This window comes from Sus scrofa, chromosome 14, assembly GCF_000003025.6.
Source record: "Sus scrofa isolate TJ Tabasco breed Duroc chromosome 14, Sscrofa11.1, whole genome shotgun sequence".
Lineage (NCBI taxonomy): Eukaryota > Metazoa > Chordata > Mammalia > Artiodactyla > Suidae > Sus > Sus scrofa.
Window position 1 is genome coordinate 59566802 of NC_010456.5, and position 142888 is coordinate 59709689.

General features: G+C 49.3%; 3 protein-coding genes across 4 annotated transcripts; 1 reads left to right on the forward strand and 2 right to left on the reverse strand.

Moving 5' to 3' along the window:
- On the reverse strand, positions 15198–56752 carry CAPN9 (calpain 9). 2 transcript variants are annotated; one of them, XM_001927215.4, is made up of 20 exons: positions 56304–56749; positions 50885–50954; positions 47808–47926; positions 46598–46731; positions 43574–43742; positions 42285–42368; positions 40049–40134; positions 39144–39221; positions 37800–37960; positions 36675–36832; positions 36300–36508; positions 32039–32075; positions 30628–30708; positions 28809–28866; positions 25757–25821; positions 25286–25354; positions 24451–24529; positions 22261–22377; positions 18818–18876; positions 15201–15495 (listed from the first exon to the last, which is right to left on the reverse strand). In XM_001927215.4, the coding sequence occupies exons 1-20, from the start codon at positions 56514–56516 to the stop codon at positions 15469–15471; spliced, it is 2073 nt and encodes a 690-aa protein (XP_001927250.2). In that variant the 5' UTR covers positions 56517–56749; the 3' UTR covers positions 15201–15468. The 2 variants fall into 2 exon arrangements, with proteins under 2 accessions (XP_020928778.1, XP_001927250.2); XM_021073119.1 differs by lacking the exon at positions 42285–42368 and having other exon boundaries at positions 15198–15495; positions 56304–56752.
- Positions 76229–90034, forward strand: AGT (angiotensinogen). The gene is made up of 5 exons (XM_021073990.1): positions 76229–76528; positions 81667–82518; positions 85971–86235; positions 88567–88711; positions 89326–90034. The coding sequence occupies exons 2-5, from the start codon at positions 81693–81695 to the stop codon at positions 89515–89517; spliced, it is 1428 nt and encodes a 475-aa protein (XP_020929649.1). The 5' UTR covers positions 76229–76528; positions 81667–81692; the 3' UTR covers positions 89518–90034.
- COG2 (component of oligomeric golgi complex 2) lies at positions 94961–137205 on the reverse strand. The gene is given in 19 exon segments (XM_021073991.1): positions 94961–95389; positions 96821–97004; positions 98701–98840; positions 100716–100861; positions 101163–101235; positions 102292–102489; positions 104291–104442; positions 105392–105453; positions 110012–110151; positions 114321–114447; positions 118359–118483; positions 120070–120249; positions 121518–121626; positions 124095–124143; positions 124146–124197; positions 126313–126393; positions 128441–128506; positions 130053–130214; positions 136995–137205. Coding segments are annotated over 19 exon segments (2220 nt in total). The 5' UTR covers positions 137067–137205; the 3' UTR covers positions 94961–95287.

Genomic DNA, 142888 nt, shown 5'->3' on the forward strand with positions numbered 1-142888 from the left:
CTCCGGCTCCAGCAGGTCTGTCAAGTACTCTGTGTGTGTGTGTGTGTGTGTGGTGTGTGTGTGTGTTCCCATCTGTAAAACAACTCAGGAAAATATGCATCAGATACTGTTATCTAGAACTTCAGAGAGGAGTGGAAGCAGAGGACAGGGGGAGGGGTCTGCCTGCTTGGGTTACAAATAGTTAGAGAAAGAGTAGCCTTTTTGAATTGTCCCCTCGGGCTCCTATTTGGGCCTGAGAAAAGCACCAACTCTTTCACTTGCAATCACCTTGTCCAGGCCCTGCGCCTGCATGGAGGCAGCAGTTCCCAGACCAGCTGTGGTGGCTGAGCTCTGACTGACCCTGAGCTGTCTACCAGGCATTCACGGGAACCACAAAGATGGGGGGACAGGGCCCAGCTGAGCTCCTGAGACAGCTGTGGATGCAGCCAAGCTCTCCACAGAGCCAGGGAAGCATCCAGTCTCCCAGGAAGACCCAGTGGGCCCCGGGGCAGCTCTGAACCCCACCAGGCAGTTGGTTGTGGGGCCAGCAAGCAAAGGCCTGGGCCACAGTCCTGCTCTGCAAAAGGCAGCAGGCCTCCACCTCAGCACCCAGGCTTCCAGGAAGTGGGCAGCTGCGCTAACCTACAGCCCACAGAGGCCATGGAGGAGGGAGCATGCTCTTGAAAGATGTGCACATTTCTGTGTGTCTGCATTTTCCAGAGGAAATGGATGGAATTTTTTTCAGATTCTCAAAGGGGTTTCCAGAGTTCCTGTTGTGACACAGCGGAAACGAATCTGACTAGGAACCATGGGTTGCAGGTTCGATCTCTGGCCCTGCTCAGTGGGTTAAGGATCCGGCATTGCCGTGAGCTGTGGTGTAGGTTGCAGACACGGCTCGGATCCTGAGTTGCTGTGGCTGTGGTGTAGGCCGGCAGTTGTAGCTCTGATTGGACCCCTAGTCTGGGAATCTCTGTATATCTCAGGTGTGGCACCCCAAAAAAATCCAAAAGACAAAAGACAAAAAAAGAGGGGGTTCTGATCCAGAAAAATAAGACCACTATACAGGTGCCCTCCGGGGTCACAGAGGTTCTCCATTTCCAGGTTACAGACCCCTCAGTCCTGTCGGCAAGTTTCCAACATTGACAGAGATAATTGACTGAATCGGACCTGGGGGTGTGACTCTGTGGGGGACCTGGGGTCACTGTGATGGAAGCTGGAATGGAACAGCTTTGGATGACATTTCTATTTCATTCTGTGTGAGGAGGAACATGCAGTTTGCAAAGTGCTTGTTCTTTCTGAGTAATTAGATGCAGATGCTCCTGTTAGAGCCATTTCCCTTCATTCCTCACCCACAGGCTCCGGGGTGTCTCCCTGGACAGACTGCTGGCCTAGCCCCGTCTGATCATCCTGTTTTCTGGATGTGAACTCATGTGGGTTTGATCACATCCGAGGGGGCTGCCGCCGGCCCAGGGCCATTGCTGCAGGAGGAAGATGATCCTGTGGCATTTTACAGCGCTCTGAGCCACCCCAGCGTCTAGATGCATAGAAATAGTGTCACTTTCTTGGCAAAACTGCTTTTCCTTAGGACAAGGTAGGCATTCATCGACAGAGGCCCTTTGGGGCCGGGGAAATCAGCCCACAGACTGGATGAGAACCACCACCTCGAGCCACCCCTTGAGTTCTCAGCCCCCTCGCCTCACACCTCCACCCCTTCAGCGGGCAGACCCCGGCCCTGCCTGAACACTGGGTTAGAAGCACTCGAATCTCCAGGGGAAGCTTCCCAGGCTCTGAGGAGAAAATGTCTTCCCCCTGGCAGGCCTCACACAGGCTATTGCGGGAAATCCAGACAGACTGGCCTTCAGCTCCCAGTCCTGCTGCTTCTCCTTGGAATTCACCCGATGGGACAGCACAATTCTCGAACACATTTGGCTTTATCCCGGCCAGCTCCTAGTCCTCTTTGAAAACAGGCCAGCTGGTTTAGTGGCCTTCTGGCAGGAGAGGTGGGGAGTTCCATTTTCCACCCAAGGGCCTCATGGTTAATCCTCTGCCAGGTGCCGGGCGGCCTCCCTGGCCGGCAGGACCTGGCCCTCCTGGAGGAAGCAGGCAGGGTTTCTTTTTACTCGACAAGAGGAGCCAGGAGGGCTTTTCCCGTGAACTCCAGCCTCCCCAGGCCAGTGCCAGAGCCACCTTGCTACCATGACGCAGGCTGTCCCTCAGCCCGGCCCGGGGCCTGGCTGCACTGTGGGATGGAGGCCAAGCCAGGCCACACAGGGCAGGACGTGGGCCTCTCAGACCTCGGGTAGGTTTTTTCATCTCCCTCATTTGAAAGATGGTATCAGGATCTTTTTATTATTTTTTTTTTAATTTTTTGCTTTTTAGGGCTGCATCCACCGCATATGGAATTTCCCAGGCCAGGTGTCAAATCGGAGCTACAGCTGCCAGCCTACACCACAGCCACAGCAACATCAGATCCGAACCGCATCTGTGACCTACACCACAGCTCATGGCAACACCAGATCCTTACCCCACTGAGCGAGGCCAGGGATTAAACCAGCAACCTCAAGGATCTTAATCAGTTCGTTAACTGCTGAGCCATGGGAATTCCAAGTTTCAGGATCTTAAAGAGACAAGCTCTGGTATCCAGACACCTGGGGTCCCCTGACCTTGGGGAGTGACCACACCTGATGCTGGTTGAGGGGTCAAGCTGGCCAGGTGCTGACAGTGGTGATAGTGGTCATTGGGAATGTTCCCTTCACTTTCTTTTGTCTTTTTAGGGCCAAACCCGAGGCATATGGAAGTTCCCAGTCTAGGGGTTGAATTGGAGCTACAGCTCCTGGCCTACGCCACAGCCACAGCAATGCAGGATCTGAGCAGCGTCTGTGATCTACACCACAGCTCACGGCAACGCTGGATCCTTAACCCACTGAGTGAGGCCAGGGATTGGACTAGCATCTCATGGATACTAGTCAGATCTGTTTCATCTGCTCCACAATAGGAACTCCAAGACAGAGGCTTCAGATTCAACCCCTCTCTCCTGCAACAAACAAAGCCCTGGACCACATGATGCTTCTTTTTTCTCTCTGACCATTTCCTCCTTTCTGAGAAGAGCTTATCCTTGCCTCTGTGTCCTAACTCAGGTTCGTTTACGGCCCTAGCCCCCGCAGTGTTCTCTTTTTTATACACATGTCTTGGAGAAGCTGGACTTTTCAATGGCTTATCTGAATTGGTATCTTCCCAGTTCAATCACTGGATCTAAAACCTCACATTCCCACCTCCCCATCTCCCATTAGGATCCTGTCACCCTGAGATATCCCACCATGAGCTCAAAGATCACATGGAAAGAGGCTTCTCAGCCCCCTTTGCCTGTTTTCATCAGCAAGCCCATCCATCTCGTGTCAGCCACCTGTGTTATGAATTCTGCCATTTTCTCTCTCCCATCCAGCCTCAGACTGGCTGGCCACTTTGCTCCAGAAGGTCATGGAGACACCAGTCAGTGATCCCTTCTCTTTATCTTTCCACCCCCTTAGATTTGTGGGAATCCAAGGAAATGAGACACCAATTTTTTTTTTTTTTGGTCTTTTTAGGGCTGCCTCCATGGCATATGGAAATTCTCAGCCACAGCCACAGCCACATGGGATCTGAGCCACATCTTCCACCTATACCACAGCTCACGGCAACACTGTATCCTTAACCACTGAGCTAGGCCAGGGATCGAACCTGCATCCTCATGGATGCTAGTCAGGGTCGTTACTGCTGAGCCACAAAGGTACTCTCTGATAGGTTTTTATTTGTCTGGGCCACCTCAGGGGCAGGACTGTGGGCAGGGTCCAGATGGTCAAGAAGTGAGGGGGACAGAGAGTAGCTGAGAAACAAAATTCTCTGTGCTGCACTTTCTTCCTCCCGGGAACAAAGACTAGGACCAACCCCACCCCCTCAGCCCATGCACAGAAGAAGCCTTGGCCCCTGGCTTTTTACCATCTTCAGACTCGCAAAGGAGGGCAGAACAAACCTCTTCCACTCCTGGCTGAGTTCTTTCCAAGAAAATGATCTCATTTATCTTGGTGAAAGGCTTCTTTTGAAAGTGCACATTTCACTTTCCATTATTCGATAGACACATAATGTCTTGCAGCTTCCTTCTAAGTGATTTCATACGTAGCGGTTACGTGTATTGTTCCGATGCCTTTGCGTGCCTCAATAAATCTCTATATTTCTTTCAGCACCATGGCAATAAAAATAGATTGGGTGATGTGTGCTGGTGGTTTGGGTTGTTTTAGGCACATTTTTGGTCTGGAAAGTAAATGCCCTGTGACTTAGGAGCAGGGGCTGAGAGGAAGGGCTGTGCTACAGATGGGGTCCTGCCTTCCCTACTCGGTGGAGTTAGATGGGTTGGGAGGGGCTGAGGTGGGAAGGCAAACTTTCTTCAGGCCTTCCTGATGGGTGCAGGGATCACGGTAACTAGGTTTTGCAGTGGAAGAGAAGGACAGGGCTCAACTCTGAATACAACAGGAAAGGGGAGAATTTATGCCCAGGAGCAGGGCAGGGAAGTAAGTAGACAGAAAATTACTAGCAGGAGGAGTTCCCGTTGCAGCTTAGAGGGTTAAGAACCTGATTAGTATCCACAAGGACACAGGTTCCATACCTGGCCTCACTCAGTGGGTTAAAGATCTGGCATTGCCATGAGCTGTGGTGTAGGTCGCAGAGGGGGCTCTGATTCGACCTCTAGCCTGGGAACCTCCAGATGCCACGAGTGGGGCCCTAAAAAGACAAAAAAAAAAAAAAAAAGAAGAAGAAGAAATGGTCTAGTGGTTAGGACTTGGCACTTTGCTGCTGTGGCCTGGATTCAACCCCTGCTCTGGGAACTGAGATCCCACATTAAGCTGCTGAACATCAAGGCCAAAAAAACAAAACAAAACAAAACAAAAACACACAAAACCCATTCATCTATAAGTATATAAATAAATAAAACAAAAGCAATAGGAGACACTAAAGGAAATGCATTTCCAGAGAGACACATCATTTCCAGAGAGCAGGTTTGAAAATGAGCCCTGCAAGGGAATTCATGACAGGTGTCAGCACCCCGGATGAACAAAGTGCCCCAGGCACCCAGCTGGACACTTTTGTCTCCATGGATGATTCCAGCTTCAACTTCCAGGATGATTCACAGACACCAATTGGTCCCAAGGATTCTAAGAATGCACAGCTGTTCTAGTTGTCTTGTTAGACTTTGACCTTTTCCTTTCCTTCCACGCTGTCATCTTCCAAGTCACACTTATTACCAACCAGAACCTCCGGAACATCATCAGGGTCTTTAACTTGAAGAATCCATTCTCCCAAATCTTGCGACTCCTTAGACATGGACAGTGCTGTGATGGAATGAACTAATAAAGCAAAGCTTTGTCCATTTTTCATGTATCAATCCCTCACCACGGTAAACTGCTCCTTCCTACAGTATCCGAGATTTCAAGCATATACTGTTGCACATTTCTTGCAACTTGCTTTCTATTAGAATCTTCTGGTGTAGGATCATATTTTCAACAGAAATTCCTTGAAGAAACTGCACAGCCAGAGCCAATTTTCCAATGCCTCCTGAACCAAAAACTGCCAGCTTCTACTCACACATGGTGCAAACTTGTGAAAGCTAGTGCCTGACACACTGTCACCGGGTCCTTGAGCTGGCGTGGCCCCGTGCCTCGCGCTGCCTGTGGATCGCTGCTCCAGCCACCAAGCCTATCCTGCCTCTGCAGTGGCCGTGGCTGGTTTGTTTACAAGCCTGACTCTGGGAAAGGGTTGGTCTCTCTTTCTAGTTTTGGAATCGGCTTGTCAAGCTCAGTAAAAACTTCTGTTGAGATGTTGATTAAGCTTAAACTGAAGTTATACAGTTATTTGGAAGGGGAAATTGATATTTCTAAAGCTGAGTCATTTACTTTAAGAATACAATATGCTTCTTTATTCTGAGCAATATGTCCTTTAACACAACTTAGCAGTTTATTTCATGTCATTCTCATACATTTCATCAAGGTGTATTCTTAGGCATTCTGTATATTTTGATGTTATTGTACACAGGATATTTTATTTTTTATTTTTTGCTTTTTAGGGCCGCATTCATGGCATATGGAGGTCCCCAGGCTAGGGGTCTAATCGGAGCTACTGCTGCCGGCCTACACTACAGCCACAGCAACGTGGGATCCAAGCCTCGTCTGTGACCTACACACAGCTCATGGTACTGTCGGATCCTCAACCCACTGAGCCAGGCCAGGGATCGAACCCGAAACCTCATGGTTCCTAGTAGGATTCATTTCAGCTGTGCCACGGAAGGCATTCCCACAGGATCTTTTAAAGTGTAAAAGACAATGTTGATGAGACATTTTACCTTTTCTTTAAAGTAACCAATAGTTGCATCTTAATCTTATATTCTCCCAACATACTGAACCATTTTATAAAACATTATGTTTTTACAGTGGATTTTTCAGAGAGATAAGCTCTTTTATTTTTTTTTCAAAAAATAAAAACAAACAGAAAAATAAAAGCAATAGGAACTGGAGTGGCAGTATGGGTTGCAGCTGTGGTTGGGATCTGATCCATGGCCCAGGAACTCCACATGCCTTGGGGTGCTCAAAAAAAAAAAAAAAATCAATAGGAAAGAAGTTGCAAGTAAATTTTATAAATATATACCCCTCAAATTTGTTCATGCTCCTAGAGTTCCCTTGTTCCCTCAGACAGTTAAGGATCTGGCATTGCACTGCCATGGCTTGGGTTCAATCCCTGTCCCAGGAACTGCCACATGCCATGAGCATGGACAAAACAAAATTTGTTCATGCTCTAGTCCCAGAAAAATTTGGCTCTGTTATATTACCTGGAAAAAGGGGTTTTGAAAATGTAATTAAACTTACAGACCTTAAAATAAGCACGTTATTCTGGACTTTCTTTTACTTTTTTTTTGCTTTTTCAGGGCTGCACTTGCAGCATATGGAAGTTCCCTGTCTAGGGGTCGAACTGGAGCCACAGTCACAGAAATGTGGGATCTGAGCAATGGGAAATTCCTCTGGACTTTCTAGATGAGCCCCAAATTAAATTTGTCTGGTAGTCCCACCTTAAAAAAACTTAAAAGCAAGACTCAAAAGGAACAAATTTACTTTGTGTTCCTGAACAAAGCTCAAGAATATTTATAGGAATTCAAAATATCCAGCAATCAAGGTAAAAGTCATCAGGTTTTGCATTCGATCAAAAATTACTGGAGTTCCTGCCGTGGCTCAGTGGAAATGAATCTGACTAGCATCCATGAGGACGAAGGTTTGATCCCTGGCCTTATTCAGCAGGTTAAGGATCCGGCGTTGCTGTGAGCCGTGGTGTAGGTCACAGATGCAGCTCAGATCTGATGTTGCTGTGGCAGTGGCTAGGGTGGCAGCTGCAGCTCTATTGGACCCCTACCCTGGGAACCTCCACATGCTGAGGGTTCGGCCCCAAAAGACAAACAAAGAAAAATTACCAGTCATGGAGTTCCCATTGTAGTGCAGTGGAAACGAATCTGACTAGAATCCACGAGGATGCGAGTTCAGTCCCTGGCCTCACTCAGTGGCTTAAGGATCCGGCGTTGCCACGAGCTGTCGTATAGGTCGAGGATGTGGCTCAGATCTTGCATTGCCGTGGCTGTGGTGTAGGCCAGCAGCTGCAGCTCCAATTTGACCCCTAGCCTGGGAACTTCCACGTTCCTTGGGTGCGGCCCTAAAACAAAACAAAACAAAAAAACAGTCATGCAAAGAGGCAGGACAACACAACTCATAATGAGGGTGAAAAAAAATCAATCAATTGAAACTGAACCAGAATTGACATAAAACACAGAATTAGTACACATGGACATAAACTGCTATAACTATATTCCACGTGCTCACGAAGCTAGAGGAACGATTGCAAGTGTTAAGCAGAAACCCAAACTGGACTTCTGCAGATGTGTGTGTGTGTGCGCTTATGCACTATGGTACACACACCTCTGTGATTTCAGCTGAGGGAATCTCTATTTCTGTAGACACAGTGACCAGTGGCCAGCGAAAGATATCAGTTTTGCAAAAACCAGACTGACTTGCATATATCTCTACCAAATGCAATAGTAGGTAAACACGCTGTGGGATTTCTGTGGAATCTCAACCTGTATCTTCTGGCTTTTTCAGGGGATTTTTGACCAACTAAATGCTGCTTGCATAGGTGACTTTTAAAAAAGTGTACTTACTGAATACAGCAGGTGTCTTCTGTGAATGGCACCACTATTCTTTTGTTTAGAAAAATGGGCCCACACCTGTTTTCTGTCAGAGGTTTTTTTCTGCGGCACTTGCTGCTTTAGTGAAGGCCCCTGCATGCTTGAAATTTCTAGTATCTGCGGGATGTAACTCTGTCTCTGGAGCAGGGCCCCCTAGGAGCTCTGGAGGTGAAAACAGTCAGTCTCCGCAAAACCAAGCCTATCCTGGCTCTTCAAAGGGATCAAAGGGGCCCAGGATTGCTGATGCTGGGTTCCATCTCCCTTCCTCCACGTTTGTGGTTCACTAACATTATCTGGGCAGAAGACAAGGGCTGGGCTGTTAATGTGGCGAGAAGCCCTTGGGACTGAATGTGGCCCTTGGGACTGAAATCTTTGTGTTTTGAAGTAAAATCCCTTTCCTTTAGCCTCCCAGGTCTCCCCTCTGTCTCAAAAGGCTGATTCAAGAGTTAATGATTAGGAAATATTGTTACAGCTAAAAACTAGTTAAAACAGTCTCCGTAATGTTATATCCTGCCTTGGCTCACCAACTTAACTACTCATGTTTACTTTCTCGTTAGAGTTATGTTGTACGAATGTCTGGCTTTTCACAAATGATCTCGTCCTTGCTTAATGGCTTTCTTTTCCTAATGGTGACTTTCTAGTTAGAGTTCTACTATTACACCTAGTGTTTCCTTTTGTAATTGAAACTCTCCCTAACACCCCTTCCCCGTAAGCAAACGTCATTCCAGAGAGAAGGTCAAGGGATGAAAACAGCCAGAAATCACCACCGGACTGACTGCTGGATTTGAGGACTCTGAAATGATCTATGGATGAAGAATAATGTAGACGCCTTAATCAATAACCCTGCCTTCCAAGCTAAACCTATAAACCCCTTGCTATCCCCTCTCAGGACAGGACATCATTTGGAGGCATTAGCTTGCTGCGTCCTTTGCCTGGCAAAGCAATAAAACTGTTCTTTCTCTTTCTTAAGACTCTGTCTCCGAGACTTAATCGGCGCCGGTGTACAGAGGCCACATTTTCGGCTATAGGACCCACAGAGGCGGCTGTGACTTCACCCCATCCCGCCCCCATCTGCAGGGGACACAGCCGTGGGCAGGGCGCAAGCCCTGGAGAAGTAGTGCTAGAGAGAGGAAGAGGCCCAGAGAACACCAGTGTTGGAGTTCCTGTCATGGCTCAGTGGTTAATGAATCCGACAAGGAACGATGAGGTTGTGGGTTCGATCCCTGGCCTTGCTCAGTGGGTTAAGGATCCGGCACTGCTGTGAGCTGTGGTGTAGGTCACAGATGCGGCTTGGATCCTGCACTGCTGTGGTGTAGGCCAGCGGCTACAGCTCTGATTAGACCCCTAGCCTGGGAACCTCCATATGCGCGGGTGCAGCCCTAGAAAAGGAAAAAGACAAAAAAAAAAAAAAAAAAGAACACCAGTGTTGAAGTTTGAAGAAAGTGAAACGACCATGGACATGAGAGGGTCAAGGAGTGTCCAGGATGGCCGGGGAAGGTGGAGGTGACAGCCCAGAGCCAAAGTGTCCATCACATGGAAGGCATGGCCAGGCGCCCAGGTCTGTAGAGACCTGGCACAGGGTGGGGATGGACCCATGTCCTAACAGAGGTGTCAGCGTAGCGGTGAGGAAGCCAGTTTGAGCCGTGTTACCGTGTGGCCACCAGGGTGGTGGTGGGGAGAGTGGGAGGCTCCACGTGGGTAACTGTCTGATTAGGACCTAGAAGGTCAACTGTGAGAGACAGGAGAGAAAGCTAAAGGCGAGGGCATAAGCTGGTTCAGGTGAGTTTAGAGGAGGGAAGAGCTGAGCTTGTTGGGATGCTGGAGGGATGGAGGAGCCCCGAGTGTTTCCTAGAAGCCAGGTCCCCATGAGGCCAGGTCCCCAGTCAGAGTCAGAGGAATGAATTCTCAGGCCTGCTAGCCCAGGCCTGAATTCTCTGCTGCCCCACCCATCTCTCCCTCCATCTGTTGGGCCAGGATGAGCCACACTTGACTTGCTTTCAAGGTCCCAGAGTTAAAGAATCCTGTGGTTGCACAGTGCAGGACCGCCCAGAGAGGTTGAGTGACATGGTTAAAGTCACACAGCTAGCTGGAGCTGAATTCCTTCTCTCTCTCTCTTCCCCTCCCTCCCTCTCTGCTGATGGCCCTCTGCCCCTCCTGCACATCTCCTCCCCCACCCCTCCCCCTTTCCAGAAAGGCCAGTGGGGCTGGGAAAATGCCCCCCAGGTGGCACCAGAAGCAGCAGAGCCTACTGTTGACTCACAGCTGTGGTGCCGGCACAGCTTTCACGCGGGTACTTGGCACGCAGTCTTGGCTCTCAGCAGAATGGTGCTTTGTTGTCATAAATGAGCCAGTGCCCTGAAGTGAGCTGGCACCAGTGACATCCACACCTCTGCCCACAGGGTCAGATGCTCTGGTACCTTCGGAAGCGGGGGCCCTTCAGTGTACCATGTGGCTCTGCCTGGGACATTGCAGAGAGGAGATAAAGACGCCAGCAGCTTGTGACTTCCTCCTGGGTAGGGCCTGGGAGATTTGCTCTGAAGGTCTTTGGGGCAAGATTTTCCTCTCCCTGGCTTGGGTTCAGGCCCTTTAGCTGTGACGCAGGATGGCGACTGATGTCAGATCTGGGGACAAGCCCACAAGAGAGGGTGGAAGGCGGGTCATCGATGCTTCCCCGCGGGAGAGGGGGAAGCGGCTGGAGGAGTGGCCACTCCGCAGTGGCCCACAGGCTGCCCTGTTCTAGCTCAGGGCCCATGGAAGTCTTTGTTTTTCCTTTAGGTTGTAGTTTATTGAGGACCTAGACACTGCTATTTGCAGGGTCAAACACTGCTATCACACACGCGAGTTTCCATCCACCACGCAGTTTGCCTCCAAGAAAAGTTAGGCCACACGAAAGGTAAAATATACCTGGGCGTGAAGCTGGCTCTGGTTGCCAGGCAACTGCTCTCAGGGGGATAAAGTCCACACTGCAAAGTAACATCTACCCTCCTCTCTGAACATAAAATCCCACAGAGAAACATCATTCCTTAAACTTAAAGCTTTCATCTCCCTTCAATATGTTAGCATGAAAGAAAATTTTTTTTTCCATTTTTTGCTTTTTAGGGCCTCATTCGTGGCATATGGAAGTTCCCAGGCTAGAGGTCAAATCAGAGCCACAGCCACAGCAATGCTAGATCCAAGCCACATCTGTGACGTGTATCACAGCTCATGGCAACACCAGATCCTTAACCCACTGATCAAGCCCAGGAATCAAACCCGCATCCTCATGGATACTAGTCGGGTTTGTTATGGCTGAGCCACAATGGGAACTCCAAGAGGAGATTTTTTAAAGTGTTACTAGTTACTTATATTATCATAAGAACGATTTCCATGTTATTTTACAGCATCATAGAATCTCTAGAAAGGGAAGGACGCCACTGCCTCCAGCTGAGGCTTGAGCCTCTGTCCAGTTTCTGATGGAACTGGAAGCCTTGCCCTCAAAGTGTTCCCTGGCTGCTCTTGGAGCCCCTCTGAGCCTCAGTTTGGGTGCTTTAAAATCTGTTTCATGGAGATGAGAAACCCAGACTTGAAAGGTTGTCTGATATGAATTGAGCCAATGAGAAAGTACAACCGATAGTCTGAATGAGTAGGAAGAACTCAGGAAGCATTCCTGGTCTTGTCCTCCACTGTAGCGCATCAGCCAGGCCCAGTTCTTCCCTGGCCCTGGGCAAGAAGCTGGACAGCCCTCAGGCCTTTGCTGGTCTTCCCGAGGTAGCAGGGGGACCTCCAGACACTGGAAGTCAAGACACACTCTCAAGTCAGCCCTGAAAACATCTAGTCCAAGGTCCGGATGGGCAGCTGAGGCTGGATCTACTGACCAAAGGTGTATGTGGTGTTCAATATTTTGACTATCTTTTTTTTTTTTTTGTCTTTTTGCCTTTTCTAGGGCTGCTCCGGCGGCATTTGGAGGTTCCCAGGCTAGGGGTCTAATCAGAGCTGTAGCCACCGGCCTACACCACAGCCACCGCAACGCGGATCCGAACAGCGTCTTTGACCTACACCACAGCTCATGGCAACGCTGGATCCCCAACCCACTGAGCAAGGCCAGGGATCGAACCCGAAACCTCGTGGTTCCTCGTTGGATTCGTTAACCACTGAGCCATGACAGGAACTCCAATATTTTGACTATCACCTCAACATCAACCCTGATAGGTTCCCAGAACCCCCAGCCACCCCCACCCCCCATTGTGGGTTTGGAGTTGGGCACTGAGATAACAATGGCCTGTGGAAAACAGCTCGCCTGCAGAGATTAACCGCTTATAAAGATTAACTGCTCTCGGTCACGGGACTGGACTCCCTACCCCTCCCTTGAATTGTGTAACCTTCCCCTCCTTCTTTTTATTGTTCCTGTCACAAGTTCCCTCCATAAAGTCCCGCCACAGATTCCCTCCATGAATCCTTTAAAAGCCTGGCATCTCCTCACAGTCACAGCTGGTGCCATCCTGAGCTCAGGGCATCTTTTTCAGATGCCTTCATAAATCTCTCTTGCTGTGGCCTTGCGCGGTCCTCTCGGCAAACCTAACACACCCCTGCAGTCAGGGAAGAGCCATGACCTATCCGACACATTTATTGCTAAAAAACTGAGAATTTACAGACAGCTCAGCCTGCTTAGATGTGGTCCACCTCCGCTCAAACCGTGTCTTGTTGAACCGAGGGCTTCTACCCTAAATAGGAACTCCTGTCCCATCGAAAAGGAGGGCAGACAGCAATTACTCTTGAAACTAAGAAAAAAACATGACCATAGATTATTGTGACTGATTTAACAAAAACCAGTGGCTGAGTTAGACACGAATTAACTCAACATTACTTGCCTCCATTTTTCCTCTTTTATTTCTCTGGCTCTTGCCTCATAGATTATGGGTTTTGTTTGTTCGTTTGTTTTTAACGACTTTACTGAGGCGGAGTATACATGGCACAACACATACCCCTGTGAATATACAAACAAATGCTCTATAGCAAATTTACGGGGTTATGCAACCATCCCACCATCCGCTTCTAGACCATTTCCATCACCCCAGAAGGCTCCTTCATACTGACTGCACTTAATCCCCACTCCCTCTTCCAGCCCCAGGCAACCACTGCTTTTCATCTCTATGAATTTGCCCTTTCTAGGAGCTTTATAGAAATGGAAATGGAATAAGCGCAGATCAGCAGTTTATTTTATCATATTTATAATCATTCCACTGTAAAGAATTTCGTTTAATCATTCTCCCATTACAGATTGTTTTCATTTTGGGGCTTTATAAATAGCCGTGCTATGAATAGTCACACACAAGCCTTTGGGTAGACACCACGCATTTTCATTTTTCTTAGGAAGATACCTAGGACTGGAATTGTTTTATTTATGTGGTACGTGTATTTTTAACTTCTAAAGAAACTATCAAACCGTTTTTCACAGTGGCAGCACCATCTTTCATTCCTACCAGCAATGGATGAAGGCCCAGTGTCTGCACATCTTCACCAGGGCTTGATATGGTCAGTCTTTTTCATTAGAACCACTGTATGGCCATCATTAATAAGTCCACAACTAACAAATGAGGGTGGAGAAAGGCGACCCTCCTACACTGTTGGTGGGAATGTAAATTGGTACAACCACTCTGGAAAACAGTATGGAGGTTCCTCAGAAAACGAAATATAGAACTACCACACGATCCAGCAATCCCACTCTTGGGCAAATATCCAGACAGAACTTTCCTTGAAAAAGACACATGCATCCCTATTTCCTAGCAGCACTGTTCACAATAGCCAAGACATGGAAACACCCTAAATGTCCACAGACAGACGAATGGATTAAGATGATGTGGTACATATATACAATGGAATACTATTCAGCCATAAAAAGGAACAGAATAATGCCATTTGCAGAAACATGGATGGAACTAGAGACTCTCATACTAAGTGAAGTAAGGCAGAAGAGGAAGACAAATATCATATGATATCACTTATATCTGGAAACTATGGCACAAATAAACCCTTCCACAGAAAAGAAACTCATGAACTTGGAGAACAGACTTGTGGTTGCCAAGAGGGAGGGGGAGGAAGTGGGATAGACTGGGAATCTGAGGTTAATAGATGCAAACTATTGCCTTTGTAGTGGATAAGCAATGAGATCCTGCTGTATAGCACTGGGCACTATATCTAGACACTTATGATGGAGGATAATGTGAGAAAAATAATGTATATATATATATGTGTGTGTGACTGGGTCACTTTGCTGTATGGTAGAAAATTGACAGAACACTGTAAACCAACTATAATGGAAAAAATAAAAGTCATTTAAGATGTAAAAAAAAAAAAAACAAAACACTGTATGTGTGGTCTCTCACTGTGGCTCTTGTGGGTAGGTGTGTGTGTCGTTTCTCCAATGACTGATGGTGTTGAGGCAATATTTTATCATGGTCTCTCCATTATTGCCATTTGGTGGGATCTTCCCATTCAGTGTCAGGGGAGCTCGAGCAAGGCTTCCCTCTGTTTTCCCCTCCCACCTCCATCATGGGGGAGAGGAATGAGTCCTTGGGAAGAAACAGCATTACATTTGGTTTTTCTGACCCAAAAGCTCTGGGCACAAAGAGGTCTGGACTGGGCAGAGGCGCCTTAGTCATCAGCTCTCCGAGGAGGTAGAATCTTCATGTTCCATTCTTACCTGTCAGCATCTAGAATTCCCTGATGTCTGCCCCAACAAGAAAACAGGCCTACGCTGCAAAAGATGCTTAAATATGACCTCTCGCCTTTCCCGTGTCATCCTAGGCCACACACACATTTACAAAAGCACTGTCCTGTAGAGGATGTTTGCATCAATGATGGAAGCAATGTGGACCCTGGAGTCTGTGCCCTGAGGTCGCACTTTGTAGAATGAGTCATAGGGGTGGGTGGGGAGGGGCTGCTGGTGATGCCTGAACCTGTTTGTAAGGCACAATCGGGCACCAGCCACCCCAGGACAGTGATTTTACAAAGAAGGAGCATAAAACTCAGAGATCAAGCTGAGTGCATTTCATTCTTCCAAGAATGGGGTGGGGGGGGAGCCAGAGGGCTGGAGGGTGGGGGGACACCAGAGTGGGGAGGATGGGGTAGGGGTGAGGAGTGTGGGAGTGGCAGGTGGAGAGCCCCCAGGCAGGCATGACGGCTCTATATCAGGAGATATTCTGACGGTCACGGTCCAACCAAGACTCCTCGGGACAGGCCGCATCCCCACCAGGGAGGCCTCAAATGTTCATTGTCAAGACGATGAACTGGGGATAAAGAGAGAGAGTGCGGTCACCCACTATTTTCCTAGCAGCCCGGTTTGTGTCACGGGCCTTCCTCCATTGGATCGCTGTGCTGCAAACCCAACTTCTGCCTCAACAGGTAATAATTTTAGAACATCTGACTCATTCTCAGCAGGTTAAGGTTAAGTTTTCCGGAGGCCCTGAGCCTTTCTGAGTGAGCTCAGATCAGTGTGGACAGTGAGAAAGAGAGAGAGAAGGAGACAAGAGAGGGTCACCACACCCGAGACCCTCTTGGGAGGGAGGGAAGGAAGGAGGGAGAGAGAGAGAGAGAGAGGGAAAGAGAGAGACCAAGGCCAAGGTTACAGGAGGTGGCCGGGTGGAGGAAGCACTTTTAGCAGAGTATCTGCAGGTGAGGCCAACTCAGGCAGAGGAAGGCTCAGATTCTCTCCTATGGGGAGAGGAGGGGTGTTTAAAACAGTGGCTCCCGGAGTTCCCATCGTGGCGCAGTGGCTAACGAATCCGACTAGGAACCATGAGGTTGCGGGTTCAATCCCTGGCCTTGCTCAGTGGGTTAAGGATCTGGCGTTGCCGTGAGCTGTGGTGTAGGTCGCAAACGTGACTTGGATCCCAAGTTGCTGTGGCTGCGGTGTAGGCTGGTGGCTACAGCTCTGATTCGACCCCTAGTCTGGGAACCTCCATATGCCACAGGTGCGGCCCTGGAAAAGACAAGAGGACCATAAAATAAAATAAAAAATAAAAGTGGCTCCCAACTTGGCCCCACACTGGACTCACAGGGGAATTAAAATACTAGTGCTTGGGTCCCACACCCAAAGCTTTGCATTTCATGGGTCTGGGGCATGACTAGGATGCTGAAGTTTTTAAATCTTCCCAGAGGGTTTTAACTTGCAGCCAGAGTTGAGGGTGGCAGGTTTAAAGGGAGAGGGAGAGGTGAGGGGCTCAAAGGTTTTTCCTGTTGTCCTTGGGAGTGGTAAGCACAGGGCTAGGGCGAGAGCTTACAACCACTGGCACTGTTGTTGGGAGGAGGAAATAGCATACAGAGCTCAGTCCAGCCCGCACACCTGTGGACACTTGGGTTGGAGGTGACACCTTGCATCTGAAGCAATAGAATGCTTCCTCCATGCTTCTGAACTTTGGGGCTTTTGACTGGTTGAGAGTTTTTGGTTTTTTGTTTGTTTGTTTGTTTCTGTCAGTCTTTTTTGTGTGTTGTGGTTTAGTTTTTTTTTTTTTTTTTTCTTTTTAGGGCCACACCTATGGCATATGGAAGTTCCCAGGCTAGGGGTTGAATCAGAGCTGTGGCTGCCGGCCTACACCATGGCCACAGCACCACCAGATCTGAGCCTCGTCTGTGACCCACACCACAGCTCACGGCAACACAGGATCCTTAACCCACTGAGTGTGCCCTCAAGGATGCTAGCCGGGTTCATTATCACTGAGCCACAACAGAAACTTCCTGGTTGAGAGTTTTTGATATCAAAGCTGCCCCCTTACCAAGGGCACGTGGCAACTGCACACTTTCTTCACGATTATTGGTGGCAAAACATTGAGGTAAATGAGAAATAAAGGTGGACACAGGGGGGCATGTTGTTTTCACAAGGGACTAGCTGAGCATGTATGTCTTTCCTTGGTATCCTGGAGTGTTTAATATGTTACCCATCTGAGCTGGATTTATTGAATGCGTTGTACATGCCAAAAGTGAAAGAGAAGACTAGAAAAGAAAAAAGCCCAGTCTCTGTTCTCTATGAAATCATAACATATCCAGGCATCTGAGACACACATGAGAAAGGCAGTGACGCATCAACATAATAAATTGCCAAGTTATGTATTATTATAAACCAAAACATCTGGTGTAAAATTAAAGCCTAGGACTCTGTCTGCAAATGGTGAGACTGAGGCACAGAGCAGGTTGATTGACAGTTCCATCCCCTGTCTAACACAACCTGTCATCAACCTCTTTCTCTTGGATCAGTCAATAAAATAGTACCCGCATCCAAAGTTACTGCTGACTCTGGAAATGAGCCGATGTGTGCGGCCTGAGCACAGAAAAGCATGGGGCGGAGGAAGAGCTCAGAGATGGGAAGGAGATACCAGCTGCCTGACCCTACTTGCCCCTGGGTCCAAGGGAAAGCAGAACTGGACAGAAAGCACAGGGAGAGAAAGGAAAAACAGGGAATAAAAATTATGAACCACTGAAGGAAAGTGTCCCCGCTCCCCTTTGGGCAGAATGTTTGACCATCGTCCTCAAACTTTAGCAGGTTTAAGAATTAATGCCGATTCTGCTAAAATGAGATCTGATCCAGTGGGTCTGGGGTGGGACCTGATACTCTGCATTTCTTATTCTTGTTTTTATTTTGTGGATTTTTTTCTTTCCTTTTTTTTTTTTTTTTTTTTTTGGCTGCACCTGTGGCATGTGGAAGTTCCCAGGCCAGGGGCTGAACCCATGTCACAACAGTGACAATGCCAGATCCTCAACCTGCTGTGTCACCAGGGAACTCCCTTGTGGATTTCTTTTATTGAGATGTAATTGACACACAACGTGTGTAAGTATCAGGTGCAAATGTGTGGACTTGCTACACTGATATATTGTAGTGTGGTCACCATCCTGGTGTCAGCTAGCACCTCCACCCCGTCATGTCAGAGTTTCTTTACTGCGGTGAGGACAGTTAAGATCTAGTCTTAGCAGCTTCGAAGTCTGTGACATGGACTATAATTATGAGGTGGGACCCTTCATTTGTTACAAGCTCCCCTGGGTGATAGTCACACCACTGGTGCATGGACCACCCCTGGGGCAGTGGGGGAGGGCTAGCCACACCTTAGACCCTCATCGGAGCCTCTGAAACTCACCCACACGTGCTCCTCCAACAGTTTTACTGTGATCAGTCCCCCAACTGGGAAAAGCTGTGCCTCTCTCAGGGTTTTGAGGTGCGTGTGTGCATTTACACGTGTGCATGCGTGCGTGCACACACACACACACACAAAGACCCACCAGACGGCGTGAACGAGGGGGCTGAGGAGCCGAGGAGCAGAGGGAGGAGGACGTGGGGGCAGGGTTTGCCAGCTCAGTCTGTCCCGGGCAGACTAATCTCTCTGGCTCAGTTTCCACCCCTGCAACATGGGGGTCCTGTCAGTCCTTAGCTCGAGCGGCTGTTGTCACGAGGAGACTGACAGCGAGGTGAAGGGCACCTCTCAAACACCAGCAATGTCAGCATCGCCCCCAGGCTAGTGTGAACCCTCCCGTTTGATCCCGATGGATCACCCTCTCAGCAAGCGTGTGGCCTCTGCCCAGTCCGGGCCGGATTCCCGGGCAGAAGGCCTGGCTCGGCCATACCTCGTTTATGTTGAGATGAATGAACTCCTTGTTCTTCGTACTGAGAGCCTGGAACATCCCTGAGGGGAGAGACGGGAGAAAGGCATCGCTGTGGAGGAGTTCCTCAACAGGCCTCCTGTTTCCCAGACCCAGGGCCTCTGAGAAGCCTGTGGGGGAGCTGCTCCATCTGCCGGCAGGAAGGGAGCTTCGTGGGCCGACTAATGGGCTTTCTCCCAGGGCGGGGAGCCTCTGGGATGCCCGTGATGGCAGACGTTGGCTGGCAGGTCTCTCACGTACCATATGCCAGGCAGCCCGTCAGCTCCTGGATGTGAAACACCACCCCCATCTTAACAGAGCCCCTGCAATCCACCCCCTTCTCCCCAGAAAAGCAGCACACGGACCTAGCAGTCTGCATGAGTCTGGAAAGCTGCTCAGTCCCTTTTGAGAGGGTGAGCATCGGGTGTTCCCACACGTAGGTGGAGCCGGGGTCTGAGACAGAGCCCGTCCAAGCCAGATGCCCCGTCTACCGCCCTGAATAACAGGAGAGTTATTTTCCTCTCCCCACCACAGTCTCCACATCGTGGCCAAACCCAGGCCAGGGATGGAGAGACAGAAGAGACAGAACCCAGCAGCCACAGGCAGTGAGTATGGATCTTGAGAGAACTGGGGAAGCTCATTGTGGACCAGGTCTTAGATGATGCTCAGGACTTGTGGAGAATTTTGGAAGGGGAGCAAAAGGCATGATGATTATGCTAAAAATAAGTCTTTCCAGAAGTCCCCTGGTGGCACAGTGGGTTAAGGATGGGTGCTGTCACTCCTGTGGCTCAGGTTTACTGTTATGGCAGGGGTTTGATCCCTGGCCTGAGAACTAACGCAGATCCAAAAAGAAATAAACAACCCCTCCCCAGGAGTCTCTGATAGGGATGTTTACAGATGAAAGGATCAAATTTCTAAGATGTTATTAAATAATCAGAAAAAAAAGTGTGCATCAGGGGATCATACGAAAAAGGTAAGCAAGATGATAACCGTTGAGGTTGGGTAGAAGGCATTGGAAGCACTGGGAAATTTTTTCTTTTTCTTAGGGCCGCGCCCACAGCATATGGAGTTTTCCAACTAGGGTCAAATCGGAGCTACAGCTGCCGGCCTACGCCACAGTCGCATAGGATCCGAGCCACTTCTGCAGTGTACACCACAGCTCACAGCAACGCCAGATCCTTAATCACTGAACTAGGCCAGGGATTGAACCCGCAACCTCATGGTTCCTGGATGGATTCATTTCTGCTGTGCCACAACGGGAACTCCTGCACTGGAAATTTTTATAAAAATGATGCTGTGTTGCTACCCCCAGATTCTAATGCAATCAGTCTGTGCAGCCTGGGCATCACCAGTTTTGGAAGCTCACCTGGGGACTGTCACGTGTCATAGGCACTGGTCATGTGTGTCATAAGAGGCACTGGTGGAGAGCATGTGGGAGTGGTTATTATACTCTATACTTCAGTGCATGAGCAACATTTTCTAGATTAAAAAATTAACATCAGGAGTTGCCATTGTGGCTCAGTGGTTAACGAACCCGAACAGTATCTATAAGGATGTGGGTTCGATCCCTGGGTTCAGGATCTGATGTTGCCGTGAGCTGTGGTGTAGGTCGGCAGCTACAGACCTGCTTTGATCCCTAGCCTGGGAACCTCCATGTGCTGTGGGTGCAGCCTTAAAAACACACACACACACACACACACACATACACACAAAAGGTAACATCAGCCAGGGGTAAAGCCATTGCTTTTTTTGTTGTTGTTGGTCTTTTGTGAGTTTTTTTAGGGCCCCACCTGTGGCACATGGAGGTTCCCAGCTAGGTAGGGGTCGAATCAGAGCCGAGTCTACCACCTACACCACAGCTCATGGTGACGCGGGATCCTTAAACCATTGAGCAAGGCCAAGGATTGAACCTGTGTCCTCATGAATCCAGTTGGGTTTGTTAACCACTGAGCCACGATGGGAACTCCTCACTTTGGTATTTTTAAAGTTCTTCAGATAATGAACCTAGCGAGAGGCCCCTGGAGCGACAATGTTAAGTGCTGAGGGTCTTCTCCTAGGATCCCTCGGTTATAAGAACAAGCCGAGGAGTTCCCGTGGTGGCTCAGCACTAACAAACCCAACTAGTATCCATGAGGACTCGGGTACGATCCCTGGCCTCGCTCAGTGGGTTAAGGATCCAGCTGTGGTGTAGGTGGCAGATTTGGTTCAGATCCAGTATTGCTGCAGCAGTGGTGGAGGCCGGCAGCTGCAGCTCTGATTCAACCCTTAGACTGGGAACTTCCATATGCTGTGGATGTGGCCCTAAAAAGAAACAAAAAAACAAACAAACAAAACCCCAAAACTATTAAGCTTCAGAGTACTTAAGCAAGTGTGGGCATCCAGGACCCCCATCTGCCTGGTTGCTGAGTTACAGGCCTGGGTTTGCTTTGTTCAGCTTCAGCTGCCTGACCACCCGGTGAGGGGTGGCTGGATGTAAACTGCAAACATCAAGGACCATGGATACATAATCCCTCTCTTTTGGTGGTAACAAATCTTGCTTGAGACATGAGGTCAGTGTCCAGGGCTTACAAACACCAGAGGGAGGGAGGGAGGGAGGCCACACAGGGATTCCGTGAGTTGCGATGGGATCTGACTTTTCTTCGAAAGGACGCTGGAACCCTATCCTCACCCAGCCACCCTCCTGCCAAGACACTATGAACAGATGGAGAATGACCATCACGGATCTGCCCCCCCACCATGCCCACCCCAATCCCCACACTGCTAACTGCACACATCACACAGACAGGGCAGTGGCTCGGCCTCTGCCAGAGTTTCATGGATTCTTTCTTTTTTTTTTGCTATTTCTTGGGCCGCTCCTGCGGCATATGGAGGTTCCCAGGTAGGGGTCGAATCGGAGCTGTAGCCACCAGCCTATGCCAGAGCCACAGCAACGCGGAATCCGAGCCGCGTCTGCAACCTACACCACAGCTCACGGCAACGCCGGATCGTTAACCCACTGAGCAAGTGCAGGGACCGAACCCGCAACCTCATGGTTCCTAGTCGGATTCGCTAACCACTGCGCCACGACGGGAACTCCGATTCTTTCTTTTTTTGTCTTTTGTCTTTTTAGGGCCACACCCATGGCATATGGAGGTTTCCAGGCTAGGGGTCGAATTGGAGCTGTTGCCACCGGCCTACGCCACAGCCACAGCCACGCCAGACCTGAGCCGTGTTTGTGACCTACACCACAGCTCACGGCAACACCAGATCGTTAACCCACTGAGCAAGGCCAGGGATCGAACTCACAACCTCTTGATTCCTAATCAGATTTGTTTCTGCTGCGCCACGACGGGAACTCCCATGGACTGTTTCTTATGTGCTCTGGGAAGGTGACTGAGGGAGGTGGGCTCCCTTCAGGCCCAGGACATGCAGCCCTGCCGGACACTTACGGCTCGCATTCTCCAGCCGGACCAGGCAGTTGAGGAAGTCGTCGAAGCCCAGCTGGAGCTCCGGGTCCGCATATCTGAGGACAATCAGCTGCAGGAGGGGGCTGCTGAGCTGGAAGCCTGTGGGGAGAGGGAGGAGGCCCGAGGTCCCCCTGGCTGAGCCCCATGGGGCCCACCTTCAGAAGCACCCAGTCAGCCTGGGGTGGATGAGTGAAGGAAGCTAGTGTCCGAATGGTGCCCTTGGTTCAAGCGCATGTGACAGTGGGTGCAGGCAAAGTCCCAGTGCACCTTCTGAAGTCCCGAGTTAAAGATCTTGGCTTTGACCCCACGTCACCCCTGGGGTCTTGCTGACGTTTCAGGAAACCTCACTTGGGAGAACTTGATGCTGAACAGTGTCTGAGCCCCATGCCCCCTCCTACCCAGCCTCATTCTGGTTCTAGGGCTACATTTCCATCTCTTGCTGGCCCTGGGTTGGGGGTCCCAGCTGGGACCCCCCTGCAGTTAATGGGTGTTTCCCATGGGCATTTTAGCCCAGAGGAGTAGGGGCCCAGAAGTGTAGGAGTTTCTCAAAGGGGACCTGGAGCAGGCTCACCCACACACATCTGAGATGGAGTGAGACCTGGGGCCTAGACACTTTGCTTCCCTTCTCTGGGCTCCACTGTGTTCATTGGTCGAATGAGGGGTTTGGACAATGTAACGCTCCTTCTAAATTCAACACTGAAAGCCTTGATTTTCTTTCTTTCTTTCTTTTTTTTTTTTTTTTTTTTTTTTTTTTTTTGCGTTTTAGGGCTGCACCCGTGGCAGAAACTCCCAGGCTAGGGGTCTACACCACAGTCACAGCAACTTGGGATCTGAACTGCATCTGCAACCTACATCATAGCTCACGGGCAATGGCCAGATCCTTAACCCACTAAGCAAGGCCAGGGATCAAACCCGCATCCTGGAAACTAGTCTGGTTTGTTTCCATGGCACCAGAATGGGAACTCCTAAATGCCTTGATTTCTAACTGGTGTTCCCCCCCTTTTCCCTCAGCCTGCACCCAAACTTTCCAAGAGTTGTTCAAAGCGTTGCTTAGATGTCTGCCCAGGGCCTTCTTGTCCCCTCAGTCCAGGCGAGGAGGAGGCCAATTAGATGCTGGGCACAGTTTCTAGGGTGTGCACTGTGGTACTGGCTGTTGGCAATATTCAGAATCCCAGTGTCTGCTTGATGGGGCTGGAAGAGGGGTGGGTGGGGGCTGATCCCCCATCTGTGAAGTCAGGAGAAAAAATGTGGCCACATCCCCTATGAATGGCTCCCTTTGTCCCCTGCTCTGTCCTGCCAGGTCCCCAGACCCTAAGATCAGGGCTTTTTCCTCTGTGGCACTTTTCACACTTATAACTAATTTTGTTTTCTCTGCCGTCGGACAGACCCAAGCTGGTCCTGATTTGCCCATCCTGTCCATTTATCAGACCATGAAGCTGACAATGGTTCCCGGTGTTTGTTCTACCTGAGAGGGACCTGGACTACATACAGGCTTTGGCCAGGCCCAGGGTTGTGTCCGCGAAGCCTACTTTGTGGGAACTGCCCTGCAGCTTGGCAGGAGCTGTGGGCTACAGTGACTGTCATATGCCAAAGCCAGATGAGCCCCAGAGACTCCAAGGGCCTGGCAGTGACTGCCAGGGGGTTAGGAAGGCCAGTTGGAGCCCATCCTTCGTGCAGGGAATGGGTATAAATTGCAACAGAATCATCGGTTTGGATTCCATCTGCTGTGGCACAGCCAGGGATAGAAGGGTATACGCACTATGGACCCCAAACCTGACCCCAAACCACGGGATAGACATGCCTCGTCTCGTCTGTGTTAATCGCCATCTAAAAACAGAAATTAGAGGTTTGGGAACAGTACAGCTTGCCCCCAGAGCCCCATATAATTCTGCTTGGCCAGAAAACTTGGCCAGAGGCGAGGCCTCCGGGGTCAGGCTAAGTGCTTCCTTAGTGGAAACACTTTCAAGATGCTCGCCAGTGCTGCACAGCCATTTAAAACGTGCGCCCTGATGAGAGTGAGCAGATCCCGAGTCCGAACCAGGTTCTGCCCTTAAGAAGCATCCATTCTGGGCAAAGCCTGGCCCCCTCCTTGGGCCCTGAGAAGTGAGTGACCCCGTAGACAGGACCCGGCACGCAGCTGGCCCCCATGTGGCGGCCCAGGCTTTGCTTTACCTGCGGCTTTCAGGGCGCTCCGCAGCTCGTAGGAGGACATGGTGCCCGATTTGTCAGCATCGAACTGTAGGAAAAGGCTCTGTGGGGGGAGAGCAGAGGTGCTGAGAATGAGAGCCCCCAGGAGTCCTGCTGCGGCCCTTTGATGGCAGTAATGGGGCCCCGGCAGGGCAGAGAGTCCTCACCCCCCTGGAGGAGACAGTGGTTGGCTTAGAGCCCCCCCAGATGTGGGTCCCTTTGTTTTCCTTTCGTTTTGGGTGGAAGCACGGCGGTACTTCCCTAAGTCTGGGAAAGGAGTATTGGAATTCCATCATGATTTCTTCCCCTGGAAATCCTGATCCTGAACAGAAATCCTCTGGCCGGCAGCTCTGTCTCTTTAAAATCCCCTTCTGGGAAAGGGGGGGCTGGAGGTTTGGGGTGACAAATGCACATGTTGTATATGGAATGAACAGGGATCTCTACTCAATGTTCTTCTTCTTCTGTTTTTTGTTTTTTGTTTTTTTTTTTTACTTTTTTTGGCTGCACCTGCGGCATGCAGAAGTTCCTGGACCCAAGCCGCTGCAGGACAACACTGGCTCCTTAACCTGCTGCACCACAAGGGAACTCCCTCTACTCAATATTCTGTTATAACCTATGTGGGAAAAGAATCTGAAAGAGAATGGATGTGTGTACATGTAGCACTGAATCCTTTTGCTGTCCACCTGAAACTAACACCGCATTGTACCACAACCATATGCCAATAAGACTTTAAAAAATTAAAAAATAGAATAAAATCAAATCCCCTCATGCTCTAGGCTTGTGCCATGCGCTATCAGCCCCGCACTGGCCAGGTACATACCATCCACTTCTTCAGCTTGTCCCAGAACACTTTGAATTCACTAAACTCTAGCTTCCCATTGCCGCTGGTCTGTGCCGAATGTATCAAGGAAGAAAGGAGAACGTGCAAGTGCTTTCAACCCAGGGTGCGGAGGTGGGGTGGGGAATGGGCTGGCATGGGGTGACAGGGGTGATGGGGACTCAGGGCTCCCAGGGAGGGGATTTAATTATTAAGCCATGAATCTCTGAAGAGGGGCCATTGGGGGGTGAGACAGGGATGGCAACAGGACCCCAAAGGACAACGAGATTCCCAAGTCCCTTCACAAATATTCCCCCACTGGCCAGACGGTGCCACTTGACTCTGTCCTAATTCTAGCCCAGGGCCTCCCAGGGTTTGGTTACTCTCTTTGAAGAAGAGGAATCCATGTTCCAGGAAACTCTGCCTTACAGAAAAACACTGACATCTATTTCTGCCAGCATATTGGAAGGATACGTCCATTAGAGAAATGATGTTTTTACAGGAAATCAGGCTGAGCTCCTTGAATTTGATGTCTTTTTCTGAAATCACAAGAGAAAGCAGAATTCAGTTGACCCTGATAAGATAAACCCATTTCCATCTGCTGAGCATCCAAGAGTGTGGCTGGATCTGGGAGGGGGAGGGTGGTGATGGGGTCACTCTAAGATGCTGGAGAGAGCAGAACGTGGCCTTTGAGGAAGATTTTCAAAATAAAAACGGGGGTATTGTTCCATCCATTGATCCTAGTTTTAAGAATCCCAAGCAAAGAATAACAAATTAAGATTTTTATTGGGGGTTTATGTTGTGGCTCAGTGGTTACAAACCAGACTAGTATCCATGAGGATTCGGGTTTGATCCCTGGCCTCGCTCAGTGGGTTCATAAGGACCTGGCATTGCTAGAGCTGTGTGTAGGCTGGCAGCTCTAGCTTTGATTTCACCCCTAGCCTGGGAACTTCTCAATGCCACAGGTGCAGCACTTAGAAAAAAAATAAAAAATTATTAAGGCTATTTAAAATGACAATTTAGAAATGATATATATGGGAGTTCCCATCATGGCTCATAAGTATCCATGAGGATGTGGGTTCTATCCCTGGCCTCACTCAGTAGGTCAAGGATCCCAAGTTGCCGTGAGCTGTGGTGTAGGTTGCAGATGTGGCTCAGATCCCGCATTGCTGTGGCTCTGGTGTAGGCTGGCAGCTACAGCTCTGATTTGACCCCTAGCCTGGGAATCTTCATATGCCAAGGGTGTGGCTCTAAAACGACAAAAGAAAAAAAAAAAAAAAAAAGAACGTACAGAAATGACATAAATGACCAATGGAAAGGTTCGGACGATAAGTTAGGTTATGTTCCTATGATGGATTATTACACAATCCTTCCTTTTTTATATGACAAAAACATATTCAAGATGTAAAGTGAAATCTTACACAAGGATAAAGTACAAAATGAGGACAATGAAAAAGCAAGTAACTAGAATAGACACTTTACAAACAATCCTGCAGAATGGCCCGTAGGCACATGCTCAGGGTGGGAAAATGAAAATTAAAAGCACAATGCAATATCCCGGAAGGGTGGAAATGAAGTAAGAGGCAATAGTAAAAATTGGCATGATTGTAGAGCAACAGAAACTTGGGCATCGTTGCTGGGAATAGTTTGGTATTTCATAAAAAGTGAAACATATATAGAAAATATTTACGGGCTGGTCTCCATGGGTCTGAGGGGTAGATTGCAAAGGTGGTCTGGAGCATACAGGGCGCAGCTGAAAGTACCGCATGTTTTGAAGCATATACAGTGACCTGTGGAAAGCTCCTAACAATTAAGTTTAAATGGCAGGACTTAGAATTATTGGAGATATTTGAATACTCATGTACCGCTACTGGAAAGTAAAAAGGTCACTCTGGAAAATAGTCAGGCAGCTTCTGAAAACATTAAATACAGTTACTATTTAACTCAGCAACTGTCTTAGCTGTGTGTCCAAGAGAAATGAAAACACACCTCCACATAAAAAATTAGTACATGAAGGTTCACAGCAGCATTATTCATCGTAAATAACCAAATGTCCATCAGCAGATGAATGGATAACCCGAACCTGGTATATTCAGACAATGGAATGATAGTCAGCCATAAAAGGAAGTGAGGGAAAGCTGATGGCACGTTACAACCAGCCAAAGAGTTCCTCATTTTATATGGTCCTTTTTTTGTTGTTGTCTTTTTGTTTTTATTTTTTAGGGCTGCACCCGAGGCATATGGAAGTTTCTAGGCTCAAATCGGAGCTGCAGCTGCTGGCCTGCACTACAGCCAGAGCCACGCCAGATCCAAGCTATGTCTGCCACCTATACCACAGCTCATGGCAATGCAGGATCCTTAACCCACTCAGTGAGACCGGGGATCGAACCTCATCCTCATGGATGAGGTTTTCTATCTGTCAGGCTTTCAATCTGCTGAGCTACAACGGGAACTCTGAAAGCTATTTCTAAAGTCTCCCTCTCCTTTGGCAACCACAAGTCTGTTCTCCATGTCCATGAGTTTGTTTATTTTCTGTAGGTAGGTTCATTTGTGCCATTTATTAGATTCCAGATATAAGTGATAGGGTATTTTGATGAACTGGGAGTTTGGGGTTAGTAGAAGCAAACTATTGCATTTGGAGTAGATAAGCAATGAGATCCTACTGTATAGCACAAAGAACTATATCTAGTCCCTTTTTTTTTTTTTTTTTTTGTCTTTTTGCCTTTTCTAGGGCCGCTCTCGCGGCATATGGAGATTCCCAGGCTAGGGGTTGAATCGGAGCTGCAGCCACTGGCCTACACCAGAGCCACAGCAACGCGGGATCCGAGCCGAGTCTGCGACCCACACCACAGCTCACGGCAATGCCGGATCGTTAACCCACTGAGCAAGGGCAGGGACTGAACACGAAACCTCATGGTTCCTAGTCGGATTCGTTAACCACTGCGCCACGACGGGAACTCCTATATCTAGTCACTTTTGATGGAACATGATGGAGATAATGTAAGAAAAAGAATGTATATATATGTGTGACTGGGTCACTGTACTATACAGCAGAAATTGACAGAACATTGTAAATGTCTATAATAAAAAATTAAAAAAATAAAAAGTCTACCTGAAGTTCCCATTGTGGCTCAGTGGTTAACGAATCCAACAAGGAACCATGAGGTTGAAGGTTCGATCCCTGGCCTTGCTCAGTGGGTTGAGGATCCAGCGTTGCCGTGAGCTGTGGTGTGGGTTACAGACGCGGCTTGGATCCCGAGTTGCTGTGGCTCTGGTGTAGGCCAGTGGCTACAGCTCCGATTCAACCCCTCACCTGGGAACCTCCATATGCCATGGGAGCGGCCCAAGAAATGGAAAAAAGACAAAAAAAAAAAAGTCTACCTGAAGTCAGCCCTGGAGAGAAGGTCTGTGGCTCTGACGAGTAGGGAGCCTGGGGGAGCTGGGGAAGCAGCAGGTGCCGAATGTCCCACGTCCCCCCACAGAAATCCTAGGGTCCCGCAGTGGTGGGGGGGCTGCAAGCACTTACTCTTTTGCAGCACAGCATTTAAAACATATTTGAGCTCCTCAGCTGTCACTTCCATGTCCTGTTGAAGTGAAGACAATTGCTTTTCAGACCCATGGGCCTACCCAGAGGATGGGAGAATGTCCCCGATCCCTGAGCTAAGCTCCCTAGAAAATGCTTACCCTGGAGGAAGCTTGGGTTCGAGCCTCCAAGCCCGTGCACAGCAAAAGCACCTGGAGAGCTTTAGAAAAAATCTCCACATGGGGTGGGAGGCTGACCCCAGGCCCCTTTCCAGTGGAAGACTGGGAGTATGGCTCACTGGTTATTTTCAAAGCCTCCAGGAGAGAATTTCAGAACCAGTGATCTAAAGCGGGTCACCAGGTCCTAGTCAATCTCAGCATCCGTAGCACTGAGAAGCTCATGGGAAATGCAGTCTCAGGCCCCAGCCTGCCCCCCCCCCCCCCCCGGAAACCTGCATTTCCAGCAGGCCTAGGTGATTTCTATGTCCAGGACAGTTTGAGCAGCACTGACTCGGGATTCCTCTGTCCAGGATTTTGAACCAGCCACAAGGAAAACAACTGCCCATGGGGTTATTTTCACACAGGCCTGCCCAGGCTCCACCCTGGAGTGTCTGAGGCCTGGGGATGGGGGTGGGCATGTTCAGCCCTGAGAACATTCCCTGAGGCAGCCCCATCCCCAAGGAAACAGTAAGCCAGGGAACGGAGCCTAAGCCCAGGCATAGGGCTCGTGTGACGAGCAGCACAAGGACCAAGCAACTGAGTCTCTTGAGCACCTTTGGCTTAGTACTAAAGGGTGAATGAATCTGCAACATCCCCCTTCCCTTCCAAAGCCAGCTCTTCCTTTCTGGCAGCTTCGGTGGCTTCCCCACAGGCCTCTTCACTGTGGGAGCTGCCCCCCAATCCCAGGCCAGTTGTGCAGAGAGCAGACAAGCTGGAAATTCATTCCCTTCCACCACCACCCCCCCGACGCCTCTGCTGCCCGGGACAGCCAGCCATGGGGAGAGGAGCAGCCGGCCACAGCCTGATAAGCACCAGCCCACGGGGCCTCTCTGCTCCAGCCCAGACTGTGGTCCCCAGGCCTCCCTGACCTGCCTGTTTACTCCCGTGCCCGAAATCCCACCGTTAGGGGTGGCGACACCCCTCCTTCACATTCAGAGCCTGGTCAGGGGAAGGACACTCAGTGTCCTTAGCACTTTGCCCTGAAGAAGTTTATCAGGCTGAGTATATTTTTGGCTACTAACAGAGAGGCTTCCAGATGGGGCGGGTTCCAGAAGAAGGGAGGTCCCAGGAGCGGCAAGAACATCCAGATTCCCCAGGAGTGGTCAGGGCCCCCAGCAAAAAAGCTGGCCAACTGAGGATGGGAATGGGGGTGGGGTGCGAAGGGCTGCCACGTGGGGGGCACCGATGGTCTCTCCTTCCCAGTGGCTGGCTGGACCCACATCTGCCAGCCTGGCCATGCCTCTGCACTAAGGATAGGATGATGGTGTGTGTCTGCAAGCTAACGGTGGCCTCCAGAGCGCCACCAGGGCAGGGAGAGCCTTCTAAAGGCAGTGGCTGCGGGGAAGAGTTCAGAGCAGACACATCTTCCAGGCTCCCTTTACTGGCCTGAGCTCCTTGGGCCCCTAGTGCTCTGTCAACACTGGGTGACTGCACGGAGGAGGCTGTCTTCAGCACCTCCTGAATGACCGGGGCTGGTCTCACCTTGTGACCAGCTCCACCATGCCTCAGACACCCACGGCGCCTCTGGGAAGTGTGGCTGATAACAACTTTACTGCCTCCCCAAGCGGGAAGCCAGGCCCTGCAGGACATCAAGGGCTGCCTACCTCACCGGCAACTTGTTTAAACAGGGCCTGGAACTGCCGTTCCTCCTCCGTCTCCTGGCCAGGGGCTGTGGGCTTTGGAGGCTAAAAATGAACCAGAGGAACTTGCATTGAACCCACAAAAAAGAAACTTGACATTGCTATCTCAAATAAAGAGCAGGAAGAAGAGCTGCAGGCTGGAGGTGGAGCCGCCTCTCAGGAAAAGCGGGAGCTCCCAGTCATGCCAAACCCTGTGGTCCAGCTCAGAACCGGCTGCATCACAAATGCAGCCTCCACTCCTGTGAAGCCTTTTTAGGGACCTCTGGAAGGACTTTGTTAGTAAGAGTCTTAAGCCTCCTTGTCTATTTTTTCAATTTTTTATGTCTTTTTAGGGTGCACCCATGCCATATGGAATTTCCCAGGCTAGGGGTCGAATCAGAGCTGTAGCTGCCAGCCTATGCCACAGCCACAGCAACGCCAGATCCGAGCCGTGTCTGAGACTTACACCACAGTTCATGGCAATGCTGGATCCTTAACCCTCCGAGCGAGGCCAGGGATCAAACCTGCAACCTCATGGTTCCTAGTTGGATTCATTTCCGTTGCGCCACGATGGGAACTCCAATATTTTTTTAAAATTTTTTTGTCTTTAAGCCTCTTTGTCTAAAGGAAGCCTGACCTAGCAGAGTCCCTGCACCTCCTCTATCTTACCACTCATTTGGCTAGTTACTCGCTTGATCATCCACCTTGATGAGAGGTACAATCTCTCAGACAGGAGTCTGTTCTGGCCTGGAGCACAGACCCTGGTGCACAGAAAGCTCAGTAAGTGGTGTGAGCATCCTTTTCTTCTTCTGTTTTTGGCCCTGTTCACAAGCCGCAACCGAGAGAGGCAGCAAGGTCCCTAAAAGCTCCTAAAAAGCACATGGTGACTTGGATGTGTCACATGGCTCCTGCTGCACCTCAGTGCCTCTTGCAAGCCTTACAGCCCTGGGACAAGCATAAATCCAGCCCTCTCGGCCTCCCCAACACACGATGCAGGGAAGAAGTAACGCGTTCCCTGGAAAATCTAAAAATAATCTACCTGCTGCTCTCACTTTTTCTCATTTGCTTTTCTCAATTGGGTACATTCGAAAGGTAGTCCCTGCCCTCTGGAGCAGCAGCTGCTTCTTAGGGAACAGAGCGGGTTGGAGGCACAGAGAAAGATCACTCCAAACAGAGCTTCCTAGCAAGCACTTCCCTCATCCCCACGGGTCCTGTGGGGCTAGGAGCGTTTGGAAGGCACATTTCTTGTTCTCCAGCAGGTTAGAACCAAGCTGCTTACCTGATGACGGATAACTGTTCCCTGAACTTCAGAGTTTTACATGATGCCAGGATTAGAGGGACAGGTTTGAGGATGTCCCTGAGTCCCACCCTCCAAGGTCACTGAGAAGGCTCTCACCTCAGGAAGGTCGATGTCTACACTTCCATCCATGTCCCTGTGGGGGCAGAAAGCACCTGATTCAATGTGTGTTAACTTCCTCCTTAGGGCTCTGCAGTACCGAAGGGCCCAGAGGTTCAGGAAGGTTCTGTCCTTTTTCAAGGATGTTCTATTTCGTTTCCCTTGTGGCTCAGTGGAAATGAATCCCTAGTATCCATGAGGATGCATGTTTGATCCCTGGCCTCACTCAGTGGGTTAAGGATCTGGCGTTGCCGTGAGCTGTGGTGTAGGTCGAAGATGCGGCTCAGTCTTGCATTGCTGTGTGTGGCTGTGGTGTAGACTGGCAGCTGTATCTCCAATTCGACCCGTAGCCTGGGAACTTTCATATGCCGCAGGTGCAGCCCTAAAAAGCAAAAAAAAAAAAAAGACGTTCCATTTCACGGGGCTGCATACCTGGGCATGGACCGCCCTCTGCCCTCATCCCTCAGACCCTGCCCAGCATGAAAATGAGAGGGAGGCGGTTTACCCATCACCCAGGAAGAGCTTGCAAACCCTGAACTTCCAGAAGTGAAGGGCTCTTAACCAGTAGTCATCCCCTATTTCTCGGATGTGCTTTGACCATGGATGTTTATGAAGCGTTACATAGAACAGCAGAGCCTCCCTCCCACGTCTCACAAGCCAGGAGTTTCAGGATATGCTCCCCCAAACCTCTGCATCATTGCAGACAGTTATCCAGCCTATTGATGGTTAATCATTCGTAAGGGAATTTAAAAGATCATCGAGCAAGTTGAGTTGAACCAAAAAGACTGGTCCCGGGGCTGCATCCTTTGCCCCTGCCCCTTCCTGCAGCAGTAAACCCCTGTTCCCACTGGGGTAGGGGTAGGCTATGGGTTGTGTGCTTATGTTTGGGGGCAAGAGGAAAAACACGAGGAAGATGTTGATTTTGTTGTTTGCATCTTTAGGAGAGCCTGCAGCGATACTGAAAACACTCTGAGAAACCCAATCAGTCTTCTAGATCAAAACCTGAAGCATTGCCCAGTTAACACAACTGCCCCAAGGGCAAAGGGCCCAGAGGGAGGCCAACAGGAGGGTGGCAGGGGGCAGCCTCCCCTCCTCCTCACCCCCGGGCACCCACCACAAAGCCTTCAGAGCTTTTTTGTTGTGCAGGCCCTTCTCGTGAGAACTAGATAGGTGGAATGTGAGCTTCCTGTGGCTCTTCTGCTGCTGATCATTATGCTCAATGTCACAGCAGCTCAAGTATCTTGTTCGGGGTAAGCAAGCATGTGGAGTTGGCTTTGCCACCAATGCAGAAGACTCACCCCGCACCCCCACCCCGGACAGAGGGACAGAGAACATGAAAGGCAGACTGGCACAGCTTGGTATTCTCCCTCTTCCACCCACAACACTTGCCATCTGCCTGGAACGGATACTAGGACGTTCCTTCTTAGCTTGTACTAGGATCCGGGAGAAGACTGCAGAATAGCCCCTCAGCAGAGCTTCTGACAGTTAGAGACTTTGTGGCCTTGACTGAGTTGAAGAGAAAAAACCATGCCTCTTGGGAAACTCAACCAGATTTTCTAATTTCTTTCTTTCTTTTTTGTCTTTTTTAGGGCTGCACCTGTGGCATACGGAAGTTTCCAGGCTGGGGGTCGAATCGGAGGCATGGCTGCCAGCCTACACCACAGCCACAGCAACACCAGATCCAAGCCTTGTCCATGACCTACACCACAGCTCACGGCAACACCAGATCCTTAACCCACTGAGCGAGGCCAGGGATCGAACCTGCATCTTCATGGATACTAGTTAGGTTCTTAATCCACCAAGCCACAGTAGGAACTCCCAGACTTTCTAATTGAGGGTACAAGTGACCCCTGAACCACAAAGGTTTGAACTGCTCCATGTGGAATTTTTTCTTTTGCAAGAAATCAGTATGATGTTTACAACCGTGGCTGGTTGGACCCGTTGCTGCAGAAAGCATATTTGCAGAAGGCTAACTATGGGACTTGAGTGTGGGAGGATTTTGGTATCTATAGTGGGTCCTGGCAGATAGCGAGGGTTGACTGTTTTCCTTTCTTTTTTGTCTCTTTTTGCCTTTTCTGGGGCCGCTTCCCACGGCATATGGAGGTTCCCAGGCTCAGGGTCTAATCGGAGCTGTAGCCACTGGCCTATACCACAGCTCACGGCAATGCTGGATCGTTAACCCACTGAGCGAGACCAGGGATCAAACCTGCAACCTCATGGTTCCTAGTTGGATTTGTTAACCACTGCGCCACGATGGGAACTCCTTTTCTTTCTTTTCTTTTCTTTTTAGAGCCGCACCCACAGCATATGGAGGTTCCCAGACTAGGGGTCAAATCAGAGCTGTAGCTGCCGGCCTACGCCACAGCCACAGCCATGCAGGATCCGAGCTGCATCTGTGACCTACACCACAGCTCAGGGCAACGCCAGATCCTTAACCCGCTGAGCAAGGCCAGGGATCGAACCCTCAACCTCATGGTTCCTAGTTGGATTCGTTTCTGCTGCGCCATGACGGGAACTCCAGGTTGACTATTTTCTCACCACCAATCCGACTCTATCCTACTAGACAAAAGTTAAACCAGAGCAGCCTATGGAGTCACAGCTGTCTCTACTTTGTTACCTCAGGCTGGTCCTTTGAGAAGGACTGTTCTGGGTTAAGTACAGAATCCCTAGATTTTGCCATTCTCTGTAATCACTAGACTGTCTCCACCGATAAAAGAAATGGATTCTTGTATCTTGAGCCATTTTTTTTCCCCTCTGCCACAGAACAACCAATTATGAAGGGCAGTTGTGGGAAAATATTTTCCATTGAAATAACTGATACAAAATAATTTTGCCAAGGGAAGTTCCCTTTGTGGCTCAATGGTTAACTACTCCGACTAGGAAACATGAGGATGCAGGTTCAATCTCTAGCCTCTCTCAGTGGGTCAAGGATGCGGCATTGCCGTGAGCTGTGGCGTAGGCCAGAAGCTGTATTTCTTCAACCCCTAGCCTGGGAACCTCCATATGCCACAGGTGTGGCCCTAAAAAGGAAAATTAATTAATTAATAATTTTGATAAGACATTGCAAAGGATCTTTGGCAGAATGTGAAGTATGCAGGCACCTGGCAATTAGCTTTTATGATTGTAAATTAAGTGTCTGACCCCAAGCCTTTGATCTCTGAGGCATCTACTTCAAAGAATAAACACACTGGCATAAACACACTGCCAGCTACATACCTGGACAAAGAGCCAGAGGCCCACTCTGACATTCTTTTGTCAGAAAGCTCTGGTAGACCAGATGTCTGACTGACCTTTCCCTTCCCCTGCTTTAATTCCAGCTCTTGGGTTTCAAACCCATTAAGAATGAACCCGCGAAAATCTTTGACCTCAGCAAAGGCAGAACCAGGGATCTTCTCCCCCATCCTTCTACCCTGTGTGGCCCTGGGTGGTCCATGTACCCTCCCAGGACCCATGAATAATACAATTTATTTTTCAGAGTTCCCTGACGGCTGTTGCTGAAGTGTGTCTGCAGGCATAATAAGAACTGCAAAGGCTGGTCCAGCCATAACACGAGCTCTGGTTGGGGAGATATCTGGGGAGTGGGGGCCCGTACAGCTCAGACAGTACGGGCCCAGGGGGTACCTCGGGCATGCAACCCAGAGCACCACTACCCACAGGCTGAGACCAATGCAGAAAAAACTTGCTAACTGTTATTTAAACCGGAGCTGAAAGAATACGTCATTCTTGAAACTCGCAAGAGCTACCCCCTTCATTGTGCACAGGCATGAGTCTTGCATCCTTCAATGTGGCTCCCTTTCCAAGAGCTTCTTGGTTAAAGGTCTGGGAAATGAAGGGCCCACTGGGGAGGGTAGGATTCTGGGAGCAGCTGGAGAAAGCAGCTTTTTCTTTTTCTCTTTTGGCTGCCCCTGGCATATGGAGTTCCCTGGCCAGGGATCAGATCTGACCTGCAGTTGTGACCTATGCCGCAGATGTGGCAACTCCGGATCTTTAACTCACTGAGCCTGGCTGGGGATGGAACCTGCGTCCTAGTGTTCCAGAGATGCTGTGGATCCTGTTGTGCCACAGCAGGAACTCTAAGGGCAACTTTTCAGTGGTCTGTTGTGGGGGGGTGGGGAGGAGCAGGACAAAGATGGACACGCATCCTGCTTTGCAAGTGGATTAGGAAGCCCCCCCCACCCCCCCGCCTGGGTTCTCAGGGAGGCATCAACTTCTCTGTAAATGAACCACTAAATGAAGAGGGATTCTTGAACCTGTGACTCACCGGGTAATGGCTTTTTTCTCTGAGAAGATCCTTAGGCAGAAATCAGCTTCCTGATGGGGCTCGAAGGTGCTGGGAATCAGGATGTAGTCCCCGGGGGGCAGCCTGAACCGGTCGGAGACTTCTCGCAGGTTGATGAAGGTTTTGCTTCTGGCCTGTGAGGCGTGGTATCTGAAGAAATCCTTATTCAGGTGTCCTTCTTGGCCAGGACACTGCAAGGGGGGACAGGGGACCGTTTCTCTAGGGAGGGCTGCTGGTCCTGGCTGTTTGGATGCAGCTGGGGGACTGGCTGCTGAATCTCAGATGCGAGGCTGAGGAGGAAACGAGAGTCTAGAACTCAGACGGTGGGGTCTGAGGAGCAGAAGGGCTGCCACCCACCTGGTAAATGGCATAGCCGATGGTCAACACATTGGCACCAAACCTCTTGAGCTTCCTTCGATCTTTCTGCATCAGGGCTACAAGGAAAGTGCATTCCTCCTGCCCCTCGTCCTTCTCAGTCAGGGACAGTTTTATTTGTGGGTTGGTCCAAAAGGTGTCTGTCATTTGAAAGAGGAAGATTATTTTTCCTTCCTTAAAGCAACCCACGAAGGACACATACATAACCCCACCTTCCCCACCACATCCTCCCAAACCTGAGAAAGTCACTCTTCCCTTTCTGCTCATATCTTCTTCCACCCTCACTCTCTTTTCTATAATCTTCCATGAGAAACCAAATATTTTTTCCATTTCCACCTTTTGTCAAACCATTTCCCATGTGGCTTTTTCAAAACATTCCCCTGGGGCAAATCATCGACACCATGCTCCGTCCTATCTCCCACTTGGCATTGAAAGGACAGTGCGGTGCACTTGTGGTTGTCCCCCAGCAACTGCTTAGTGGTTGTGCCACCTGAGCAGCAGGGACCTCACCCCCAGCTCCAAGGGTGAGCTCTGATGACTCTGGGCTGGCCCTTCTTGCCATGGAGAATTGGCACAGAACCAAGCATCCCATAGCTGTCACCAGGCAATGTCGGCTCCAAGAGCTCCCGATTTAAAGAACATGGGTGACTCTTGTTTAACGACCCATAGGAGCTCTTGCAGTGCATGGGAGTGAGGGCTCAGGGTGCAGCTGGCACCCCTCCTGTGACTACAGAGAAAGCCAGACGAGGATGAAGTCACCAGAGGGAAGAGGGCAGGACAGACAATGGCAAACAAACGGGCTGATGGAACCTTGCCTGATGCCATATTTCTCTAAACTTTCCTGTTACGGAGGAAAACACATCCTTTTCATTGATAACTGAGCATGAGCCACGTTTTCTACTACTTGTCAAGGAGAATGACCTAAGAAGCCTGCCCGAGCAGTTCTCATCCAACTTTGCGCCCACTCTCTGCAGCCCTCTTTTCTCAGTCACCCCTGAAATCCTGCTATCGTCCCTTTCTCGAGGGCCCTGGCCCTGATTCACAGACGTCCAACAACTGAACCAGACACTTGGAGGCGACAGAGGGAGTGATGGGCAGGCTACCAACCCAGGAAGTTGCGGCAGCCGCCAGCCGTGGAGCCCCGCACCCAGCTTCCCTGATGGACTGTCACCTCCCACTTGTGGACAGCATCCTCCTCCAGGGCATCAGGGGTGAGATTGCAGACCTCCACCTTGTCAAAGTGGGCCCGGAAGTCCCTGAATGCCATCCTGCAGCAAAGCAGAGACACAGCAAGGGGGAGACGGTGACGACACGCTATCTATACCTTCATTTGCTCAGCTGGCAAACTGCAAGTGCCTGCTCCCTCTTCAAGCAGCAGGGAGGCCTCAGGTGTGGGGAGACAGAAAAGACATACCGAAAGGTAAGGCTAGGAGTCCCCTGGTGGCTCAGCAGGTTGAGTATCTGGCTTTGTCACTGCTGTGGCTCAAGTCACAGCTGTGGCACACGTTCGATCCCTGGCCTGGGAACTTCCACATGTCAAGGCCGCTGAGGTGTTAAAAGGAAGAGATGTGTTCAGGCAAGAACTGCCTGGTTCAGGCACGTGGAAGGGAAAAGAGCTGGGAGCCAGGGATCTGTGGTCTTTCTGGTGGGGCGGGCCCCCATGGGAAGAGATGAGGCTGAAAAAAGCTTCTAGAGACGAAGGCCCATGAAAGGTTTTTTTTTTTTTTTGTCTTTTTGTCTTTTGTTGTTGCTGTTGCTGTTGTTGCTATTTCTTGGGCCACTCCCGCAGCATATGGAGGTTCCCAGGCTAGGGGTTGAATCGGAGCTGTAGCCACCGGCCTACGCCAGAGCCACAGCAACGTGGGATCCGAGCCGCGTCTGCAGCCTACACCACAGCTCACGGCAACGCCGGATCGTTAACCCACTGAGCAAGGGCAGGGACCGAACCCGCAACCTCATGGTTCCTAGTCGGATTCGTTAACCACTGCGCCACGACGGGAACTCCCCATGAAAGTTTTTGGTTAGATTCAGGCCTCCAGCAACTCAAGGTGAGAACTGTCTGCTGCTCACTTGGGTCTGTACTTCTCGATGCTCTCATTCAGCTGCTTTCAGGGGCCGGGGATGGAGAGAGGGGACCTGGGGCATCACAGTCGCCTGACTTTGGAGTCACGTGCTCAGAGGAGGGGGCTGGGCCAGAGGCAAGGGGCTCAGCCCCGTGTTTTCTGGATCACACTAACTCCCCTGAGATCTGGAGTGGGGTGAGCCTCCTCAAATGTGACCTTAAATTCTCTGCCAAATGGGGTCAATATAACAGATTGGAGACAGATGTATTTATTTACCAATAAAATAATGTAAATGAGAAGAAGGAAAGCAGTGTTTCTTACACCCAATGGCAGTGGGACACACATGTCTGTGACAGGGTGACACAGAAGGAACAAGACAAGCACCCACCAAAACTCCCCGTCGTCCAGAGCCGTGTGACACAGGCGCTTCTGCTCAGCTGGGCCAACGGAGCGCCACTCAGAGGAGCTAGGGGGACACAGCCACATTAGGCACAGGGTTAGACAGTGCCTCCCTAGGACCAGCGTCCTCACTGTGTTGGGAACAGACCCTGACAGGGCCCTGAAAATGTGCTGGGCCATGGAGATCCTGCTGGGAAAGGACATTTCCAGGTGCAGCTGATGGAAAAAGGCCTAGGGGACCACTGAACCCTCCTCCATGGGGGATTAACCAGGAGTTGAACTTGAACAGGGAGACAGGAGAGAGCCCTCTAGAGACCCGCTTGTGTCAGGGATTCTCACACCAGAGTACTTGTCACCACCACCCCCAGACCCAAAACGCTCTCAAGTGTGAGTGTGCATGTGTGCGTGTGTGCACACACATGCGCACAAACACATGCATACACTCATGTGGACACACACACGCACATGCATACACAGACACAAACATATACATGTGCACACATGCACACACACATACTGACATACAGACAAAAACACACACATGCACACACACACACACTAACTCATACACATTCACATATATAGACACACACATGTGCACACACATATATGCATACATACATGCCCACAGCCCCTGCAGCTCTTTGTAACTGGGATAAGGCCCTCACAGCATCATGGAAGGCAATGCAGACACTCAGTGTGAGCTGCAGAGCCTCTGGGCCTTCACGTCTGGGTACAGGGAGGGCCCGAGGGTAGACGTGAAGCCCTGAACAGGAGCCAGGACAGAGCCACAGGCAGATGGTCCCCCTGCACAGGCACACATGCCAGCCCTGGCCCTATACCCATGGTCCCCAAGGTGGTGACACGGGCCAGGGGGCCAGCGCCAGGGCTGACCTGTCGCTCCAGGACCCGGTCCACTCGACCTGGCCCCAAGGATTCCGGACTCTGATGAGCTCGACTTTCTGGCCTCGGATGTTTACCTACAAGAGAAGAACATTGGGGAGACGTGAGCTGAGAAATCCATCCGTGAGCCCAGGGTGGTTCCTCTCTACTGTGGCAGCTTTTCCAAAGTCCTCATGACTATGGCACACTAAAGACATGTCAGAATGCAGCCATTCTTTATGGAATTTTCTCTAAAATTTCTCAGAATTTTCTAATCCCTGCTGAACTTGTATCAGTGATGGTAGAATGATCACCCAGAATGGTTATGCTACATCTGGGAAATAAAGTCCAACTATAACTAACTAGAAGTGAGTCCACGCCAATCTTCGCATGGTGAGCTTCCTCTCTAGGCTGCATGTCCCAGAGGCAGGGGCCAGGCCTAATTTATCGTGTATCTTTAGCACCTGGCACAGCCCAGGGATTTAACACTGAGCCTCCCTCACCCTTAGCATCTTACTCCCAGATAAATGATCAAAAGAGACGCACAAGCTGGGAATTTAAACTACACCAATCAGGAGCTCCTGTTGTGGCTCAGCAGTAATGAACCCAACTAGTATCCATGAGGATGCAGGTTCGATCCCTGGTTTCACTCAGTGGGCTAAGGATCCGGTGTTGCCATGAGCTGTGGTGTAAGTCGAAGATGTGGCTCGGATTTGACCCTAGCCTGGGAATTTCCATATGCTGCGGGTGCAGCCTCCCCACCCCCAAACTACATTAATCAACAAAACTCACTTCTAAGTCATCTTTTTTAGTCACACCCAAGGCACATGGAAGTTCTGGGCCAGGGACCGAATCTGCGCCACAGCAGCAACCTGAGCCACTGCGGTGACAATGCTGGATCCTTAACCCGCTGAACCAGAAGAAATTTCCAAATTGTCCTTTTCATGTGTAAAAAGAACCTGTTGTTAGAACCCGTCCAGAACCCAAGTTTACCGTGTAAGAGGCTCATTCACTGAAACGTGCAGGGAGGTGAAATCCCTACAGGTGGAGAGGAAGCAAACGCAGTTGAACAGAGAGTCAGGTGATGGGGAGGTTTCTGCTGTCACTTGGAATAACATTCAGAAGGTCGGATGTTAGGAACTGCATGCCTGCTCAGATGAGTGACTGCAAGGTGCATGTGGACAGGGAGGCGTGAGGAGAAAACCATGGACGAAGTGGGGAGGGGTAGACGGGCTCCCTCTGCACCCTGTGCTGCCTGCTCATGTGGCGTGTGTTGCTCAAAACCTGGCAGCGCTAGGAGGAGACTGGAGATGCCTGGGTCCTCCACCTATGGGTTTGACGCTCGTCCAAGGGATGGACCAAGGGAAAAGGGCAGACCCTTGGGCTCCACTGAACTTGACCCTGTGAGGGCACAAGCCTTGGTTCCCCTCTTCCTCTTTCATCTCACATCTTCCCTCCTCTTTTCTGTGCATCCTTCCAGAGCCCTCCTCCCACCCAAACACTCACTAGAAGTCAGAGTGGGGCTGTGTAGGGTCACAGGGATCAGTTCCACCCTGGCCTATAGCTGCAGAGAACAGGACTTGTACTGGTTTATTTTATGGGTCAGTTTGACTGAGCCATAGAGTGCCCAGATATTTAGTTATGCATTATCTTGGGTGTGTCTGTGAAGGCGTTTCTAGCTGAGATGAGAATCCGAATGGGTAGATGAGCCAAGCAGAGGGCCTGCCCCAGAGTGGGTGGGCCCCGTCTAATCAGGTGAAGGTCCAGCTAGCCCACTGCCTGACGGCTGAGCTGGGGCTTTGGGCCTCTTCTGCTTCTGGCTTGGGACTTATTGGTTCTCCTGGTTCTCAGGCTTTCGGACTTGGGCTGGAACTACAGCAGTGGCTCCTGTGTACAGATGGCAGATTACAGGAGGTCTCAGCCTCCACGGTCCTGGGAGACTCATAAATCTCTTTGTGTATAGCTCTAGCCTAGCGGTTCGGTTTCTCTGGAGAACCCTGACTATCACAGGACTGCTGTGGAACTGGGGCAGAAAAGAACAGAACAGAGAAAACCAAGACCAGGTTCTGGCCCCTGCTGAGCAAGGTCCTCACGAGTCTCTCTCCGTTTGCTGTTTTGAATTCCAGCCTTTCTTCTGCGGATGTGACATCCTCCGTCATGGCTGAAAGTGCAGGTTAAACTGTAATGCACTCAGTGGCTTCTCCAGGTCTATCCCTGTGTCCTGTCAACAGAGGTCCATGTGGCCTACCTGGTCCACCCCTGTCACTGTGTAGGCATGACCCTTAATGAGGCCAAAAGGCGTCCGGGCTTCAGACTCTGCAGCATTTCTGATCTAAAACACAGAAAGGGCCATGTTCTAAGGCAAAGCTTTCCCACCTGGCCAATCCCTGCTCCGGGCCTGGCCCAGCCCCCTGCCTCCCAGGGGCAGGCCCTGTGCCTGGGTGCATAAAAAGGGTACAGAGGACACCCCTAGTGGCTGGCAGTGACATAGGCCATTCCCAGCCTCTTCCCAGGATGGAGGACCCTCATGCCCAGCTTGGGTGTCATCCGAATTTCATCATTCCCACCCCGTAGCAATAGCAAGAGACAGAGATCCCAGAGGCAGTAAGAAGCATATAACAATACTTCGTGCAATTCCACGTCACAAACTTGAAAACACAGAGGAAATGGGTAATTCACTAGCAATGAGGATTAATTCCCAAGATGAATCCAAGAGGAACACAGAAAACTTGAATTGGTTTCAAAGCATAAATGAGGTAAAATTAAACGCGTGTGTTTGTATGCATAAAGAAATTGGGAAAAAATACTGTTTGATCTCTATCCATGGATATACTTTTTCATGATAGAAAGTGAAAAAAATGGAATTCCTCCTGTGGTGCAGTTGGTTAACGATCTGGCTTGTTTCTGTGGCACTGCTGGTTCGATTCCCAGTCTGGTGCTGTGGGTTGGGGGGTGGGCATTGCCACAGCTGGCGTGTGGGTCACAGATGTGACTTGGATTTGATCCCTAGCCTGGGAACTTCCAGGTGTGGTCAAAAGAGGAAAAGAGGAAAAGAAGAAGGAGGAGAAGGAGGAGGAGACGAAGAGGAAAAAGAAGGAGAAGAAGAAGCAGGGGAGGGGGAGGAGGGGGCAGGGGGCAGGGGGAAAAAAAGGGGAGGGGGAGGAGGAGGAGAAGAAGGAAAAGTAGGGTAAGATTCCAGACAGTAAAATCAGCCAAACCATCCCTTTGAGCATGTACGTGTGTGCATATTCTATGAGCAAGGAGCGAGCTATGAAGGGCACGTGCCAAGTGACATGGGGTGGGCTGGGAGAGGGAGACAGAATTTTCCTCCTATGTATAATCTCGAGATTGTTCCAGCTGATACAACAAGTATGTCTTACCTTCCTAACATGAAAAACATTAAGTACAAATTTTTGTCCTAATTAAAATAAATGTTGCCCTCTCCCCCAGTCTATGGTCCTTCTGTGTGCAGCTTGGGCTCTGACCCAAACCTCTTTCCTAAGACAGTGCCTGGATGCAGAGAAGCCAGAAACTTACATCAATGGAGCAGCCCACCAGCGAGCCCCTCGTCAAGGCCTTCTCTAGAATCTCATAGAAGTTCCCTGGAGCCTCTTTGGTCGTGAAGGTCTCTGCCACACCCCCAGTGAAGTCTTCCATGGCCTCGATGGCACTGCCCCCCTTCAGGGCCTCGTAGCTCCCGTTCAGCCTGCGGGGTCGACAAGAAAACCTGGACACCGCTGCAGGAATCAAAGTGGCCACCAGGTGGCGCTCCTCAGCCAGAGTTTGTCCAGCTTTTCTAAGACCTTGTGGCTGGCCCTGCCTGGGGGTTGTGGACCGAGATGGGAAGTAGGGATGGGGTTTACCTGGAGCTCTGAAGACACGAGAGATGCTGGGAATTCGGTGAGAGGGGCAGTGCCCTGTGGTGGTAAGGAGTATGGACTCTGGTCCCTGAATGGCTGCAGGTTCAAGTCCCGGCTCCCCACGTACATGCTGAGTGATTTAGGGCCACATCACTCAGTGTTCAGTTCCTTAACTTGCAGAAGGGGGCTGTGCTCCTCCCTTAGGTCTGCTGTGAGGTTTAAAGAGCCCCCCCACCCTCGTCACGTGGAACAGGGCCTCGGCACGAAGCTGGTCACCGTATTAGACTGAGAGGGGGCTGGACAGATTTTTTGTGCTTTCTGGTCCCACGCACCCCAGCCCTCTTCTCACAGTCCTCTCTTTTATTAACATGATTTTTTTTCCCTTTCTATGGCCACATTGTCTCCCCTGATAACTGAAATGTGGCCTAACAACAACCAAAAAGTATTTATATGAAAATCTTCCTGAGGAGTTCCCGTCATGGCTCAGTGGTTAACGAATCCAACTAGGAACCATGAGGTTGCGGGTTCGATCCCTGGCCTTGCTTAGTGGGTTAAGGATCTGGTGTTGCTGTGAGCTGTGGCGTAGGTTGCAGATGCGGCTAGGGTCCTGGGTTGCTGTGGCTCCGGCATAGGCCGGCGGCTACAGCTCCAATTCGACCCCTAGCCTGGGAACCTCCATATGCCGTGGGTGCAGCCCTAGAAAAGACAAAAAAAAAAAAAAAAAAGAAAGAAAGAAAGAAAGAAAGAAAATCTTCTTGAAGTTATAAAAAAATCACTATATTATTTTATTTTATTATGGCTTCACCCATGGTATATGGAAGTCCCCTAGCCAAGGACTGAATCTGAGCCCCAGCTGTGCCAACAAAACAATGCCAGGTCTTTTAACCCACTGCTCAGGGCCAGGGAATGAACCCAAGTCTCTGCAGCAACTTGACCCACTGCAGTCCAATTCTTAACCCACTGTGCCACAATGGGAACTCCTATTTTATTTTTATATTTATAGCCGCACTTGCAGTATAGGGAAGTTCCCAGATTAGGGGTGGAATTGGAGCTTGCAGCTGCTGGCCTACACCGCAACCATGGCAACACCAGATCCAAGCCACATCAGTGACCTATGGGCCTCTCCCATCACTTTGAGCCTCTTTAAAAAACAAAAACACCAAAGATTTTCTTCTTAGGAAACCTATTCTTTTACTCTTCCCTCTGAGGCATAGGGCTTACCCATTGAGTCCCACTGGCTGGAGCTCCAGCCTAAGCCTTTGCACAGCTGCAGGGGGAGGAATGCCCTGGGCTGGGCTCTCCAAGAAGAAAGCCCGGCCCAGACCCACTGCCTAGGTGGCCCTGGAGAGGGTCCCCTGAGGTGTCTGGATGGGGCCACTCAGCGACCCAAAGAGCCAGGGCTGTGCCTGGAAGGAAGCACTCCTTTGCCTACCTCAAGCCCATCTGGTGGCACTGAGGGTGTTTGCACAGACCCGGGGTGCGGGGCAGGGGGCAGGGCAGTCACCTCTGGCCCGTCTTTGATGGTTTTAATCCTGTGCTGATGAATTTCTGGGTCCATTTAATTCCTGTTTGCTTTCACATCATTTTGCCACTTGTCTGCCTGACCTGGGGGTGGAAGCATGACCATCCCTCCTGGTCCTGGCTTCTGAGGACAGGGTTCCCATGGCTCAGCCCAGGGGGACTCCCCAGGGAGCTGTGCTGACCTCTGAGCACAGAAATCAGGCTGCTGTGGCTTCTCACTGACGAGGGAACTGCGGCTGACAGCTGAGTGACTGAAATTGGCCATCTCATTTCTACTTTGGAGTTTCTTGGGCTAGTCAAGGACATGGGGATAGAGAGCAGAGGGGTGGCTGCCAGGGGCAGGGGAAGGGGTGGGGAGTTAGTGTTTCCTGGGTGTAGCGTTTCAGTTTTGCAAAATGAAACAGTTCTGGAGGTGGCTGGTGGTGATGGTTGTACAACGTGAATGTACTTAATGCCACTGAACTCTATAGTGAAAACGGTTACCATGATACAGTTTACTACACCTTTTTTAAAAAGTAGGAGTTCCCATTGTGGTCCAGCAGAAATGAACCCAACTAGTATCCATGAGGATACAGGTTCAATCCCTGGCCTCGCTCAGTGAGTTAAGGATCCGGTGTTGCCATGAGCTGTGGTGTCAGTCCCAGGCGCGGCTCAGATCTGGTGTTGCTGTGGCTGTGGTGTAGACAGGCAGCTGTAGCTCTGATTCGACCCCTAGCCTCAGAACTTCCATATGCCATGGATGTGGCCCTAAAAAAAGGCAAAAAATTTTTTAAAAATTTAAAATAAAAGAAGACACATTCTAAAGCAGGGGAAAGTCATGTATGGATATCCATGTGGTTAAGAATCCATATGTGTGTCCATGCATCTGGAATTTCCCTCTGCTTACCCTCCCAGCTCTTCCAAAAGCCAGGTTTGGGACCCAGGGGAAGAAAGGGGACACGTGTCACCATCATGCTCAAGGATGGGCACAGCTAGGCCACGAGAGGAAAACTGTTCTAGCTACTCTTTTTCCACCACATCCCTGTCCAAGCCCCAGCAGATGGGCCGTGGGGAGCTGCACCTGGACACCCAGACCCTCGGTCCCACGCTGCGCAGCAGCTCTACTCTAGGCACAGGCCCGGGGTTGGGTGGGGCGGCAGAGGTGGTTTCCTGGGACCGGGGCCGCAGCGAGGGCACTCACTTGGCGTAGGCTTTCTCCAGCAGGGCGCTCCAGAACTCGTTGTGGTCGGCCGAGTGCAGGAAGACAAGGCGGTCTCTGAAGGTGGGCAGCCGGTCGTCGATCACCACATCCAGCCACTCGCTGTGCTGCCAGAACTGTAGCGTGGGAGGCGGGCTGTGGGGGGTCATGCAGACGGCCAGCCTCCCCCCACCCACCCCCGCGCCCCCGAGATGGTGACCCCTCAGCCTCCCCCGCCTCCGGACCAGGCTGCCCTGTGTGCCAGGAGAACCACTCACGGGTTTTCCTCCACCTGGACCCAGAGCCCAGCTGGCTCAGCAGGGACAGTGGCTGAAGGCTCCGTGTCTCCCCGAAGTCTGAGCACGCAGAATGGGGTCCCCCGTGCACCCTCCTCAGCCTTCAATCAGCTCTTCCGGTGCGGCTCGGATGGGGCACCAGGCGCTCCGCTCACAGCCGGGCCTCCCCCTCCCCTGATCTGACTTCTGACCCGGATGTTACCTCCTTGCCCGGAGGCGGAGCCTCCAAGACAGAGAGAGGCTGAAGTGGGCACATGCCAGATGTGCACACGCAAGAGGCGCGTGACCCCACATACGTGCCCGAATGCGTGTTCTTACACCCTCACATGTATGTGCTTCTAAGTGTGTGTGCCCATATGACCTGTGTGTTTGCACATGAGGGTGCATCTGTGCGTGGGTGTGTGCCCATAATTGCACACGTGCGTGCAACTGAGCGTTTGTGTTTGCACAGGTGCGTGCTGTGCATGTATATGTGTGTGTGCACTTGTGTGTGTGCTCCTTCTCATCCAATTGGCCAGAGAAATAAAAGGGAAGAAGCAGGAGACAGAGGAGGGTGGGCTTCAGTAAGGAGAGTGTTTTAGTTTATGAGACACAATCCAGTTCCCAAGGGGTATAATCATTTTAGACCATGTATGCTTAACTTCCAAAAAATTCCAAATACTAAAACCTCTAACAAATGGACCTCCAGATTTGCCAAGGCAGCTCTCGCGTGAAGGTCCTGAGAGCGTGCACTGCAGAATGTCCGCAAGGCTCTCCTGGTGCCTCCAGGGTTATTCCACGACCTAGTGTGGTTTGCATGTGGTTGGGACTAGCTTTCTTCCAGACAGGGGTGCTTCCTTCCAGGACTGCCAGGCAGCTGGAGAGGCGTCACACTGGGCCCCTAAGAGGTCAGTCCACTGGCCAGAGTCCCCCCTTACCTGGAAATGGAATATCCCAGCATAACCGGGGCCAAAGCTTTGGTTGTGGGGGACAACGCGAGCCAGTGCTTTTTCATTAAGTGTAAGGGAGGCAATGGCAGCCAAGAGCCAGCAGTCCCCTGCAAGATGAAAGCCAGAAATCAGTTTTGGCCGCAGATTCACAAGAAATGGAAAAACGCGAGACCAGAGTGGGTGTGGGGCATTCCAGATGTGGCCACAATTTTTCTGCATTTTAAGAAATGGACGTAGAGTTCCCACTGTGGTGTGGAGGGTTAAGAATCTGACTGCAGTGGCTTGGGTCTCTGTAGAGGTGTGGGTTTGGTCCCCAGCCCAGTGCAGTGGGTTAAAGGTTCCAGCATTGCCATAAAAAAAAAAAAATTGGATAGAATAGCAGCAAATACCTCTGGCCTCCCTTCTGCCTCCCTTCCTGGCTCTTCTCCTCCCCAGTTTATCATAACCGGCTGCCATCGTCATGGCAGTGTTACAGGATATGCTTGCTTGTGTTTCAGACATGAGTTCGTTCCCTTAAACATCAGGGCTGTGAGATCCCAGAGCCTTCCCTTATGGGGTGCAGATGGTGGCGTCAGCCGGGCTGGGTAGCAGCCACCACATAGCTGTACCCAAGCCGGTCTGCAGCACTCGGGCAAGCATCAGAGATAGCCCCATGGTGCCTGGAGGGGACATTTTGGGGACTGATGCCTCCTCCCAACCCAGACTCAGTTTGGTTACAGATAAAGGCAGCTCAGTGGGTATTGGTTTTCAATTATCTTGCATTTTCAGGATGTGTTGACTGATCTGAGTCTTCCAGAAGTGTCTTCGTGTCAACAACATGCAATGAGAGGAAAACACCGAAGTGAGGTCAAAAACCAGATGGTACTTTATCTGTGTCCTACCCGAGTCCCACTGCCTCCATCTGCCTGTGTGGAGCATGTGTTTAGGTGCTGCCCACGACATACGCATGGGCAGTGACCTGGAAGTGTTCAGTTAACCGACAGGGCGGGACCTTTCCCATTTACCCCAGATTGGTTCATTTTCGGCATTTAACACTGCTGCCAATGCGACTCTGAAGCCTGTCCCCCCACCACTCAGCTTGGTCCCCTCGGAGTTCATGTTTCTGGGAAGTACTGTGGCCACTGGACTTGGGGCACCGTCCCCTGACCGCCTCTGGTTGTTGTTGTGGGCAAGAGACTTTCAGAGGGCTGGACAGCATGAAAGCTGCTCTGGAGTCCCTCTGCTTCTGGCTTTCCTGGGAGGAGTCGTCAGTTGCTCTTTGGAGCCTGGCTTCGGGAAGGGGCAGAGGGGAAGGGACAGGGGCTGGAGGCTCTCAGGTCCATTTGTTCTGCAAACTTGACCATGGGCCTGCCAGGTAGCTTTTGGTTCTCAGGTGGCCAGGGCCGGCCTGACTTGGATGAAGTGACCCCCTGCTTCTGGAGGCTGATCCCCAGCCTCTTCTCCAGGTTCTGACATGGCCAACATAGGGGACTGTGCTTCTTCTCCTGGGCTGAGCGTACAGCACCTCATGTCTATTCAGCCAGAAATTCTTTGAGCATTTGAAGAGGGCGATTCAGAAGCCAACGTTATTTCCACAATTCAAACCAAAGGGGAAAACAAGCGGGGTTTGTCTCTGCTGGGCGGGAGTCGATGGGTAGGATGGGCCACCCCAGCTCTGCGCCTAGGCCTGAACCCTTGTGGTTCAGTTTGTCTGTCAGCTAGATGGATGGTGGCATCAAGCAGCCACTAATGGGCAAGGAGCTGGCGACCATGTGGTGTCGTTCTGGTTCTTGATTTGGGTGGCAGGGCCATTTGATGGTGATCCTTCCAAAAGAACCACATGTGGTCCAAACAGTATTGGAGGGAATAGAAGGGTTCCAAAGTAACGTTTATAATTAACCCTCAGCCAGGGTTAAATGTGAGGTTGTGATTCCAGATACATGACTACACCTCTGTGACAAACACAAACTGTGAGAAACAAAGGAGCCTGTGGCATGATTCTCTATTGAAAATGGAAGGGGCCTGCGAGGAGGGCAGGCAGGGGAAGAGGCAGGCAGAGAAACGGAGAAACGAGAGGAGAATCGAAGGGAGGGACAGGCAGATGCCCCTGGAGGATAGGCCTCGGTAAATGAAGGCCAAGCTGACCTTTTAGGAAGGTCAAGTTCTGTTCAGAATGTATAATTGCATCATCTCCCTCTGCGATCTCTCGTGTCCCCCATCTCTGCTGCCAGCTGTCATCTTGATGTTGGGTTTGTGGCTTCAGGTTCTGTGTATCGGGGAGCTTGATCACACAGCACCGAGGGTCCTGCACGGCCCACTTTGACCAACAGATCCCTTGGCTATGAGTGAGATTGCTTCCCTGCTATTTTTTAAGATATTTCTCCCTCTCTCTCTCTTCATAGATAGAAAAGGTAAACCCAGCCCAATTTTGGACTAAATCCTAAAATGTGGGACCCAGTTTACCTGGCTCGGGGGCACTCTCAAGTCAATTGCAGGAAGGGGATTGGTTTGTTGAGGTGGTGGTTGTGGTGCGTGTGTGTGCGCGCAAGTGAGGGGCTCCCCAGAGCATGAGCCCCCAGGAGGCTGGGTGGCCTGATGGTTGAGAGCAAGTCCGGACCCTGCTCATGCATCACTCCTGTGATTTGGGTGAGTTACTTAGCTTCCTTTAGACGTGGTTTCTCACCTGTGCAATTGGGAGGGAGGGCAGTTGGGAAGATGAAATGGGGCAATATGTGCTTAGGTGAGGGCTGGCAGGTGACGAAGTTAATCTGTGCAAGTGTTAGCCTCCTCATGGTCACGGTGTAGGAGAGCCAGGCCGGACACCGGCGATTTCTGTTCTCTGTAAACTCCTGGGCTGTGAGCCCAGACCACGGCCACATACGCCACTGCCCCACCCTCCATCCCAAGAACAAGGGTGCAAGGGGCTGGGAGATCGGACCTGCAGACCGGGGAGGAGGGAGGAGGCAGAGGGGGGTAGCTGTGAGGTTGCCCCAGCCTTGCTCCCGAGGGTTTTCAGGGACCTGGTGTGGCTCCTGCTGACTCCATGGCATGGTGTGTCCAACCCCATCCCCTCCCCTCGTACTTACCAAGCTCCCCCTGGCAAATATCCGTCCTTGTGGCCCCTCCAAGGATGAATTCTGGGTTTTTCACTATTTCCTGGAGGAAGGAGAGTGAGCTTTATTAGAGTGAGCCCCGCCTGTGGTGAGTCTGCAGGATGGAGGAGGCCCAGGGTCCCTCTCCTCTGTCGGAGCAGGGGGCTTTTTTCCTATACTTGATTTTTCCCAGGAAGGAATGAGAGGAGGTGAAAGACCATGACTCTATTCCCCTTTGACCTGTGCTGGGGGGAGGTCCTGCCTTCTGAGCAGCCCCCCCAGGCCACCCTCTGGCCAGATAGACCCCACCCGCGGCTGCACAAGGAACCACGCTCTGAGCCTTCACACTATCGCTTGGGGCCTCAACTAGGAGCCAGGGCTGTGGGTTCAAGTCCCACCTCCACACTTAGGAGCCTTAGGCTTCTGGGCTTCAAGCTCCTCCTCCCAGAATGAAGTAATTCACACACTGCAGGCCAGTGCCCAGGATTAGGCACAAGGTTCTGCTCAACTGCCTCTAGCTTCTTTCTTCTTTTTTTCCCCCTTTTATGGCTGCACCCAAGGCATATGGAAGTTCCCAGTCTAGGGGTTGAATCAGAGGTACAGCTGCCGGCCTACACCACAGCCACAGCAATACAGGGTCCTTAATCTGCGGAGCGAGACCAGGGATCGAACCTGCATCCTCATGGATACTATGGCAGGTTCTTAACCTGCTGAGCCACAACAGGAACTCCTCTTTCTTCTATCTATATGTGAGAGAATATGTGCATATATCTGTTATATTGTTTGATCACAGTACGTTATGTATCCTATTAAATGACACACAATCATGCAGGTGTATGTAATATAATAATATATAGAAAATATAGAGGGATGATATATGAAGCAAAAAGTGTTTGAAAGCAATTATATAAAATTCATATCTTCTTTCCATTTTTTTTTCAGTTGCCCCTATGGCACGCGAAAGTTCCAGGGTCAGAGATCGAACCCCCAGCAGTGACAACGCTGGATCCTTAGCCCACTGCACCACCAGGGAACTCCTCTTCTTTCCCTTTGTTGAGGCACCAGGCTGCATTCCTGGCAGGAGACTATAGCAAAAAGCAAGAGAGAGAAATTCCCTGCTGAATACTGGGGAGAGATCCCGAACAAGTGAACAGATGTACCAGTTCAGGAGGGACAAGTGCCAGGACAGAGTGATGGTGGGGGTGGGGTGTTTTGGCAGCAGCGATCAGGGAGGGCACCTTGGTGACCTGGGAACTGAGGGGCATCAGGTGGCCCTCCAGGGAGGGGAATCGCAAATCAAGAGAAGTGGTTGGGGGTGTCTGTGCACAGGGACACCCCTCAGTTGAACTGGATCTGATGCAAGGGGAATCTCCCCCCTATTTCCAGAGACCAGGACTGGAGGCTACCCCTCCCCACTGACTCTGGGTGGATGCCTGGGGAAGGCTTTGTCCTGAACTATTTTTCTCCAACCCTAGGACCCTGCTTCATCCCTGGTCTGGGTGCTAAAGGGTCAGAGGAAGAGGTAGGAGGAATTCCCAGGACAAAGAACCAAGGTGTAAAATGACAGGGTTCTCTTTGCAGCCTCCAAGGTGTGCCAGCCATGGGTTCATTCATTTAAAAATATCCCAACAGGGAGTTCCCATTGTGGCTCAGCGGTAACGAACCTGAAAACATCCATGAGGATGGAAGTTCCATCCCTGGCCCTGCTCAGCAGGTTAAAGATCTTGTGTTGCCGTGAGCTGCAGTGTAGGTTGTAGACGCGGCTTGGATCCTGCATTGCTGTGGCTGTGGTGTAGGCTGGCAGCTGCAGCTCCAATTTGACCCCTTGCCTGGGAACTTCTATATGCTGCAAGTGTAGCCCTGAAGAGCAAAAACAAAAACAAAAAACAAAAAACTAAAAAAAAAAACCTAAAAAAATAAAACATCCCAGCAAACTCAGCCAGGAGAATTTCTGAATATGGCTGTGCCAATAATGGACCACAAACCCAGGGCCAGCGCAGGGCTGACCGCCATCCTGAACCCCAGTCCTGGAATTCCCACCTCTTTGCAGGCTGTGGGAGTCCTGTCCGTAAATGCGGGCAGCTGCAGGTGAGGGCCTTGCCCGGGAAGATCCTCCCGTGCCTTGCTCTCTCCCCTTTGACCTTGGCTCCCGAGGGCATTTGCACATCTGGGGCCTTGGGGACAAGGGTCACCTGGAACCACAGTCCTGTGACAGGAAGATCAGAGGGGGCTCCACAGACCAGAAGTGACCCCACCCTTCAGCCTGGAGACCTGGGGAGGAAGGCCAGCCTGGGCACCAGTGGTAGTTTTCCTGGAGGACTGGGCGCCAGGCATCCAGGAATGTTTGCTTTTCACCTCGTACCCCATCCGGGGCTCAGCCAAACACACTGACTTTTCTCTATTAAGTATTTAATTTAAAAAAGGAAAAGCCATGTTTCTAACAAGGTCGGAGAGGCTGGACCCTACGACCCACAGCTGTGTGCTGATTCCAGCTGTGCCCAGTGCTAGGCATGTGGGGACACGGGGTGTGGGGGGTGCCCCAGAGCAGGGATGGGCGGTTGGGCCCACACAGGGAGCCCCACTGTACAGGGGGTGATGGCCACATGCCCTGGGGTATGCAGGCAGCCTGGAGTCCAGGCTGGCGGGGTGCGGTGCCTTCAGGAGGCCGTGTGATGTGTTTAGGCTGAGAAGCTGGGAGGGAGAGGGGATTGCATGGCAGAAGCAGGTGGGGGCAGGCAGACAGGGAGTCGGGGAGGAAAGGGTGCCTGAGGCACCAGGAACCGAGGCAGTCAGGCTAGCAGATGGCATCCTGGCTGGGCCCCATCAGGCTGGGAGATGCCCAATCTCTTCACTCAGCTCCTCTTAGCCTGCGGCAGACCCACCCCTGGGTGACCTCACCTTCTCACCCCCACCGAGTGCATTGTTGCCCTGGCTCCTTGAGGGGCAGGACTGGCTGCCTGCACCTCTGTTGTCCCCTGACTGTCCTGGCTCTGCTGGCTCTCCTGTGCCCCGCCCCACCCCAAGCACAGCTGTGTTTGACAAGAAGGTGGGGCAGGCAGGGTGCCCACCCCAGTTCAGTGGACACCGGCGCTGGTGGCTGGAACATGCACCACATGAGCGCCAAACAGAAGTGCAAACCACACTCCAGCCACAGAGGCTGCTGGAGAGACCTTCCCCAACTCTCACCGTTTCCCGGCTGCCCCGGGTCTCCCTCCTGCAGGGGAACATAGATTCCCACCGGCCCCTCACTCCTGATGTCCCAGAGTAGGAGACACACAGAGCGTGTTTCTGGGGGCGAAGACGGGGTGTCTTCTCAGCACAGACAAAGCAAAGGGCAGGACAGATTCTGATGCTGAACCCCCAGGAAGGGCTGCAGCCCAGCTACGATAAATCAAAGCCCTGTCCAGACCTTGGTGGAGAGTGGAAGGGCTCCTGGTATCCAGTCTGCTAGGTGGGGTCCTTGCCCATCACTGGAGACAATACTGAGCAGTGGCAAAGATGAACACCTCCCAGAGCTGGGGTCTGGGTGATGGAATCCCCTGGGGGTCCTGGCAGCAACCTGGGGGCGGGGGGCGGTGTTGGGGGATGCCGCACCCAGGACAGGGTGGCAATAGGGATGGCCTCATGGACTAAGACTGCAGACAGGGAGACGGTTAGGAGGGAAGGGAGTTACTGGAATTTCTCAGAAGAAAAGGCTTGGTTATTCTCTGCAGCCTTGTCAGACTTGGGAAAATACTAGACAAGCAGAAGCTGGTATGTAGACATGTGCTTGTGTGCTTGTGTACGCGCGCGCGCGCGCGCACACACACACACACACACACACACAACACACACGGCCTACAACAGGAAATAGCAAGAAAGAGCTTAACCCTGTGTAAATAACAGCTTATGTGTGCTTTGGGCCCAGCCCTGAAGAGCCCAGAGATTTTGGTGTTTGTTTAAAATAGACGTATTATATAAAAATAAAAAATACAAATAAAACGGAGTTTTCTGATGGCCTAGTGGTTAAGGACTTGGCATTGTCACTGCTGGGATATGGGCTTGATCTCTGGCCCGGGGAACTTTTGCATGCTGTGGGCTCAGCCAAAAATAAATAAACAAATAAATAAAATAGATGTTATGCCTTTTTTTTTTTTTATTTTGTCTTTTTGCCATTTCTTGGGCCTCTCCCGCGGCATATGGAGGTTCCCAGGCTAGGGGTCTAATCGGAGCTGTAGCCGCCAGCCTAAGCCAGAGCCACAGCAACGCAGGATCCACGCCGCGTCTGCAACCCACACCACAGCTCATGGCAACTCCAGATCCCTAACCCACTGAGCAAGGCCAGGGATCAAACCCACAACCTCATGGTTCCTAGTCAGATTCGTTAACCACTGCACCATGACAGGAACTCCTAGATATTATGCTTTTAAAACATGGGCATTATTTAACGTGGGGAGATGGAGAGGTGCCTCTCACAGTGAGAGGAGATCCAGAGCTGCTGGTGATGCTGCTGCAGCCAGGACAGCAGTAAGGCTAACAGCTGCCCCCTGCCCAGTACCTTCTGCCTGCTAGATGACTGTCCTACACTGGCCATTACTATTACCACCTTATGGTGAGGGGACTGGGGCCTGGTAACTTCAGTGATGAGAGCACAGTCACAGGCACATTAGTGGCAGGTGGCACAAACACACAGGCTCTCCCCTTTAGGTCCAGTCCCCCCCTGCCTGGCCCATGGGAGCCGCTCCCAGACCTGGACCCACCCCAGGGGAGGAGAGCCAGCCGGCACCAGGTCAGAGGTCAAGGTTTGACTAATCCAGCATGACAAATATTGACTCCTTATCACACCAGCTGGTGCTGCCTGAGACCATCACTGCCTGGTCAGGGGATACATGGTCTGGGGAGAGAACGCCTGCTTCTCGTGCCCCCTGTGCATCACACACATCCTGAGCGCTTGCTGAGCGAGCTTCTGTACAGGCTGAGCACCCTGGGCTCCGGCCAGAAGCCCTTGAGCACCTGGTGTGCAGCGTCTCAGCATTGGCACAAGGGATTTGGGGGGACTGTCCACCACCCATTTCTGCCTTTTGCCCTTGGGATCTGGTGGGATGTGTCACCTGACACCTCTGGATAGAGCTTTGACCCTCCCATCCTCCCCACCCCGCTTACCACTTGCTGGTGAGACCCTCTCTGACCCTGGGTCCTGGGCTTCAGGTGGCAGGGGGGACCATGGACCTGGGGGAGCAGCCAGATACCTGGGTACCACCCAGAGCATCCTGTGTCCCTGAGCATCAAATGGCACAGCCCATTGGCGGTGGACTTGGCAGGTGCACTTAGTCCAGTTTGTGCACAGCTCCCCCTTCCCAGTCCCCCACACCCCGGGCCACAGAGCCGCACCCCACCCTCATCCGCTGCCCCCACCGCTCTGGGTCTCACTCACCCCTGGCCGTTTCCAAACGAAAGGGATCTGGGGCCTCTCGCTGTAGAAGAGAGACGAGCTATCAGCTGGGAAGTCTGTGTCCTCAAACAGGACGCCCTTCTGCAGGCACGCCCGCCTCAGCTCCTCGAAGCTCTGGCCAGAGGAGTGGGTGATGCGGGCATCCTTGGGGGTGGGGGGCTCCTGAGGCCCGGGGGCCCGGTAGAGGTGAGGCATGGCCAGCAGAGGGTGGGAGGAAGAGTGTGGGTGCTGGTCAAAAAGAGCCAGCGCAGGGCAATGGGCTGAGTGGCCCTTGGCCTCCACCTGCTTTCCTGGGAACCTCCCTGATAGACAGAAATGGGGCACGCCCTAATGGCAAATGGTAAGAGGGCCTCTGCCCTCCTGGGGGCACCTGTGGGCGTGGATGGAGCTCCAAGCCTGGGCCAGTTCTGGGCGGAGGCAGCACCTTGGCTTAATGCACGGGGAGACCCCGTGAGACAGGGTGGCTTTATGGGCAAGAGAGTGAGATGCCAGATTGGTCCACGAGGTGGCAGGCAGCGCTGGCTGTGCTGTGGGGAGAGGGTGACCTTGAGTCACCTCTTAAGCCAGAGACTTGTGGAGTTCTGTAGTCTGAAGGGAGCTGAGTGAATGGCAGTAGTACATGTTGCCTGGACAGCTTTCTCACAGCCTCTCTGATTTAGGTCAGGGTTGGCAAATTCTTTCTGTCAAGAACCAGAAAGTCAATCTTCCCAGCTTGGGGGGCCCTGCAGTCCGTGTTGCAACTATTTAGCTACGGCTTGTAGAATGAAGGCAGCCACTATGCTTCGGGAAGGAAAAAGTGTGGCTGTGTGCCAGTCAGATGCTACTTGTGAAAACAGATGGGGAGCTCCCTGGTAGCCTAGCAGTTAAGGATCTGGTGTGGTCACTGCTAGGGAAAGTGTTTGATCCCTGGCCTGGGAACTTCTGCATGCTGCAGGTGTGGAAAAACAAAAACAAAAACAAAATTTCTATGGCTGTGCCTGGACTTCTAGGGATGAAATAGTTCTTCGGGCTTTCTGAGATGCTCTTTCCAGGTTATAATCCTCAAATTTGGCTCCAATCAAATTTTCCATTTCTTTCTTAGATCAACTAATTTTTTTGTTGACACTAAGCAGCTGCTCTGTCAGTATTTTGGGAGGATCCAAGTGAAAAGAAAACCCAAAATATAACATCTAGCCTCAGGGAATCCTTTGATAAAAAGGAAGTACAAAAGTTGAACTTGGAACAAAAATTAAAAGCCAAATATTTGGAGTTTCCGTCGTGGTGCAGTGGAAACAAATCCAACTAGGAACCATGTGGTTGCAGGTTCAATCCCTGGCCACGCTCAGTGGGTTAAGGATCTGGCATTACCGTGAGCTGCAGTGTAGCTCGCAGATATGGATCGGGTCCTGCGTTGTTGTGGCTGTGGTGTAGGCTGGCAGCTGTAGCTCCAATTTGACCCCTAGCCTGGGAGCCCCCATATGCTCTAAAAAGCAAAAAAAAAAAAAAAAAAAAAAGCCAATTCTCCCTCCTACTCCCGTCTGTCCCCAACTCCCTGACCCTCCAGGAGACCTTCTGCATCTCTGGGCCTCTAGTTTAAACCTCCCCCCGACCCCCATCTCAAAATCTTCAGCCAGTTCCCTTAGAGCCTAAGAGGCCAGCTTCCAGCTGCCAGTTTTAACCCCCTTCTCTCTAGAAAACTTACAGAGGGCATCAGCCCTGACCTCCGGCTCCGAGCAGGAGGGAATGAATTTAGCAGAGTAGCCTAGAAGGGCAGGGAGGTGCCTCCTGCTGTCCCTCTGACTGTCTCCTCTCCAGAGCTCTGTAATCAGACCCTGCCAGCCTCAGACACTCCTGTCCAGTGTTCTTCACCCCAGAGAATTCATGTTCATGGGATAGCAGCTGACCTTGAAATTATAAAACGCTCTTACCTTCACAAGAGAGGAGGAATTGGAAAGATTAGCAGCTGTTCTTAACCCCATGCACAGAGCCAATGACTGGCTCTCGAGGGGCATTCTTCCTGCCCACAACCATCCTGTACTGAGCATCCTGGAGAGCTAAGCCCTCCAGGAATTTGATGGCCACACCCTCTCCCAGGCCCACCTGCCAGTGACCAGGAGGGGGCTCTACTGGAAGCTAATCAGGTTAGTAGGAGCAAATTCAGAGGCATTTCTCCCCCGGGGAAGTTAATGGTCAAAGATTGAAATTTTGCACTCAGAAAGGAAAGACAAAGACAAATACCATATGATATCACTTATAACTGGAATCTAATATCCAGCACAAATGAACATCTCCAAAGAAAAGAAAATCATGGACTTGGAAAACAGACTTGTGGCTGCCTGATGGGAGAGGGAGGGAGTGGGAGGGATCGGGAGCTTGGGGTTATCAGACACAATTTAGAATAGATTTACAAGGAGATCCTGCTGAGTAGCATTGAGAACTATGTCTAGATACTCATGTTGCAACAGAACAAAGGGTGGGGGGAAAATGTATACATGTAAGGAAAACTTGATCCCCTTGCTGTACAGTGGGAAAAAAATAAATTATAAAAAAATAAAAATAAAAAATTTAAAAAAAAAAGAAAGGAGATCATCTAAAAGCCTTTGTTGGACGTTTTGTGCCAACTTTTCAAAGGCTCTCTGCATTTAACCTGGAATTCTGGAGCAGAGGAAGCTCCCTAATTTCTTCTGCTCTAGTAGGAAATGCTTTTCCTGATATTAAAAGACAAATTCAGGGAATTCCCGTCATGGCGCAGTGGAAATGAATCCGACTAGGAAACATAAGGTTGCAGGTTCGATCCCTGGTCCCACTCAGTGGGTTAAGGATCCGGTGTTGCCATGAGCTGTGGTGTAGTTCACAGACGAGGCTCAGATCTGGCATTGTTGTGGCTCTGGCATAGGCTGGCGGCTACAGTTCTGATTAGACCCCGAGCGTGGGAGCCTCCATGTGCCACGGGTGTGGCCCTGAAAAGACAAAAAAAAAAAAAAAAAAAGACAAATTCAGGAGTTCCCGTTGTGGCTCAGCAGGTTATGAACCTGACTAGTATCCATTAGGATGCAGGTTCGATCCCTGGCCTTGCTCAGTGGGTTAAGGATCTGGCATTGCTATAAGCTACGGAGTAGGTTGCAGATGCAGCTCAAATCTGGTGTTGCTATGGCTGTGCCGTAGGCTGGCAGCTATAGCTCTGATTTTACCCCTAGCCTGGGAACCTCCATATGCCATGGGCATGGCCCTCAAAAGACAGAAAAAATAAAATAAAATAAAATAAAATAAAATAAAATAAAATAAATTAGCCTGGTTTGTCGGTCATGACAGTCGTTAAGCTTAATAAACAGAGCTGCCATGTGCTTCTTTGAAAACAGTTTACAGGAAAGTGGGAGGAAAAAAGGAATTAAAAACAACCATTCCTGCTCTGGAACTTGAATCTTTAGAAAAACAAAAGTATGACTCTGAGGATAATTCAAAGGTCAGGCAGGCGCTCCCTGTGGGCCTGCAGACAACAGCAGGCATTGCAAGAAGGCAAGAATTGGAAGAGAGGTTATCCTGCCCTTAAGAGAAAAAAAGGTGTAAGAAGGGCCCTCCTAGGCCTCGGCATCCCTAGAAGTTCCATTTTTCTCCCCTTAAGGGAGGGGGTCTGCCCATCCTCAGTTGCACCCCAGAGCCCACCATTCAACTTAAAACAGAGGCTTGGGAGCTGGGTCTCATCACGATGCTGATGTGACTTTCTCTTTGCTCCGAGGATTCCTCCCCACCTGTGTGCACCTCTCTCCCGGATCCTGTCCGAGCTGCGGGAGCCTCTAGGCAGCCACATCCCTTGCCACACCTCAGCTCACCCCGAAACCCCCAGACCCTCTCAGCAGCCGTCTTCCCTTTCTGCCTTCCTGCAGCTCCCGTCTCATCTTTTTGCCAGAGATTTGTTAGGTAAATGTAATGCCAGTATAAACTGTAAAGAGAAAGGCATTTTTGCTTCCTTGTCCTCAGACAAAACCCCATATCTTCTACTTTCCTTATTATTTGTTGTTATTATTTAACTCATCCTGACTTAAATTTCTCTGATGAGTCCTTTAAAGCTGTCTCAACGAGGTTCTGGGCTACTCGTGGGAATGGACAGCTGGACCAAAGACCACAGGGAGTCTATTACATAAGCTGTGAGGATATATTGTACAACATGGGAATGTGGTCAATATTTTATAATAACTATAAAGGGAACATAACCTTTAAAATGGTAAATCACTGTACTACATACATGTAACTTATATAATATTGCACATTAATTATACTTTTTTGGGGATTGGGGGTGTGCCTGCAGAATGCAGAAGTTCCTGGGCCAGGGAAGTAACCCATGCCACAGCTGTGACACCACCAGATCCTTAACCACCAGGCCACCAGGGAACTCCAACAGAGAGTTGGAGAGAGATTACTAGTCTTTACTTCTTCATCCGGTAACTCCCTCACCTGGCCGACAGAGAAAGAAGGCAAATTTGACTCGGAAAGGAACCAAATCTATCAATTTATACAAGATGCTTTTGTAATTCCTTGACGTCCTGTGGCGCTTGGTCCAGCTGTTATTATTCTCACCTTGACTCCTGCAGGCACAGCCAGCTTTATAGTGATGGGCCTCTGTTCAGCCTTTTTCTCAAACCCATTACACCCTGACTCAGTTTTTTCTCTTGCATTTCTGTTTAAAGGGAGACAATCAGCACGGGCCTGCATACCTCAGAGCTACTCTGAGTGGGTGTTTTCTTGTTCAGTGTGTCGACCTCTCACTTTGGTTTTTGTTATTGCTTTTTTGCTTTCTAGGGCCCCAGGTGTAGCATATGGAAGTTCCCAGGCTAGGGGTCGAATGGAGCTACAGCTGCAGGCCAACGCCGCAGCCACAGCAACGCTGGATCTGAGCTACATCTGCGATCTACACCACAACTCATGGCCACACCAGATCCTCCACCCACTGAGTGAGGCTGATGATCGGATCCGCGTCCCCATGGATACGAGTTGGGTTCGTTTCCGCTGAACCGCAACGGGAACTCCGTTGACCTTTTACTTTGCAACCAGCTCTTACAGATGCTCTCATCCTCCCAAAGGGACAGGCCGAATGAGGTCATAAAGCCGGCAGAGCTAAAACTCCAGTGGATACAAACAACTGTTCCTGAGGACATGAGATCTTAGGGCAGTCAGAGGCTCACCCCAAACATCTGGAGCCAATGTGGCCCATCCCGATGGCTAAAATGAACAAACGGTTACGCAAGTGTTCAGGGGCAGCTGGGGGCTGCTGCTGCTTTCTGGTGATATAACCTGATTTTGCAGCCTTGCCAAACCTCTGGATACACACCATGGCCCATTTCCTGGCCTTGAGAGGCGTGAGCCTCCTTTGAGGCCTTAAAATTCAGCTTTATCCACACCCTCGGCTTCCCCAGTTTTGGCAAACTCTCTCAGCTATAGCACTATGGAAAGATGCGATGGCTGCAGGCATTCTGGGACAGGCTTGTGCCTCTCAGGTTGTCCTACAGCCTATTTCTCATGGCGATCAGACCCTGTGGTATCCAGTCTGCCCCACTCGATGGCTGCAGCTGCCACCTTGATTGACAAAGCCAGTGCCTAAACCTTAGCCGGCCATCCATCTCCACTGCCCTGTGCTGTGACTGCCCTCTCACCCTAGGACACAGCACCCCTAACACAGCCACGTACCACCAGTGGGCAGGCTCTTCCAGCTCGCCTCCCTCATCATACATCAACCCCCTGGTGATGGAGGGCCCACCTTAACCCATGTGACCACCTTGCAGCCTCAGAAATGGTCTCTAAGCCCCAGATGACTCTCAGACAGCCCTCGAAATAATCCAGACTTCTATTTTGTGAGGGCTCCTGTAGACGAAATTTCAGGGGAACCGGGACAACTGGTTATGCCACAACTTCCCTCTGGAGGTTAGCAAGAGGGAAAACTGCCACTCTTAGCACAGACTCCAAATACACTATTGGAGTCTGCCATACAGTTGGCACAATTTAGAAACCCCGTGGATCATTAACTCCTATTGCTAATGAGCATAGAATTGCTGCCCTGTTACAAGCTATTCGCCTGCCTTCTAAAATCGCTATTGTTCTGCCCATGCCAAGGACACAAATGCTATATCCTATTTATTTATTTATTTTTGGCTGCACTTGCATGCAAAAGTTCCCCGGCCAGGATCAAACCAGCGCCACAGCAGTGACCTGAGCCGCAGCAATGACAACACCAGATCCTTAACCTGCTGAGCCACTAGGGAACTCACGCAAGTGCTATATCTTTAGGAAATGATGGGGCAGACAGAAATGCTAAACATGCAGCTGCATAGGGACCCCCTTATCCTTTCCCCACCCAATTTTTTAATCTACCCTTTCCCCTGACTGATATTAATTCTCAGGCAAATGCTTCACAATCTGAAAAAGACAGAAGCATACAAAAGGGTGCCAATTACTAGGCAGATTATTCACTGGGCCACATGGGCTTCCTGGAGCTCCTTCGCTTTGGACTTTTTGGTTTGCACTCATTTCCCATGAAGTGGGGCATGTGGAGATGGGATAGGTAGGGAACCAAAAGGCCTGGCAGCCACAAACTTTTGACCACGTTATTTCCCAGGGCACTACTTGTAAATCCCACCAAACTTCTGGAAGAAATCACTACACCCCAGGAGGTCCTCCCAGGCTCCCACTGCCCTTCGTGGCACTCCGAATGGATATCAACGACTTGCCCGAGCTTTAGGCTCTTCTCACGGTTTGGTTGCTGTCTGCATGCTTATGAATGGTGGATGGTCTGAATGCTATCTGACTAGAGGGCCGGTGATGCTACCTAAAGAAATGAGTATCTGAGGAGTCATGGCTCAGCGGCAACAAACAGGACTAGTATCCATCAGGGCTCGGGTTTGATCCCTGGCCTAACTCAGTGGGTTCAGGATCCGGTGTTGCTGTGAGCTGTGGTGTAGATCTCGGATGTAGCTTGGATCTGGCATTGCTGTGGCTGCGGCTTAGGCTGGCAGCTGTAGCTCCAGTTCGACCCCTTGCCTGGGAACTTACATATGCTGTGAGTACAGCCCCAAAAAGACCAAAAAAAAAAAAAAAGAAGAAGAAGGAGAAGGAGGAGGAGGAGGAGGAGGAGGAGGAGGAGGAGGAGAAGAAGAAGAAGAAAGAAATGTGTAGCTGAGGAATTCTCAGTGGGTTAAAGATCTGGCATTGTCACCGTAGTGGCTCAGGTCACTGCTGTGGCGCAGGTTAGATCCCTGACCCAGGAACTTCCACATGCTGCAGGCGCAATGAATAGCTGATGGAGTTCCCATTGTGTCTCAGCAGGTTAAGGACCTGACATTGTTTCTGTGAGGATGCGGGTCTAATCCCTGGCCTCACTCAGTGGGTTAAGGATCTGGCGTTGCCACAAGCTGTGGTGTATGTCACATATGTGACTCAGATCCAGTGTTGCGGTGGCCATGGGGTAGGCTGGCAGCTGCAGCTCCGACTCAACCCCTAGGCCAGGAACTCCCATATGCTGCAGGTACAGTCATAAAAAGGAAAAAGGGAAAAAGAGATGACTGGCTGATTTGATTCCTCCTTTGGACATCCCCTTACGGAATGAATCAGATGAAGGAACTCATTTTACAGCAGAGATAAACCACTTGCTTCTGAAAACAGTAAGAATGAGGTCTTCTCAAACTTTCATAACCCACATCATCTTCAATAATCAGATGAGTGAAACACAAACATTCAGACATAAAAAGACTTTAGGGACAATGTGTCAAGAAACTGGACTGAACATGGTCAGAAGCTTTGCCCTTGGCCCTTACAGAGATCAGAATACTTCATGCAGGAGCATGAAAATTTGAAATAGTTTTCAGACACCTAATCTGCCACTGACATCTGTAGACCTTCCGTTTCTGGATGAAATGAACATTATGGAGACTTAAGTGAAGGCCTGACTTAAGTGACTGCCCTGATATAAGACCTACCTGGTGCACCTGAAGCATGTCACCAACAGGTAAGTTGGGCACAGCCTTCACCACCTGACAGGGCTTGCCATCCCTTTACACCTGGAGGCGGGGTACACATCAGGGTCCATAGAAGAAAATGCACTCCTGGCAGGGTCCACTGTCATGTTTGGGCTTCTTTTTGGAGGGTCATTTGGGCCCCAGAAAAACACTATAGAAGCCCACAACCGTCTCTTCCCTTTAGGACAATAGGTGGAAACGTTGCCCTTTGCATTGAAAGCAAACATGACACTGGCCCTTGCCGGAGTGATCTTCCAGAACAATATTGCAATCAAGCTCTGCAGTTTGAGCCCTCAGGTGGCATCTTCAAACCTCTCAAGACAGCCTTAAGTGACTCTAGTACCATTCTTGCGGGGGGTGGGGGGCAGCCATCTGCCAAATCACCATGTGTTGGTTCAGAAAGCTTACAAGCCACCCTTGTACAACTGGGGGGTATTGCAGCTGCCCCAGTGATTAAGCTGGCCAACACCCAAGCTGTAGAGGGGTGAATCAAAAATCTCAACTTACTTGGTTAGGTGACAGAACCACACCTTACAGCAGCCAAAACCAGAGAACAGATCTCCTTTACCAGTGGTGTTGCACTCTGTCTTGTCCTCACAGACTGACAGAGGGGCATGGGAAGTGGAGGTTTGGGGACACCAATGGAAAAGGACATAGAAAGCTCCAGACCCTGGGAATTACAGATGCCATTCTAACCTAGGAAAGGCAAAAAAAAAAAGAAAAAAGAAATGGTGGAAGTTGTGTGTGTATCACAACTCTTAGTTCTTTTCAGTCTTGGGGGTCTTCTTTCCAAGCTTTGGAGATGATGAATCGGGAAAAGTAATCTTATATCTCTCCAGAGTAACAGAACCAGAGTTCAATACCAGTATGCAAATTTGGAAAATACTCGAGTCTGACCTTAACAGCCTGGCCTCAGCGGTCCTTGAAAATCACATGCCCTGGATATACCAACTTCGAAGCCAGGAGACACTTGTGCAATCATCAGTGAAATTTTTTTTTCTTTTTTTTGGCCGCTCCCACAGCATATGGAATTTCCCAGGCTAGGGGTCCAACTGGAGCTGTAACTGCTGGCCTACACCACAGCCACAGCAACACCAGATCCGAACGGTATCTGCAAACTACACCACAGCTCACAGCAACGCTGGACCCTTAACCCACTGAGCCGGGCCAGGGATGAACCTGTGTCCTCATGGATACTAGTCAGGTTCATTACCTCTGAGTCACAGTGGAACTCTCTTATTTTGTTTTTTACAAAATTGTTAAGTGCAAACCAAATAGCATTCCCTCGCATCTTGGCCAACAGTGTGACATGTAAGGCCAAGCTTATGTCTAGTTAGCTTGACCATTTGCCACAGAATCATTCACAAGGCAGCTGACCCCTCTCATGTTGAAGATAAGCAAAGTGACTGTCCTGGGTACTTCTCATACCAATGTTCAGCAAGGAGGAGCCATTTAGCTCTGGCACAGGGGCGTCGTGGGGGGCTGAATGGAGGTGGCATCCAGTGATGCCTGAGGAATGCCAGCCTCTGCCTTCCAGCGTGTCCTGAGTCCTCTTTGCAGTAGGAAGGCGCTAACCAATATTTCTGTCATGTTTTTCATAGAAGAGAAACTGGTCATTAAATAAATGTTATTTCTGGAGCTTGGTTTCCGTAAGAGACAGCATCTCAGGTCCACAAGGACAGAATTTCTATCATCACAATGCTGGGCTTCAGTGGGAACAGGGTGACAACATTTTTCCATTTCGACAGCCACTCCTTATCTAAACTTATTAAACGGTGAGCGGAACTGTCCTCGGTACACTTCTCCCAGCTGCATCAGCGCCAAGATAAACACATGGGGTTCAGCCACCTTGCCTGCCCTCGTGTTAGGGCAGAAGCATCTGAAAGGAGAGATCGACTTGCAAACAGCACTTTCTGTATCTGCTTTCACAGTAACTCCCTTTTCTGACAGAAATGTCTCTCCAGGCCTGTCCAGGACAGGACACCTGAGAATGTGCCATTTTATTTTATTTTATTTTATTTTATTTATTTTTTTGTTTTTAGGGTCGCACCTGTGGCATATAGAAGTTCCCAGGCTAGGGGTGGCATCAGAGCTGTACCTGCCAGCCTATGCCACAGCCACAGCCATGCAGGATGCAAGCTGTGTCTGCAGCCTACACTACAGCTCAGGGCAATGCCAGATCCCCAACCCACCCAGCGAGGCCGGGGTTCGAATCCACATCCTCATGGATCCTAGTCAGGTTCATTAACTGCTGAGCCATGAAAGTGACTCCAGAGAATGTGCCATTTTATTTATTTATTTACTTATATTTTTTGTCTTTTTGCCATTTCTTGGGCCGCTCCCGCGGCATATGGAGGTTCCCAGGCTAGGGGTCGAATCGGAGCTGTAGCTGCCAGCCTATGCCACAGGCACAGCAACGCAGGATCCGAGCCGTGTCTCCAAACTACACCACAGCTCATGGCAACGCCGGATCCTTAACCCACTGAGCAAGGGCAGGGATCAAACCCACAACCTCATGGTTCCTAGTTGGATTCGTTAACCACTGCGCCACGACAGGAACTCCAAGAATGTGCCGTTTTAAATGAAAATACTCTAGTCACATTTATCTGACTCCTGATGAATGTTCTTTGAAAAAATATTTTCTGGAATAAAATCCATTAAGCCAATTTAATTCCTTAATCAATTTCTATATTCTGTGGTTAAAGCATTTTTCTTTTTCTAAAGTTAATGAAACATTTTCCATTTTGGTTTCTCAAAAGTACTTGTCATCAGGATAAATTCTTTTCCATTTAGAGTTTATAATGAAGAGCTGATTAATCAATTAGTTTTGCCCTCATCAGATTTTCCTGATTATAAAATCTGGAATTTTCTTTTTACTGAGAATTTTCTTTTGCGGCAGATCTAGCGTTTCCTCTTGTTTTTATTTGTTTCTCCCCTTTGGTTAAGTCCAGTGTCCCAAGCTTAAATTTCACAGATCTAAATTCTGTCAACAGTATTTTTTTGGCTGAACCCATGGCCAGGGAATTCCCTGGCCAGAGATTGAACCTGTGCCATAGCAGGGACCCAAGCCACAGCAGTGACAACGCTGGATCCTTAACCTGCTGTGCCACAAGGGAACTCCTGCCAGTGGTATTTTTTTAAAATCAATTTTCAGTCAGTGACAAAGTTTGTAACATGTGGTTCTAGCCATCATGTGGATAGGCTATGTATATTTTTTCTACCTGTCATATTCATTGTGAACTGAAGAAAATGTTAACTAATTTTTCTGTGTCATTATATTCAGAATTTCCTAGATAGTCATCCCTTCATGTAGGAAAAAAATAGTTGTTATACATGAAATAAGTGCTGTAACTACAGTACATGTTTCCAAAGCTAATATTTGTTTTTCTTTTTTTGCTGTGCCCATGGCATGTAGAAATTCCTGGGCCAGGGATCGAACCTGTGCCATAGTAGTGACAACAGTGAATCCTTAACCCACTGAGCCACAAGAGAACTCCCCAAAGCTAATTTTGAAATACAAGGAGAATATACAAGTCCATATCTATTGCCTTTGTCATTGGTGATCTGAATGAACAGCTTTTTCTGTAAAGGGCTAGGTGATAAATATTTCAGGCTTTGCAGGTCGTATGTTCTCTGTGACAACCACTCAGCTTAGCTGTTACAGTCTGAAAGCAGCCACAGACTATATGGAAACAAATGAGCACGGCTGTGTTCCAATAAAATTTTATTTACACATGGTCCAGGTTTGGCTCATGAGCTATAGTTTGTCATTTTCTGGAATAGGTGTTCATTTTATTTGTTTTATAAGAGTATCCTTCACTTGGCAGGATTGACCATAGAGTGCTTGAAATAGGGAGCTCCTGGAATACACATTAGCAAATACTTCTTTTCACCCAGTCATTCAGGATGGCAGCTGTTATTAAAAGCCTGTACACCAACAATGCGTGTGTGGTCAGTCATACCTAGTTTCTTAGAGGAGTTGAACACCCTGCGGACTTAAATTAAGAACCACAAAACCTCCTGGGAGCACACAAAGGGAAGGTAACCATATTCCCCTCTTATTGAAGATAGAGACAGAATAGTTGTCCAGATCCTCATCCCAGGGTAAATTATGGATGGAGCATATTATATGATAAAATACAAGCTAATAGCAAAGTAGGGTATGACACTACCCTTGTTATTCATTCCAGGTTTAGAGTCATCAAACGTTTCTGGATATAGCAGACTGAGTTCTGAACTTAATTGGGAAATTGCCACACTTTTTATACTTTGCATGCTCTCTTAATAATAAAACCAACTAGGATGTTCCTGTTGTAGCTCAGAGGTAACAAACCCAACTAGTATCCGTGAGGACAAGGGTTTGATCCCTGGCCTCATTCAGCGGGTTAGAGATCAGGTGTTGCCGTGAGCTGTGGTGCAGTTCGCAGGCACAGCTTAGATCTGGTGTTCTGTGGCTGTGGCGCAGGCCGATAACTGCAGCTCCAGTCCAAGCCCTAGTCTGGAAACTTCCTAACAAACAAACGAACAAACAAAGTAAATAAATAAATAAAACCAACTAAAACAAATGTAAAAGGGAAAACCCATTACCAAGAGGTTGAAATTTGATAGGAAGCATCCTGAACTCAATGGAATTGAATTTTTGAAGAATGCTCTTCTGGCCTGTGAGCGGGAGTAAAGTTGCATCATTCAGGGATGTTTTCAGCTACTCAAAACCATCTAAATGCTACTAATTAAGTTTAGACAAGTAGAGGTTAGAGAGGGCAATTGCTGGTACTAGTTTAGCAGCTCTGTGTGTTGATCAAAAGCTTTTTCCTATCATTCTTCTCAATCATTCTTGGCTTGTTGGCCTTTGGTCCTTAATGTTTGTGGTTGCATGGTTGCAAGATGGCTGCTTGGTCTCCAGGCATTACATCAACATTTGAGGGAGGAAGAAGGGGTAGAGTCAGAGCCACCGACTCTGCTAATAAAAGGAAATCAAAAGCACTTCAGAAGCCCTCAACAGATTTCTGCTTTTGTCCTGTTGGCCAGACGCTCTTGCTTGACCATTGATGGTCACGGAGGAGGCGAGGAAAGTGAGTGTTGACTTTTCTCCATTTCTACGTGGATGTGGGTGAAGGAGAAAAATGTACGGGGAGGGGAAAGGTTAGTATCCATCAGTGCTTGGCATGAAGTTTACCACCCCTTCTCACAAGAACCTGGAACTGGATTCACTGACTATGTCACCTAATTAGCATGCTCCAATCCCAACATATCCCAAAACTCATCATCCCAAATCCCCATCTTCTCCATGGTTTGCTGAGTCAGTGTCTGAGTCAGCAGGCACGCTTTTGCCAGGCAAAAGCCACGTGCAACAGGTTGCAGAGCGCAGCCCGGGCATCCTGTGTGGTCTGAATGGGTTAACAGGGCGCAGATTCCTCCTGGTGAAACAAGGGGAAGATGGGACGATTTTGTTTTCTTTACCAAAGTCTATTTCTTTTTCTTTTACAGTCATACCCATGCCATATGGAAGTTCCCAAGCTAGGCATCGAGTCGGAGTTGCAGCTGCTGGCCTACATCACAGCCACAGCAACTGGGATCGGGCCACGTCTGCGACCTACACCACAGTTCACGGCAATGGCAGATTGTTAACTCGCTGAGTGAGGTCAGAGATTGAACCACGTCTTCACGAATGCTAGTGGGTTCTAAACCCACTGAGCCACTATGGGAACTCTCATTTTCTTTACCAAGAGTCTAAAGCTCAGGTGAGCCAACTGAGAAAACTCTTTGCATGTGCGTGCACTTTAGTGGAAAGAAATGGGTCTATTTCACAAATGCAGAGCCCAGGGGCCTGTCCCAGCTCTCCTGAGGCAGGATGAGCGAAAAGGACTACTCTGAGGGGTGGCAAGGGTCCTTGTCATTAACAGAAAAACTTGGGTGTGGGATGGCATGCTCTGACCTACTTCTTGTTCCAGGAAATGATGCGTTTAGGAGTCACGCATCTTGCACAGCCATGTTCAAGGTAAAACAGTCTGACCCAGGCAGAGACAACCCCCCATGGAATGATTCGTTCTGTCCCAGCTGCAAAAATGGGAACCTTGTTCTGGTGTCTACTCCTCAGTCCTTCCTTATGTCATGCTGGCTGCTTCCAAGTCTGCTTGCTTCACATATATAAACACAGCACCTTCTTCTTTCCTGGCTCGGCTCTGTTTTACTTTATAGCAGGAGTCTGTGTGTTTGCCCCATGACTAGATGGTTGGCCAGGAGTTGGGAGAGCAGGAGCTCTAGTTTGGATCAGGCCTCGTCTCCTAACTACAGAATCGACTTGACCACTTTTCTGATCGATATGTCATCACAGCCCAATTCTATCCATGGCTGGGTCCGGGGCTCTGACTCTGAGTGAAGAATTTCTCCACAGCCGCAGCTCACTTTGTTTATTTTCCCTTTTTGGCTATGCCTGCAGCATGCAGAAGTTCCCAGGCCAGGGATAAAACCTGTGCCACAGCAGCAACAATGCTGGATCCTTAACCCACTGCACCACAGGGAACTCCAGCCAGAACTCACTTTCATTCAAGCTTTACTTCGCCACAGACAGACTGCCTGTAACTTCCACCGATGGGATGGAAGCGTAATAAATAGCTCCCATTGGAAAATCACACCATATCTGACTTGCTTAAAAGTCTATTTGTTAGAGTGGCTGCTCCTTCTGGGGGTGATTTACATTCTTGATAAAATGCTCTAACAATTTTCTGGTTTGTTTTAATGAGCTTAAAAGCCTCGCATAGAAAATCCACCCAGCTGACAGTCACCCCTGAGAGCTGATTAAGGGCCTTTGGCCGATCTTGCGGAACATTTGGTCAAACACCCTTTATTGTGTCCAGACTGACAATGATTATTTCCTGATTTTCCCCCAATAACATGTCATTAGCAAGAGAGAAATTTCTGCATTGGCTTAGGGCCTCTCTCTCCATGACAAGGCTGAAGTGAACTTTGACATGCGTTGGAATCCCTGAGAAGCTGTCTCAAATATACCAAAAGCTGTGCGATCATGTGACAGGATCTCTTAGGGCCAAGGGGAGGGGAGCTCTCCAAGAGGAGTGACCCAGGGACAGGGTTTGCAGAAGCTCCCGGATCAGGCGGAGGTCAAGGCTAGAGGTGGGCAGGAGAGCCTTTGATCTGAAGGCCCAAAGGAGCAGCACCCTGCACAGTGGGGAGCTGGCCTGGGAGGGAGCCAGGGAACCCAGGGGTCCACAACGAGATGGACTGACGGGGCCGGGAGCAGCATGGCCTGGGAGCAAGGAAAGCTGGACCAACAGAGGAAGGAACTGGGCATCCGGTATCTCTTCCCTCCAGTTACAGAGGGGACAGGGGAGGGGGCTGGGGAGGGGACGGGAGCCAAACATCTGGGGCATCACCAGGTGGGAGCATGCTGTTTCCACAGAAGGGACACCGGGGATGGCTGTGCAGGTGGGGAAATTCAGTCAGTATGCCTGGTTCCCACCACACATACACACCACACATACACACACACACATATACACCATACACACAACCACACACACACCCCACCACACACATACACACATACCACACATACACACCATACATACACATCAGCAGACATATACACCACACACACACACACACACACACACACGCCACACATATATATGGCCCACCACACACATCATACCCAAATATACCCCCCCCACATACACACACATACAGTGAGAGAAACCTCATGCCAGTCAAGAGTGTGCCCACTAGAACTGGGATGCTCCATAAGAAAGAGCCCCAGAGCTACTCAGACATCTGGTCAACCCCTGGTGCCATTAAGGGGAAGGAGCAGGAACCAGGGACACAACTCCTGATCCTGCCACCCTGCTCGGCTCAGGCACCAGAGGGCTCAGAACATTTAGAGGCATGTGCCTGAGTGTGGCCCTTTTTTGTACTGTGTTCCCATGATTCAACTCTTCATGCTTCAGTTTACCCACTGCCGTTGGGCCTTTTAGGGGTGATGATGTGGTAAGTCCCCATTACACACGTACTTCAGGATCAAGGGTCCTCCTCCCAGCTCACTACTTTAATAAAAATGTGTGCATTATGGTTTGTCCTTCTGCCTCTAATTTTTTTTTTTTTTTTTTGTCTTTTTGCCATTTCTGGGGCCTCTCCCGTGGCATATGGAGGTTCCCAGGCTAGGGGTCTAATGTGAGCTGTAGCCAACGGCCTACACCACTGACACAGTAACATGGATCCGAGCCGCGTCTGTGACCTACACCACAGCTCATGGCAACGCCAGATCCTTAACCCACTGAGCAAGAGCAGGGATCGAACCCGCGACCTCATGGTTCCTAGTCGGAAGTGTTAACTCCTGAGCCATGACGGGAATTCCTGTCCTTCTGCCTCTTGATACTGTCATTTTTGCAACGTATTCGTGGTCCTTTCGAGAGCTGGGCTGATACCAAGTATCAGAAATTAAACTTCAATTCCACATCAACAAGCACAGAAGTTCCCATTCAGGGCAGCGCATTAAGGATCCAGTGTTGCTGCATGTGACACAGGTTGCAACTGTGGTGCAAATTTGATCCCTGGCCCGGGAACTTCCACATGCCACGGGTGTAGCCAAGAAAGAAAAAACAAAAACAAAAAACCAACCACAATCTAAATTTTACTTGTAATGGCCAACCAAATGCCTGGGGGGAAGAGGGCTGCCAAGTGGGAGCCCACCTTTCTCAGCCAAGCCCTCCCCAGAGTGCAGGGAAGTTTGCAGGGGCAGGGGAGATTACTAAGCATGTGGTGGAATCCTGGGGCTCAGCCTGTGCTCAAGGTCACTCAGGGCAGAGGGAGAAGAGTGAGGGGGAGCCCCCTGCCTGGCAGGAAGGGGATCTGCACAGAGGAATTCATTGTCCCTGGGTCCGTCCTGTTTTTCCAAGAATCACACACTGTCAGACATGGGTCTAGGTTGACACCCCACCCTCTGCAGTGGCACCCTCTCCCCACCAGCCCTGCTCCTGGAGCTCTTCCCACACCCTCAAAGTCTGCTCCTTCTCAAAGTGAGTCTCCTTGTCCCTTCAGGCTAGCCAGGCATCCTGTTACGGCCTCACGTTGCTCCTGGCTCTTTTTCTTTCTCACATTTCTTCCCAAAGCAAATACATCATCATGCATTTATTGATTAATTTGGATACCTTTCAAAGCTTCAGGCTTCATGAGGGTGGGACTGGGCTTGATTTCTTTCCAGTTGTCACCTCTGTCTATTCTTGGCCTGTAATAGGTTTTCAATGAATAGTTCTTGGACCAATGAGCGAAAGTGGTCTGAAAAGAAAGGGTGTTGGGGGGTCAGACAGACCAGGATTCATTATTTTCTTCCAGCAGATCCAGCAGATCCAGCAAATGACATCCAGCAAATAGCTGTACTCTTTGGACCTCGGTCTTCTCTCCCTGGATGGTGGGGGTAGTAAAACTTATCTTGCATGTACGTTGAGAATATTTAGGCACCTGCAGCTGCTTAATAAATACTAGTTTTTTTCTTCCTCTCACTTTATTTTTCGGCCAGGCCCATGGCATGCATAAGTTCTCAGGGATCAAACCTGTGTCAGAGAAATGACAACACCGGATCCTCAACTGGCTGAGCCACAAGGGAACTCCCTCTTTAGAGCTGAGAATATAGTTTCTCAATCCCAGTTTTTCCTTTCATGATAACATTTCTTTCTTCTTTTCTTTTCTTCTTTTTTGCTTTTTAGGGCCACACCCACAGCACATGGAAGTTGCCAGTCTAGGGATCAAATTGGAGCTACTGCTTCCAACCTACACCATAACTCATAGCAATGCTGGATCCTTAACCCATTGAGCAAGACCAGGGATCGAACCCACATCATCATGGATCCTAGTCGGGTTTGTTAACCGCTAAGCCACGAAGGGAACTCCATGATAACATTTCAATAAAGAGGAGCCCCCAGTTCAAGGAGCCCTGCTTCTCCTTACACTGTCTTCTCAAACCATCTCCCCTGAGGCTGGTCTCCAATTCAACCATAACCTCTACCTGCCTCCTCTTGGCCTTTAATGAGCAATAAGGTGTTGGTAAATGATTTATCAAAAATGCGTAGGGTGGAGACATCTCAGTACCAGTGGCTCTAAGCCATTATGACATACTGCCCAGAAGATGTCTTTCAGGCCTAGACTCCCCTGACTTCTGGAAAGTCAGCTCCTGATCCTAGAACTGGAACCCTTGCACCCCCACCCACATCCCTCCTGGATTTCCTTTTCCTTCCTCTCCTCAATTTTTTTGTCTTTTTTTTTAGGGCCGTACTTGTGGCACATGAAAGTTCCCAGGCTAGGGGTCAAATTGGAGCTACAGCTGCCAGTCTACACCACAGCCACAGCTGTGGAGGATCTGAGCCACATCTTCGATGTACACCACAGCTCACAGCCACACCAGGTCCTCAACCCACTGAGTGAGGCCAGGGACCGAACCCACATCCTCAGGAATATTAGTCAGGTCCATAACCTGCTGAGTCACAATGGGAATTCCTGCTCTCCTTATTTTAAACTCTCCCTGGGTAAACTGTCTCTGCCCACAGGCCTTGGGTTCTGTGGGGATGTATTCTCCTCCCGTCGGCATCTCCAGCTTGGATCTCCCTCCTGGACGTCAGAACCATCTCCCCGATTATTCACCACTGGGCTCCAATAGACACTGCAAAAGAAACTCATCCATACTCAACCTCTGCCAGGCCTTCCCAGAGTCCTAGTACTTCCTGCGTCCCTTTCAGGGCTATGGTTTCATCATTCTCTCTGTAGCCTAAACGTGGAAGAATGATGTCTGTTTCTTCTCCATCCTTCCTCCAGCCCTCCTATTACAATATCACTATCAGAATAAATTTTCTCTTTTTACGGCCTCGCCTGCGGCATTTGGAAGTTCCCAGGCTAGGGATTGAATCGGAGCTGCAGCTGCTGGCCTACACCACAGCCACAGCAACGCCAGATCCGAGCTGCATCTGTGACTTACACCACAGCTTGGGGCAACGCTGGATCCTGAACCCACTGAGCGAGGCCAGGGATCGAACCTGCAACTTCACAGAGAGGAATCAGGTCCTCAACCTGCTGAGCCACAATAGGAACTCCTGGAGTAAATTTTTTAAAGCAGAAGTCGAGCATCACGCTCCCTGCCCCTTACTCTCACCAGCCTCCTTCCTTCCATTCCATTCAGTGCACATGGCCCAGAGCCGGGGGGGTCAGCAGGGGTCATCTTGGGTGTCAATGTCCATCCCTTGAGAGCTTGGCCTCAAGCTGTATCCAAAGGACCCTTGTTGTCCGTGGGGTCAGTTGCTGCTGTCACTGCGCTACATTCTGGCCCCAGGGTCTGCTGGTGCCCCCGGACAGGTCCCATGCTTTCTTACCTCTGTTACTATCATCTCAGCCTCTCCCTCTGAAAAAGCCCTCCTGCAAAGTCCCGCCTATTTATCCTGCAAGGTTTGATGCAAATGGCATTTCTCCCCAAAACCTTCCCTGGCTTTCATGGATCGATCTCTCTTGAGATCTGAATGCATTTTCTGGAGGCCTGACCATCTGGCTTACTATTGTTAGGGTCCAGGGGTCTCCCCGATATATCACATGCTTCTAGAAATTGTTTTGCTTGGCTGTGGGTCGCTCCCTAAGCCCCTCAGAGGGTCTCACAGGGAATGGACGCCCCAGGCTGTTTGGATAACCAGCGGCTGAGCAGGTCTAGGCCGTGGGGTCAGGGCTTCCCCCCTCCCCCAGGCCACCTGGGTAGGGCTTTCCCCTTCCTGCCAGGCTCATCCATTCTTGGGGGCTGTCAAAAGCAACACTGAGGGGGCTCAGTCCCAAGGCTTAGGTGGCTGGCCCCAGGCTGTCATGCCTGGGCCAGTGACACATTACATGCCCACGTGGGACACTCCCGTGTTCTGTAAGAGCAGCCCGGCTCAGGGAACCTCAGTCAATGTGTAACTCAGCTGTGTACCAGCTCCCTCTGTTCAGCAGCAGCAGCGTGCATTGCATCGATCCCGCTTCCTGGAAGGAGCCCAGCGTGAGTTGCCTGGCGCCTGTCCCCCTCGTGGGCCGGCTGCCTGAGGCCCCCACCCCCTCGGCCCAGCCAAGTGATGCAACCCTTCCCACCGCCTGGGCACAGGACGGCCTGGGAACGGCTCCATCCCCTCCCTTCAGACATAAATAGGCCTCGGTGGCCAGTGGCCTGGCCAGGAAAGAGGCCACCCTTGTCTCAGACGAGAGCTTAAGGTAAGGAGGAACTTCCCCAGGCCCCTCCCCCGCCCTCTCCCTGATCCCCACTTGTCTACTGGAAGGAGAAAGCTGGGGGCTCTGTGGGAGCAGAGAGCTGCTGGGAAGCTGTGCCATTTAGGCACCCAGGAACCAGGCTCCAGGGGCCAGGGGTGACCTGTGCCACAGGGAACAGTATCACTGGAGACAAGGAGAGAGCCTCCCGCTCAAGAATGGACTGTGGCCCTGCCCTAGCCCACCCTGGGGTCAACGGAAGCTCTGCTCCCCTCAGCAGCAGGCAGTGTCTCCGCTCCTTCTGAGCTGGCTGGGTCCTGGGGGCTGGGCCAGAGTTCCCAGGGCCCCTCTGGCTAGAGGAACAGCAAGCCTTGTGTAGCCAGTGACCTGGGGGGAAAAGAGGGCAGCCTCAGGGAGCCAGGGCTGCATCCCCACAGGCCCAGAGGAGGGGTGGCCCAGCCTCCTCCAGCTTTTTTTTTTTGTTTTTCCAGGGCTGCACCCGCAGCATATGGAAGTTCCCAAGCTCGGGGTTGAATCGGACCTGTGACTCTTGGTCTACACCACAGCCGCAGCCACAGCAACGTGGGATCCAAGCCACATCTGTGACTTACACCGCAGCTTGAGCAAGGCCAGGGATTGAACCGGCATCCTCGTGAATACTGGTCAGATTCATTTCTGCTTGTGCCACCACAGGAACTCCCTCTTGCAGCTTTTTGAGGCAGTGCCATCCCTGGTCCTGTGCTCACGGCCTGCGTCTGCACAGTCAGCTCATCCCTCTGTCCCCCCGAGCCTCAGTTTGCTTGTCAATACTATGGGGCAATGGCAGTGCCTTGTTCCCTTGCTCAGGAGCCATGTTGTGCATCAGGAGCTAATACAACATGAAAGTGATTTCTAACATTTAGGGTAAACTAAAAAGGCAATTTATTATTATCTTTGTTCAAGAGTGGTATAGATTGGTGTTTAAGTGTGTGGACTATGGAGTCAAAGGGCCTGTGTTTGAATGAAATTCTACCTTTCACCAGCTGTGTGACCTCGGGAAAGTCTCTGAACCTCTCTGTTCCTCTGCAAAACAGCATGAATTAATTCATTAGCAAATACTTACTGAGGACTTATTATGTCCAAGGCACATGTGGGGGAATGTGGGAGGTTATCAGTGAACAAAACAGAGCAAGAAGCACACTCCCTCGGGGATTTGTGTTCATGTGGGAGGAGACAGGCAATAAACACTAAACATAACAAGTGAACAAATGACTCAGTGATACAGAGTGTTACGGGTGATTGTGCTGCAGGGAAAGGGAAGAAGTGTGACATCCAGGGTCAGGGAGGCCCAGCAGGAAGGCGAGGGCTGCTGTCAGGTGGGAGGCCTCCATGTCTGAAAGCCTAGAGCAGTGCCCGCAAGGACAAGCCTTATACATGCCTTGGTGGTCCTCGTCGTTATCCTGAGCATAGAGCCTGAGGAGGAGGGAAGCCTAGAAGGAGGGGCAGGCAGAGGAGAGAGCACGGGAAAGGTGGCGTGAGCCTGGGACCATGTGTGCCACCTTGGAACCGGGGCCACAGCCACAGACCCCGATGTGGGGCAAGCCCTCAGGCCTGTTGCAGGGCCTGTAAAGAGGCGAGACTCTTCTGTCCCTTTTCCTGCGTCGTGTGCTTCCTCCTGAGAACAGTCATGAGGATGGAGTCAAATACCCTGGAGGGAAGGTAGGTGGGGGGCTGAGATCAGAGGTCAAAGTTTCTTAGGCAATTTGGCGACTAGCGCAGAGCAAACAGTGTGGGGAGTTGGACACCCTGCCTCAAGAGCAGCTGCAGTCACCACCCTGGGGAGAGGACAGCAAGCCAAGAGGGCGGGCATGGCCTACAGGGAAGATGGAGGCATCCAGGTGGCCTGGGGTCAGTGGTGACCGCAGCTCCAAGGAGGCGCAGGCCAGCTCTGGGAGGACAGGGTGAGCGAGGTGGGGCGGGGAGACTGAGACGTAACCTGGTAGTAAGGTCGGTCCGCTCCTTCCCGAAAACTGAAGGGGTGTCATAGAAAAGTGTTAGAACTGGAGTTTCCATCGTGGTGCAGTGGTAACGAAGCCCACTAGTATCCATGAGGCTGTGGGTTCCATCCCTGGCCTCGCTCAGTGGGTTAAGGATCCAGCGTTGCCCCAAGCTGTGGTGTAGGTCACAGACACGGCTTGGATCCTATGTAGCTGTGGCTGTGGTGTAGGCGGCAGCTACAGCTCCGATTCGACCCCTGGCCTGGGAACTTACATATGCTGAAGGTGTGGCTCTGAAAAGACCAAAAAAACAAAAGCAATTGTTAGAGCTGAATGAGTCCATACCGGGAACATTATTCCTCTCAGCCAAAACCATCAGACAGCAGAATAAATAAAATAAATGAGCAGAGCCAGCCCAAGAGCCTTCTCCAGTGTCTCAGTCTACTCTGGAGCTCCCATCCAGGTGAGGCTGGAACAGGTTGGCAGGGCTCTTGAGAGAGAAGGTGCTGGAGACTGTGCCGCTCACCCTGGGGGACCCGCGTCCAGGGAGAGGGTCTAAGCCATTGCTGCACAGCTGCATCTCCTGGCAGCACCGGGCATGGACCCATGAAAGTGGGCTGTGGGCGGCGGGGCTGGGCAGGGGTGAGCAGGAGCCAGACAGGGAATCTGCTCTGCCGGAAGTTTTCCAGCTGGTGTGGGGGTTGGGACAGGTGGGGCGACCGTGGTGCTTAACCCCAGCTGCAGGTAAGGACCACCTGGAGACTACAAACCCCTCCCCAGGCCACTTGGGTAGCATCTCTGGTGGTGAGACCAGATCTTCATGGAGCCTAAAGCTTCTGGGTAAGAGAGGTGAGCTCTGGAGGCTGAGAAGAACCTGTGAGAGTAAATGTAGGTGGAACTGGACCTCTGTTCCAGCCTCACTGTATGACCTCAGGAACATTTCTTCAGATCTCAGGACTCCTTTTTCTGTGTCTGCAAAGAAGTGAATCAATTCCTTCCTTCCATGACCGTGTAGCCGTTAGAGTCTAGTCTGTGGAAATGGGCTCTGGTGAGCCATCTATACCACACAAGTATGAGCTCGCCATTCTTTTTTTTTTTTTTCTTCTTTTTTGGAGGGCTGCTCTTGCAGCATATGGAGGTTCTCAGGCTAGGGGTCAAATCAGAGTTCTTGCCACTAGCCTACACCACAGCCACAGCAACGTCAGATCTGAGCCACATCTGCGACCTACACCACAGCTCACAGCAACACCGGATCCTTAAACCACTGAGCAAAGCCAGGGATCGAACCCAAAACCTCAGGGGTCCTAGTTAGGTTTGTTCCTCCTGAGCCACAACGGGACCTCCTGAGCTCTCCTTTCTTAAATTACACTCCTTTGCTAGGAAACGAGGAGCCTTTCCCCAGTGATATTACACAGCTGGATGCTTCTTGCCAGGCAGGCTTACAGCACAGGAAACACCTCTGTGAGTGTTAGTCGTGTGTGTGAGTCGTGTTTTCCAAACCGGTTTACGACCTACCCTGGGGCTTGGAGGCCCCTAAAGGCCTACCGTCTGCCACACGTCTGTTGTCGGGGAAAATGTACAGCCATAGACCCATGGGCGTATTTGTGCTGTGGGCTCCCACCACCAGCACCTCAGCCTGGGGTCTTAAACCACAGAGATCTATTTTCTCATGATTCTGGAGGCTGGAAATCCAAGATCAAGGTTGGCAGGGGAGGCCTCTTTCCCGGGCTTGTCCACGATCGTCTCCACCCTGTGTCCTCATACCGTCCTCCCAGCATGCGTGTCTGCGTCCTGCTCTCCTCTTCTTCTAAGGACCCAGACTGGATGAGGGCCCACTCTGATGGCCTCATTTAACCTAAATTACCTCTTTAGAGACTCTGTCTCGAAGGACAGTCACATTTGGAGGGACAGGACGCACCTGGACTTTGATGATGAAAACAATCAATAAACAATGGATAACAGGACCAGAAAGGAGTTGTCTTTGAGCCCAACTTAGGACTAGAGCAGAGACACAGAGGCAAAAAGTCTTTGAATGGTGTTCTGCCAGACTACAAAATGGGGGAGGCTGAGAAAAGCAAAAACTACAACATTGCATAAGTGGCTTGTCAAGAATTAGGAGTGGAGCTGGCAAGACATCAGGGTGCTTGTTAAGCAAGAATTGGTTGGGGGCCAAAATGGTTGCACAGTTACAAGGAGAGACCTCGAGGCCATAGGGGGACAGCTGCCAGCAGATGTTGTTTTGAGAATAGCTGGTGGTGTCCTTGAGTTTGATCCAGTGCCAGAGATTCAAGTTCTCAGTAGTACAGAAACATATCTGAACCCAGGGCCACAATGGCCGCCCAGCTCCATTTTGGATGACTGAATTGAAGTCGCTTCATTTTGACTTTGGTTTTTTTTTTTTTCGGTCTTTTTAGGGACACACCTATGGCATATGGAGGTTCCCAAGCTAGGGGTCAGCCACAGCCACAGCCACAGCCACAGCACACCAGATCTGATCCGTGTCTGCGATCTATACCACAGCTCACAGCAACGCCAGATCCTTAACCTACTGAGTGAGGCCAGGGATCGAACCGAAACCTCATGGTTCCTAGTGGGATTCGTTTCCGCTGCACCACCATGGGAACTCTCATTTTGGTTTCTAAATGCATGCTTTCCTGCCATAGTTAAAGCAGATGCACAGTGCATGTTTGACAGGCCGCATGACAAGCTGTCCTTGTTAGCACGTTCAAGCCAAACCACTTGAACCAGAACGACTTCCCCAAACCTCAACATGTGCAAATTTCTTCCATCAGCTTCAACATATGAATTTTTAACTTTCTGCATAAATATCATAATACTTTATGACTCAAAATATTCCCTTAAAATAAGGTAAAATATTTCCGTATTATTCTTTTACGAAACCTGTAACTATTGGCTAAAGCATCCTATCATTGATGAACACAGGTAAAAATAATATCAGCCATTCACATGTTCTTGAAGAATGCTTGCAATATTGTGAAAACATTTGTTTACATTCTTATTTGACTTAGTATTTTCCCGTAGAGCTTTGAATCTCTTCTTCTCCTGGAAATTTGTGGAATGTGGATGGATTTCTCCTCGCAAACTGGTTGTAGGAAATTGCTAGAGGGCGCTTAATAACCCCCTTTCCCCCTTCACAAACTCTTCCAGGGTCGCAAGAGTGAACCCCATCAGAGATGGCTCCTGCTGGCCTGAGCCTCGGCGCCACTGTCCTCGGCCTCTTGGCCTGGGCCAGCCTGGCCGCCGGGGACCGGGTTTATATACACCCCTTCCACCTCCTCGTCTACAGCAAGAGCAGCTGTGAGCAGCTGGAGAAAACTGGGGCAGAGACCCCCGCAGACCCGACATTCGCGCCTGTCCCCATTCAGGCCAAGTCGTCCCCCGTGGACGAGGAGGCCCTGCGGGAAGCGCTGGTTCAAGCCACCGAGGGGCTGGAGGCCGAGGACCGGCTGAGGGCTGCGAAAGTGGGGATGCTGCTCAATTTCATGGGCTTCCACATGTACAAGACGCTGAGCGCCACATGGAGCGTGGCCGGCGGGGCTGTGTTCTCCCCGGTGGCTCTCTTTGGCACACTGACCTCCTTCTACCTGGGCGCCTCAGACCCCACGGCCAGAAGACTACAGGCCTTCCTGGGCGTCCCTGGGGAGGATCAGGGCTGCACCTCCCGGCTGGACGGTCACAAGGTCCTGTCTGCCCTGCAGACCATCCAGGGCCTTCTGGTCACCCAGGGTGGGGCCGGCAGCCAGGCCAGGCTGCTCCTATCCACAGTGGTCGGCCTGTTCACGGCCCCCGGGCTGCGCCTGAAGCAGCGGTTCGTGCAGGACCTGGCTCCCTTCGCCGTCACCCTCCCACGCTCCCTAGACCTGTCCTCAGACCCAGATCTCGCTGCTGAGAAGATCAACAGGTTCATGCAGGCGGTGACAGGGTGGAAGATGGGCACGCCGCTGAGAGGGGTCAGCCCAGACAGCACCCTACTCCTCAATACCTACGTGCACTTCCAAGGTAAGGCCAGACCTCAGGGCTTGGCCCCTGGCCAGCCAGCATGGCAGTGGTTCTCCGTCTGTATAGACTCGCGTCCGAGGTCTCAGCTGGGCTGAGCAGGACTACATCTGGGGATGGGCAGTGTGGCAGATGTGGAGAGGCACCTGGAGCCACCCCACTGGGCTCCTTGGATGAGCACTGGCTGAGCGCCAGTCTCCTCACCCACTGCCCTACTACGTGCAACTCCTACACTGCATCTTTTCATCCCCCTGTGATGCAGTGAGGAGGTGTAACTACCTTTGTTTGCTAGTGAGGGGACAGACTCAGAGAAGCAAAGTGACTGCCTCTGATGGCACGGCCACCTTGGGGACCCTGGGTTCTACACTCCCACCTCTTGGCCTGTGACCCAGCTCCACACTCAGCTGTCCGCTGAGAAAGTCTCTGATTCATGCTAAATGAACCAGTGGGTTTGCTTGAATCATTTTCATATTGGGAGGGGTTATTACCAAACCCCCGAATACACAGGTTGTTCATTCCACTCAAAAATTACTGTTGAGGGAGTTCCCGTCGTGGCGCAGTGGTTAACGAATCCGACTAGGAACCATGAGGTTGCGGGTTCGGTCCCTGCCCTTGCTCAGTGGGTTAACGATCCGGCGTTGCCGTGAGCTGTGGTGTAGGTTGCAGACGCGGCTCGGATCCCGCATTGCTGTGGCTCTGGCGTAGGCCGGTGGCTACAGCTCTGATTCAACCCCTAGCCTGGGAACCTCCATATGCCGCGGGAGCGGCCCAAGAAATAGCAACAACAACAACAACAAAAAAGACAAAAGACAAAAGACAAAAAAAAAAAAAAATTACTGTTGAGGAAGTAAACTTGCAGACTCCAGCTGATGTTTCAGTGGGGACCTGCAGGGGGGCTGCCCTGGCACCAACCCTGGGTTGCTGGCTGCGGTTAAACAGAAGAATGGATCCTGCAGGTCAATGCCTTGGCCACAAACCCACCCACGAAGATACTCTGCGACCGTGCCTTGAGGCTCAGAGCACTTGGCGAGGGGCGTCCCCGAGGACAGGATGGGAGGAAGGCCTGGGGGGTGGCGCAAGCCTTCAAAGGTCAGGGTGAGGAACCAGAGCAGGGCCAGCTTTGTTTGTTTGGCCTGATGTCAGAAGGAGAGAAGAGACCAGAGTTAGGAGGGCTGGAAGAATGGGTCAGGGCCAGATTTGGAGACTGTGATGAGGGGAGGGGAGGGTTCTGGGCGGCTTGGAGTTGAGCGGGGTAGGTATTCTGCCCAGAGGTCAGAGGTCGCTCCTGGCCTGCGCTGTGGGGGTTGGAGGCAGAACTGGAAGGTTATGCAATTGTCCAGCAAACTCTCTGGGGAACAAGCCCCGAGGCAGTGGCTCTGGAGTGGCTGGGGCTGGAGGTGGGGGAGGTGTGATCAAGACATGCAGCCTTGAGATCCCGCTGCAGCTCCATGGGTTAAGGATCCCATGTTGCTGCAGCTGTGGCATAGGTCACAGCTGCAGCTCAGAGTCTATCCCTGACCCGGGAACTTCCATATGCTGTGAGGGCAGCCGAAAAAAAAATGTGCAGCCTAGGAGTTCCTTGGTGGCCTGGTGGTTAAGGATCAGGTGTTGTCGCTGCTATGACTTGGGTCACTGCTGTGGAATGGGTTTGATTCCTGGCCTGGAACTTCCACAGGCCTTGGGCACCCCTACCCCTGAAAAAAGAAGTGCAGCCTAGAGGCCCAGAACAGGTAAGCAGGCGGTCAAAAGGCAGGACCATGGGGACAGAGAGAGACTGAGCAGAGCATGGGCGTCTTCTTACCCCGAGGATCTCCTTCAAGTCCAAAGAATGAAGAAGGTCTCCAGCCTGCCTTTGGGAGCAGCAGGAAGTGGACAGCCTGGGATGGCCCAGGTCCTAGCACAGACAGGTTATAAGGTCGGAGTCTCATGCAGCTGAGGGCTGCCACACCCCATGCAGGGTGGGGTGGAATGGGGGACCGTGGGCTCAGCCCTTGTCCCTGGGAGGAGCCCAGCAGCATAGCTCATTGAGAAAGTCCTGCCTCTCCAAGGCGAAGGCAGCCAGCCACCAGTGCCAGCAACGGCCACACCAGGAGTCCTTAACCTCGGGATAAGGACAGTCCTCTGTGTTCTGAAAAGCAAAAAGTGGGGGGAAGACCTTTTCAGATTCCCACATCTTTTTTGGAGGCAGCATCCTTTGTCTTGTTTCAATTAGTTGGTGGAAAAAAAATGTAGTTCTTTTTTCCCCTTAAAGTAACAAATCTCCACCCAGCATGGAGGTCCTGCGGGGAGCTGGCGGGGGGTGGACACGGCAGCTTCTTGGTTACAGCCCTCTTGGGATCAGACCTTGTCTATAGACACAGGGCTCCAAGGACAAGGAAGAGGCTGGGTCCCCCGCAACTCCCTTATCACTAGATCCAGGCTCCCTCGTACCAGCAGGCCTGTCCTTCCAGCCCCCCCCGCCCCCTCTCCTTGGGGACCAATTTGTTACCTCTGCTCAGACCCCCAAGGGCCACCGTGACAGGCTCATCCTTGGCTTCACTATCGTCTCCCAGAAGCAGCTGCCAAATGGGCCTGGGGGTAGGGTCGGGGCTGCTGGGGGGGACGTGCTGGCAGGCCCAGCAGGATGGAGGTTTGGCTGCTGCTCTGGAGACACCCCAAGCAACGGTGCCTTCGGCCCTCTGCTGAGCAACAGTTCAGCCAGCTGGCAGCTCAGATCCGCAGCCACCAGTGGGTGGGGGTGGGAGGGGACAGAGGAGGCTCACCCCTCCCCTCCAGGCCCAGCAGAGGTTGCACATAGACGTCCGCTCACACCCACTGGTCACCTCATGTTGCCTATCTGTTCCTCGAAGCAAGGGGTACTGGGAAATGTGAAATGATGCTGTCTGACACTGTAGTCGTGGCTACATCATTGTGAGTTTGTCCAAACCTGTAAAATGTCCAACACCAACAGTGACCTCTAAGGTAAACCCTGGACTCTGAGTGGTGATGATGTGTTAGGTTCACCTGGTGGGGATGTCCATGGTGGGGGCGGCTGTGCGTTGGGATGGAGGGGGGTAGGGGGTATATGGGGAATACCTGCAGCTTCTTAATTTGCTGTGAACCTAAACTGCTCTAAAAAATAAAGTCTACATTTTTAAAAAAGGGAGCATGGCAGAGCCCAGGCTTTGGGCTGGGACAGCTCTGGGTTTGAGTTTTCCTGGTCAGTTCCTAATAGGGCAGGATCCTTGAGTTGGCTTCTTTTGTGGGCCTTAAGGCAGGTGACAGGTGTGAAGTCCCAGGTTGGGGCCTGGTGTGTGCTCTGTTGGTGGATTTTGCAGGAGGAAGACTTGATGGGGGTCCTGGGGCCAGCAAAGTACAGAGCAGGCGTGGGGGAGGCCCCAGCCTGCCCCTCCGCACAGCGGGAGCCCCCTGCTCTCTCCTGACTCGCCCTTGATGCTCTCCTGCCTGGTCCCCAGGAAAGGTGAAGGGCTTCTCCCTGCTGCCGGGGCTCCAGGAGTTCCGGGTGGACAACACCACCTCAGTGTCGGTCCCCATGCTCTCGGGCACTGGTACCTTCCACTACTGGAGCGACGACCAGAACAACCTCTCAGTGATCCGCGTGCCCCTCAGCGCCCATGCCAGCCTGCTGCTCATCCAGCCACACACCTTCGACCTGCACAAGGTCGAGGCCCTCACCTTCCAGCACAACTTCCTGACCTGGACCAAGAACCTGTCTCCCCGGTAGGGCTTCCGGGAAACTGCTGGGGTCGCTGTGCGGGGACGGGGGTGTAGATGGGCACCTGCATGGGGTTGGCTTAGCCCTGGTGCCAGCTGGGGAGGAAGGGGTAGTGATGGGTCCTCTGTCATCCACCCACCACCTGGCGATCCCTCCTAGGACCCAGCTTTCCTCTGGGCCCAGGGGAGTCGAGGGGAGGAGGAAGCATACTTTTCCTCATGCTTCTATTTCCCTCAGGGTTCTGAAGTGCCCGTGCATGCAGTGTGCCCTCAGAGGCGGGTGGGGAGCCCATTCTGCCCCATGTGATCTGCTGCATTCCAGCAGCTTCCTGGGACTCACTCCCTAGAGACTTGGGGTCCCTCTCACAGCCCTGGGCTGGGGCTGCCTTGGGTGCCGCCTTGGCCCCAGAACCCCACCCCCCACTTTGCTGCCTGACTGGTCTACCCCACTTTCCTACTGTGACAGAAATAAATAACCCCTCCCCTGGGACTCGCGTCAAGCCCATAGCAGCAGGGCCCATACTGTGCTTTGAGACAGGTACTTGGGCAGAGGCCTACTCAGCCCAACACTCTTTTTTTTTTTTTTTTTTTTTAAATTTACAGTTGCACCCTACGCATTTGGAAGTTCCCAGGCTAGGGGTCAAATCAGAGCTGCATGCAGCTGCCACCTAAGCCACAACCATAGCAATGCAGATCATTAACCCACTGAGCAAGGCGAGGGGCTGAACATGCAACCTCATGGTTGCTAGTCAGGTTTGTTACCACTGAGCCACAATGGGAACTCTGAGGCCAACTCTTTTGTCTTTTTGCCTTTTCTAGGGCCACTCCTGTGGCATATGGAGGTTCCCAGGCTAGGGGTCTAATCGGAGCTGTTGCCGCTGGCCTACGCCACAGACACAGCAATGCCAGATCTGAGCCACATCTGTGAGTTACACCACAGCTCACGGCAATGCCAGATCCTTAACCCACTGAGCAAGGCCAGGGGTCGAACCCGCAACCTCATGGTTCTTAGTCGGATTTGTTAACACCACAGCGGGAACTCCGAGGCTAACTCTTTTTAAGTCATTTAAAAAAAATGTGGTAAACACATAACATGAAATGTACCCTTTGAACCATTAAGTGTTTATCTCCATGGCATCAAGTACCTCCCCACTGCTGTGCTGCCATCAGAACTCCAGGACTTTTTTTTTTTAGGGTCACACTGTGGCATATGGAGGTTCCCAGGATAGGGGTGGAATTGGAACTATAGCTGCCGGTCTATACCACAACCACAGCAATGCCAGATCCAAGCCTCTCTGCAACCTACACCACAGCTCATGGCAACGCCTGATCCTTAACCCACTGAGCGAGGCCAGGGATCGAACCTGCATCCTCATGGTTACTAGTCAGGTTCACTACCGCTGAGCCACAACAGGAACTCCCACCTCTAGAACTTTTTTATCTTCTTAAACAAACTCTGTCCTCCTTCAACACTAACCCCCCATCCCCCTCTTCCACCTCCCCTGCCTCCGAAACCCCCATCCTACTTTCTGTCTAAGAATTCCACTCCTCTGGGGACCTCCTGCAAGTGCCAGCATGTCGTATTTGTTCTTCCATGTCTGGGCTGTTTCACTTGGTATAACATCCCCAAGGTTCATCCAGGTTGAGTCACGTGTCTGAATTTCCTTCCTTGTTGAGACGGAGTGACACTGCGCTGTATGGATGGACTGCATTTTGTTTTTCTGTTTTCTGCTGATGGACACTTGGGTCATTTCCACCCACTGGCTATTGTGACTAAGGCTGCTAGGGACGTGGGCGTGCGAGCGTTTGGTACAGCCTTAGAAACATCCAGGGAAGGCAGAGGTTCTATGTGGAGGTGAATGAGCTGACAGTGATAAGCGTGGCACAAAGGCTGACACTGTACCCTCCCCCCGCCCCCAACACAGGGAGAGCACCTCTGAAAGGCAGTTAGTAAGACACGGCAGAGGATTTTAGAGGACGGCATTTTAAAATCATCCAACAAATATGCCTCCAACGCACCCAACCTGAAAAAGGAAAAGGAAAAAGAACAGACCCATATTCACAGCCAGTCCCTCCTATCCACCCCACCAAGGTCATAGCTGTTACGCACTGTGCGTTCTTCCCACAGGATCTCAAAGGACGTCAAGGTTTTTGTTATTGTAATTGTGGCCGAAAAATTTCCCAAGACACCCAAACTGGGTGAGGGTGGCAAATGTCCCCTCTTTGGGGACATGCCACCTGGCTTCCCAGGTCTTCGGTGAGCCCTTCTGTGTGGCCCAGGGCCTCACAGCAGGAGCCACCCAGGATCCTGGGATCAACAGTGGGTCTTTTCCACAGGGCCATCCGCCTGACAATGCCCCAGCTGACACTGCAAGGGTCCTATGACCTGCAGGACCTGCTGGCCCAGACCAAGCTGCCCACGCTGCTAGGTGCTGAGGCAAACCTGCGCAAAATCAGTGATGATGACCTCAGGGTTGGAAAGGTACCGGGTGGCTGGTGTCTGTGCCTGATGTGGGCTCTGTGTGTTCATGGTGTGGGAGGCACAGGTGGGAGGGACTCTGGCGAGGCTTGGGCGGGGGGTAGGATGGAGAGGAACACAAGGCCAGGTGGGTGTGTGTCCAGGTGGGGGAGAAGTGAGCAGCGCTCTGTGGAGCGGGCAGTCCGCTCCCCACCATGTGTTCTGTGGCTCTGCCCAAGGGCTCGATCCTCCCAGATCCTGCAGCAGAAGTGGGACGAGAACCTGAAGAGCAGGTCCCTGGACCGGCTGCTGGCCCTGTCATTCGGCTCCTGGCCTCAGGGGAATATTCAGCAGGAGACAGACTGTCCCAGGGATGATGGATAGGCGCTGGATTGGGGGGAAGGATGGCTCCAGTTCTGGCCTTGGCGCCCTCCGTGCCAAGGCAGCAGAGCGAAGCAGGCTCTGCAGGGCTGTGACCCAGGGCCCAGGGAACTCCGCCCAGGACAGAAAGGAAGGTGGCAGAGGGTGTGCAAGACCCTCATGTTATGGGAGTTGGGCCTGGTGTGGGTGGCCAGGCTGGAAGAGGGTTTTGCCCTGGCCTGAGCCTTCTGGAGTGACCCAGGCTTGCTGTTTGGCAGGTGCTGAACAGCGTCCTTTTTGAGCTCAAAGCAGACGAGGGAGAGCAGCCCACGGAGTCCGCCCTGCAGCCGGCCGGGCCCGAGGCCTTGGAGGTGACGCTGAACAGCCCATTCCTATTGGCCGTCTTGGAGCGAGAATCAGCTGCCCTGACCTTCCTGGGCCGTGTGGCCAACCCCATAAGTGCCGCCTGAGGCTTGGCCCTGGCATCACCAGGGCCACCAGCGTGCCACCACCAGTCACCACCCATCTCCATTCTCTTCCATGGAGTCTGCCTAGAGCCAAGAGCGGCGCTGCTCTGAGAACCATGCTGTGTACAAAGGGTGGCAGCCCAGGGCAGGTGCCGGGCAGAGCCGAGTCTGGCACAGACCCCGTTCCCCAAAGAGCTTGAACACACCGGCTTATTGGTGAAACCTGAAACACATTCCCTTTTCACTGAGAACAGGCATTGGGCTTTAAAACAAAAACATCCATTTTCTTTCATTGCCCCAGACTCACCTATGGCTTATTGAGTATGGCGACCTGCAGGAAACCACAGTGCCTTCCTTTCTCTAAATTTCTTGGTATTTCTTTCCCCTGATACTTGTGGTTTTTGAAAAACACATCATGAAAACACAAGCCTGTGAATGTATGTTAGACCGTAATCCTGCGGCTGGTTATCCCTGTGTTATTAATAAATGTCTTGCAACAATAAACAAAAAGGAAACACTCTTTCACTTGGCAGTTGCAGGACAAACATGTGGAGGTCGCTGAGAGGCTGTACCCACAAAAGGGCTTTTGGGAGTTGGAGCCGTGTTTGGATGGGGTTTCCATGGAAGCACAGCCTGTTTTCAGCTTCGCAGGGAGAAGCTCTGGGTGATGGTGACCAGCTGGGAAGGACGGGGGCGGGGACAGCTGGCATTTCCTCATCCTGCCCAGACACCTTGGACTGCTGCTCACACTGTGCCTGGGAGCAGAAGACGGAGAAGGAAATCTTCACCATGACCCGGGCACGTCCCTCTCAGTGGGATTAGACCTGCACCTTCTAAATCTCAGGCAGAGCCTGAGAGGGCGGTGGCCCTGGAAGGTCTGTGCTTCTCGCCCATGAAATGCAGAGTCAGTACCTCCTCTCCCTCTCATAAATACTGAAAAGACTAAGCAGGCTTAAGAAAGGAGACAGATGGGCTCCAGACTAGACATCTACAACCAGCCTCCCGTTTATACTTCAAAGGAGAAATAACAGCAACAGGGTAAATAGCAGACTTTGCCTCCTGTGGATTAAGACACTGGTAATGGCTGGGGCAGAGAGCGGCTAAGTCCTGCTTGGGTAAAAGACCAAGAGGTCACATATTTCTCATCCTTGGGGTCAGGGAGACCCTGACTGTACATGTGCAGAGAGGTTCTTTGGGGTCAAGAAGGGAGGGGTGCTACCCCATAACAGGTGTTGTCAATCTTCCCAAAACCCCCCAGGCTGGAATCCACCTTTGCTAAAAGATGTGCACACATACCAGGTAGGGCCCTGGGTTTGAACTGGTATGAGAAACACAGCAAGGTAACTGGCCAGAGGAAAACAAAGACCCTGAACAACTGCCCCATATAAGTGATTAAATTACCCCTTGGAAGGCTCCCCACCAGCAGGCGCATCCATCCACACTCTGTTCTGTTTCTCTTCTAAACTGCTTCCCATTGTGCTCTTCCACGTGTGCTGTGCTTATAGTAATAAACTTTATACCTGTTTTTACAGTTTCTGCCTCCTTGAAACATTCTTGTTTTCAACAGGGGGCAAGAAATCAGGACAATTCTACTTTTAGCCTCTAGCTTGTCTAGTGGCCAGGATTCCTGGTTTTCACCCAGGCTGCCCAGGTTTGATTCCTGAGCAGGGACTTGAAATCTCACTTCAAGCCATCACTCACTGTTGTCTGCGTGAGATCAGGCTTGCAGAACGGCCACCACTGATAAGGGCCAAGCAGCATGTGTAGGCAGATTTCTGCCTCTTAGCAACATGCACTGAAGGCTCCTCCACGTCTTTTTGTGGCTCCATAGCTCATTTCATTCAAGTGCTGAATAATAGTCCACTGTCTGGATGTTAATTTATCCATTTGCCTAACCAAGGACGTCTTGGTTGCTTCAATTATTTCTTTTGTAATTATGACTTAAGCTGCTATAAACCAGTGACAGGTTTTTGTTTAGACACAGATTTCCCACTTTTTTTTTTCCTTGTCTTTTCTAGGGCCTCACCTGCAGCGTATGGAGGTTCCCAGGCTAGGAATCTAATTGGAGCTGTAGCTGCCAGCCTGCGCCATAGCCACAGCAATGCAGGATCCGAGCTGTGTCTGGGACCTACACCACAGCTCATGGCAACGTCAGATCCTTAATCCCCTGAGCAAGGCCAGGGATCGAACCCTCAACCTCATGGTTCCTAGTTGGATTCGTTTCTGCTGAGCCATGACAGGAACTCCCCCACTTAATTTTTAAAGGTGCAGAATGAACACAGAGCTGTGACCATGAGATGCACAAAAGCTGGTGTGCTGAATGTCGGTAATCTGTCGCCTCAAGGGAGCAGGCAGGGGTCCCAGAGGCCACCTCTCTGTGTCTAAGTGACTGCACATCTCGGCCAGGTCCTGGATAGTTTGATCCCGAGGCCAGCTCTGGAGTTGGGTTAGGTGGGTGCAGACCCGCCTTTGGTCTTTGCCACCACTGGGGCCATAGCCTTCTTCAGACTCTGCTTGTGGCCTGGGTCCGTCCCTCCGTCCTGGCTGGTGGTGACACACACTAATTCTGGGCCCTTGGAGCTCCAAGGATTGCTCTGCCCTCTCCTCCCTGGGTCTCCTCTCCTGGCCCTGAGAGCCCCCTCAAGGGGCCACTTGGGGCTGGGCTGCACGGACCAAGCCACTCCCCGCAGATCCCCTCCTTTTCTCTGCCCCCCGTGTTCTAGCCTCCTGGGCACCCCCACCTCCATGGTCCCTGATCAGGGAGCTGGCCAGGCACTGGACTTGCACATGCTCATGAGGAATGCTGTGCTTTTCCTCTCTCCCCTCTTCCACCCCGTGCTGCCACCATCCCGCGTCTGAACACTCAGACGTCTGTCTCTCTTTTTAGTTGTTTAAGGCAGGCGAGCAAACCAGGTCCTCATCAAGCAGGATGACACGAGAAGCCTGAGCAGTCAAAAATGCTATCTCAAAGATCGGTAATACGGTTTCACTGAACACGAACGACAGCCGAGAAGAGGAGATGCCTGATTGCTGGAAAAGTCAGTGTGAAGGCGAAAGCCCAGTGAAGGTGAGCGGCACACGGAGGGCGTCCTGAAGCCAGAGGAAGAAATACTGCTTCATGCGATGTGAACAAAACTCTACTGCCACCCAACGGGATGCAGGTGTGCCAGTCAAGAGAGGCAGGGTCCTTTCAGGGCAACCAAGCCTCAAATGACAGTGTTTCCTGCCGAGACGCTGAAAGGGAGGTGAGGGGAGAGGTACTGTACCCACTGGGAAAGGCCTGCTTTTACACCAATTGTGGAACCTTCGTCCTGAATGTTTGGTTGCTGGTAAGGAGAGATCCTATGTATTACGATGCCAGGCACAGTTTAGAGAAAGTAAACAGTGCCTTCAAATAAGAACACTGAAGGTCTTGCTTCACACTCTAACATTCCTTCAGGTCTGAAGTTTATCATGGTTCTGAGTTCTCAAACATGAACTTAAGCCTGAAGGCCTTCGCATTCCCCGCGCCACGGTCAGGTGTGTGCCAATTACCACACAAGAGCTGCTGTCTTTACAGTAACATCCAAGTTGAGGAAATCCAGCACCCTCCGCCCCCCATCACAGAGTCCCACCTGGCCCTGCTTCTGTCCATCACCAGGGGCATTAGACCCAGGGGCAGCCCTTTCCATGGGCAGATTCTACGACTGAGGTTCTCAGGTGGGTGACTCTAGGCAGTGGTTCTAGGGAGCTGCTTGGAATTCTTGGTAAAGACCCCCTATGGGAGATTGAGGTGTGTGTCTATAAAGAAACTCCCAAATCCATTTTCTGCTCTTCTCCCAGTCACACAGCCGGGCTAGTCTCCAGCTCCCGGCGGCTGAGCCCTGGACACTGGAGCAAGAGGAAGCATGGCGTGTGCTCTCCACTGGCTGAGTCACACGCCTTGCCGGCAGCCCTTCATGCTCTTTCCCCTCTCTAGGTGGCTGTGGCGAGGGCAGGTGACTGAATGGCAGCCCCCAAGATGGGGTGTTAAGAACCAAGGCCACATGTGATTAAATGTGTATTGAGATGTGATCAGTCAGGGATCTCAAAATGAGCTCCTCCTGGATTAACCAGGTGGGCTTCAATTCAACATCTGTGTTCTCAGAAGGGCCAGAAGAGAAACCACAGAGAAGGGAAGTCTGTGGGAGGATGGAGGCAAAGATGGGAGCTGCGCCAGCACAGCCAAGGTCATCCTGAGCTACAGGAGGCAGGAAGGACTCTCCCCAGGAGCCCTCATAAGGGGGCGCAGTCCCGTGGTACCCTGATTTTGGACTCCTGCCTCCAGAACTGTGAGAATAAAACTATTGCTTTAAAGCGCAACATCTGGTAATTTGTTAGAATAGCCCTAGGAATCCAGCCCTGGAAGTGCCCCCCCGCGGGTCCTGGCTTGTCCCAGCAGCTCGGCCTGGCTCCCCTCACCTCCATCTGCCCCCACTGCTCATGAGTCCAGCACCACAGGAGGCAGCACCAGCCTAGACTGCTGAGCCAGCTCCCAGGCCGCATGGGCTCAAACCCTCAGGATAACTCCCTGCATCTCTCCTCCATCGTCCTTTGTCTCCAACTCAGCTCCCTGATTAAGCAACGTTAGGACACTTCTTCATCCTGGTTAGAGCACACGCTGTCCACAGGGAGCAGAGAGGCTGGAGTGCAGGGTAGTGAGCCGAGGATACACGGATGCCTGGCACCCCCATCCCGCCAGCTGTGCTCACACTCTCCATGGCTCCCCCCAACCCCCGCCACATCTCCAGCTCTGCCTCCTCCTTCCTGCCAACCCCAGATCTGCTCCTCATTCCGTCACTTACTCTTCTTCTCCTTAGAGCTGACCTTTGACTAGAGAGCTCGAGACACCAAGTGACACAAAGCAGAGCCGAGAGCATGTCGGCTCCCCCATCACCATTCATATCATCATCACCTGCTCTTCCACCACCATCCGTATCATCACATCATCACGGCCTGCACTATCATCACCACTGGGCTGAGGGGCAGATGCCACAGCAGGCACAGTGCCCCACACGCGCGTGCGTGCGTGTGTGTGTGTGTGTGTGTGTGTTGGCAAACCAGCCACAGGCTTTGATACCTCTTTCCAAATCCCCCCCACCCCCCAGGCAGAGCAGCTCACCAGGAAAGGGGTCCTCTTGACTCCGGGTGGGAAGTGTGCTTGTCACCCACGGGGACCAGAATCCCACACACCCAATGAAGGCTCTGTGATGGCCAGCAGCGGGACGTGTGGTTGTGGGCAAGGGTGAGGAGTACTGCCCTCCTGACGGGTCTGGGTGGGGATGTGTCAGGAGCAGTGGGAGGATGGAACACCCACAGCCTCTTGTACAAAGTCACCGGGCGCCGCTTCCAAGGTGGAGAGCACCTGAGCACAAGGTGGTCACCCCACCACTCTAGTCACCTCTACCTGCAGGATCAAGGAGATGGCTTTTTGAATTCATACATACGTGTATTTACTTCAATCATATTTTGGGAATCAACTCTTCCACAGTAAGATTTACAATAAAAATAAAATAACTTTGCTCTGTAAACTATGGTAGAAAGTTTCAAATGTCTTAAAAACTATCTTCCATACAATGGAAAAAGGCTTTTGTGTTTTTTGGGAAAGGAGACCCAAATTCACCGAGGGAGCTGCAGCAGGTGCGGCTGGGGACAGGAGATGTGTCTTTCTGCCACAGGCCCACAGAGAACAAAGAGCCGCTTTCTTCCCTGCAGTTCGAGGTCCAGCTGCCTCTCCCCGGCTCTGCCAAGATGCTTAAGGCTGCTCTGCCGTCGCCTGGTCGCGCGCAGCAGCAACAAGCTCCGCAAGAGCTGGGAAGCTCCTTATGTCCTTCGCCTGCAGGCCCAGCTTTTGTATCTGCAGAGGCCACGGCAATGAATCAAGTTACTGTGATGAAAGCTGAATGTGGAAAAGACCTTTACAGAAAAGATGCCATATATCCACTCCCACCCCACCTCCAGTAAACCGGAAAAAGCAGTTCCCTGAAAACTGGTAGAATAATTTTTCCTTTCAAATTTATTTATTTATTTATTTATTTATTTACTTCTTGTAGAATTTACTTTTTCAGGTCATCCTAAGAAGCCAGTGTCAATTTATCTCAGTTCATTAAATCAGATTCTCACCAGGAAAAGAGCCTCTTTTGTTAACTGGGAAACAAAATTCACTCTAAAAGAAATAATAAAGTGAAGTACTTTGTAATGTGGAGAATTTTCAGAAAGGATTGGCCTGAACTCGTCATTTCTTACCCCCATCAACAACCTCTTCTTAGAAACCAATGAACTGAAAAAACTCTGGCCCAGCAACGACTGTGGATTATTTTGGTAACGGAGAAGAGGCACACTGTGTTCTTTCCACTTTAGTTTAATAACAACACACAATAGGTGTGCGCACGCACACGGATCTGGAAACATCCAGACTCAGTGCTTAGTCTCTGCTGCGCCGCAGCCCATCTGGGCACTGGGGTTGGGGGCTGCCCTCCCCCCTCCTCCGTGCTTCTGCTTACTTGTTCTCCTAGTGTCTACAACACGTTTTCCTGCCTGTAAAAAGACTTTAAGGTTCTCTTATAAAACAAAGAAACAAGGCAAGAGACTGGATATATGGTCAAAATATATCTCTAAATTCACCTAAAAGCAGAAAAATTGAGATTTTTCAGTGATGACTCCGAACTGTTAAAAAAGAGCCCCTCGTGAACAGAACACCAGGCATCTTCCAATGGAATGTCATATTTCACCTCTTTTTCTCTAAAAGGCCTTCCTCGAGTTTCTCCTGCCACAGGAAACCTAAGCGGTTAAGAACATCCAGAAGCCCTGGCCCTCACTGAGGATGAAAGGCCCCGTGTGGACTCCACACCCGCCCTGTGTGATGGTGAGTGTCCATGCACACACAGTGACGCCAGACCCCCAAGTACCACATGGAGACACCAACGGGCTGATGCTTTCCCAGCTACTCTATGCCAAACCAACAGATGTCTCAAGACCTGACCTGGCATCAAGGATGCATCAGGCATGTCCAGGCAATGGACCCAAGGGTCACCATCTCTGGGCTCACATGCCAGTGGGCTTCCTGAACATGAGCCAAGCAGATGCTGACAGCACCACCAGTCAACCCACTGCACTTCTGAAAGTCAGTTTTGGGGCTTCTGTTCTTTCTCATAGCCCCCAGGGGCACAGTCTCTTCCTTCAGTGCTGTGGGCTCTGGCCCTCTTTTCTAAAAAGCACTGTGGCATGGCCTCCTTGGCCCTCAGAAGCTGGAGTCAGACTCCCAGGAGTGACAACGGCCCCACATTACCTGCTCCCCCAAGTAGTCCACGTCCAAGGCCAACTGCAGTCTGATCTTGTCATCATCACTCATGCCACCACTGCCGCTGGGCCCGGGGTTGGTGGGCGTGGCTCTGCGGGCCTGTTTGAGCCGCTTGAGGCTCTCCTCCATCTTCCTCACAGAGCTCAGCACATCCGACACCGTCTCGTAGTACCTTGAGCATGAGACACACCAATGGTGAAACAGAGAGGCGTGCACAAAACCCGACACACCAACCAGCTTTGTACACCAGAAAGTTCATTTCCAAAAAAAATCAGCCATGAGAAATAGTATTTCTTGAAGACTGGAAAGAAAAGTAGGGTCTTGACCCTCTAGCAATGCATCCCCTCAAGACTCTTGCACTGGTCCATGAGCTGTGTTTGGAACTTCAGTCCTGAGCATGCGAGCGAGCATATCAGGCCGCAGGGTGAAGAGCTGCTCCTCCCCCAACTGCAGGGAGCAAATTCCTTCAGTCAGTCCTCGAACAGTGCACCTCATACACAGCACAAGTATTTCAAAACTGTAAGATAAAACTAACTCCCTTTAACATATTCTCAAGATAATCCCACATTACAACTGAGTTCTGTTTTAAAATTTTGCTAACAAGCTGGGTACCTGGCATTGGGAACATATTTGCCCACAGAAATGGTATGACAATTCACTGTTCTGTTTGTTTGTTTGTTTGTTTTTTGAGGGCCGCACCCATGGCATTTGGAGGTTCCCAGGCTAGGGGTCGAATCAGAGCTGCAGCTGCCAGCCTACACCACAGCTACAGCAAGGCAACATCTGAGCCGCGTCTTCAACCTACACCACAGCTCACAGCGACGCTGGATCCTTAACCCAGTGAGTGAAGACAGGTAGTGAACCCGCAAACTTATGGTTCCTAGTCAGACTCGTTTCCACTGCACCACGATAGTGGGAACTCCCACTATACCGTTTTAAAGTAACCCACAGGAGTTCCTGTCGTGGCGCAGTAGTTGACGAATCCAACTAGGAACCATGAGGTTGTGGGTTCGGTCCCTGCCCTTGCTCAGTGGGTTAATGATCCAGCGTTGCGGTGAGCTGTGGTGTGGGTTGCAGACGCAGCTCGGATCCTGCATTGCTGTGGCTCTGGCGTAGGCCGGTGGCTGTGGCTCTGATTCGACCCCTAGCCTGGGAACCTCCATATGCCGCAGGGGCGCCCCAAGAAATAGCAAAAAGACAAAAAATAAAATAAAATAAATAAATAAATAAAGTAACCCATACATGCTGCTTAACCCGCAAGTGGTCAAAGAAATAAAACACTGCCGCAAAGTTAATAACTAAACAAAACCCAACAATAAGATCAAATAATACACTCTTGACATAACTCAATGCTGGGTTTGGGGGAAAGCAGGCTGGAGTAGAAATGAAGAGGCATTCAAGCACGGTGAGTGCCAGGATTTTAGACGCTAACCCATCATCATGCGATGAATGTTTTCCCTTCCTCAATTACGCTGGCCTCCCCACTATGAGTCACTGATTACCTGGCATGACTGGAACCTCACGGACTGATAGAGCAGAGGGGAGGAAGGACCCGAAAGGAGAAAACGTGCCTGGACTCCCAGGACATCCCTGCACGAAGCAGCATTTAAGACAGTCAAAGGCAGCGTGGCCGAGAGAGTGTGGAATATGCCTGGGCCCCCAAGAGCTGTGACCTGGGGGACACCAGGCCAGGGCAGTGGGGGTGGAGCCAGCACAGGTGGGAAGGGGCTGAGGGCCTGCCGGGTCCAGCAAGGAAGCGATCTGATGCTCCAGCCACCTTATCTACGAGCAACCTGGGGCCAGCCTGCTGATCTCTCCCCAGGGTTTCTCTAACAAAACCAAGGACGGCCCACTTGTTTGTCACTTACTTATGAGTGCTCTCAGATAGCGCGCCTTCCAACCACTGCTGAATGACGGCCTGTTTGAGCTTATCCTTGTGCCCACTCTGAAGCTGGTGAAATGGCTTCAGAGCACTGTCCACGTACGAGGAAGCAGTAGTTGGCACCTCCTGGAAGAATGTTGGTAGGGGTCAAAGACATACAGAAAAAACACTGAAAGAGGGAGTTCCCATCATGGCTCAGTGGTTAATGAACCCGACTAGTAACCATGAGGTGGCAGTTTGATCTCTGGCTCCGCTCAGTAGGTTAAGGATCCAGTGTTGCGTGAGCTGTGGTGCAGCTCGCAGACATGCCTCAGATCCCGCGTTGCTGTGGCTCTGGCATAGGCCAGCAGCTGTAGCTCTGACTCGACCCCTAGCCTGGGAGAAAAACACCAAGAGGAAGCTACTCAAACCTCAGGTTCAAGAGGACGTTACCAATGTAGCAGTTCTCAGGCCCATACAACCTCCTTACCTCTCAAAGTAACACTGTGTTCTCTACAGAAAGACCCCTGGGGACCAGGAGGGAGCCACAGAAAGCACGGGAGAGCGAGGGCTGGAGCCAACTGGACTCAGCCTGCTCCCCTAACCTCGTGTCCACTTGAAGCTCCCGGCCACCTTGCCCGTGCTGGTCTGATTCGGTGGGGTGGGGGGCAGGGGGCTGAGTTCTGCGATGGCACGTTTCTAACATGTTCCCACCAGTGAAGGAAACACAAGTCGTCTGACTTGTCTGCGTTTTGGTTTCTTCATCTGTAAGTAAGGACACAGGCACCCATTTTGTGGGACTAATGAGGCTGCAAAGGGCTTGGCACAGTGTCTGACCAAGCCCTTGGTAAATAAAACGTCCTATTGAAGGCAGAGAGAGAGTCGGTAGGTTACTCTAGGAAAAGTAAGGAATTCAGCATCAGAAGGCAGGTCTGTCTCTCCCACTTCAGGACAGAAAACCATGGGACAAGGTACTCTTGCTCGAAGTGGTAATTCTACCATGTGTCCCAGAATTTCACAGGGAAAGTAGAACAGTCTCAGAGGAGAAGAGCTCCCTCAGCACCCAGCTCAGCTGCTCCCTGCGTCGACATGGGGTCGGATGGGAAGAATGACACAGCCAGCAGGCCAGGCCCCAGGAGCGCACACCGAAGAGGTGGCCCCACACCAGGTATGGTCCCAGGACTCCAGGGGTTTGCCAAAATAGCACAATGTTGTAGGAGATCTTCAGAGATCTGGGAATAATTTAGCAGTAAACTGCCTAAAATCCAACTACACAACCAGGAAAAAAAAAAATCAGAGGGCAAATCAGTGAGATCTGGCAAGAATGAAATGAACCTAAGTGCATAGAAATGAGAGTTCAATGGGGAAGACTAGAACACTGGTAAAAAAAATTTCCTAAGCCCCATTCTATAAAGTGAGGACACAGGAGAATCTAATTTGAACACGAGTGGGAGCTTAATTTTCCATCGTATAAATGCCTTTACTATTTCTTTTTAAAGTTTTTTGGCCATGCCCATGGCCGGCATATGGAACTTCCCTGTGCCACAGCTGCAGCAATGCCGGACCCTTAACCCGCTGCACCACATGGGAACTTTCAGCCTTTACTATATCAATGCAGCTTTTCAAACCTTATCCAGTAAAAGGTACTTCCAACGACAGTATGAAAGAAACAAGGTAAAATCAAGTTTTTTCAAACATAAGATATTAAGACCAAAAGAAGGGTTGGACTTAAAATATTTTATGAAAATGCTTTTTCTGAAAATACTATTTTGCTTTAGGGCCCCAAGAATCCGGAGACAGTCCACACTGTCCAAGTCTATCTCCCTGAGTTAACGTGTGCCCCAGCCCCCGGCCAGCGACCTGAAGAGGAGAGAGCTCCTTCTCGAAAGTGCGCCTTCTCTGATGTGGAGGACTCTGCCCCTGCCAGCCTGTTTCTGCCCCTTGCTCAACCACTCCCTCCCTCTCTGCCTGCCTAAGAGACATCTCCCCATCTTAGGATTCTTGGCAACAAACAGCACTGACCTTATTGGTTCTTCGGTAAAGCCTGGGAACCTCCAGGGCACTTTTCAAGTAACTGAAGCAAGACTCACTCAGGTCCAGGATGATCCTGCTACTCAAGGCGGGCATGCAGGCGGACAAGGACAGCTGGGAGTCCTCCAGGGCTGCTGCTGAGGCGGAGAGAGGTGTGGGATCACTCTATTCAGGCCCCATGTGAATTCTGTTTTGAACACTGTCATTGTATTTACAGAGAGTACTAAAGAAAATCAAACCGAATCAAACCAAACTATTAGAATTAAACAAAATGTCTCATTTGGGGAAGTTATAATCAGAGAACAGAGTACAGAAACAACCGAGAGTTTACAACTAGAGAAGAAAGCGGTTAGTTAAAATATATCCTACAGTCTCTACGATTCTATTTTAAATTATTTCTTATTCAAAGATTTGCTGAATCTAAAGATTCATTTTTACCTGAGATAGAAGAAAAATTCTTAAAGCCAATCATTTCAAGTTTTGGCTTGATTGTTTCCAAGAGTTCTGGAAGCTGAAATAAATATGCACTTTATATATTCGGTTATTTTTTATAAATCAAAGGAAGAGGCAATTCTATTTGCATCTATAAGACTCTAGAATATTAATGAATGATAGAACGAAACTCAGGACTTTCAGCAATTTTATCAGAAGAAAACAAAATTCTTAAATAATGCTTTCACTCTAAAAGAATCCATCAACACAGGAAATATCATTTTCATGGCTTTTAAAAGACTCAGAGAGCACACAAAGTCATTTTCTCTTTACAGCCACATCTGCAGCACAGGGAAGTTCCCAGGCTAGGGGTGGAATCTGAGTTGCGACTGAAGCCTATACCACAGCCACACCAAAACCAAGCTGCATCTGCAGCCTACACCGCAGCTTATAGCAATACCACATCCTTAACCCACTGAGTGAGGCTAGGGATTGAATTGCATCCTCATGGCACTATGTCAGGCTCTTGACCTGCTGAGACACAATGGGATCTCTGAAAAATCATTTTCTATTCTGTGACTCTCCCCAGTACAAACAAAACAAAAAAACCCTCAAGATAATGTTTTTGCTCAAAACATAAAAATATCTGTTCAAGTGCCACAAAATATTTAAACTTGAGAAAAGAACTGTTTATCACAGCGCTGCAACACATTCATCCCACAAAGTTCTGTTAATGGCAAAGCAAAACTGTGGGAGCAATGCAGTTTCCACAGTTCAGCACTTTCAAAGGAGAGCTGAAGATGGAGTGTTACGAGGAAATACTGGGTAAGTGAATTAGAAATAATCAAAACCCAACCCACCAAAGACCATCCTGCACAGAAAAAACTAAGCTGATAAAAAAACCAGTGGCACCTGGCTTGCTCCCAGCCCGGAAGCTCACCCCAGGAGGGAAGCAGAGGCTCTGGGCTAACACAGTCCGAGACGGACGGGACTGGGGAGCAACGGGAGGGAGCGCACCTGTCGGGGGAGTGGGAGGAACACTCAGAAGAGAGATGAACCAGCTGTTCTCTCTGGGGGCCCCACAGCAGTGAGAACATTGGACCCCACACTTGGATTCTCCCTTATGCAGGCTCACCTGCTCCTGAAGCCTGTCCAGGTCTGCAACTGCGTACACAAGCTGAGTGCTGGAGACAGAGACCACGGGCTTCGCCTCGGAAGTCCCGCTGCCTTGGTCCTCGCTATTTCCTTGGGCGACGGAGGGGTCTTTGCTGCCAGTTACCAAAGGCTTTTTAATATCCTTGGTGCTTTCATTAGAGATGGGCCTAAGTGAAAGCTGAAGAAGGGTTTCAATGACTGAGTGTGTTTCCACGAGCAGACACACGAGCGTTTACACAGAGTCCACAACGCACCATAAAGCGCCAGCTGCCTACAAGGTGGTCAGAGTTTACTCATGAAAGAACACAATCCCCTCTCTCCAGGCAGGTGTGAAACACAGGGAAAAGGGCAGACTGCAACCCCACGTGCATTTACCCTCCCCAACTTGGGTAACAAGCATTAATAAAACGATACGTCTCTTGGAGTTCCCACTCTGGCTCAGGAGGTTAAGAACCCAACCAGTATCCATGAGAACACAGGTTCGATCCCTGGCCCCACTGGGTTAAGGATCCAGCGTTGCCATGAGCTGTGGTGTAGGTCACAGACATGGCTTGGATCTGGTGTTTCTGTGGCTGTGATGTAGGCCTGCAGCTGCAGCTCCAATTCAACCCTAGCCTGGGAACTTCTACATGCCCCAGGTGTGACCCTGAAAAGCAAAAAAAAAAAAAAAAAAAAGCCCTAATCCAAAGGAAAGGTAGTATCTAATATGTCACAGGTTTTAGAAAATTAACTACTTAGAGTAATTTACTATACTGCTTAACACACTGATTATTATAATAAGGGCCAAAAACCAAAAAGCAAACTTACGATGCTTCAAATAACACAAACCATCTAAGTGTCTTTTGTATGATGGGTTGCTACAAGGGAAAAACCAAAGAGAGGTGCACTGGCATCAAGAAAAGGGTGGAATAAGTGCTGAAGACAGAACATCTTAGAGATGTGAGAAGTCGTGGGCTAGCACCATGCTCGGGCGTGACAAAGCGGTCAGGCCCAACTGAGGCTCATCCAACCCCACGGCCTCCCAGGAAGGCCTGACTGAGCAGCGTGGTCTGCGGAGACCCTCCGAGCAGAAGGAGGCAAAAGGAGGAAAGGAGCACTGTTATCTGCCAGGCACTCTGGGGATCAGCCTGCTGGGCAACAAGGCTCTCACGACAGGCACACAGAGAAGTACTCTCCTACGTTACAGGCTCGGCCGCCTGCCAGGAGCACAGGATCAAACAGCAGCAGCGCCCAGGTCTGACGTGGCCTGACTCGAGAGGCTGCACGCTTCCCAGCTGACAAAGCACACTCCTTTCCAGGGACACCTTCTCCACGTTGCCTCCCTTAACCTCCTGCTCACAGCTCACAATGCTCGGCTTTCCTACTCATCTCCCTGCCGCCCCTGGGGAGCACCTGTCATGGAGCTGTCTGCGGCACGCAGCTCTGAGACGAGGTGCCAGTGCAGGGCCTGCCAGGGCCAAGGGCTCAAACACCTGCTATATGATGCACCTGCGGCTTCACGCGTGCATCTAAGAAACCATCATAGGCAGGAGGATGCTAAATATGTTCAAATACTTGAAAAGGGAAAAATAGGATATTCTGGAATGAAGGAGGGTTAATTAATTATCCTGTCTTTTCATCTCAATGATCACATAATTTTTTAAACTTCTAAATATTGAATACTAAAATATGTATATTTTTATTTCTGATCATTTGTATTAAAAAGATCACCTCTGTTTTAGTCTGAAGGTACCGCACAAAGATTCTGGCTGTGAGAAGGGAAAGAGGCTGTCGTTGGTGCTTTCTGAAAAGACTAAGCTGGAATAGGTAAGAAGGGACGCCCTGAAGGCCACACATGCAAGAGTGAAGAGGAAACCCAGAAATGGACTTGGGTACAAACTGGAGAAGTTGGGCGGTCGTCCCCACATCAACCTCTTGTGACAACATGGCCTTTCGTTCGTTCCAGCCGTGAGAGAGATGAGCCACCCGCCAACCCTCACCTCCTTGAGAAACACGGCGTAGCGTGCCAGAATCTGAAGAGTGAGTCTCCACAGACGATGTGCCAGCGGCGGCAGGAACATCTGGTTGGACCAGCACCTCTGAAGGCTGCTCCACGTCCTGTGAGAAGCCAGAAGGCAAAACGGACTTCCAGCTGGAGGAGAAACACACATTAAGGACCCTTGGTAAGTGGGCTAAGCAGGCCACCCACTCACACTGTCAATGTGTAATCTGAGTGTGGCGGGCGGCATTCTGAGGAGCACAGCGTGGACGGCCGCGGGCCACGGTCCGCGGTACTGCAGCTCTCGTGGCAGTGCCATTTTCCAATTTAACACCATTGCCCTCCCAGGTGTTTAAACATTAAACACAAACAGCATTCGGAAATCACCCGTTAATAGGAACCAGTTAATAGTGGCCGTCACTCACAAGGGTTTAAAGTTTGCTTTTGAATTTGTTCTACCTTCTCCTCCCCTCTTGAACATGCTACAGAAATAAGGGAAGTCCATTACACTGGGCATTTTTGGCAAAGACAGATAAAAACTAACTCGGAATATAAAAGAGAGCAGTTGAGGTTGACTCTGGAAGCAGGGACTCAAGTGGAGGCCTGAGACCCTTGTGGCCACAGGGACAGTGGCACATTGGGTGAGGGCCCTGGAGTGACCACGTGACCCAGACAAATGAGCTGTAAGGGGTGCAAACATGCCTGGAAAGTGTACAGGCCCAGTCACCTGCCCTGTGTCTTAGGACTGGGGCCATGGGCTCTGGAGGCCTGGGGCGGGACCCCAGCTGTGAGCCACCCTGGGGAGAAGGAACCTGACCCTCTCCCAAGCTGGGGAGGGAAGCTGAGGGCGGCCACCTGGCTGTGTGAACGCCTCCTCACTAAAGCACAGCAGGCTCTCTATTCAGGAGTGAAAGTGAGGTATTCTGAAAGCATCCTTTTTACAGCTCTATAAAACACAACGCTCTATAAACCTTTTGTAAAAAGAAGTTAAACTGTGTCTTTAAGGTTTAAGTTACCGGACAACAGAAAATTAAGGTCTAGAAGATGGAAAGCCTAATTAACTCACTTAGCCGCAGCCCGTCATTCGTCACTTTGAGGTTACCTGGAGCGTCTTCCAGCACATCTGTGAGTGCTGCTTCTAAGGATCCTGCGACCTCCCTAAATCTGGGATAAAAATAAGAGGGTGCATCAGAGTTTTCTCTGCTGCAGGTGCCTGTCCCTACCTGTGTTCCCCTATCCAGGCAAAGACTGCCTCCACTGGCTTTCTGGTAAGGCCACTGTTTTACCAGAGGTGCCCCACCAGCCTGAGGCATGCCCTCCAGATACTGTTTTTACTGAGCAGGTAATAAACTTGTCTTGATGACTCCACCAAGAAGCCATTTCTGGCAAGCCCCGCCTGCGCAAGGCCCTAAGACTGTGAGTTCTCCAATCTGTCTAGATCAGCGCTATCCTAGGTAAGTAAACATGCCCAAACTAAGAACCAGAAAGCTGTATTCTGTATTTTTGCAGCTTGAGAAATATCAGCAAAAGCAGCCAGTTAAAGCCAGAACAGCTCGTGGCCTAGTGCTCTGTGCGGGTCTGCGGCTGTCTTGCGCTGTCATGGGAACCGGCTCTGCGGCCAGCTCAGGGCCTGCTTTCCAGCCCTGCTCTCTCTCTTCTCACCTCATCCATATTAAAGACGCCTCTTTAATAACATACGTGGACACATCCGTGACTCCGTGGAGCTGCGTGGATGTGTGCATGTGTTTTCTCGACCAGCTGCTTCTGCATCACTCGCCATCGCCATTATGTGACTCCTCCATCCTGACTTTCTTTACCACACACTCTGTCGCCTGTGGGTTCCCTTTTAGCAGACAATTCTGACACCCGCTAATTGTCAACTTACTTAATTAGTAACTTCGGCTTTTTGGTAGCACCTAAGTGCTGTTTAAAAGCAGTTCAGAGACTGAGCTTCAGGAAACTGTGAAGAGTAAAAGGAGTGGCGTTTCACACAGAGAGCAGCGGCCAGGCCCCCTCAACAGCATGAGGGGCCACCCTGACCCCTGGAGCTGGCCATCCCTGCAGCCTCCCTGTGCCTCGGGGAGGAAAGGGCCTTGCCCGCTGATCTTGGGAAAGGGAGAGGCACAGAGGGAACAAGTGACAGAAGAGAAGCGGGGAAGAGAGAGAGTGCAGGAGACCAGCAAAGGTCACTGTGCAGTGACCCCGAGCACAGTGAGGAGCGGGCTGCCCTGCGGCGTGGGGAGCAAGCCAGCACCTGCTTTCAGCCTCACCTCCTAATCCTGCCTTTCCTCTGAACCTGCACAAAACGCAGGAAGTGACCTACAACAAGGAAAACTGGGAGTAGCCTCCATGGCGGAGGGAAGGAAGGCTGAGCAAGCCTGGCACAGACATGCTGGATGCAGCAAGGGGACAGGTCAGCTGGAGGCTGTGCATCAAAACAGGTGGAACTCAGTGTGAGGAAAGACATGGGGTAAAATTGTACATACACTTAGGACAATTCTCCAAAATATACAAACGAGGAAGGACAAGAAACAAAGGCAGCAGACAGCAGACCCCTGATGCCGGTGCACTTCACACAGATGTGTGACCACGTGGAAGACCCACGGAAGTAACCCATCCACGTCACATGACCCGGTGGTGCGTCCCAGCCCGGAGCCCAACACCAGTCCTCGCAAAGCTCTGCTGGGCAGACACTCCCAGGACCAAAGCAAGAGGTTGTAGTTCTTGGAAAATAAAAAAAGGGAGAGGATACTGTGGGAGAACTTGAGAAGTTGTGCCACAGTTTTTATGTGTATATGGGAGGTCATTCTACCCTTGATAAGGAAGATGTGTAAGAAAGGCAACCCCGGTTACAAACACCTCTTGAGTCCTGCAATCTAGGGACAGCCTGGAGAGGCACTCGCACATGCATCTCCAGTCCCGCACACACACAGCGGAGGAGGGTGGAGGGAGATGGAAAGCAGGTTGGTACCGCACAGGCCCTGCGTCACAGAGGGGGAGCTACGCCACATTAGCATGTATGAACTAACATGTACAGACTACACATGACTGTCCTGGGAGCGTGTAACCTTCTAGAAAGATTTCAACTAATAAAGACGTAACAGATGGCCTTTGGCACTCAAGAGGCTAACACCCCAGTTTCTAGGCAGCGGCTGAATCAGAACCATTTGAGACTTTTGGGGCACAACTGCATTTCTTCTCTTCCCATGAGAAAAGAAGCCTGAACCCCACTCTCTGATACCCCTGTGGGTGTCAGGATCAGCGAGGGGGACACATGGGTTCATAGCATGCTGGTGGGGCAGGGGCAGCCTTTCTGGCCCGTGGCCTAGAAGTGGGCAGTCAGACCCAGAGCATACACCTACTGAGAGTGTAACACTGCTAATCCTCCTAGAAACATGTCAGAACATCACCACCTCTCTGGCTTCCAGGCTTCCTTTCAATGATCCTGAAGGGAAGGGGGTAACAACACAACTCTGACCCTAGCCATGTCTGCAGAACTTTTTGTCATCCCGCAGAGTAAGCAATCCAAACACCAACAGAACAGTTTTATACAGTATACAGTATTTTCTGGCCACATCTGTGGCACGTTCAAGTTCCCAGGCCAGTGACCAAATCCAAGCCACAGCTGTGACCTGCACCGCAGCTGTAGCAACACCAAGATCCTTAACCCACTGTGCTGGGCTGGGGATCAAACCTGTGCCACCAGAGACAATCTGGATCCTTACCCCACTGTGCCACAGTGAGGACCCCAGGTGAAATTTTTTTTAATGGAAAAACAAATGTATTGAAAATAAGTTCCATACTTCACAACTCAAACGTAACATTTTAAAATTTCATAAATTTTAGGTAAACCTGTCCACAAAGAAGGGTAAACTATCTGCCTTTGAGTACATAAGGCTAAAATCTGATAAAGGTGTAAAAAAATCTTTCAGGGAACAGGCTGAGTTTCAATACAGTTTAAGGCTCCATTACCAGCTTTGAGAAGTGAGCCCGCTGAGGCCTGGCCGTGCTGTCCCAGTGGGGCCCAGAGCTCAGGAGGTAGGTGACAGGGCAAGACCACCAAGTGTGGGGTGCTGGGTCATGGGGTCCAGGGAAACTGACGAGGGAAGAGGGGCCTAGAGGCAGCAGACGGAAGTAGCTGTAATGGGACTGGATACCTAAAGCAATCTGACCCTGGACCTGGACTACAAGAGACGTGGGAAAGCTGACACATGAGCTCTCTACCATGGGCTTTTGTGGGGGGCGGGGGTCTGCGCCCATGGCATAGATAAGTTTTGGGCTCAGGGACAGAACCTGTGCCACAGCAGCCACCCATGGCACAGCAGTGACAACGCTGGATCCTTAACCTGCTGAGCCACCAGGGACCTCCATTTACTGCCGTTTTTTCTTATACCATAAAAGGACACGTCACCATTTTAAATTCTGCTCATGAATCACAACAGCTTCTTGCCCTAATTCATATTCACCATCATACAACATTTACTTCCCATGCTGCCTATGGGTACCTTAAATGAATCACTAATTTCCTGCTGAAAGACAACCCACATGACAATGTAACTTTGAAAAAGGAAGCATAGGGAGTTCCCATTGTGGCTCAGCTGAAATGAATCTGACTAGCATCCCTGAGGACGCAGGTTCGATATTTGGCCTCACTCAGTGGGTTAAGGATCTGGCGTTGCCGTGAGCTGTGGTGTAGGCTGGCAGCTATAACTCCAATTTGACCCCTAGCCTGGGAACCTCCATATGCCTCAGGTGCTGCCCTAAAAAGACAAAAAAAAAAAAAAAAAAAAAAAGAAAGAAAGAAAGAAAAAGGAAGCATAAAACCCAGTATTGCGTTATGAAAAGGCACCTTACAAACATTCTGACAACTACAATTTCACCATCAAAAGATGATTACACACATTCTCAATCACGGCAAGCAATTACAATCAAGGTTTCTAATTCTCCTTAATTTTTCCACAGAGCCCCAGGGAAGAACTGCATCATAATTAATGAAGGCTTCCAGCAATTTAAACAAAAAACCTACGATTCCTTAAAGAGCATTCTAACTAAAATACTCTAGTTAATGTCACTCTCACTGTGATGTCATTGAGGAGAATCTGCAAAATGGCTGTCATCATGTTTTTCTGCCGAGCGTATGTTGCTAAGAATGAATCCTAAATTTCCCCCAGTGTCTAGATAACCACTTATTGACATAGGTGATACTACTTTGGAAGAAAAGTGTCACCGTTTTCCAAAATAGAAAAAAATGTCACGGAGATTATAAAGGAAGCCAAAATAAATAATGAGAATTCTTTACACTGATGATGGAATCAGTGACAAAGAATACTTTAAGAGCATGCTTCTCCTGACTCCCTGAGGATAAACATGTTATAGACAAGCACAATGACAGATGTAGGATGGGTCCACTGTTTGAAGCGGGTGACTGACAGAGGAAAACAGAGACAGAACTGCTAAGGAGCCCTCCCCTCTGCCTCTTCACAATGAATGGGAATGAGGCCGGGCCTGGTCTGACTCATGCTGAGCCCAGTGTTCTCAGCTCACTAATGACAAGCCGCATCACTGGCAGCCGTGATACTTCTTGTGCTTCCCCACTGAAAATTTTGTCTCCCAAGGGACAGAATTATGATCGCGAAGAAGGGGCTGTTAGTTGGAGGCAACATCCTTAACTGGCATTTGAATTCTATTTTAGAAGGGGGCGGGGGGGGAGTTAATTACTGACCTTATTTGAAAATAAACAGGCAAGTTCCACTTATTATTGAAGCTGTGATAGGCAGGATGTGCTCTTAATCTTTTTACACTGGCCTGTGATCCACATTGCCGCTCAAAGTTTCTTACAAAATCCATACTTATGGTATATTTCTAAAATAAGAACAAACAGGTGGAATTTTCATTGTAAGTGAACTAATCCGAGCTGGGAGCATATGCTGAAAACTGTAATCAATGAGATAAAGGTCAACACACAGAATCATAGTTTCTAGAGCTGATGGGGTCCTTGGGGGTCTTCTTTCCAATGTCCCCACCTCAAGGTCAAGTTGCCCACAGCAGTTCGTGCCGTGTTCAAGGTCTTCAGCAGCAAGCTCACCAGGAGACCCCAGGCACTGTTAAGTCCAGGGCCCTGTGACAGCTCTTGCCTGTCCTCTAGGCCACCCTGGCCCAGTCCACGGGAATCGGAAAAGATGGCAATTGAAGTGGTAGAAGCTCCACTGCCCCTCCAGAAGAAGGAGAAACTTTAAAAAGGAAAGAAAGACTTAACCATGTGCATAATTCTGTCATTTTTATAGGTGAGACAGCATGAGACTGACGGGGATCTAACAACAGCCTTAGGAGCAGCAGTGAACTTCACCTAACATTCAACATCCACACTCGGCCTAAGACTGTATTTAATCTAACTCAGAAAACTACCCCACCAGGGAACAACTACTACCAACCCCCATTTTACAGATGACGTTTCCTCTTCTGTTTAGCCTCAGAGAGCATTTATCCAAGGACAACGCTAGGAAATAGAGGGAAGAGAACCCTCACCAGTCAGCTGTGCAAAACTGCAGCTGCACCTTCCTCTGGTGGGGGCTCTACTCCCCAAGCCCCAGGCTGTAGAGAGAACACTGTGGGACTCTCCATGCACTCCTCATTTCAGATGGACTCAATTCGGGATCCCCAGACCAGTCACCTAAACAGGATGATGTCTGTGCTTCAGAGGGAATTTTAATGAAATAAACACTACTACAAGTGTCAATTTTAACTCGTTTTGAGCAATACTTAACTGAATTCCCTGTGTGGTCTAGATGTGCGGAAGTGAGACAAAGAAAAGTATTACGCATCCCTTTTGGGATAAAACTATACATCTGCATATAAGGGATGTTAGAGGAATACAAAAATATTTCCCTCTTCACAAAAACATGTCCCACTAAAGCTGAAAGCTGAAAGCTTTTCTTGCAAGAAGCGTACCCACAAACATTAAGTATTAGTTTAGAATTCCTTTTTTTTTTTATTACTTTTTCTTTTCTTTTTTTTTTTTTTTTTTTTGTCTTTTTCTAAGGCACACCCGTGGCATATGGAGGTTCCCAGGCTAGGGGTCTAATTGGAGCTGTAGCCGCCAGCCTCCACCACAACCACAGCAACACTGGCTCCTTAACCCACTGAGCGAGGCCAGGGATCGAACCCACAACCTCATGGTTCCTAGTCAGATTTGTTAACCACTGAGCCATGACGGAAACTCCCTAGTTTAGAATTCTAAAGTCAACATTTTATCAGAAAGCTTCATTTCTGAGGTGGAAAATCTTCTAACATAATCAATACGATTCTCTAAAGAGAAATGTAAAAAGTCCTAAATTGCTAATGCAATTTGTTATTTCATTGTGCTTATGGTATCTATTTTTAAAAGCCCTCCTTTTTTATTCTAAAGTCATCATCACACAATTTATTGAATATGATACTACTTAATCACATTGTTCAACGTACTGGAACATGGGACAATTAGCCAAGAGAACAGATAAGTGGTACTTCCTGAACAGGCAAGCTCCAAATTTGTCCTCATCTCGGTTTTGAAGTCTACCAGGCCCCAGGCTTACCACACTCACTTTGTGCCTCTCTACACTTTAAAAAACAAGCAAAGTGACCAAGCAGAATTAGAAATAGAGGTAAACAGAGCTTCTAGAAATGAAAATAAGGATAATTAGAATTAAAAATAGGTGAAAAAGAGTTTAGACACAACTGAAGAAGGAATTAGTGAAACAGAAGAAAGGCCCCAAGAAATTATCCAGAATGCAGCACAAAGAAATGAAAAATAAAAAGATGAATTTATGAAACACAAGGATAAAGTGAAGTCTAATCAAGAATTCTAGAAGAAAAAATAAAGGAGACAGAAGCACAGTTGAAGAGATAATGAATAAAAATGATATAGAACAGATAAGAAACACCAATTCTCAGATTCAGGAAACCCAACAAATCCTAAACACAGTAAATAAAAAGAAGCTCACCACTAGATAGATCATAATGAAACAGCACATCAAGATTACAGCAGTCTTATGAGAAGCCGGGGGAAAAGGAATTATAACTACAAAGAAACAAGAGCAAAAACTAATTTCATAGCAGAAGTCAAGAACAGTGTTCAAAGTGCAAAGAATTCTATTTCCAGCAAAACCACCTTTCAAACACAAAAACAATAAGGTTTTTTTCAGACAAGTACAAACTGAGGGTTTATTATTAAAAAAAAAAATGAAATTTATTATCAACAGAACCTCACCAAAGTCTTCTAACAGACGAATTTGAGGAAGGAAAATGATCCAAGAAAGAAGGGCTAACATCCAAGAACAAACAGAAAGCAAAGGATATGCTAAATATGTGGAATAATTCTAAGAAAATGATGATCATGTAAAACAATGAGAATAATGTCCAATTTGGGGGGGTTAAAAAAAATAAAAATAGAAATGAGATCCCGGACACAATAATATATTTATAACATGATGTGACGCATCAAAATGCTCTAAGATTCGTGTGCTGTTTGGGAGGCTGAGGCACCAGTGAACTTTAGATTCTGTTGAGGAACCACTAAGGTTACTTAATACACAAAGAAATAAAGGCAGAATTTCCAAATTAATAGAGGGAAAAACAGAGAATAAATGAGGAAAACAAATCCCGAAAGTCTAAAATATAAAGAAGGTGGAAAAGGAAAGAAGAAAAGAGGGGAGAAAGGAAAAGAGGGGAGAAAAATGGGACACTGGGAGAACAAAAAAAGACCCAATGTACTACAATCATTGCAAATCTATTTACCTAATCAAAAGACAAAGATCATCATGTTGAATAAAAAGAAAAAAATCAAAAACCAAAAAATCAAAATCCAGGGCAGGAGGAGGAAAAGCACCAAGAGGCTGAGCAAAGTGGCTAACGAGCAGGAGAGCTGGGTGCAGACCAGGCCACTTGGCCGCAAACCTCCACTCTTCACCAGGACACTACCTACTGTCTTTAAAAAGTGGTACAATGGAAAGTTAACATATGAATTTACTTTCAAAATATCAACCTTGATGTTGTTTAAATAACATGATTTTTTAAAGTAAATATGAAGAACTCCTAATCTTTGAAATTACATAAATGTTATAGTCTGCATTTTATTTTTTGCTTTTTAGGACAGCATCTGCAGCATACAGAATTTCCCAGGCTAGGGGTCGAATCAGAGCTGCACCTGCTAGCCTATGCCACAGCCACAGCAACATGGGATCTGAGCCGAGTTTGTGACTTACACCACAGCTCACGGCAATGCCGGATCCTTAACCCACTGAGTGAGGCCAGGGATCAAACCTACAGCCTCAAGGATCCTAGTCGGGTTTGTTAATGCTGAGCCACGACGGGAACTCCCATATATATTGCATTTTAAAATCCAATCAACACTTCTTACTTTCCTTCAAAATGATATAGTAGAGATCTACAAACTTAATTTTTCATGGATAACAGTAGCAAAGAGAGTTGAGTTGTTTTTAATGATCCTTAGGATTATATATATATATTTAAATATATATTACATATATATGTATACACACACACACACATATTTATTTATGGCCACACTTGCTACAGATGGAAATCCTCAGGCCAGGGACTGAATCCGAGCCGCGGCTACAATCTGAGCCTCACTGTGGCAACACAGGACCGGGGACTGAACCTGTACCTTTGCAGTGACCTAAGCAGCTGCAGTCAGTCTTAACCCACTGTGCCACAGCTGGAACTCCAGGATCTTTTTTCAAATTAAAAAAAATTAATATACACATGTAGTCACAATTGTGTCCAGACTGAATTTTACTTTACACTCTAAAACTAAGGCACCAAGAGGCTGAGCAAAGTGTGTACTGAGCAGAAGAGTATCAGACTATGATTTGGATAAAACAATGTGTGTATTTTAAGGCGAACGCTTGCTCGGCAACTCACATTTTGATTTCTAATAAACCACAGATCCAAGACCGTACAGAAGAGAACATGATTATCCTAAAGCCTCAGGTTAATATCTTTAAGAATCAAGAGGAAGGAGGAAAAGTTACCTGGTGAAATGTATCAGGATTCCCAGGATTAAAAAGTGAGGGCAATTTTTCTTCTAATCCTCGTACTATTTCTGGCCAGACAGAATTCACCAAAAAATCATATCCAGGAACAGTATTGCCTTTTTCACTGTAAGATAAGAGAAAATTTTCAGTCAAATACACTATAATCTTCTATTTGCCATAAGCAAAATGCCATTGTGATGCTTTCATTGAAATAAAAGATCCTCAGCCTAAAATTTATTTCAACCTTAAAAGAAATAAAACTATTACATGTCAATTAGTTTGTTTTTAGACCCAAACTTCTATTTCACTCCTTGATCTCAGTCTCTCCTTGAACCTGACCATCCTCGTGTCCTGACTCCTACATCTATCTCACAGCAGACAGGCTGGGGTCAAGCGCAATGGAAAACTACTACACTGACTTGCCTTGGCAAAGCTTTTCCCATAAAATGCATAGGCTTTTTCTTGAAAAAGCAGTCTAATGAACAGCAAAAGCCATTTCTGTATTCATGCTTACAGCACTCAACTCGAAAACACTGTAAATCAGCTACTTTACCAATGACTAACAGCCTGTGATGAAGCTCTAAGAGTACTTTCAGTGCTAAAATTCTGATGATTCCATGTAAAAATCACAACGCTTGATATAAAAAACGGATTAGCATTCATTTTGTGTGTGTGTGTGCATGCTTTATTTTGGATTTTTTAGCAAGAAGGCTGGAATTTGGATCTCTCACTCACAGACATAGAAGGGACAACACTTCGGTCGAAGCATACATCCAGGAGCCGAGTGCCCAAGTTCAAGCCTGGGTCACTTCACTTCCCAAGTTTTGGGTTCTCCCTCTTTAAAATGGGGAGGCCTGAATTCAAGGTTCACCATCGCTGGCACCCACAGCTGCACAGGCTTTGCAGCCACCCCTGGTGCCCTTGTCTTGCCAGGACAGCACCCTCATGCCCCGGGAGGTGGTGACATCACTTCACTCCCCTGCCCCAGTCCCTTGGCTTCCTGCTGCTGGAACAGGGCACCCTCAGTGGCCGTCACCCCCAGCAGCCACAGAATGAAGAGGAGCCCAAGTCAGAGTGTTTGGACGGCTGTGGGAGGTAGGGAAGGGCCCACTCGGGAGGGATTCTTCCGGAAACTGGCTTCGCCCTTGGCACCCGATGAAAACACAGGGCAAAGAGGTGGACGGCTCCTCACAGGGCAGCTCCAAGGTGGTGGCAGGACAGCTCCCGCTTCCCTCTGGGGGAGCTAAGAGGGCGCCGGGCCTGGTGGAGGAGAGGCCGTGGGTGGCTCCAACTTGTCTCCAGTGAGACGTCTGCTACGGCCAGGGAAGAAAACGAGGATGAAGATACCCACCTGACAGGGTCATTACACGGATTAATACCTGCAAAGCATTTAGGATGGTGCCCAGCATGTGAAAGTGCTGTGTCAGTAATGGCTGGATACACGAGTACATAGAGAAATTGGGTAGATTCCTTAAGTCTCTTTTGAACTTGAAGACCTGGAATACCTTCTGGGCAACACTAGATCTCTCTGATCTACCCACTTTGATTGCCAGATGACTGAGTAATACGCTTTAAGATAATTTTCTTGAAAAAAGGTCATCAATTCAATATACGGTCTTGTTTTCCTAAAACAGAGGTTTGTGTAGCTAAGTTGTGATGATAAACTGACATATAACATTGATAAGTATTAAACGGTAAGAAGTTTTCACAATGTTCCTGCTCAGCAAAAACTATCAAGACAGGCAGCTTATTAAGGAAGCTATGCTTTACTGTCCAGTAAGAGCTACCAGATAATCTTATTCTAGGTAAGTACTGATGAGAAATCACTGGTGGGGTTGGAGGAGGGAGTAGGAGAGTAAAGAAGACGCCTATGTCCTGCACACGCAATTCTACGCGTCATATCATGTACTTTTTAAGGATGGGGCGGGGGCACGCCTGTGGCGCACGGAAATTGCCAGGCCAGGAATCCAACCCACACCACAGCAGAGACAACACCAGATCTTTGGCCCACTGAGCAACCAGGAACTCCCTCATACACTTTTTTTTTTTTTTTGTCTTTTTAGGGCCGCACCTACCACATACCGAAGTTCTCAGGCTAGGGGTCAAATCAGAGCTATAGCTGCCAGTCACAGGCACAGCAATGGCATATTTGAGCCGAATTTGCAACCTACACCACAGCTCACCGCTGGATCCTTAACTCACTGAGCAAGCACAGGGATCAAACCCAGATCCTCATGGATACTAGCGGGGTTCGTTACTGCTGAGCCACAATGGGAACTCCCTCTCATATACTTTTAATCATCATAAGAACCACCTCCACTAAGGTATCAGAAGAAAAAAGAACAAAACTGAGGATTTTAAAATGCAGATGCACATAATATAAGCAACACTGTATGACAAGATTACCTCATTCCCAAAGTAAACATCTAATTAAAGCCCCAAAGAGAAAGTTTAAATCTGGGAGATTAACACTAAGAAAACTGAGTCCCTGTTCCCTGGAGGATAAATCCTGAATGTCATGATGCTACCAGTTATGAAAGGTACCAGAAAGCGGAGGCTGAGCACAGGAAGATCAGGGGCAGCAGGGCGACAGGGCCTGATGTGAATGCAGGTGACCCGCCAAGTGCTATCTAGAGCCTTAAATCCCTGAGGTCTCGACAGGAGTTCTGCCACTCCGAAACCTGTGGCAAAGAACGTGCACAGCTCCAAAGCTTGACATTTCAGGACCAAGGCCAGCCCTGTCAAATCTAATATCTGGTCGTTCCCTAAACGTGGCTTCTTTAATTTTACATCATGACGTCTACCAAACTCCCAATCCCAATCCAACTAAATCTCCATGATTACCAAACAAAAGCGGCCAAACAAGGCTTCATCGGAAATCATGTAATGGAAACAGAGGGTACTTCACAGGTCAAGGAGCACATCTCTACCCCAGGTTTTTACCTTTTCAAAGAACAAAAGTTCAAGATCAAATATTATGCTTATTCCGTGAAGATAGGGACCTTTCTAACACTATAAATGGTTTAGTTCTTTCATTCTGCGGACACTGAGCAGGTTCTGTCTTCAAGACACTGTGCCAGGAGGGGAGGTGGGAGCTATGCAGGAGGGAAGCGTGCTGCTAGGATGGAAGGTCGTCCTCGACAGAAGGAAGAGCAGCATGCGGGGACATGCAGAGAGCAGGGCTGACACCGATGTCAGGATAAAAGATGGTCTCTTGAAGGAAGCGGCATCTGAGCTGGGGCTTCCCGCAGAGAGACAGGTCAACAGAAAGACAGAGGGAACGGGATAGGCGGGGACCACCAGGCAAAACACAGACACAGGTGGTGTGTGCTGGGGAGGGCACTGTGACCGTGTGCTCATAAAGGAGGCTCCACACTGGAAGGCGACTGGGGCTGGTGCACAGAGGGCCCTGAAGGCTGCATCAAGAAGCCTGATTTCTCTGAGGGCAGTGAGAAGCCACCAAAAACTCAGGAGGAAGGTGATTCCTGAATCTCAGATGTGAAAGCCCAAAGATGGACTGGGGACGGGGGTGGGTGGATAGCAGGGAGACTGGAGGAGAGATCCTGTTATTCTGGACTAAAGACAACAGCCCAGACTAAGACAGTGGCAATGGTGAAAGGTAGTGGCATAGGTATGAAACGAACAGAACTGAAAAGTATGGAGATCAGGCAAAAGGAGGAAAAACTGAAGATGACTTTAATCATAATTAGTACACAACTTGTTGAATTAAACTGAATTGTTATTTATAAAGAGATCATGACATCAGAATACTGGAAGGAAACCAATGTTTATTTCAAGCCCAATTTAGGGAAAAGAGTATGGAGAAAAGAAAAGCATGGGCTATAGGTTCAGAGAGACAGACTCTCCACCTCGGCTTCATTCCCTTAAGACAAGACCAGGGACCCACACCCCCCTCAGAGTGCTGTGCTAACACCCAAACCCGGTCTGCACAGGACAGCGATGATCAGCAGTGCAGGAGCAGTTACCAGGTGCAGCCCTGCCTGCAGCAGGTTCGAAGCCCAGCAGTTCAACTACCTTGAGATGGCTCCTCCCGTGACCTCTCGAAGAAGGCGGCAGTGGTGGGGCACAAACTCCAGGAGCTTATGATACATGAGCTGGAGGCCACTCAGATTCGTATCAACAATCTGCTCTGTAATCACCTGTTAAAAGAATATCATTTTTAAAAAGAGAAGTCTGAACTGAATACTCCAGAGAAACGATCAGATAAAACCTGTAACATGTGCTTCCTCGGGCCCCACCTCCCCAGCTGACACAACTTCTAAGAGGACTCGCCACACTCAGAACTAGTTCTGGGATTAGGGGGCGACACAGGCTGGTGACAGAGACTGGCCCAAGGCCAGGCACATTCACCCACTTCCCTCCTGAGCTGGACAGTGAGCTAAAACGAGGACTCCCTGGGACATCAGCACCTCACTGCCTTCACCTTGGCCTTGTCCTCTACCAGCATTCAGATGAGGGGAAGTTGAGAAAGAACAATGGGAGAAAGTATATTTTATTTTACTTTATTATTTTATCTTTTGCATTCAGGTTGAGAGTCAAGAGGTGAGCAAGAAGAGCGTATGACTTTAAATAAAATTAAAATGTGGCCATGGCTTGTTTACCATGCCACTCAGACTTCAAAAGTTTCTTTAATTTAGCACATTAAGTCGGTTCAATGAAAAAACAAAGGCATAAATCAGTAACCATTTTCACTTCCTGATAAAGAAATAATGCAGGTAATCTATCTTTCCCACCCCTGTGGAGACAGCTATAAAACAGAATGGAATACCAACAGAGGGAACTAACAGAACATTTATTTTTAGGAATCTTAATAAAGCCGACAGGATTACTGAAATTAATTCGTAGGTTTCATTTTTATCAATGGGATTCAATTTTCCACATTCAGGAACAGGAGACTTTTCATCCCAAAGTCACGGTGAGCAGAGGGCTTTGTACTTACTGGACAGAAAGGGCAGCCACAGGTGACAAGAGACTGAAGTCTGCCAACACCGAGGATGGGCCTGTGATTCTACCAGTTTGGACCAGATAGAGCTGGCGGACAGAGCATCTTTGTGTGTCAGAAAAGGTGGAGCACTGCCACCTAATTCGCAGAGTAAACCTACGTTCCGGCTGCTCAAAGGTGGAATATGCTTCCTTCCCAAACTGTACCTGTATCATGGTCTGTGAAGTATGGACATTTGGGCTTTGCCCTAAAGGTTTTCCTCTGCCCACCTGCCTGTGCAGGTGTCTCGCCTGCGAATGCTCCCTTCCTCCGCCCTCCTGGCCTGCAAACTCCTCAGTGCTTCTCGAGACTTAGGCCATGTCTCTTCTGTGAAGACAGCTCTCTGTGCAGACCTGCCATGCTCAGTGGTGCTAGCATCTGCTCAACTGTACTATGCCGCCCACTGGGCCAGTAGTCCAAAAATGGGTTTTAACCAATGTTATCGACATAAAATTTATATGCCACAAAACTGACCTAAAAATGTTTTGCTACATACCTTCTCCCTCAGCAAGACCCTGCCTCCGCTAAATTAAAATGGTCCCTGGGCTCCAGCATCACTAGAAAATACTGCAGAGGGTGCCTGATTCCGAGTGCTGGTTGTAAGCACCAGTGACCCACCCTTTCTCCCAACTGTCACAGCAGTAACTACGAGAAACTTTACAGAAGGACCTCTGATCCATCCTAGTCAGGGGAGAGGCTCTCTCTCTAAGTATCTGCTGAAGGAAGGCCCCAGGGTACACAGACCTCATCCATGTATGGTTTCACCAGGACTTGACCAACCAGCGCCTCAGCATCCCGTGTCTTGTCAATCGTGGCATAAGTCCGCAAGCAGTGCCGGATTATATCCACGTTGGAGGTCCGAAGCCCTTCTAACAAGAGGCCTTCCAGGGACTGCTGCAGCATGGCCGTGATGCCAGCTATACGCTGCAAGAAAAACAGGTCAGAAAGATCCGGCTGGAATAATGTCTAGAGACTCAAATATATACATAACAAATCTCTCATGCCAACGAAGGTAATATATGAAAAGTAAAATATTAACACTCTCTGCAGAGTAACAATGACTCTCTCTTCCTCCCCACAATCTCGTTAAAAGTCAGTCTTTATTATATCAAAGGGGGATTTAGATGGAAGTGCAGAATGAGAAAAAAGTTACTGTCTTCTTGAACTACAGAATCATGCATCTAAAGCCCAGTCAGGAGCTTTGCATAAATTAACTCTGACTATATCACAGAGTGTGTTAAGTTACATGAAATTTAGAATTTTACTCTTATAATTCAGAGAATATGCCTGTGATCTTTACACAAAATCAACAAAGTGTGACACGTAGGAGGCAGGGGTCCAAACAAAAACAAAAACAAAAACAAAAAACCAAAAACTGAAAGAAAAAAAGTCTAAGCTAGCTTCAGAAATCCTGTAAATCACCAATGATCCAAGGCATCAGAGGCACACTTGAAGATACTTCGGGTGTGGTCTAAGACCACCACAAAGTGACTCACAGGGCTTTGGGAGTTTCTCGCTGCATAAAATGGTTATGTTTACACTATGCTGCAGCACATTAAGTGTGCAACGGCATTATGCCTGGAGTTCCCATTGTGGTTCAGCAGGTTAAGAACCCAAGTAGAATCCAAGAGGATGTGGATTCCATCCCTGGCCTTACTCAGTGGGTTAAGGATCTGGTGTTGCTGCAAACTGTGGCACAAGTCGAAGATGTGGCTTGGATCTGGTGTTGCTGTGGCTGCTGTGTAGGCCGGTGGCTGTGGCTCTGATTTGACCCCCAGCCTGCCTGGGAACTTCCATATGCCACAGGTGTGGCTGTAAAAAGAAAAAAGAAAAGTATGCAATAGTATTATGTCTAAAAAGCCAAGGTCTATACCTTAATTACCATAATTCAAAAATACTTTATTGCTAACAAATGCTGTCATCTGAGCCTTCAGTGAGCTGTAATCACTTTGCTGCTGGTGGATTTGAAATACTATGAAAATGACCAGCATCAAAGTGAGCAAATGCTGTGGGAAAATGGAGCCGGCAGGCTGGCAGACTTGCTGGATGCAGAGTTGTCAGCAACCTTCACTGTGTAAAAAGTGCAGTACCTGTGAAGCGCAATACAATCAGAGCTGCCTGTACTGGGTAAAACCAAAGATACTTAGCAAATGCCTATATATCAGAGTGTGCAAATCTGAAACAACACTTACTGGTCTTATTTTGTCCAAAAGAGGCATGCCTTTGCTTTGAACAGCATGAAACTGTAACTGGTTAAATTCTGTGGCAATTCTCTCCAAAATTTGTCCAGTCAAAAGTGAGCTAGTAGAGACAACGACAGAAATTTAATTTCCAAAGGTTTTTAATTTCTGAGAGGACACATGATTAACACTGGTGATGCTTTAGCGCCCACTGTGTTTTTCCGAGGCCTCTTCCCTGCCCCCCCCCCCCCCCGGCCCCGTGACAAGATGGAGGCTAAAGCATCCTTCGTGCCATCAGTTCTCACAGGTCACAAGCACAGCCTGTTCCAGGACAGTGGGCCACAGTCTGGTCTCAGCCGCAGGGTCCAGACAAGAAGCAGGGGCTGGGCCAGGCCAGCGTGGGTACGACATGGCCACTACCTCCTCCGGGGTCTCCCGTTTGCGGCCTTCCATGTCTCTGTCTTGCCCTATCCTATTATTTACACCTGAATCCTCTTCTCCTGAGTACCTGCCTCATTTTCCCATCCTCTCAAACATTTCTAATATTTTCTTTTTTTGGCCACACCTGTGGCACATGCAAGATCCCGGGCCAGGGACTGAACCCATGCTGCAGTTGTGATCTGATTTGGGCCACAGCTGCAGCAACGTTGGATCCTTAACCTGCTGCACCACAAGAGAACTTCCACACCTCTAATACTTCCAAAATACCAAATACTGTTGTCTCCTCGATAAAATAAAACCGGCCCTCTAGCAGCAATCCATTAAGTCAAACGTACTTTTCATTTACTTTTATCAAAGAGCTAAAAGAGTGGTCGGTCTGCATGCTCTGGGTCCTAGTGAAAGGACATTCACTGCATCTGCCACAAAGTAATAAATGCACTTTCCCCCAAAACACTCTCTAAAGCAATGTTATCACTCAAAAGGAAGCTAAACAGCAAGAGAAAAAAAACATAAAGGCCCTGAAGCATCCACTGGGCTTCTCTTGAGTCGTCCTACACCTGATGATGACCAGTCAGTGAGGGATGAAATGCCACCCACTGCAGGGTGGCCAGTCCTGGATGTGCCACATCCTAACTAGGTTAGAGGGAGAGCCACTCCCCAGCAAGACCAACTCAAAAGGTTAACCCCTCTTTCCTGAACAACCTCGTGTGGACCTGCAACTTATAAATTATTTAAATGTCTCCTGGCCTAACAAGCATGATATAGTTCTCGTTCACTTACACTGCCCTAGTTTTCCCTTCTTGACTGCTCCAAGCTGCTGATCTGAATGTTTAAAAAGTCCTCAAAGGTGATTGTAGGCAAGAAACAGCACGAGGTCTATTACATTAAAGACGGAACATCACAAAGAAACAGTATTACAGCAAGAGACATCAGGAAGGATTTCTATCAAACCGGGAGGCAGGTGTGGTGACAGGCAGCAAGGACAGGCTGGCCAGAGCTGCTGAGGGCTAGGGTGATGATGCAGGGCAGCTCAAGACACACAGGCCCACCAGACAGGTCAAAGGATGACCACGGACATGCTGACCAGCTCAGGTAAGGGCAAAGCACAAGGGGCTGAACAGAGAAAGATGGCGGGTGCCAACCACCTGTTTGTACATCTTGATTTTGAAGGGATGTAGCGACCAGGACAGGAGACTCACTTGCTAATTTTTGGATGCCTCATTTCTTAATCTATATGACATGACACTGCCCATGAGGTCCCTTCCAGATCTAAAATTTTGATTCCTAAACTTAAGATGCAACACGCTGCCGTGGTATAACTAAGATTCTGGTATAGACATATTCCACCTGGCCTGGTTGGACCTGCAGAAGGTCATCCAGCACTATTCATGGAAAAGTGTTATGGCTGTCTATGCAACAGAGAAAAGCTCACATTAGACCCAATTTAGATGTGTGAGGGCTGACGACATGCCAGGGACGGGCTGGCAGCATCTCAAAAACGGCCAGACAACCCTGTCAGTGGACTGTTAGCCTCATGTTACTGATGACACAGGGAGCTGAGGTTCCATAAATTTTAACAAAATGTGTCATATGTTGTTTGTTTGTTTCTTTTTTTTTTTTTTTTATGGCTGCACCTGAGGCATATGGAAGTTCCCGGGCCAGGGATCGAATCTGAGTCCCAGCTGCAACCTGAGCCACAGAGGGAACTCCTCTCAAGCTGTTTCTTAATGATATAATGCTAGCACACGATACATGAACAGCCACAATACTCTGGGCACGTCTAAACAAACCTAAGAAAGATGAATGCTATTCTACACCTTGCAGATGGACAAAGATCTTGTCAGTGTTTACGTAAGGCAATTCCAAAGACATCAATCTTCCACTAAAAGCACACCCTTCTGATTCCCTGTAAGGTGGTGTGCTGGAACTGTGGCCTCTAATCACAAAGGTTCCAAAAGGACCTATTATAAACGCCACCATTTCATGCACTCTGCTACATTCAAAACACTAAACCACAGGCTTGGATTTTCTTCTTTTTCAAAAATGAGTTTAAACTAAACAAACAAACAAACAACAACAAAAAAAAAACAACGAAAAGGCCAGAGTGTGAGGTATTAATTTAAGTGATATTTAGTAAAAACTACTTACCTGCTTCCTTCTAGTGCAGATGTTTCTTTAGAATTTTGAGAATTTAAGATTTTTCAATTTTCTCAACTGATCGAATAACCTGTATAAGCCTCAACACACACATCTATAAAAATAAAAATTAAGCAAAAAAGAAAAAAGTTATCATGATTTTTATTCTCAGTTATCTTATTTCCCCACTCTAAATGCAGGAAAATACAAAGCCAAAAGTGAACTTAGAGTATTCAGTATACTTGACATTTTGACTATTTTTCTATACACTGAATTCCCAAAAAAGCAAATCTTTTTTTTTTTTTTCAGTCTTTTTTAAAGAGCTACAGCCATGGCACATGGAGGTTCCCAGGCCAGCAGTTGAATTGTAGCTGAGCCACTGTCCTACACCACAGCCACAGCAATGCCAGATCCGAGCCACGTCTGCAACCTACACCACCATTCACGGCAACAGCAGATCATTAACCCATTGAGTGAGGCCAGGGATCGAACCTGTGTCCTCATGTATACTAGTCAGATTTGTTTCCGCTGAGCCATGACAGGAACTCCAAGAGCAAATCCTAATTTTGGCTTTCTAGAACAAGCATTCTTCAATACTCTATTGAAAGTTCATAGTTAAAAAAAGAAAGAAAGAAAAGAAAAAAACAAGCTTTCTCATTTCCTGTACTTTTATTCCTCCTTCTTTCTTTTCACAATATTACACAAACTTCTCAAAAGGCACTACATGTATTTTGTTACCCTTTTCTCATATTAGTTTCATGATCATCTTTATCCTCTCAATTTACATGTATATGACGCACCTATATGTCTAAGCATCAATTCACTGAAGACATTATTACACTAGAAATATTATCAAAGAGGTTGAGAAACATAAAACCCCCACCCCTGGAAGAGCAAAAAGATACAAAGTCATTCCTTAAACAAATAATTAATGAATTCCTGTCTCTCATGAAGCTTACAATCCTTTGTAGAAAGGCACTACATTCTTGAAATCTTGGGACAAAAGCTTAGATTTAAAAAAGAGGATTAAACAGGTTTCTAAAATAGGCTTTTCTCCCTTGAGATTTTGAAAAATATGCTAATAAATAAACTTAGAAAACACTGGAAAGAGCACCAGGCTTCAACCAGAAGTCTTGAATCCTAATACTAACTCTGCCATTAGATCATTAAAGTCAAGAAATTCAATTAGAACACAGGGTTGATGAGAAGTACAAGCAGTGCATGCAGAGGTACAATTAATAGGAGAAACAAAAGAAACGCTGCAGTAGGATACTGGAAGTGCTGGCTTTAGAAAGTCCACTTCCTCCCTAATTTCTACAATAGCAGAATCCTCTTTATAGGCAGGCTGAGGCATTATTACTTTTTGTTAAACTGTAAAGTGCTTCACTGATGTCAGTTACTACTGTTTCTCGTTCTGGAAAAAAAATGAGGAATTTTAATTTTGTGACCACTCACTTGGGTACCTCTAAAATTCTGTCTTACTACTTCGAACAGATAACATGACATTGCAAGTGTAAGTATATACATGCAAAAGAACTCTGGAAAAAAAAAAAAAAACAAACAGGTTCATAGTACTATAAAGTATGAGAAATGAGGGGAGGGCTTTTAGCTGGCATGTAGCATAAGAAATCTAGGTTGCTCTGAAATTTTTAACACGACCACGAATAATTTACAGTCCTAGGAAGAATGTGCAATGTTCTGTCCTTTACTTCTATCAATTACTTTACCAAACCCTCTCACTCACAGGACCTTAATCAGCTCAGGAGGGAGGAGACCTCGGCCCTTCGTGAGTCTCACCGAACCACCAAGGTCTAAATGTAAAGGAGAAGTCCCAGAGTTCCTGTCGTGGTGCAGCGGAAATGAATCCAACTAGGAACCATGAGGTTGCGGGTTTGATCCCTGGCCTCGCTCAGTGTGTTAAGGATCCAGCGTTGCCATGAGCTGTGGTGTAGGTCACAGACGAAACTCGGATCTGGCATTGCTGTAGCTGCGGCGTAGGCCGACAGCTGCAGCTCTGATTCGACCCCTAGCCTGGGAACCTCCATATGCCTTGGGTGTGGCCCTAAAAAGCAAAATATAAATAAATAAATTAATTAATTAAAAAAGGAGAGATCCCACACTCCCTCCCTGCAAAGGTATCGAGAGGGGTGATCGGGCCATGTGCACCAAAGTGCCTGAACCCCCAGGCGCTACTGTGAGCCCATGTGCAGCAGGTGACACTCCGGTATACCTTTTTCTTCCTAATGTCCTCTTGTTTAGACATTCGTTCATCAACTGCCCGAATTCCTTCACTCAAGGATGACCTGAGACTCTTTAAAAGAATAAAGAAAACGTATTGCAGAAATTGTTTTGTGACACTATGAAACTTACACACTTAATTAAATTCCACATAACATTTATGGGCCAATATTACACAGAAATTAACAAAAACAAAATACTGGACACAGCTGCTGTTGAGCGTGCTTCTGATTTAGGAGTAACGGCCTAAAGAATAATGATACATATACAATCAACGTCATAGGTGGTCAGAGTAAAGAAAGAATTGTCTGAGTCAGAGGATGGAAGAGTTTGGCAAAGGGGATGGGACTTGAACTCTACTCTGAAGGTCTGTGTGGGCTGGAAGGGTGGAGGGCAGGTGCTAGAAGACAAAAGACAGGCGGTCTGAGTACGATGCTCAATGCTCAGGCGCTGAGGCGTGCACCTGGGTGCGCTGCAGCCTTCATTCAGAGGAGAAGCAGAATTAAATGGGGGGGGTTCATTAAGAACTTTAGATACTGCACATTCTGGAGAAGTGGAGAATGTACACGCACTGACATATCATGGTGAGATGTTGTTCTGGGGACAGTGGGAGTCAAGAAGTAAGGAACAGGGTGGCCAGGAAAAGGCTAAGGTCACAGGTGGAGCCACATTCCCAAAAGCTAATAAGCCAAGTATGAGTAATTAGGGCCAAGAAGGTATGGACATGACTGGGATAAACTAATCACAGATATTTCATGGAAGGTAAATTAATCCGTGCAATAAACATTATGAAATGTCTACTAAATGTCACTATCCCGGTAGCCAGGGAGGATACAATGACGAATGAAGACAGAACCAGACTCAGCCCTCAGTGACCTTAGAACCTCAGAGCAGCCTCACCAGTTGAGATCAAAAAGGAAGGTGAAAAAAAACAAAACAAAAAAACAAAACAAAAAAAGGAAGGTGAGGTCTATGGCTGATTAGGAGAAAGGTGGCTGTAAAGACAGTGGCGGAAAAAGCGAGGGGATTGGCTGCAGGCAGTGGCCAGGTGGACCAGAGCCTGCGGGCGTGAGGGCAGCCCAGGCAGTTTAGGGGGCAGGTTGGCAGCTCGGGAAGACTCGGGGTGCACTGAAGAGGGGCGAAAGGGCCTCACAGTGGGATCCGACAGCGGACCGCAGGACCCCTTTCTCTTCTATCTCAAGGACGAGAGCCGAATGAGCTTTCCTCAACTCCAACAAGACGTAAATGTTCCAAAGTATCTGCTAGTTCAAGGTACAGCTCAGACGTATCTCTCTTATGAATTCCTTGCTGCCTACTGCTCCTCTGGACTTGTCAGCACCACATTCCATCTTCCCGCATCTTCCTCGGCTCTACCCTGGTGTGGCCTTGTCACCTACAGAGCCTCTCGGGTGTTGGGCACTGTCTCGGGGGCGAGGTCACCAGGCACACAGGCTGGCATGGCCCAGCAATGACATACATGGGTCACAAAGGTGCACCCCAACTAGGGAGGATAGAAGTCGGGGGGCCAGACACAGACTGGGGGTGAGGGACAGGGGTGATGCCAAACTCATCACTCCTCATCCAGATGGACTTCCCATCCTCATGGCTTAGGGGCAGAAAGTCCTGTTCCCATGGGAGAGAGAGGCTTTCTCAGAGGAACTAGGCATTACAGGACGTTTTTATTTTCCTTCATCAGGGGTTAAACAGATTTTGTGGGCTGGTCTGGGAGCCTAACTACATGTCAAATATTGTCTGGGAAAATATTTGTGAAATTACAAGTTTTTTAAATATAAGCCTGTTCTCAGCTGAAGACTACTTACAGGTGGTATGAACAAGCTAAACTCTGAAATACCCTTCTTCTCCTCCCCTGACGCTTTAAAGCTGACCCCTCTGAGAATCTGTCAGCTTTAAAGCAGACAGGTTTTTTAGGCTGTAAGGGCACATGCAAAAAACAGAGAATCTTTTGCACTGTTTCAGAAGGTGAACAATATAATCGTGGACTATTAAAACAACAAAAACCAATGCAGACAACCTAATGAGTTACAGGAATTCTTCCCAGAGAAGAGAAACAAGCATAACATGCTTTAAGGGAGATCGTTTACTATCATTTGGGGACTTACCAGAACTTCTTCTCGTAACTGTCCCAAAGGCACAGAAAGCTGGTTGAGGGCTTTGTCCATGCCAACCTAAAGGCAAAAACACGTTGGCACAGACACATCAGAGGCAGGAGGAACAGTGACATACCTGTTTGCTGATCAAAGCAGTACTAGACCGAGGTTATTCTTTCTGTACAATCACACAGTGCAAGGAACTGGATAAAGAACATCTCTGTTATTTTGCCGTAAATACTGCTCACAGAATATGAAAAATATGTTGACAGACATGAAACTATAAAAATAAGGAAAGATATAATAAATCGAAGCTTCCTTACATATAATTTGACTTTGGCTGAAATTTCAAATGTATTTTAAAATTTTTAAGAGGAAAAAATAGCTACCTCTATGATATTCAACCAGTTGATGTGAAAGTCTGATGAGCTACCGCTCTCCTAAGCACTATTATAACCCTCAAGAAAAATCCAAATTGAATAGAATGGAAATAAATTTTCAGGGTTTTTAATCCTACTGGAACATTTATCTTGGTGGTATATTTCCCAAAAGCAAATATGGCTCATAATTTTAATGCATCTTGAAACTCCCTTGGAGACGGCTACTTTCTCTACTTTTTGGACAGATTTGAAAACAAAATAACATATAAAAAAAAAGTTATTTTACCAGTATTAAAACTCAAGCATTTCTAGACGACTTTACCAAGTAAATGGAAACCACTCAGTTACAAATCACTACTACGTAAACACCAGGCCTCCTGAAGATCAATACTGGCCAATGTTTCCTCAATCCATCTCTGGCTAACACATGGAAGTGAAAGTCAATTAAAGATTTCTGTAAGAACAGTTGATATCCGCTACTGCAAATTGGACTAAACCAGTGAGATTTCATGTTGGTCACTTAGCAACTAACAAAAACAACCACTCCTGTATTATTATCCTTTACTTTCCACTATTTCTTCTCTTTTTTCTTTTTGTTTTTTTAGGGCCGTACCCCACAGCATATGGAGGTTCCCAGGCTAGGGGTCCAATTGGAGCTGTAGCTGCTGGCCTACACCACAGCCACAGGAATGCCACATCCGAGCTTGGTCTGCAACCTACACTTCAGCTCATGGCAATTCTGGGTCTTTAACCCACTGAGCGAGGCCGGGGATCCAACCAACATCTTATGGATAGTAGTCGGGTTCATTACTGATCAGCCACAACGGGAACTCCCTTTAATAACAATTCAAAAATAATCCAGTTAACGAATCGATAGGACATAGTCGTTGTCTGCTTCAGGTAACATGGCCGTATTGTATCAACCTGATGTTTGTTTTACAGTACAGCTCGATTCAATACTGGAAATGCCTAAAAAAAAAAAAACAAAAAAAAAAAAAAAAAAAAAAAAAAAAAAAAAAAAAAAAAAAAAAAAAAAAAAAAAAAAAATGTATACCAAGAAAGTATAATTCTTTTATTAATAACATTAGTTCTCTTCAAGTTTCTGGGGGGAAAAGCACCTAAAAGTTGTCTAAAAAACATCACTCAGCATTTTCAAGAACAAACACGAATGAGAAAGAAAATGTGCATGCATGCTTGTGCGTGTGTGTACGCTGACTAGTAAGAACTGCGGATTTCAGGTTTACCAGGTTTGTTGAGAGGTTGACAAAATCCGCATAGTCCTTGTTGATGAGCTCGACCATGGCCGTTTTCAGCAGTTTATAGTACAGCTCCAGGTCATCCCTCAGCTCCTCCAGCTGGACACGCTTCCGACAGTCGGACACAAAGTGATCGACGTCAAAATCTTCCTGAGAATAAAACAGAAAAAATGACTACAATGATATCACATTTTACATATAAAACTAAGGTGAAAGAAAGAATCAGAGAGAAATGCCATTTTACTCATTTGAAAACTGAGGCTGTAGGCAAAGAGTGCTTTAAGTACACATGACACACAGGTGCCAAGACAGAGGCCCCTGACTATGAGCTCCTCTCAAGTGCAGGTCTTAAAAGAAGGGATGCTCGGAGTTCCTATCGTGGCTCAGTGGTTAACGAATCCGACTAGGAACCATGAGGTTGCAGGTTTGATTCCTGGCCTTGCTCAGTGGTTTAAGGATCCTGCGTTGCCATGAGCTGTAGTGTAGGTCACAGACACAGCTCGGATCTGGTGTTGCTGTGCCTGTGGTGTAGGCTGGCGGCCACAGCTCCAATTGGACCCCTGGCCTGGGAAGCTCCATATCCCGTGGGAGCAGCCCAAGAAATGCCAAAAAAAAAAAAAAAAAAAAAAAAAAAAGGGATGCTTGGTGCAGTTCAGACCCTCTGTCCTCAGGGAGAAGCTGGCGGGGATGTGAATTTCCTTCTGCCTGTGGGTCAACAAGCTGGGGGTGGGGTTGATGGAAAGACTGTGTCTCAGCCTCTCCAGCCCACTTTGATGTGGGTTTTTTCTTGCTTGCCAGATGGGGAGCAGTTGCTCAGCTAGTTTGTTTTTTTCCCCAGAGGAAACTGTTCCATACGTAGCTGTAGATTTGGTGTGTCGGTGGGAGGAGGTCCATCCAGGATCCTCCTACGTCGCCATCTTGAATCAGAACCCCAGACCTTTGCCTGTGTTCTCTTGTTCTCTCTCTCTCTCTCTCTCCCTCTCACACACACAGAATCTTTTCTTTTCTTTTTTTTTTTTTTTTTTTGGCTTTTTAGGGCCGCACCTGCGGCATATGGAGGTTTCCAGATTAGGGGTCTAATTGGAGCTACAGCTGCCGGCCTACGCCAGAGCCACAGCAACTCGGGATCCGAGCTGCGTCTGCAACCTACACCGAAGCTCATGGCAATGCTGGATCCTTAACCCACTGAACGAGGCCAGGGGTTGAACCCGCAACCTCATGGTTCCTAGTCGGATTCATTTCTGCTGCGCCACGACAAGAACTCCCACACACACAGAATCTTAATCAATCTTTTCCAAGCTGCTTTTCCCCACATAAAAATATAACTTCAATATCTTCTCGTAACACATATAAATTTGTGCATAATCTTTCAAGGCCAGTTTCTAAGCACTAGTCTTTCCAAAGACTGCCACGCTCTGCTTCCCCTCTGTGACATTCAGACGCCCCAGTAGGCACACACGCGTGGAGCCAGCAGGTTACACCTACTGCACCTAGGACTTTGCTACTAACTGAGCTGTTTAGTCAAGAATCAGACTGATTCCCAAATCTGTTAAGCCCACTTGTACCTATGACTAAAATTACATAATTTTATTAAATATTAGGTAAACCAACAAATTATGAGTGTGAAAAGATAACTGTTTTCATGAAAGCTAAGGCAGATGCTTTGGAAGGACCTGATACTTAGAAACTGATTAGACATCTTTGCTGCATTATATCTGGGGGGAGGGGATGACCATGAACCAGGGAGGGGAGCTGGAAGGGAGGGAATCTCTAAGGATTCTGTACCAGACTCTGCAGATGCTTTAGGGTTCTCATTCAACTTAAAGGACCATATAGAAATCTAAGCAGCAGAAGAGTTTTGTGCCACATCAATGAAGAATACACGCAAATGCGTCAGTTTTAAAACAAAAACATTAAGGACTATACGCACCATTCCTTAAGATTACTTTTCAAAACAGACTTTTTTTTTTTTGGCCACACCCACAGCATATGGAAGTTCCCGGGCCAGGCACTGAATATGGGCCACAGGTGCGGCAATGCTGGATCCTTAACCCACTGTGCCAGGACAGGTAATAAACCGGCACCTCCGCAGAGATCCTAAACCTAGAATGCCGGACCTTAAACCTGCTGTGCCACAGCAGGAACTCCTAAAACTGACTCTCTTAATGAATCCGCCAAACACTTGCTCTCACAGTGTCAGATAAGATTTCTTACCAAACCATGACTTCACAGGAACCTAGTGAAAAACAATCTCTGCATCCTGACCTGGGGCCAGAATTAGCCTGGACAGTCTGCTCCTGGAGAAAACCTCAGACAACACCTCACATTCATCATCACACAGCACATCGTAGAAGGAACGTCGGAGCAGGACTCAGCCTGATATCCTGGCCTCACTACTCATCAGAGCACTCTGCCTGCCTCACGTACTCACTCTTTGAAGTTCTGATTTCAGGTCTGAACCTCACACTGGCATTTCTAAAGCACAAAACTCCACTCTAGTGAACAAATGCTACTAGGTAATATTGGTACTCAACTTGCCATTCATATACTTTTTCTTGGACGCACAAATGCTGCCGAGCACAAGACTAAACTACTTAGATCATCTGTGAACACTGCACTGGGCAGCTTTTGCTGTGACAGAAAACCTCCCCACACTCACAGTGGTACATCACAGTTGACACATTTCATTTACCAGAAATGATTTCCCTTTATATTATAGATTTACTAAACAGTAACAAAGAAAGGACCTAAAACCCTTACACTTACAGTCAAAACTGACTTTATTTACAAAGATGCCAAGACCATTCAATGAGGAAAGAAAAGTCTTTTCAACATCTGATGTTAAGAGAACAACTACAGTGAAGAGAATGCGTTTGGATGCCAACCGCATGCCATATACACAAATTTAACTCAAATGGATCAAAAGACTTAGAAGAGCTAAGACTATAACACTCTTAGAAGAAAACAGGTGACAATCCGTGAGAGCTTGGATTAAGCTGTGGTTTCTTAGATAAGACACACAAAAAAAAGCATCAAAATAATAGATAAACTGAACTTGATAAAAATAAAAACTTGTGATTGAATGGGAGAAAATATTTGCAAATCCTCTGACAAGGGTCTAACATTCAGAATATAAAAAAACTCATAACTCTACAATAAAAGGCAAATAACCCAATTAAAAAACAAGCAAAGGATCTGAACAGACATTTCTCCAAGGAAGATAGACACGTGATCAATGGGCACCTGAGAAAGTAAAGACAAGTCGTGAGCATTTGGAGTGATATGGAGGCGAGAGACAGGACAGGGGCTAGAGGCTGGGGGGTCGAGTAGAAGAGACCAAAGCAGGAGTGTGTTTGGAAGCCAGTGGGAAGGAGCAGAGAAGGAGAGGAAATGGTGGGGGGGGGGGTGGAGACAGCACAGGGAACTGGACTCCAAGCACATGCTGAAGGATTATGTCAGGAAGAAAAACCCCTCTTCAGCAAGAAGAGGAAAAGAAAATGGGTACAAACCCAAAAAAGGAGCTATTGGCAGCCAGATGTAGGACTTCCCACTCGATAGCACTATTTTTCTCCACCAAGCAGGAGATGGTGTCATATGCTGGGATGGGGGGAGCTATGATCTCCACAGAACTCCTAGGCAGATGCATCTAAGTTCTTCTTGTTATTATCAGCTGCCTTCTCTCCTACTGCCAACATCGTACATCCTATTAGCTGGCTGTCAAACCCCCCCACCCCCAACAAGATGCTTGTTCTTTTTTTTTAAGCTGACAAGGCTAACGGTATGATGTCACGGCCACCTCTGCCCCAAGTGATTCTCCTTCCGCCATTCCTATCTTTTAATCACCTACATCTTTCACAAACCTGTCCCCTCCTCTGTGTTTCTCATTAGATCTCATTAGGACCACGAAAATCACTTTTTCTTTTTCTTTTTTGGCCACCCTGCAGCAAGTGGAGTTCTTGAGCCAGGGATCAGATCTGAGCCACAGTTGCGACCTACACCACAGCTACAGCAAAGCTGGATACTTAACCCACTGTGCTGGGCCGGGGATCAAACCTGCAACCTGGTGCTGCAGAGACACTGCCGATCCCTTTACATCACAGTGGGAACTCCTGAAATCACTTTTAAGTAGCCTCCTGCCACTAGTCGGCTCCAATGCAAGACAGACCATGTGATTTCCTGCTTTAAATTTGACTGTACCTCCACAATGAACAAGGTAGCAAGCACAAACCCCGCAGCATACGACAACTTGCAGCCCCACCCATTTGCCTATCCACCTTCCGGTCTCACCCTGGCCATCCTTCCACCCTCTGGACCAAGGGCGGTTTCTCGGCATACCTGGTCTTCCTATCACCATGCTCAAGAGTCAAAACCGTACCTTACCCATCCTGGTACCATCATGTCTAGACTGCTGCCTGACACCAAGCAAGTGACCGATGAAGGCCTGCTTGTAAAATGAGCAATCGCTTCCACTGCCCTAACAGGTCCTCATCATGTCTGGCAGATTAAAGACACAGTTTCCAATCAAATGGCTGGATTTCAAGTAATCTCAACTCTCCTAATGCAAATCTGATATTCCCTAACTTTCCCAAAGGCACAAAACATGCCCAGTTATAAAACATGTTGAATGAAACACAGATGTAGGACTATAACCTGAGAGCAAGCTCTCCACCCATCATCTCTGCCAGCAAACTAAAACTCATTTAAAAAAATGTCTCTTCGAAGGAAGCACAAATTGCAAATCACCTCTCTCTCCAGGTCCCACCTAGAAAATCAACACCACTTAACACAGAACAGCTGTTGTGTGTGTGCTCTTCACCTACGTGTGAAGTCACATGTATCAGCACTACAGACTGCAGAGCAGTCAGCCATGAGAGGCCATGAAAGAGGCCAGGAGCCATGAAAGAATATGGAACGGCTGCCATTCCAGCCATCTCCCCAGTTTCCTACTTTAGAACTTACATCTTGAGGTTTCTACCTTCCAATGCTGCTTTGACTAAAGGCATTCTGTCAGCTCAGAGCAATAAACACGGTGCGCCTAGTGAGTCAGAAGGAATGCTGGTGCTGAGCCTGAAGGAAGCCTTGAAGAAGGCCAAAGGTTGACAAGCTCTCTGTTTTCTGAGATTCCAGAAATCAGAAGTCAGAACAAGGCCCCTGATCTCTGCCTGTGCCTTTTCTTCTTCCAAGGCGCTGCTCCTCAGCATATCGTTCCCCAGCATGTTCCCTTTTTCTACCCTGGCTTCAGGACAGCGCTCAGCCAGGGGGCGGAACAAAGGTTCCTGGAACACACAGTTCACTCTGTACTCCCTTTCAAGCTACACCCTTCATTAGAGGGATTTAGCAGAAACTTCACTGTATAAGAACAAAAGTGTTATTCCTGGGTCCAGACAGACCTGCATACTAAAAAAGATACGGCCACACTGGAGAGGATACAGGTGTAATTACTTTAAAACCAGAAATGAGATCTGAAGGCAAGTATCGAAAAGAGATAGGCTAACTAACCTAGAAAAAGTGAAATCAGATCATAACTTGAAGTCATCAAGAAAGAACAGTAAGAGATTTAACCTCACTTGCCTAAAAGTTTAGGTGTCTACTGAGCCAAAACTTTTAACATTTTAACACTGAAATCAAAACCACCAAGTGGTATCAAAAATCCCCATCCTGAGTTTGGGATTAGCAGATGCAAACTATTACATTTAGAATGGATAGGGAGTTCCCGTCGTGGTGCAGTGGTGAACGAATCCGACTAGGAACCATGAGGTTGCGGGTTCGGTCCCTGCCCTTGCTCAGTGGGTTAACCGTCCGGCGTTGCCGTGAGCTGTGGTGTAGGTTGCAGACTCGGCTCGGATCCCGCGTTGCTGTGGCTCTGGCGTAGGCTGGTGGCTACAGCTCCGATTCAACCCCTAGCCTGGGAACCTCCATATGCCGCGGGAGCGGCCCAAGAAATAGCAACAACAACAACAACAAAAAGACAAAAGACAAAAAAAAAAAAAAAAAAAAAAAAAAAAGAATGGATAAGCAATGAGGTCCTGCTGTTATAGCACAGGGAACGATAACCACTCACTTGTGATGAAACATGATGGAAGACAATATGAGAAAAAGAATGGACATATATGTATGACTTGGTCACTTTGCAATTGATAGAACACTGTAAATCAAGTATAACTTCAAAAATTTTTAAAAATCCCCATCCTTAGAAATTCAAAATAAATATATATTTTTTGTAATGGTTTAAGAACTGACCCAGAGAGATACGCCAAACAGGTATACAAAGTCCTTCCTGGCTCTGACTGAAATCCTGGTCATTTTCAAGGCGGTGCTTTCTGACCCTTTATTATCTGCAAAATGTTTTCCGTTTATATTTCTATTCTATCTACGTAAGTTTATATCCTACAATTACCTGCAGACCAATTTCAAGTAGGGCAACTTCAGGAAAAGGGAATGGTTTGCTTCGTTGTAATGCAACAAAATCAGTAAGAATATCCTAATCTTATAAATATCTCAGAAGCTTTAGGTCAATGTTATGAAAAGCATTTCCGTCAAGTGTCTTTTTTCCCCACCTGATCTCTGGGTGGGGACGTGGATTCTCAGACTTGGTCAGTACTTACAGTACATACTTCTAAGTGCAAGGATCTGGCCAACAAGCTTGTCTGGCCAAGGACCTGGCAACCAGACCGCTCTGCATGGCAACGGGGTCGGGTAATAACAGGGTCTTTCACACTGAGCTCAAAACCACTTGCCCAGAACTTCCAGGCCTTTCCACACACTACGCGCGACTTCGCAGACGCGCTTTCTCCAGTCTGCACCTGCCACACCTGAGGCCGAGAGACTCACTGCAAGCGCAGCGAGGTCCCGCCGAGGGCCGGTCTCGCGCGGGCGCGGCCCTAGACAGGGCGGGAGCAGGCGGGAAGGGGCGCGAGGCCGGGCGCGCACCTTCATGAACTCGTCCTTGTCGAAGCAGAGTGTGTCCGGCCCCTTGGGCAGGTTCATCCTACTCTTCTCCATCCCGCCGGTCGCCGCCTCTCAGCGCTGACACCCCAGCAAGGAGAAGCAGCCGGCTGCGTGCACGGACTCGGCGGCCGCAGCCACGACCCGTTTCCACGGCACAGAGGGCACCTCTTCCGCCAACATGGCAGCGCCCGCCCCGCAGCCAATCAGCGAAGTGCACCGGGGGGCCGGCCTCCGTCCGCCGCCCCTAAGAGGGGCGCTGGGACAGCCGCCGCAGCCGCGCTGCGGATCGTGCTGCCCTCCTACGGGAGGAGGGCGTCTCTGCAGCTCACGCTGGCTCTGGCCACTTTAGGGCTCCCAGGGGGGCGGGATTGAGTGTGGAGAGAGCAGCAGTGTGGGTGGGGGGGGGGCTCCCTCCCAGCCACCCTTTCTGCTAGGAAAAATCTGTCTGCAATGTTCTTCCTGCGTCTTCTCCCTATCTTGCTTCGCGGAGAGAGCATGTCAGCCTCTGGGTTCTCAGGCCGGTGGTCCAGGCTTGGGCTCAGTGCCAGGTGGGCAATCCAAGAGCAACTTGGGGTCTTCAAGGCTCTTAAAGGAGCTCCTCATAACCTGCCTAGTCACTAAACAAATACATCTGCACACATGGTTATTTTTCATCTAAACCAGGAGTGGGCAGATGTCAGAATCTGTGGCCAGTGTTGGTGCGATCAAACCGGGAACTGAGGTTTGGCACTTGCCATCAGCCTCTACATGGATTAAATTGTGAGCCACTGCAGCTGCCCACCCGCAGCACCCCTGGGTGGAGTTCAGGGTGGAGACCAGAAGTGAAGTACTCTGTGCTCTTAGGAAACTGGAAGAACAGGTCTTAAGATAGTCAGATATTTTTAGGAGAAGATATTATGCACCCAATTCTTGCATCTCCTATCTAGAAAAACACTAAAATCCTTCATGGTGATGTTTGCTCCTCTTGACTAGTAGTAACCTTAAGGACGCCAGCAGCAAACTTCTGTAAAATGTGTGCGTGGTTGCATGCACCTCCCCCTCACCTTTATCAGATACCCCGATACTATTTTCCCTGCCTCTTTGGAGCAGTATTTCGGAGCTCTCTGAAATGGATGTCACGGCCATCTGCAAATGAAGCCACCTCCAAGCATGGACCACAGAGGGAGTCCTGAGGGAACCCAGGCTATGAGAACCTAGGCTACTTGCCCTGATAGCTGAGGTGCATATCCAAGGAATGATTTCAGCGAGCCCAGACCTCTTTTGTTCCAACTACTTGTCCTTTATTGCAAAAAAACCTCTTGTATATCCCGACTCCTCTCTCATCTCCTCAGAGCAGTTTCTCAGGGCCACCTGAGATGCTGTCTCCTAGGCTTCATTTTGCCCCAAATAAAACTTAACTCTCAGGAGTTCCTGTTGTGGCTCAGCGGCAATGACCCTGACTAGTATCCATGAGGACAAAGCTTCAATCCCTGGCCCCTCTCAGTGGGTTAAAGATCCAGTGTTGCTGTGGCTGTGGCCAAGGCCAGCAGCTATAGCTGTGATTCGATCCCTAGCCTGGGAACTTCCATATGCTGCACCTGCAGCCCTAAAAAGAAAAAAATAAACTTAACTCTCAACTTTCAGGTTGTGCATTTGTTTAAGTCAACAAACCCACCCCAACATCTCAGACTTTCTTCCTCCACCTGCCCCCATACATCCCAATTTTATTTTGACATTCTCTTCCTTACTCTTTCTCCCATTGGCCCTCCCTCTAACTGTGAAAACCATGGTCAATGATGATGATTCATTTCAGTTTTTTTCTTCTTAAGACTCAAACCACAAACTTCACCCGAGTTGCTTTATACGCTGGGTATAAAGCCTGGGTATAAGCCTGCCTCTTCAGGCTGTGTTCTCTCTGGAGATAACCTTCACCCTGCCAGTCCTTGAAAGGGTGGGACAGAGGGAGGCACCACCATACGATGAAACTCTTGTATTCAAATTACTCCAAACAAGGAGTTCCCATTGTGGCTCAGTGGTTAACGAACCCAACTTGGATCCATAAGGATGCAGGTTCAATCCCTGGCCTCGCTCTGTGGGTCAAGGGTCCGGCATTGCCATGACCTGTGGTGTAGGTCACAGATGGCTCAGATCCTGTGTTGCTGTGGCTGTGGTGTAGGCTGGCAGCTACAGCTCTGATTCAACCCCTAGCCTGGGAACCTCCATATGCTGCACCTGAGGCCCTAAAAAACAAAACAAAACAAAACAAAACACAAAATTACTCCAACCAAGACACTGGTCATATTTGTTACATGTGGGTATAGTAGAATCCCAAATGATATATTCCTTTGCCTTGGGCCTGTAAGCCTTGTCGAAGGGAATGTTCCTTGCTAAAGTCTAGAGAAGTTGGTGGATAGGGTGAGAGCTGGAATCTAGCCGGAAAAATCAAGACAAGTTGCCAAGAGAAGCAGTTAGGAAAAGTACATTCTGTGATTTTTTTTTAAGTATGGAGAATGAAAGCCTCAGTATTGGTTTTGGGTTTGTTTACTCTTATGATGAAAAATTTCAAACACATACTAAAGTCTGGAGAGCAGAAATTACTCCACCCCTTCCACGAACCCATCACCTTGCTTCAGCTATCATCTGTTTCATCTTTGCTCTCTTACCACTGCACCACTACCCGCTTTTTAAATCTGGAATATACTTTAAGACAAATTCCAAACACCACACCATTTCCTGCTCCCCATAGACTTTGGTTTACAGGTCACAGAAAAAGAGAGAGAGAAAAAAAAAGACAATTCCTTACACACCTGCAAAAGTATCATCACACCTATAAAATGACCAGTTCTAATAACCAATCTGTATTGGCTCTGAGAGGTGACATTTATCCCAAGGCCACATGGTGACAGTGACAAGGGCAAATCCAGGCAGGGCACTGTAAAGCCAACACTCTTTTTTTTTTTTTTTTTGATCTTTTTGTCTTTTAGGACTGTACTGTTGGCATATGGAGGTTCCCAGGCTAGGGGTTGAATTGGAGCTGTAGCCACAGGCCTATGCCAAAGCCACAGCAACTTGGGGTCTGAGCCCCAACTGAGACACAGCTCACACCAGATCCTTAACCCATTGAGCGAGGCCAGGGAGTGAACCCGTGTCCTCATGGATGCTAGTTGGGTTCGTTAACCGCTGAGCCACGACGGGAACTCTGCAAAGCCCACACTTCTAACCAAGCAAGGCATCAGGAGATGGGGCGAGGGTGGTGGGCAGATCAGATAAAGGTGCTTGGGAAACCTTCCCTTCTCTAGAAGTCAAGATGAACTAGAACTTGAACTCTTTCCTTCCTTCAATGTAATTCCCTTCTGAAATTGTCCCCAGGCTTTTAGTAAACGGATGTACCTAAATCTGAACAGCCAGCTGTGCTAACCTTGGGATGCTGAAGGGATTAGGTTTCAAAGGAAAATGAGAGCCTGTGCTGCCTGCTCTCCTCCCAGGAGTTTGCAAGGAGCAGCCGAGACCCCACGGAGCGGGCTGCCACGTGAAGCCGCCTGCCCTGTGGAGCCACAGGCTGTGGCAGTTGTGTCTCCCCCACCAAAGCTGGTGCAGCAGGAGAGACCCCAGATGCTAGTGGAGCCCCCTGGAGAGGACAAAGGGAATACAGAGGGAGCCTAAGCCTGCCCTGCGGACAAGGTCACCACTCAGAATGTCACCCGTCAGAGCTGATATTCAGTTAGTACACATCCCTTCACTGCGCAAATGTGGCTCACAGTCTCTGTCCACAGCCCACTTGGTGTCCCCTGCTGCCCTAGCTCTTTCCCGAGATCCCTACCATGGCCTGGGAGCCGGCCATGAGAGGGTTAATACCTGGCTGGGCAAGGGTCTTCTGGCCAGCTTCCCACTGGTTAATTGTCTCTGCTACTGAAGATTTGTCCATTGTTAAATATTTGCCTATCATCTTTAGGAAACAGGAACTGAAAGATTAATTCGAAAAGTGTACATAAAGTTCCTTGTCAGTGCAAGACATGGTAAGCAGTCAGGATTTCCTAATTTTCCCCCTCATTTTCTGATCTGTGCTTTTAGAGTGAGACTTCAATTTGACACTGTTTTTCTAGCTTCAAGTCTCTCTGGATTTCACTCTTCTGCCTTTCTTTTCACTCTAAAGCTTGTACCTGCTCCTCCATTTCTTTGACTTTGAATTTCTGGAAGGTTCTTAGTTCTGTATTTTCAGTGGCATCCTGTCAGTTCCCCATTTTCCCTTCCTACTCTTCCCTATTTATAGTTTTCACATTTTTGGCAGGCTTGCCACAGAATGCTCAGTGTTGCAAAAAGAGAGGCTGTGCTGAGGAAATTCACGTGAGCATTTTCCCCAGGAATCATCCTTGTATTCCCCAGCTGATCTCTCTTGAACTGTTGTACTAAAGCAGCCAACTCTTCTGACAGCAGCCAGAGTCGTCCTGGCTCACAGCTGCTGGAAAAGAGGGTTTCCATGTTTAAGTGGCTCATACCACTTGAACGCAAGCCGCTGAGTGTCTAGTCTGACGCTCCTTCATTCCAAGAGGAAGGCAGCCGTGCAGTGAAGCCAGCATCCTGGTCAAGGCCTCCACCCACCTTGGAAAGCTCACTGGGAGCCAGCAGGGCCATTCCAACTCCTTCTGTATTTTATTTACACCCTGCTTCATTCCAGAGTGGATCTGAGGTGGTGGTTTGACTCAAAATGTCCCATGCCAACTAGAAGACAAAGCGATCCTTGGGTGTCCCCAAATCTCCCCATCTCCCAAATCAGTGACTTCACATATTCCCATATGATGGATGGTTCATTCTTCCATGGACATTTTATAATAAATAGACTCAACTAAAAAATGGTAAGGATAAATTTTCTTCTTTCTCGCGTATTTATTTTGGCATTATAGGGACTTTGAAATGAACAAGAGAGAATACAGTGTCTTCCAAGGGAAAACAGTTTTGTATAAAGCCCCCTTCTGAATCATCTAACCCCATTGAGGGGTGTGTGCCTTTCCTGTCTTTGAGCCGTTGACAACGCTATAAACTGTAGATAATTGATATCGGTACAAATGATTCTTGACTATAGACATACAAATGAATTTTGTCCACTGGAGGTATATTTGACCCCTCTTTCCTTTGGAGGAAGCCAATTTTGCATCTCTTTGCATCCATAACCAGCAAATTCATTTCGGCATCACTGTCTGCTCTTTGGAGTCTCCCTTGAAGTGGTGGCTGATATCTTTGTGAATTAACCAATAAAATACAGCCTTCACAAGTGTTCTTTTTCTATTTGTATGAAAGGTTTTTCCTTTATCTTCCTGACATGCCAGACTGGAACTGCGGACAGTGATAGTAAGAAAAATCACACCACACTGTAAGAGCTACAGTTTACTGAGCACATACATTTATCCAGGTGCCAGGTGAAGACCCAAGCCTAGGAGGCACAGGTGTTGTTACCCTCAGTTTACAGCTTTGAGAAATGAGGGTCACAACTTCCCATTGTGGCTCAGCAGAAATGAATCCAACTAGTACCCATGAGGATGTGAATTCAATCCCCGGCTTTGCTCTGTGGGTTAAGGATCCGGTGTTGCTGTGAGCTGTGGTGTAGGTTGCAGACAAGGTGTGGATCTGGCATTGCTGTGGCTGTGGTGTAGGCTGGCAGCTGCAGCTCCGATTCGACCCCTAGACTGGGAACTTACATATGCCATGGGTGCTACCCTAAAAAGCAAAAAAAAAAAAAAAAAAAAGAAGAAGCTCAGAAATGATAAGCCTTTGCCTAAGTACCAGGTTGTAAGTGAAGAAGCCAGAATTATACCTGATCCCAAAGCCCGTGCTCTCAAGGACTGGGCAGAACTCTCACCATGAGCCTTGGCTGCCCCCTACCCCCCACCGAGGAAGGCTCT

What these genes read in the sequence shown, in the direction of transcription:
- CAPN9 (XM_001927215.4), bottom strand. Translation starts at nt 56,516, where the DNA reads ATGCCTCACCTCTACCGGGCCCCCGGGCCTCAGGAGCCCCCCACCCCC. An exon ending in GAGAAAAAAGCCATTACCCG is followed by an intron (nt 32,076 to 36,299) that starts GTGAGTCACAGG and finishes CTGCCCCCACAG; the next exon opens with GGACATGGATGGAAGTGTAG. An exon ending in ACATCATTTCTCTAATGGAC is followed by an intron (nt 25,355 to 25,756) that starts GTATCCTTCCAA and finishes CATTCGGCACAG; the next exon opens with ACCAGCGGCAATGGGAAGCT.
- AGT (XM_021073990.1), top strand. Translation starts at nt 81,693, where the DNA reads ATGGCTCCTGCTGGCCTGAGCCTCGGCGCCACTGTCCTCGGCCTCTTG. An exon ending in ACCAAGAACCTGTCTCCCCG is followed by an intron (nt 86,236 to 88,566) that starts GTAGGGCTTCCG and finishes TCTTTTCCACAG; the next exon opens with GGCCATCCGCCTGACAATGC. An exon ending in ATGACCTCAGGGTTGGAAAG is followed by an intron (nt 88,712 to 89,325) that starts GTACCGGGTGGC and finishes GCTGTTTGGCAG; the next exon opens with GTGCTGAACAGCGTCCTTTT.